We start from the raw sequence: 144,179 nt of genomic DNA, 5'->3' as shown, positions 1-144,179 counted from the left end.
AAAATTGAAGAGCTCATAGGGGTAAGTGTTGAATCTTGGGTCATCTTCTGGTAAACATTTTTGCAGTTGTCGTGAGAACAACCAGACCATCTTGTAATTTCAATCTGTGATAGTACGACATCCTCATCCACCTCTGCATCCACCTCCTATGAAAACAAAAACTACAATGTGTATGATATTTTTATTAATCATCGCAGTCCTGATTCCACAAAACCCTTTGCCACTGATCTCTACAATCACCTTTGCAAACACGGTCTTAGAGCATTTTTGGACATTGAACAATTTCAAGAGGGAGATGGCTTAACTTCTCAAATCGAATCGAAGGCATTATTCGAACGACCTCTGTGCACATAGCTATTTTCTCTCCCCGATATGCAGAATCAGTGTGGTGTTTGAAAGAACTCGTGTTGATGTTCGACTCAAGAGCACCTATCGTTCCTGTCTTCTACGGTGTCAAGCCATCTGATCTTAGGTGGAGTAATGGACTATATGATTGAGCTCTGCACATGCTCTAAGAGAAGAAAATGCTTGACCATCATCAAGTTAAAAATCCATGATACAAGTCCAACACCATTAGAAAAGGGAGGTAGGTTCTTTATCATGCTACTGATATAAGCGGTTTTGAACTTGAGAAGTATAATGGGTTAGGCCTCCTACTCTTCCTAATAATATGGTCTTTAATTTGTTGGATTGATACATTTATTGCATTCTATGTACGCATTTATGACTACTAATTATACTCTTAATCTTGTTTAGTGACGAGCAACAGCTCCTCGAAAACATCATGGAAGAAGTGTTGAAAAAAGTTCCAAGAAATCTCCATGTGTCCAAATATCCAATCGCCTTGAAGCAGAAAATATAATATTTTGAAAGGGAATTGTTGGAAGTTTGACAACGAATTATGTAAAATTGGGTAAAAATGTAACTAGTTAGTTCTATATCGAAATAGCAGTTATGTAACAGAGGAGGCTGGTATAAAACTAGTGAATGCCCGAGAAATGTAATCATGGAGAATCATTGTTGAATTAATAGAGATTCCAATCCCTTGCCCCATGGATGTTTCCTTGACACCCTGTCAAGGTTTTACCACGTAAATCCTGTGTGCCTATTCGTGTGTTTGGTTTCAGTTTTTCAGTCAGTTATGTTCTTTTCTTGGTTAATGTATAACTGAATATTTATTTTCTTTCCTAATTTCCCCTATTCGAACAACAATTGGTACCAGAGCAATTAGTTGAATCGGGGCTTGTGAGAGATCAGAAATTTGCTGCATGGAGAGCAGAACCTCTGCGTGTGAAGTTATTTGCTGCGTGAAGGAGCCTATCTCTGTGTGAAGGGCGTGTGGAGTTCTTTGCTGCGTGAAGGCTGGCAGAGCCTATCTCTGTGTGAAGGCAAGCGCTAAACCAATGTACTCTGTGTGACCTGCGTGAATGACTTGCGTGATGCATGAATGTGTGAAGAGGAAGCGTTGTCCCTGTGTTGCTACCCACGTGTGGACAACTTCATTTCTACGTGAAGGTGGGCAGAGCCTACATGTATGAAGTTAATCACTGCTGCCCAGCATTCTGCATGAAGGTAATCGTTGTTGTCTAGTGTTTTGCGTGAAGGTAACAGCAAGCGCTAATTTGCGTGTTATCAATCTACGTGAGGGAAGCTGTTGTTGTGCAGTGTACTTTCTTTGTCCATGAAGTTGTTGCGTACTAGAGCTACTATTGTCTCTGTGTGAGGGAAGTTGTTGCTTGCCAGAGCTGTTGTTGTCTTTGCATGAGGGAAGTTGTTATTGTGTTATATATTCTCTGAAGACTAGCTGCGAACATCAGAGTACTATATACGACCTCTGCGTATTGGAGCAGAGAGGGAGCAGAGAGGGAACCGTTACCAGAGCTATCTGCGATCTGAATCCTGGTATTCTTTGAAAGAAATTTTTGTCTCGGGAATTTTTTTTTTTTTAAGAAAGATGTGAAAATAAAAATTTGTGTAAATTGAAGAAATTCTGGAAATAAAAGGGGAGGATTTTATATAAATATTGGAGGAAAAGAAAGGGTTCAGGAAGGGTTTCTTTGTTTGTTTTCAAACAAAAAAAAACAAAGGGGTTTGCAAGAAATAAAGGGTTTGCTAATAAATAAATAAATAATTATTATTTTTTTAAAGAAAAATATAAACCCTAGTTTAAAGACTAAGATTATTTTTTGAAAAGGAAACCCTAGTTCAAAGCCTGAAGATTGAAGCCCTAGAAAAATGGTCAAGATGTCGAATGCAAAATTCGAGGTGGAGAAATTCACCGAAAAGAGCAATTTTGTTGTTTGGAAACTAACGGTTAGGGATCTACTTGTGCAACAAGGGTTGCACAAGGCATTAGATGGGGCAACTAAGAAACCTGCAACCATGACTACTTTAGACTGGGAGGACTTGGATGCCCAAGCTTTCAGTACCATCCAGTTATGCCCGGCAGATGAAGTTCTCTTCAATGTTGTTGAAGAGTCTACAGCTTCAGTATTGTGGGGAAAACTAGAAAAACTCTATATGACAAAGTCATTAACCAACATAATTTATCTAAAAAGACAGTTATACAGTCTTCGAATGAAAGAAGGTTCAAACGTTGCAGAACATTTGAATGTGGCATTGGATGGGGAAACTAAGAAACTTGCAACCATGACTACTTCAGACTGGGAGGACTTGGATGTCTGAGCTCTCAGTACCATCCAGTTATGTCTGGTAGATGAAGTTCTCTTCAATATTGTTGAAGAGACTACAGCTTCAGGATTGTGGGGAAAACTGGAAAAACTCTATATGGCAAAGTCATTAACCAACATAATTTATCTGAAAAGACAGTTATACACTCTTCGAATGAAATAAGGTTCGAACGTTGCAGAACATTTGAATGTTTTTAATACACTTATATGTCAATTAACAGATATGGAAGTTAAAATCCAGGAAGAAGATAAAGCCACAATCTTGTTGTGTTCTTTCCCTGAATCATGGGATCACTTCGTAACTTCAATCAACTTGAGCGCTGCTGATTCTTTGATGTTTGAATCAATCGTGGGAGCTCTCCTGTTTGAAGAAGTATGAAGGAAATCCAGTACTGAAACAACTGCATCAGAAGCCATGGTAGCTAGAGGACACTCAAAGGAAAGAGGAGAAAAACCAAGGGGATCTTCTAGATCGAAATCGAAGGGAAAGAAGTGTAAGGCAAAATGTTGGTATTGCAATAAAATTGGACACTTGAAGAAAGACTATTGGAAACGAAAGGAATCCGATAACCCAAAGAAGGAAGCGAATCAGGTCGATTCATAGGAAGTTTTATCTACTGAAGAATTATGTATGATAGATGAAACTTCAACTGAATGTAATGTCTCTCAGGGTTTAGATAGTTGGTTGTTAGACTCCGGTGCTTCTCATCACATGTGCCCACATATAAATTGGTTTACTTCATATGAAAATGTAAACAGTAATTTTGTGTTTATGGGTAATAATGTGTCATGTCAGACTATTGGGATGGGAAATATCAGGATTAAGATGTATGATAACACAGTTAGAACATTAACTAGTGTTAGACATGTACCTGATTTGAAGAAAAATTTGATTTCTTTGGGAGTGTTGGATTCAGATGGTTATAAGTTTATAGGTCAGGATGGCGTCTTGAAATTCTCTAAAGGAGCCCCAGTGGTTATGAAAGCAGAAAAGGTCGGAAATCTTTACAGATTAAAAGGAAGTACTGAGGTCAGTGAAGCAGCGGTTGTATCAGAAAAGGAAGAAGCAGGTACTCGTCTATGGCATCAGCGATTGGGTCATATGAGCGAGAAAGGTCTTCAGATACTGATGAAACATAAATCTCTTCCCGATCTGAAATCCTTGAAGTTAGATTTCTGTAAACATTGTTTGTATGGAAAACTGTGTAAATAGAGATTTAAAGTTGGAAATCATAATAGTACAGATATTTTATACTACATTCATTCTGATCTGTGGGGACCATCCCCTGTTGTGTCATATGGAGGTCCTCTATATTTTTGAACTTTTATTGATGATTTCTCCCATAAAGTTTGGGTCTTTATGCTAAAAAAGAAAGCTAATGTCTTTAAACAATTTAAAGCAATGGTAGAGAAAAGAATAGGCAAATCTATTAAATGTTTAAGAACTGACAATGGTGGTGAGTTCACTTCAATTGAATTTGAACAATACTGTAAGGATGAGGGAATTATTAGACACAAAACTGTTGTTTATACTCCTCAGCAAAATGGTGTTGTTGAGCGTATGAATTGGACTCTTATGGAAAGAGCTAGAAGGATGATCAACAATACTAACTTGCAAAAGGAGTTGTGGGTAGAAGTAGTATCTACTGCTTGTTATTTAGTTAACAGATCACCTTTAGTAGCAATTAATTGTAAAATTCCTGAAGAAGTGTGGACAGGTCAGTCTTGTGATTATTCACATTTGAGGATATTTGGCTGTGATGCTTATTCTCTTATTCCTAAAAATCAACGTTCAAAATTAGATCCAAAATCGAAGTGTTATGTCTTTGTTGGGTATGACAATGCAGTGAAAGGATATAGGTTGTGGGATCCTACCTTGCGGAAGATAGTCATTAGTAGAGATGTAACATTTGATGAATCTTCTCTTTTAAAATAAAATGTTGAAAGAATTGAACAGGAACAGGTATCGCCAAATCAACGAGTTCAGTTGGAGGCTAGACCTTTCGGTGACAGTCAAAAGGAAGGAGAGACTTCTGGAGAAAAAGGTGTTGAAGACACAAAGGAAGTCGTTGAAGTTTCTGAACCAGTTAAACAACCAGTCGCTCTAAGAAGGTCTGCAAGGGAAAGAAAAAATCCCAAAAGTTATGAAGATTCTGCTTCATCTATTGCTTTGATTACTGAAGATGGGGAACCTTCTTGTTATCAAGAAGCGGTAGATGATACAGATAGCGAAAAATGGAAAACGGATATGGAAGAAGAAATGGATTCCTTAGCCAAGAACAATACCTGGGATCTTGTAGAGATTCCTTAAGGGAGAAATGTTGTTGGATGCAAGTGGGTCTTCAAACTAAAATGGAAAGTTGATGGAAGTATCGAAAGGTATAAGGCGAGACTGGTAGCAAAAGGGAATTCTCAGGTTGAAGGTATAGACTTTCATGAGATTTTTTCTCTAGTTATAAAACTTGTTTCTATTCGTACTGTGTTGGCACTAACTGTGTTACTTAATCTTGAGTTAGAACAATTAGATGTTAAAACAACTTTTCTGTTGGCATTAAGAGACAAGTGTTGTCCTTGATGGCAAATCACACTAATGACAAATCATAGTGCAGAAGGATAGTAGCAAGGAATTGATGATCAGTCTACAAGTATGAAGAAAAATATATACACGCTGGTTCACTATATACCAAGTCGCGTATACAAGCAGGTTCACTATATACCAAGTCGCGTATACGCAGGTTCGCTATATACCAAGTCGTGTGTACACACTGGTTGGCTTCAGTAAAAGCGCGTGTATGTGGAAAACTTATCTTTGGTCCACGACGGTTATTCCTTGGAAGTTGTGCCTATGGTTTTGGACCTTGGTGTCTCGACGGACGTGTTGATCCCTAGTTTTGAAGTTGATGGTATTGGACTTCTATGGTTTTGGCCCTTGGTATTGAACAAGGCCTAAGGCTATATAAGGAGAAGGAAATCATTAGGCAAGTGCATCTGAAATGTCTTGAATATCTGAGGAAGTATTAGATCCAGTATGCAGGTTATGGGATGATGATGCATTGCTTGATCTAAGCTAAGGAGAGATCTCACCGGTTGATGGAGAACAAGATCTAAGGAGAGATCGGGATCAAATGGTTTGAAATGAACTATCTTTATATGGTTGATTATGCTTATTCTATATCTGCATACTGACGCAAATAATGTTCTATAAGTGTTATAGTATGATTGATGTCTGGTACGGCTGCAAAGTCATAAGGAAATATTTTTAGATCTGTACGCGGGTTGGCCTTGGAAAAAGAGCGTATACACGCAGGTTGGGTTCATCCAAGTAGCGTGTACATTGTAAATCTTGATATTTGAAGTTGCAGATGGGTCTGATGGTTATTGCAGAGTTCTGTGTCTGCTCTGTGTTCTGGTGACTGTGTTGTTGACAGTGTTTCAGTGTTTCAGTGATCAATGATGCAGGTTGTACTACAATGTTGATTGTCTTATGGATCTAGTATGAAAATGTATGAAACGTGGTCTCGGGTAGATCGTAGGCCGACACCTACGTACTGGTAATCATATCAGCCAGTACAAGAGCAAGGGGAGTAAAGATTGGAGCATTCTGTAGGTAGGCACCTATGTACTAGTAAATGGATCGGCTAGTACAAGAGCTAAGAGGGTTGTAGCCCTCTGCAGGTTGTAGCCTGCGTGCTAGTAAAGGACTGCACCAGTACATTGTAAAAGAAGTTTCTTATTAAAGAAAAAAGAAGACGAATTGCAGCAGGTGGTTTTCACCCACATTGGGTTTCCACCTTATATCATGGTGTTCATGTGTGTGGCTCTTGTGTGATGATCTGTTCTGTTATACTGCACTTGTTTACTGTTAATATGGTTAATAATGTTCTGATGCATTTACTGAAGATAAGCTAAATGAATCATAAGATCTCTTGATATACGCTAGTTGCAATAAACACAGTAGTGTGTACACGCGGGTTCACTTAACTGAAGTAGCGTATATGTTTCTAAGCATAAAATGAAAAAGTTTTATCTAATCTGATAATACTGATTCACCCCCCCCCCTCTCAGTATTATTTCCAACAATTGGTACCAGAGCCGGTCCTTTGGTAGAAGCTTGATCGCTTGAAGGAGATCCGTGGAACAATGGGAAAGAAGCTTAAGAAGAAAGCTCATAAGAAGAAGAAGACATCTCAAAAGATCTATGACAGTGGGAGAGTCGATTGGGGATTAGGTATAAGAAGTTCTTCAGATTCAGAATCAGATTCAGAATCATTATCAGGTATGAATGTGTTATCCTCTGATGTTCCTGCTATATTTCCTTGTGAAAGTGATGGAAGTGATAGTGACACTACTGAACATGCTTTTATGGGTGAGCAAGAAAAGTATCAAATAGAGGCAGTATTTAGAAGGCTTACAGACAAAGTTAAAGATCAACAAGATCTATTGAACAAAATGGAATGTGCTTTCAAAGAAGAAGTTACCAAACTAAAAGCTCAATCAGAGGAAGGAAACAAGGTAAGAAAGTTACTCAAGGACAAGGAAAATCAATGTCAAAAGTTGCAGGGTGAAGTGACATCATTAAGAGATGAAGTCAATGACAAGAACACAACCATCAAGAAACTCAAAGATAGATCCAGCTACTATGAAAATCTTGAAGCTACAATCCTCTCACTAAAGGGAGATCTTGAAGAATCAAGGAAGCAGAATGAAGATCTACATCAAGCAATTGAAAAACAAGAAAATGAAGTCATCAGCTTAAAATCCCAGCTGGAATGTGCTTTCCGAGTTCGTCAAATGCAGCAAGATCTGAATGAAGAACAAGAAAAGGAGATTCTCAAACTAAGGGAGAAAATGGAAGAAGGAAGAAAAGCTGAAGAGAATTGGAAAAAGCAATCTCTTGAAAAGGAAGAACAGCTTCAGGTTGAGGTAAATATCTTGAAAGGTAAAATAGAAGAGAAGGATAAGCTGTTACGATTTCAAGATAGCTCTAAAGTCTTGGATGATATTCTTAGTAGTCAAAGGTCTCCGACTATCAAGACTGGTCTTGGTTTTCATGAATCTATTGAAGGTGAATCTAGTTCACAAGGTGAGGCAAGGAACTCTAAAGAGAAATCTAAAATGATCAACAAGGAGATGAAAGGTCAACCCCATCAACAATCAAGGAAAGAGACTACTCAAAGAAAATCTTTTACTCCTATGAATAATGTTGAATGTTATGTATGTCATAATCTTGGACATGTTGCAGCTAGATGTGGAAGAAGAAGGGTTCAAGACCATCATGTAGAAAGATCATCACATTCAAGGTACTTTAATGGATATTGTTTTTCTTGCAATATGTTTGGTCACAAAGCTGCTGATTGCTACAGGAGGAATATGAAACATGTAAGATGTTATGCATGTAACTAGCTTGGACATATAGCAAAGGAATGCAGGAACAAAGGATGGACATCACACCAAAAGGAGAAAACCTCATTACACTTGAAGATATGGAGGAAGAAGGAAGTACAGTCAGCACAATGTACTGAGACACAGCACAGCACAGACATATCAGACTCAGGGGGAGCTGAAAGTGTAAAACTTCAGCGTTCTGAATCTCATACGCAAGTTCCTTAAATGGAAGTTGCGTACATACGCGAGTTAGACACTGAAAAGTCACGTATATGTCAGTCTGAGGAAAAGCAGTGGGGACAGGATCAGAAAAAGGATCTGATATGATTCAGTCTATTATTTGCTCTATTGGTTACAGTCTGCTGAGGATGTGTGGAAATGTTTTGTTACTTGTATGATGTCTAGAAGTGTTTTGATCCTAACTTGAGGATGATGATGTTTTGATGCTTATTGCTGATATATGCATGATCAGATCTAACAGATGGCACTGGTTGAGGGGGAGCATATGCCTTTAGTAATTCATTGTTGGCATTATGGTTAATAATCCTTGGTGATGATTCTTATATGGCTAAATGATATATCTTGCTATGATATGATGTTGTGAGTTGTCTATGATAAACTCTCATATGATTCTTGAAGCTACATAGTAGATGTTCAGATCAGATTTATGGTTGATCCTTTGATGATGCTTACATGGTGATCTTCATAAGGATAAGGAGAAGTACAAAGCTTGAATACACATCTTCCTCACTTGATGATGAGTCACTCATATACTGCTATTTTCATATGCATAACGATCATACAGTTATGATGCAGGCACTCTTGTGGATAAGGATTGTTGCTGTTGATGATATCAAGAAGTTTTGTCAAATGAGCTTGAGCTCAAGATACATAGTGCTGATACATGGATGACTACTCAAAGTTGCTCTGTTGGAGACATGGTGATGAGTTCATATCTATATGATGATAGGTTGATACTTACATATGTTGATTGATGCAGATGTTCCCAAGTAATGATACTTGGATCATGTAGATCTTGACGTTGATGTAATGGCTATGGTGGTTTCACATGTAATGTGAATGATTTCATGATGATGTTTAAAAGGAGGAGTTGACATCTATGTTCAGACATACCTTGCTGTAGGACATTTACAGGTTGTTGATATGAAAATGGTTGTACGCGAGTTTCATAAGGTCTATCCGCGTATATACGCTTGTTTATGTGGATGCAGACGCGTATATGGAGTTTTGAAGGAAATCAGCAGGGACAGATGTTGGTTGCAGAAAGTCTGATATGGGTCCGACAGAGATCATCTGGCACAGGTTCAGGGGGAGAAGATAATCTTCCAATGATGCATTGTTGGCATTATCTTAAAGCTTTTGGTTCTAGTTCACATTTATTGCTGGTTTCAAGTGGAACAAAGGCGAAGGGAGAACAAAAGGATCTCTTGGTTGCTGATCTGAATGGTGATTGACAAGATGCTGGCGATATCAGTTATTGGTGACTTTCATAAGTCTTGGTCTAGATTTGTTGTCTCTATGTCATGTATCTCTTTTATCTCTTTTATGGTGTCAAGGTCATGTAACGGCCTATGTTGGTTTTCCCACTATGCCTGGGATGAAAATGTAATGCTCTTGCCTTATCATGTGTAAACTTTTGATGTATCCCCACTTGGTTGGGTGGATGAGTCAATTCTAGTATGTCCCCACATGGTTGGGAAATGGATGTATGTATGAGTCTTTGGTGATAGGAAGGTCTTTTATGATGTATAGAGTCATGTTCTTCTTGAAGAACATCTTTTGCAGATCTTGCCTACAGTCAGGAAGAGCATGAACAGCACACTTCAGCAGTACAGAGATTCAGCGTGTACTCAGAGGGAGCATGGACAGATTGGTACACCTTGGCATATACAAAGGGGGAGATTATTCAGAGATTTCAACAAGTACTCAGGAGGATTATGGACAGTGGAATGATTCAACAAAGGAAGAAAATATCTTGGTCCACCCTTTGCCCTTGATGTCAAAGGGGGAGAGTGATTTGGTGTTGTTGCCATCAAGTCCAAAGGGGGAGATTGTTGGCATTATGATGCATGTGTTGTACTTGATGGCAACCCTCTCATAGAAGAATATCTCACTTATGTATAACTGGATGAATCTTCAGAAGAGATGACAGATGTGACTGATGGAGGACAGCTCAAAGGAATCAGATGATAGTTCTAAGTGTAACAAGTTAGCTTTGCCATCAAGTCCAAAGGGGGAGATTGTTGGCATTAAGAGACAAGTGTTGTCCTTGATGGCAAATCACACTGATGACAAATCATAGTGCAGAAGGATAGCAGCAAGGAATTGATGATCAGTCTACAAGTATGAAGAAAAATATATACACGCTGGTTCACTATATACCAAGTCGCGTATACAAGCAGGTTCACTATATACCAAGTCGCGTATACGCAGGTTCGCTATATACCAAGTTGCGTGTACACGCTGGTTGGCTTCAGTAAAAGCGCGTGTATGTGGAAAACTTATCTTTGGTCCACGGCGGTTATTCCTTGGAAGTTGTGCCTATGGTTTTGGACCTTGGTGTCTCGACGAACGTGTTGATCCCTAGTTTTGAAGTTGATGGTATTGGATTTCTATGGTTTTGGCCCTTGGTATTGAACAAGGCCTAAGGCTATATAAGGAGAAGGAAATCATTAGGCAAGTGCATCTGAAATGTCTTGAATATCTGAGAAAGTATTAGATCCAGTATGCAGGTTGTGGGATGATGATGCATTGCTTGATCTGAGCTAGGGAGAGATCTCACCGGTTGATGGAGAACAAGATCTAAGGAGAGATCGGGATCAAATGGTTTGAAATGAACTATCTTTATATGGTTGATTATGCTTATTCTAGATCTGCATACTGACGCAAATAATGTTCTATAAGTGTTATAGTATGATTGATGTATGGTACGGCTGCAAAGTCATAAGGAAATATTTTTAGATCTGTACGCGGGTTGGCCTTGGAAAAAGAGCGTATACACGCAGGTTGGGTTCATCCAAGTAGCGTGTACATTGTAAAGCTTGATATTTGAAGTTGCAGATGGGTCTGATGGTTATTGCAGAGTTCTGTGTCTGCTCTGTGTTTTGGTGACTGTGTTGTTGACAGTGTTTCAGTGTTTCAGTGATCAATGATGCAGGTTGTACTACAATGTTGATTGTCTTATGGATCCAGTATGAAAATGTATTCAACGTGGTCCCGGGTAGATCGTAGGCCGACACCTACGTACTGGTAATCATATCAGCCAGTACAAGAGCAAGGGGAGTAAAGATTAGAGCATTCTGTAGGTAGGCACCTACGTACTAGTAAATGGATCGGATAGTACAAGAGCTAAGAGGGTTGTAGCCCTCTGCAGGTTGTAGCCTGCGTGCTGGTAAAGGACTGCACCAGTACATTGTAAAAGAAGTTTCTTATTAAAGAAAAAAGAAGACGAATTGCAGCAGGTGGTTTTCACCCACATTGGATTTCCACCTTATATCATGGTGTTCATGTGTGTGGCTCTTGTGTGATGATTTGTTCTGTTATACTGCACTTGTTTACTGTTAATATGGTTAATAATGTTCTGATGCATTTACTGAAGATAAGCTAACTGAATCATAAGATCTCTTGATATATGCTAGTTGCAATAAACACAGTAGCGTGTACACGCGGGTTCACTTAACTGAAGTAGCGTATATGTTTCTAAGCATAAAATGAAAAAGTTTTATCTGATCTGATAATACTGATTCACCCCCCCCCCCCCCCCCTCTCAGTATTATTTCCAACATTTTCTACATGGTGATTTGAATGAAGAGATATGTATGGAACAACCAGAAGGTTTTGTACAAGGTCGCAACAGAAGATTAGTTTGCAAGCTCAGAAAATCATTGTTTGGTCTGAGGCAGTCTCCCAAACAATGGTACAAGAAGCTTGATTCCTTCGTGGTGAGCTAGAACTTTATAAGAAGCGAGTATGATCATTGTGTATACTTCAAAGGTTTCAATGGCATATTCATTATCTTAGCTTTGTATGTTGACGATACGCTTATTGCAAGCAAAATCATGGAAGAGATCAACAGGTTAAAGGCTCAACTCTCTAGGACGTTTGATATGAAGGATCTTGGAGCAGCAAAACATATCTTGGGCATGGAGATACATAGAGACGGGAAAAATGGTAAGCTTTGGTTATTACAGCAGAAGTATTGGGAGAAAGTACTTGAAAAGTTCTCTATGAACAATGTGAAACCTGTTAATGTTCCACTAGCTTCCCATTTTAAGCTTTATTCAGTTTTGAGTCCTAAAGCTGATGAATAAAAGAAGTATATGTCTCATGTACCATATGCAAATGTTGTAGGCAACTTAATATATGCGATGGTATCTACAAGACCTGACATTTCATATGCAGTTGGAGTTGTCAGCGGGTTCATGGAAAATCCAGGTAAAGAATATTGGCAAGCAGTGAAATGGATGCTTTGATATCTAACATGCACAAGTGAACATTGCATCGTCTTTAATAGTAGTGAAGGTTCAGTCTGCGGATATGTAGATGCTAACTATGCAGGTGATTTGGAAAAAAGAAGATCTACTACAGGTTATGTCTTTACTCTTGCAGGTGCAGCAATTAGTTGGATGTCAAAGCTTCAAGAAACAGTTGCGTTGTCCACTACCGAAGTCGAATATATAGCTGCTTTAGATGCCAGTAAACAAGCAATCTGGTTAAAGGGTCTGCTCGATGAGATTGGAAGGACGTAGAAGAAAGTGAATGAACTTTGTGACAGTCAAAGTGCTATTCACTTGGCTACAAATCCTGCTTATCACAGCAGAACCAAGCACATTGATGTAAGGTATCATTTTCTGAGACATGTGATCGATGGCGGAAAAGTAGCTCTTAAAAAGGTCCATACGTGAGAGAATTGTGCATATATATTCACAAAGCCAGTTATAGTAGAGAAGCTGTGATGGTGTTTAGCTTCTCTTGGCTTGCATAAAAGATGATGAATGGGCATGGGTAAGGGATTAGGAAAATTGTTGTCAAGGTGGAGTTTGTTGGAAGTTTGACAATGAATTATGTAAAATTGGGTAAAAATGTAACTAGTTAGTTCTATACCGAAATAGCAGTTATGTAACGGAGGAGGCTGGTATAAAACTAGTGAATGCCAAAGAAATGTAATCATGGAGAACCATTGTTGAATTAATATTGATTCCAATCCCTTGCCCCGTGGATGTGTCCTTGACACCTCGTCAAGGTTTTACCACAGAAATCCTGTTGTTGAATTAATAGAGATTCCAATCCCTTGCCCCGTGGATGTTTCCTTGACACCTGGTCAAGGTTTTACCACGTAAATCCCGTGTGTCTATTCATGTGTTTGGTTTCAGTTTTTCAGTCAGTTATGTTCTTTTCTTGGTTAATGTATAGCTAAATATTTATTTTCTTTCCTAATTTCCCCTATCCGAACAACAGGAATTGTTTTTAAAACTACAACGCGACCAAACTAGAGTAATAGGAATTGTGGGACTTGGCGAGGTTGGGAAAAAAACCCTTTCAAAAGAAATTTTTAACCGTCATAGACCACATTACAATAGATCTTGTTTTTTATTTGATGCTAGAGACAAACCTTTAATTTCCTTGTAGAGTCAGCTTCTTAAGGAGTTGACTCAATGGAATGGGAAAATAGCCAGCAGCAATGAAGGAATCGAGATGTTGGGAAGTTATCTTGCAGCTTCTAAAGCTATCATCGTTTTAGACTATGTAGACCATATTAAATAGTTGAATGCATTACTTTCGCCAGCAAAGGATTTCCTTCCTTCCGGTAGCCTGATTTTAGGTACCTCTCGTAATAAGGATGTTCTTATAAGATGGGAATTGTAGAGTCGTCCATATACAAGCTGACAGGACTGGATCCACAATAGTCCAAATATATCTTCTGTTGGCACGCCTTTCACCAATCTCGTCCAGATGTATGCTTTGAAAAAGTAGTTAATTTGTTTTTGAAAACCTACGATGGATTGTTGTATTGCATGGTGAGAAACATTTGAAATATTGGGAGGTCGAACTGCACAAAATCTCCAAAGTACTTCCCACTAATATCCAAAGTAGGCTCAAGATTAGCTATGACAGTTTGGACCAACAAGAGAAGAACATATTCTTAGACATTGTTTGTTTCTTTATAGGAAAAGACAAGGATACAACAATAAGAATATGGGACAGATTTGACTGGGAAGGAGAACTAGATTTTAGGAATCTAGAGCACAGGTGTCTCATAGAGGTAGATGACTATAATTTAACAAGGCCACATAGCTAGCATTCTCTCAGTTTATTTTAATAAAATATTTTAATATCATGATGTGTTTTATGTACTTCAAACAATAATAAGATTGTAAAATGAGTTATATAAATATTTGTTTAGCCTTTTTTTTATTAATTTTTTTAATATAATTAAACATTTTTTTGTTAGATAAAGGTTATATATATATAATTGACGTTGAAGAGAATGATAAAAAGTTAATAATTATTTATTTAATATTGAACGATGGCAATTTTTTTATATAATGTTCATATTATAGTACACATGTCATGTCATTAGAGTATAAATTGATATGATGAGAGTTGTACAAATTGTACACAAGTTATTTTTACATATTTTTTTCAAATTTATATTTTTAATTTTATTTTTTTTGTAAATTAAAAAATAAACCTATAAAAATTGTCTATTCAATACTTTACACCAATGAGAAAATGGAATTTTTGAATTTAATTACAAACTATTTGTGTTTATGGTACATAATAATTAATATATAATGTTATTTTTCAAATTATTTATATTTATTGTACATAGTAATTAGTGATATAATACATAGTAATTAATAATAAAAGTATACAAAAGTCAATTATTGTTATCATTACACAATAAGAGGGGAGACATTTCAACCAATCATATTTGAGATAAATAGAAATAAATTCTATTTAAAAATAATAAGTTTAATTTCATAATGTTAAGCTTTGGATAGATTTTAATTTTTTTTAGTCAAATAAAAACTAATAGCGAGTTAATGAAAAACTAAATACGTTATATACTGCCAGTGGCAGGTATAATAAGAATGCACGACCACCTCAGGGATCTAACCAGAGACTTGGTGAAGAAAGAAGGCAACAAATATTCAGCATATTATAGGCATTAATTGAGTGGCAGTTGTATATGCTCATTGTCTGATTTTGCCAAGGCCAAAATCAAAACGGTAGACATATACAACCCCGCTCCATTAATGCCCTATAACAAGCTATTTATTTTAGGTGAGAAAGAACCCCAGACTGTTGGCTTCGTATTTTGCGCCCAACTGACAACCTTCTGAATCTGTCCCAGCACACTCCTACATGTATTCGGAAGCTTTAGAGTGACTTTGAAAATAATGTTCTACTATTAAGAAAAAATGGACCCTATATTATGTCCAACTTTGCCAATGTTTCGAGTATAAATGTAAGACACCAAAATGAAGTTTGATTAAGTCATTTGAGATGCCATGTAAGGAAAACTAATGTTCCATTTGAGTGACTCGACTTATGGGGTCAGAACTATCAAATTTGTTGAGATCCACTTTAGGGAGTTTGTGCAAAATTTAAGTCATAGGATCATTGAAAAATGGGGTAAAGTAAAGCCCAAATAGGATTGGATGAGCTAGCTCCTTCCTTAAATTGGGGAAATTAGTCCTACCATTAATAACCCATGAATTTGAGTTTTCATTACAATGAGTTTTGATGACTACTTGAGGATTAACTCTTGGTTGGAAAGCTTAAGACAAATTGTGATATAGGACAAAATAAGATTTGATAACGCTAAGGTGGAGCATGTGTGGCCATGATACAATATCAAAATATGGAAATGGAAAATCATCACATGATAAATTATTATGAAGCGTTCTCCTTGGGGCATCAAGTTATTTAGCGTAGTAACAATGTTTTGAAATTTATTTAAATGTCAAAAATGTATGTATAAAGTTAATTTACTTGTCCTTAACAGTTAACAGAGGATAGTGTTCAATCTAGTTTATTTCAACTTTGAGCTATGTGGAATTTATGAGTATATCAAAATTTATGCATCTTTGTATGATTATTCTTAATAAATGACAACCACATAGGCACACCATAGGATATATTTAATTATAAGTTACGGTTTGTGCCATGTGTGAGACCTATATGCTACGTTGTGTATCATATATGAGACATGACCATATATTATGGTGTCCATTGTACATGAGAAAAGAATGTAGGATATGTTGTGTGTCATACATGATATGAGATAATATGTTATGATGTGTGTTGTACATGAGACATGATTTTGGTCATGCAAATGACATGTGGGTCTTGAATAGACATTGGTATCTTTAGCCTTCAATGGATATTTACAATCATGGCCAAAATACTATATTAGACTTCCATGGAGTTCAAACCTATCTTAAAAAGTTGAACACTATAAAATATAAAAAAAAATCAACATTTTACTTAACATTGTTTTAATGAAGGGTATTTACCTCAATAGAACTATTATATGTGTGTGAGGGAAGGTGTTTCACCTCCTAAAGTTGGTTTCCTTCCATAAAAGGGACTTCACACATTTCTAACAATCCAAATTGATAAGTAGACATTAATAAGATACTTTAATATCATTTGATAAAAAAGACCCAAGCCAAAAATTTATAAGCAATCATATTCCTCCACAAATGAAACATGCTTGGAAAAGTGTGTGAGAGGTGTTTCATCTCCTAAAATCAATTTTCCTCCATAAAAAAATAATTCACACTTCTCTAACAATCTAAATTGATATGTACAAATTAATCAAATATTTTATTTTTTATTATCATTTTATATAAAAAAAGCCAACACAAAAATTTATAATCTTTAACCAATAAAATATATTTAAAAAGTAATTGTTTTTGAAATATTTGTTTACACATTAAAATAAAAAATATATATATTTTTTATTAATTATAAGATATAGCATATGATTAGAGGACATTAAACACATGCTTCATAATCAAAAGTTTTTCTTAGACAATATGGATTCTCGTTTGGCCCGTGTTGAGGGCTTTCTTGTGAGAAATTATGCTTTTGGTGACCTCATAGATCCTCTAGGTTATAGTGCTCAGGCACAGACTATAATATCCTCTTTTGATCATGACTAGAGATGGTGGAATTTCATGTCCTTTTTGGGGTTAGTTTGTTATGTGACCAGTAAGTTTGGTTTATAAAATGGAGAGTTGTTTCTTTGGTACACTTTTTGAACATGTTTGTGCATTTGATGATACTGTTGATGGCTTTGTGTGGTTATGGATGAGTTCATGTTCTTATGTTGGTTTTAAGTTTGGGAGGTGAGGTTATGGCTCTCTCTTATGTTTTTCTTATACAGCTGGAGGTTAATTGCTATTATACATGGCTTTGTGCATAGATGGTTGGCTCTATGTTCATGTTGGTTACTATGGGTTCTAAATTGCTTAGTGGATTATGTCTTCCTTCTTATTAGTTATGGTTCTATGTGCATTATGTCATCTTCAATCATGAGGACTATAGGTTATGTTGTTCTTTGGGTTATGGTCTTTGAAGATGACGATATATGCTCTTGGTTGCGTGTTCATCATTCATTAACTGAATATTATGCTTTACTATGTTGATTTCAGTTTAATATGTTTGCTTCAACTCTCTTGTTCACAACTATGTGATCAAAGAAGATATGTTTTTTGTGAGCCTGATTTCATTTTGCTACTTATGTGTCTATGTCAATAATGGCTTAGTGGTGTTATGCTTTCTTGATCTGGATTGAGCATTCCGCTCTATGTTTTTTGTGGTACTTGGTTTTCTAAGTTATTTTATTTTATGATATGTAATGGTGAGTGGGATCTGAAATGAAAAATTTTGTAATCTTGTTTTTTTAATGATATACAAGTGTTCTAATTTGCAAAAAAAATAAAAAAATAAATGTATGATAAAGATTTAGGGACCAACATCACTCTTTTCCATTATTAAAAAAAATGTATTATTATTTTCTTATGTCTAAGACTGAGATATCTTAAGTAATATGAGGGAGAGGGAGACAAAAATATGGAGGGGAGAGAGAGAGAGAAGGAGAGAGGGAGGGAGATAGAGAGAGGGTTGGAGGGGGGAGAGAGAGAGAGAGATGGGGGAAGAGAGAGGGGGGTAGGAGAGAAAGGGAGAGAAGAGAAGGATGAGAGAGAGAGGAGGAGGAGGAGAGAGGGAGGGATAGAGAGATAGAGTTGGAGGGGGAGTCAGAGGGAGGGAAGAAGAAAGACATAAGGAGTGAGAAGTGGATAGGGAGAGGGAGTGTCAAGGGACAAATGGAGAGAGAGTGTGTATGTTTAGGGGTTAGATAAATAAACAAAGGAGAGATGGAGGAAGGGGGGGAGAAGGAGAGAAGGAGGGATATAGTAACGTAGTTGGAGAGAGAGAGAGAGAGAGAGAGAGAGAGATAGGGAAGAGAGAAGGAGGTAGGAGAGAAAGGGAGAGAGAAGAAGGACAAGATAGAGGAGGATAGTGATGGGGAAAGAGAGAGGATTGGATGGAAGAGAAAGAGAGAGAGAGATGGGGGAAGAGAGAGGGAGGTAGGAGAGAAAGGGAGAGAGAGGAAGGATGAGAGAGAGGAGGAGAAAGGGAGGGATAGAGAGATGTAGTTGGAGGGGGAGAGAGGGAGGGAAGAAGAAATACATAGAGAGTGAGAAGTGGAGAGAGAGATGGAGTGACAAGGGAGAGATGGAGAGAGAGTTTGTATGTTTGGGGGTGAGATAAATAGACAAAGAAGGAGAGATGGAGATAAGGGGGGAGAGAAGGAGAGAGAACAAGAGAGGGAGGGATATAGTAACACATTTGGAGGGTGAAGAGAGAGAGAGAGGATGTGAGAGAATGGAGAGAGGGAGGGAAAGAGAGATGGAGTTGGAGAGGGAGAGAGAGGGAGGTAAGAAGAAAGACATAGAGAGATAAAGGTGGAGAGGGAGAGGGAGGTAAGAAGAAAGACATAGAGAGATGAAGGTAGAGAGAGAGAGGGAGGTAAGAAGAAAGGCATAGAGAGATAAAGGTGGAGAGAGAGAAAAGGAGTGATAAGGAAGATGGACAGAGAGGGAGAGAGGACCACATGAGGGAAGAGAGATAGAAGCAGGGGAGAGGGAGATAAGACGAAGAGAGAGAGTGGGAGAGGGAGATGAGGAGGAAGGGGTATATTGATAGATTGGATGAAGAGAGTGTATGTTTTGGGGGTGATATAGAGAGACAAAGGGATATAGAGATATAGATGGAAGGTGAAGAGAGAGAAGAAGAGAGAGATGGAGAGAGGGAGGGAGGGACAAAGAGATTGATAGATATGGAGTGAGAGAGCATGTAGGTTTCAGGGGGGTGAGATAGAGAGGAAAATAAGGAGAGATGGAGGGATATATAGATATAGATGGAGGGGGGAGAGAGGGAAGAATATTTCTTACACTAGATGAAATGATTTTAGTGTATATGGTGATTTCTAATCCTATTTGATTGCTTGCACTAGATGCATTGGTTTTAGTGTAGATGTTGACTTCTAATGATATTTCATTGCTTGCACTAGATGCATTGATTTCAATGTAGATGATTTCTAATTTTATTTGTTTGTTTACACTAAATGCGCCAATTTTAGTGTAGATGGTGATTTCTAATCCTATTTGATTTCTTGCATTATATGCATTGATTTCAATGTAGATGTTGATTTATAATTATATTTGATTGCTTACACTATATGCATTGATTTCAGTGTAGATGGTGATTTCTAATCCTATTTGATTGCTTTCACTGGATGCATTGATTTTAGTGTAGATGTTGGTTTCTAATCCTATTTTCTTACTTGCACTAGATGCATTTATTTAAGTGTAGATGTTGGTTTCTAATCCTATTTGCTTGCTTGCATTAGATGCATTGATTTCAGTGCATATGTTGTTTTTCTAATCTAATTTGATTGTTTGCATTAGATGCATTGATTTAAATGTAGATGTTGATTTCTGATTTGATGTAATTGGATGTATGATGGTACATTAATTTTAAAGTGATTGGATTAACAATGTGCATTGATTTCAGCGTAAGAAAATTTTTTTATTGACAATGTATATTGATTTTTGTTTTGTAGTAATTCAACCTATTAATATTGGATAGCAAGAAAGAAAAGATATGATGTTTACTACAACAACTCGAGCTAAATGTTTAAATGGTTTACGATTTCAACTACCCTTTTCATATAATCATATGAAAAGATGACAAAACTAACAAGGGTGACAATAAGAATAGTAGAAGAAAATAGTTTGAGACTGATCACAATGAAGACTATTTGTAATTGACTACATTCTTGTTATTCACATTTTCTATCATCCAATACTATTGCATTGTCACTTTTCAGTTAAAGTTTTATTTTGTCATTTTGCATCATTAAAGTTATTAAAAATATTTATCATCTCAACAAGCTTAGGTAACTAAGAAAATTTAAAATTAAAATGACCAAATTAATCTCAGACATGCTTAGCATATTCAAAATGATTATATTAATATTAGATGTATTTACATATTATTGATAAAATTAATCATATCTTCAATAGATTTTCCTTGGTTGCACACGATTGAAACCAATCTATATCCATAACTCTGGATCTATCAAGCGTTGAGAGGGATCAAATCTCTAAAGGTGAAAAACTTTCCTCAAGTTTTGCACTCAATAAAGAGGTTTTCACCTCGAGAGATTTGATCTCTCCTGACACTTGATAGATCTAGAGTTAAGATGAATCTTGGCTTGTCTTATGGGTTCGTTTGTATTCCTAAGGGATCTGGAAATGATATTGATGTAATATTTTATTTTGATAATGAATACAAAATGTAACAATTTACAAACAACAAAAAAAACATTCAAAAACCACTAGGGGCACTCAGATTATGGAGAGTTTACAACCCAAATTTGTTATTCCAATAAATCCCTACCAAAATTTGGACAAATTAAATTGGAAAATATGCCACAAAATCTCCCAAAACATAAAACAAATAAACAACAACTTAAAAAATTAATATATTTTTAAAATTTTAAATTAAAGTTTTAACCTTTAAAAAACAAAAAAAAAAATGTCTTATTAAAATACTTAATATACTTGGCACTTGTCAAATCAATTTGATTTTAAGTTTTAACCCTTAAAAAACCAAAAACAAATGTCATATTAAAATACTTATTATACCTGCCACTTGGTGAAATCAACTTGATTTTTTAATTACATCCACTTGTTAGATCTAAGACTTTTGTGATCCATAATGTAGATAAATGTCTTTCAAATTAATCAGATCATGAGAATTTGGTCAATGTTTTTGATGCAAGAGCATTCAGGCCTAGTCAGCAATGTGATAGCATGATCACATGTTGTGACTAGCAAGGGGTTGGAAGACAAGAGTTTAGTTAATTTTATTTAATTAAAATGTGTGAGAGTGTTTATTTATTGTCAAAATGATTAAAAAGGGGCATAGTGGCTGATTGAATCTCCCTGTGTGAAGATCAGGCTAGACAGTTAGATTTATTTAGTTTGAATAGAAAATGAGGAAACTAAAAGCTTGATTTAGCATTTGTTTAGAAATGAGTGGAGTGAAGAGAATTTTTAGGAAAGGGTGAGAGATTTCTGGTTTTGAACCAGAAATGGTTCATGAATCCATTTTTTGTATAAATTATGATTTTCTTGTATAATTCAGGGGTTGGATAGGTTAGATATTTGGAGTGGTTTTCATCCTACGAGTACATTTGTAAACAAAAGGCCATTGTAAAGAGGAATCAGGCCTAAGGAACAGGGATTCCATTCTGTAATTATTCATTTGTATTTATATATACAGTAATTAAGTAGGACTGTATAATGTGTGATTGAGTGTCGAATGATTGTTGAATGCATCAGAGGATTGCATATATATATTTATTTATTTATGTAGGCAGAGTGCATGAACACAGAGAAGCAAAGTTCGATGAATACACATAGAGGAACATGACGAGGAGGGTTATAATGAATTGTTAAATCCATTAGAATGATCAAACTAAAGCTCAGGAGGGATAGCGCAACTAAAATACCGAGAGACCAAGCTTTGAAGAAAGCTGGAACCCACAGAAATGTTAAAGAAATGGCGTAAATAGAACAACAGAAAATTGAAGAAATTAGGCACAACACCCGTTGGATCATTTAGATCAATGGCCAGGATTAAGTCGCGATGGCATAAGCCTTTTTAAGACATCGAAGCAAACCTTTGAAATGGAGCGATCGTGATCCTGCAGTTAAACGTGGACCATCGAATGAAGGATTAGATCGACGGTCTAGATCTAATCGCAAATCGTGTTATCGACAGTTTCAAGTGGAGCAATCGGTCAGCACATATGTAATACGCTGACAGCGATAAAGCGATCGGTGATCGAGGAAATCGAAGTTCGGCTTATCGGTGGAGTGGAGCGACTTAAGGGCGGACCCAATATATTTATATATGCGGGTGAATAATATTTGAGGTCCGGCCTATGCGTTTGTGGGCAGATTCCTTTGTAATTCCGTGTAAATGCAGAGATCAGAGTTGGAGGATTGGTGAGTCATATACATATGTATTAAAGACCCGTGGTAGGGCCGATAGCGATCAGCGATAAGGCACAACCTCGGGTTTTGTGCGGAGGTCGCACAAAAGGCAGAAAACAGTGTTTTTGCTAGGATTTCCTTTGTAGTTGGGTTATAAAGGTATTAAGTGCCGATATGTGGTTTATACATATGAATCAATGTTTTAAGGGGGAAAAGGTATTATATATGTGAATTATGGTTAATGAAGGTTTTGAGGGGGTAAATAGTCCTGATAGAGAGGGTTTGGCAGGGTGATTATGTTCCAATACAAAGGAACTGTTTATGAAGGGTTTAACCATTCATGCTTTGAAGTTTTGACTCCATGGGAGAGTTAAACACCTGGGACAATTGTATCTATGCATTTCATGCATATTGTGGGTATGTGCGGGGTAACCCTGCACCATTTTTGGTATCAAAGCAAGATCAATGCTCTGTGGAGATTGATTGAGGATTGAATTTTATTCCTAGTATATATATCATTGGCATTGTAATAGATCTGACACAGAGGGAGAATAGAGTACTAGGATTCATGCATAGAAGAATTTTGACATGTTATAGGCAATGAAGACTTCAGTTGGTTATTCAAGGGAGGCTGTGGAAAAAGGGGCTTGAGGAAGCTAGGATCGAAAAGGATCTGGTAAGTTTTAAAGCTTTAATGTTATGCGTAGGTGAATGCAGGTAATGAATTTGTAGCAAACTATTGTAAGGAAAGAAAGCGAATATAGAGGTACTCAGTAAGAACATAAATTTGGTTGAAAGAAGGATTGAAGTGCAGACAACGAAAGGTAAAGCAACATGTGTATTGTCCAGCCAGTGAAAGATGGAAGAGATAGATCAATAGGAATGAGTTGTATTTTTATGGTTGGTTCATTTGAATTGTATTTATAAAGGGAAGAGAGTAGTAGCAGCAACACATAGTAGCAGACTGCGTAAAGAAAGAGAGGAGTTGTGTTAGTGGAAGTGAACCTAAGTATTCCAGCTAAAAGTTGGACAGGGAGAATAGTTACAACGTTCTCAAGAGAAAGTGAGTTGAGGATTCAAGCCTAAAGAGAGCATAAGAGAATACTCAAGAGGTTCCAGAGATAGAGAACCAGTGCTTGCCAAAAGACCAAGTCCAGAGAAGGGATTGGTGAGGTAAGTGACAGCAGGAAGGACTTGTTGTCACAGAGGCTTAGTGCAGCTCATAGTGAGTGAGAAGCTCATAGAGATAACAAGGAAATGACTACTGATAGTCATAGTAGGGGTTTAGAGGGAAGCCACAACAGAGGAGAGGAGGATGCCAAGGAAAAAGGCAAAGGAGAGAAGATGAGTCAAGAGATATTTGACAGGGAAATTATAGAACTGAAGATAATTATGGATAACATGATAGTGCTACTAGAAAAATGTGAAGGAAACCAAATATATGGTTGGACTATGAAAAGAAAGAAGATAAAGTGGAAGCTACTGCAGAAATAGGTAAAGAGGAGAAAGTACATCAAATTAAGAGGAGAACTCAAAGCAACTGAGTTAGAGCTGGAAGATAGCTATTGTAGACACAAGCAAGAGGTTTACATTATTGAGGAAGGAACCATTGATGATTTCCTGAATTGTTGGACAAATTCGAATCAGCAGAGAGATGTGATGGTTGAAACATCAAAGAAAAAGGAGCCTAGTAGTTTTAAAACTAATGATTTGTGCATATATGCAGGTGATGAACAACCTTTAGAAGATATGTTTATGTAGGTTGCTAAAGAAATGAAACTGTTAGAAGAAATGGATGTAATAGAACAATTCTTGGCTAAATATGTGTTCAAGGACACTGGAGATGGACAAATGTTGAAGACTACTAAAGAAGATGAAGATGATGAATCTAGTAAGACTTGGCAGAAATATGGTAGACAGTATGAAGATAAAAGGAAGTTACAGATTGCAAAAGGAGAAGTAGAAAAGAGGTATGAAGACAACCTTACGGAAGGAGCAAACAAGAGTGTAGATGCAGTACAAACATCTGAGGTAATGGAATTATCTCTCCAATTTTTATTCAAAAATTATGAACCTGTATTAATAGTTAATGGACAAGAAATTATCTTGAAAGGACATAATGGATCATTCATGGAAAGGACTCTTACTAAAGAGTGTATTATGGAAAATGGTAGAACCAAGGTTTATAAAGAAAATTTAACCCAAGGAGGTACAGTTAATCCATTCAAGGTTATGAAGAAGAAAGGAAAAGAGGATAAACAAGAACTCAAAGAGAGGTTGGTAGACACTGATGCACAACCGGAAATTGAAGACAATGTTATTTGTACAAATTGCAAAAAGAGTAAAGGTGAATGTAAACAAAAAACTAAAAATAGACAAGCAATCTTAGAGGATGAAGGTAAGGATGCTTTTGTGAACTATGCATATGTAGTGAGCAACCCAGGGAAGTAGTGGGAAGTGATATTCATGGTGTTGACGGTAATTTTCATTGTTGTAAAAGGAACTCAACAGTGGAATGGAAAAACTATGGTATATGGTGATTTTGTTTCTTGTATGGAAACAAATAGGACTTTAGGTTCTAAACTCAAAGATTGGCAGATTTTGATTGAAACAAAGAAGGAATGGAAAAGGAAACTCAGCGACTTACAGATTTGTAAGGAAGGAACATGAAGAATGAAAAGGAGTGTGAAAGGAAGGAAGGCCAAGGAGAAGAGCAGAGAACAGAATTCAAAACTTAGACAACATTTAGAACAAAGTGAAGACAAAGAAGATTTTTTCAAAACAAGACAACGTGACAAGTTTGACATGTCATATATACATCAAGAGGATGAAAAATCAGAAAACTTATGGAGCAGAATTAATGAGGACAGAAATGGAAAATGTAATATATTTTCTAACTTTGAATTATTAATCGTTGAATGTGGTTTTCATAATGAAGGACAAACTACTCATGGAGATATGTTGGCACAAATAAATCTGAGGGACGGTGTAAATTCTGTAGCTGTAGAAAGTAAATTTTCCTTATGGAAACAAGAAGATGAGAGTAAGCAACGAGTTGACTTAGAAGCTTGGAATAGAGGAAAGAAAGTTGGTGTAGATCTTAAACAAGTTATTGCAGAAGAGGAAGAAGATTTCAAGGGATGTGGAAGTACAGTCCACAAAGAGATTTCATTTTTAATACAAAGAAGGCTTAAATGTCAAGAGTTTATCTTGAGGATGCAATTGGGAAATTGGGTGAGCAGTTCAACTAAGTTTAATAGGAAATTGGAGGAAAGTGAAAAAAGTTCAATAATTAAAATATTTGCAGCCAGAGAACAATATATAGTTGGAAGGCTATATGTTCTTGTATTAAACAATGCCCAAACTTCTTTTGAGATTGGAAGGACTCTACTTAAGCTATTTGATAGATGGATGATGAAAACTACAAAGATAATGAGTACAAGGAATTGTCAAAGTCAGTGAATCAAGGGAAGATGGAAGGATATACAGAACAACATAAAGAAATTGGTTTATAGACAGAAGGAGATGCTGGTGGTCGAGCCAGAAATCAGAAGGAACAATCAGGTATAGGACAGGAGTGAATACATGAAGATGGAGATCAATTCTATTGGTGATTAGAGGACAACAACAGATAGAGAAACAGATATTTATGTTGTTTGAGGAGGTGTTTATACAGGGTATCAGCACCAAAACATTATGAAAAGGAGATGCTTATGAATACAGAGCAAAAAGACATCCACAACACAAAGTTTGGCAACCAAGAGAAATAAAGGAGGCAGTAAATACACTTGCAGATGAAAGGGATTGGGTAGCGAGTTGGGAAATGAAATATGATGAAGTTTACAACAGAGGAAGAAGAAAGGCTCATGAACAGGAGTCCATGGAAACTTTCAACTTTGGGAGTCTGACGCAGGAGAATTCAGGCCTAGTCAGCAATGTGATAGCATGATCACATATTGTGACTAGCAAGGGGTTGGAAGACAAGAGTTTAGATAATTTATTTTATTTAAAGTGTGTGAGAGTGTTTATTTATTGTCAAAATGATTAAAAAGGGGCATAGTGGCTGATTGGTCCTCCCTATGTGGAGATTAGGCCAGACAGTTAGATTTATTTAGTTTGAATAGAAAATGAGGAAACTAAAAGCTTGATTTAGCGTTTTTTTAGAAATGAGTGGAGTGAAGAGACTTTTTAGGAGAGGGTGAGAGATTTCTGGTTCTGAATCGGAAATGGTTCATGAATCCATTTTTTGTATAAATTATGATTTTCTTGTATAATTCAGGAGTTGGATAGGTTAGATAGGTCGATAGTTTGAGAGAGGTTAGATATTTGGAGTGGTTTTCAGCTTACGGGAAAATTTGTAAACAAAAGGCCACTATAAAGAGGAATCAGGCCTGAGGAAAAGGGATTCCATTATGTAATTATTCATTTGTATTTATATATACAGTAATTGAGTAGGACTATATAATGTGTGGTTGAGTGTCGAATGATTTTTGAATGCATCAGAGGATTGCATCTATATATATATATATATATATATATATATATATATATATATATATATATATATATAGATATAGATATATATATATATAGGCGGAGTGCGTGAACGCAGAGAAGCGGAGTTCGATGAATACACAGAGAGGAACATGACGACGAGGGTTATAATGAATTGTTAAATCCATTAGAATGATCAAACAAAAGCTCAGGAGGGATAGCGCAACTAAAAATACCAAGAGACCAAGCTTTGAAGAGAGCTGGAACCCATAGAAATGTTAAAGAAATGGCGTAAATAGAACAATGGAAAAATGAAGAAATGAGGCACAGCAGCCATTGGATCATTTAAATCAATGACCAGGATTAAGTCGTGGTGGCATAAGCCTTTCTAAGACATTGAAGCAAACCTTTGAAATGGAGCGATCGCGATCCTGCGATTAAACATGGACTGTCAGATCAAGGATTAGAATGACAGTCCAAATCTAATCACAAATCGCGTTATTAGAGGTTTTGAGTGGAGCGGTCGTTTAGCACATATGTAATACGTCGACATCGATAAATCGATCAGCGATCAGGGAAATTGGAGTTCGGCTTATTGGCAGAGTGGAGCGGCTTAAGGCAGACCCGATATATTTATATATGCGGGTGAATAATATTTGAGGTCTGGCCTATGTGTTTGTGGGCGGATTCCTTTGTAATTCCATGTAAATGTAGAGATCGGAGTTGGAGGATTGGTGAGTCATATACATATGTATTAAAGACCTGCGGTAGGGCCAATAGTGATCAATGATAAGGTACATCCTCAGGTTCTGTGCGGAGGTCGTACAAAGGCGTAAAATGGTGTTTTTGCAGGGATTTCCTTTGTAGTTGGGTTATAAAGGTATTAAGCGCCGATATGTAGTTTTTGTTTGGTTTTAAGGGGGAAAAGGTATTATATATGTGAATTATGGTTAATGAAGGTTTTGAGGGGGTAAATAGTCTCGATAAAGAGGGTTTGGCAGGGTGATTGTGTTCCGATACAAAGGAACTATTTATGAAGGGTTTAACCATTCATGCTTTGAAGTTTTGACTTCATGGGAGAGTTAAACACCTAGGACAATTGTATCTATGCATTTCATGCGTACTGTGGGTATGTGCGGGGTAACCTTGCATCAGTTTTAAACTAACTAATGTGGTTCATCATCATGACAAGGTGAAAAAGTAATCGATCTTCATGAATAAATATCATGTATGCATCATTGGCGAGAATTAGCTGTTGAAAATTAGCCGTTCGTAAATTAGTTAATAAAGTAATTAAAATACTATTTTAAAATTGGTGGTTAGGAATTATCTATTAAAATATTATATATTTAATTAAAAAATAGTTATTAGGATTAGTTATATGAGTTAGGAGTTTGTTACAAAATATTATTAATTTATAAAGTATTTGTTAAAGATTAATTTATTTCAATTATATTAAATATATAAATATTAATTACATCCATTTTGTCAAATTAATTTTTTTTAATTATTTAGTTAAAATAGGATAATTTAATTATAATTTTATAAAATATTGAAATAAATATATATTAAATTAAATATTTAATAATTTCAAAAATATATTTAATTTTTTAAAATTATATTTTTAATTTTGCTCGAGTAAAAATATTGATATGACTAATTCCATCAATGACACTTATTTGACCAAAGGTATCCACTATTAAAATATGAAATATGTGATGTCTACTTAATCCGTGACAAACCCACTAAAGGTAAAGGCAATCTTGGTGAGATGATTAAATAAAATACAATTTTTAAATGAAATTTCAAATCACTACCTTTATCATTTTCCTTTTCGAAATCATCAACATTAAGAAAATAATTTCTCAGAATAATCAAATCAACTTATACAATTTAGAAAAAAAATTCTCTAAAAGAACGCTTCATGTGTAAAATTATGACAGGTCTTTATGTCAAAACCATGCTAGTATCTTGACTACAAGAAAAAAAGGTAGGTTCGTGTAGACGAATCACAAGTCATGCATACTAAAAATGAAAATGTGAATTAAGTATACCCTTCATTAAAAAAAAATGTTAATTAAAATATTGATTTTTCAAATTTTATAGTGTTTAATTTTGAACTCTTTTAAAATTTGATATGGGTTTAATTTTTATCAATTCATATATACATTGTCTTTAGTGTTTGGGACGGAATCCTTCAAAATTTGATATGGGTTGAAATTTTATCAATTCATATATACATTGTATATAGTGGTTCGGATGGAATTTTATAATGGACATAATTTAGATTTAAATTTGAATAGAACCATTATCTATGTGAGAGAATGTATTTGATTTCTTAGAATTAATTTTCTTCTGTAAAAAGAACTTCATGCATCTCTAACATTTTAAATTGATAAATAATATGTAAACATTAATAAGATATTTTATTATCATTTTATCACAGAACCTAAACCAAAATTTTATAATAAGTCTCTAACAAATAAAGTATATTTAAAAAAATGTGTGAATTTTTTTTTCCATTTCCTAAAATTAATTTTCTTCCATTAAAAAGAATCTGTATATATTTTATTATTTAATATCATTTTATTAAAACACACTTTGTAATGTATCCATCTACCGAATAATATTTTTTTTTAACATAATGTTAATCTTGCATTTAACCACGCATGCAAGGATAGGATTACATATATTTGATGTTAATGCTTCGGGTTTCAATGTTCAACCTGAAAAGTTGGGATGACGTGTTTCTCCTTTAACGTTACCGGAAAAGTACTTCCGTAGGTTCATGGTTATGGCTGGCTTTACTGCTGGCAGTGCCAGCTCTGAACACTTAGCTCCGGCATTTAATTCCGCCGGCTCTACCACGTGATGGGATGAGGTCCGGGTGCCTCTGGAAGTCGCGCCCTCGAACTCGCCACCCTCATCGATGGCTCGGATGATCCGCTGCCATCCAAGGGTTGTGCTGCCACATGAGGTTTCTCCTTGGTTTATTCGATGGCGCGAGGTACCAAAACAAGTCTCCAGCGTTCTGCAGCGGCTTCGGCCAGCCTGCTACGAACCCGTCTAGACTCCTTTGCTCTGTGAGGATGCCACCAGCCCTTCATTCTGCCGAGTACCCACCGAAAGTCTGCCTAGTTACACAACTACTTGTTTTTTTTTATTGGTAAGTGTTGCGCCATGCAGTAATCTTTTGAAATGTTCATTCCCTTTTCTTGCCTCCTACAGGCCTTTGATTGATTTATTGTTCAGCTCTTACAGGACTTTGATTGATATATTGTTCAGTTCAATTAATGGGTTTTCTTATTGGGTTTGTTTCATGGTCGAGGATTGTGTTGTCCTCCTTCGCATCTACTCCTTGGGTCTGGACGTCGCTACTTGGCCTCTCGAATCTTTCCCGCTTCTAAACCCCTAACAGGTATGTTCTTTCAGCAGTACTCTCGTTATGGTCAATTGCAAGTTTGGTTGTCAGTTATTCATTCCTCAAATGGTAGCAGAGGGGTTTCTCTCTTGGTTTCTTGGAACAGTCCAAGCGGCCCTCAGCCTTACGTCCACTCTTCATTGTTTGACACAGAGAGATGGCGAATTCCTATGCCATACTAGTCCCTCACCCTTCCAGCTTCAGGGAAACTTGTCCTTGGTGTAGCTGTGCTGAACCGAGGTCCTGGATTTTTCGTTGTTTTTAAGCATGGACATGCCTTCGAGCTGCTCTTGATGTTTTATGTAATTTAATTTTCTAACTATTAACATAGCACAGAACAAAACCCTGGAGAATACCTCTCGTTTGGTTACAGTTGAGTAATACAGTGTATCAATGTTGTTTTCTTCCATCTGTCGAGTTAAGTTATAGCCCTCGCGGCCTTTCTATATGCTATAACCAAGAATGTTGGTTTAACCTCTGTTGTGCATTAACTATTATAATGATTTAGTTCTAGCGTTTCTCTCCAGGATTTTGGATTGATGGCAGTTTATCTATGGACATCTCATTGTAATTTTTTTTTGTTAATGCACAGTCTTATACATTGAAGTATCTCTGTAGTATTTTTGCCTGTTAAGTTTCTCTTGTCACGTTTTGGTAAAATCCGCCCCCGTGTGGAATACCAAATGTCTGTTTGGCAAATTCCTGGGTTGCATGAGGGCGTTCACCCTTGGGAACTAGCCCTAGCATTCGACTAGGCTACCAAGTGAATGATTTTTCGATTCTGCATTTTATATATATATATATATATATATATATATATATATATATATATATTCTTAAAAAGAAGAAACCATAGCACCTCTGCACAGGGGTCTCGTTAATGGTTTAATGTAACGGCAGCATGAGTATTTACCGTTGTTTGGTTAGTTAAATGCACATTCAATCTTCTGTTATTTATTTACATGATTATATCTTACCTTACTTTCAGTTTCAGTTGGGATATTTGTGAATGGAAAGAAGACAAGGGCTCTGTATATATATTTTTTAAATAATTGAAACCCTTACATCATCCTCTCGGTCACTACAATCATTTTTCCTCAGACTCTTGTAGTTGATGGTCCTACTATCCGCGCATTAAGTTCCTATACTTATTTCCTGAAAGTTTACTATGTTTTCATGAATTCACATGTGCATAAGAGGTTGTCTTTTTAACATCCATTTACTGCCTACTGTGCAAGTTCTCTTTTGCCCATTTTCAGGGTCAACCTCTTGCTTTTCAGATTCTGCTATAATTTCTTAAATTTCCCACCTTTTATTAAAGTTTACTTTACTGTCAGCCCCTGCAGACCTTACCACAGTTATCACTTAATTCATTTAAGAGGGGAAACAAAAAGAAATACAATTCTCTGCACATCCTCTAACTCATGCCACAGTAAGAATAACTTCTAAAGAAAGACATCTATATCACCTTATGGGTTACTGGAATAAAAACCCTCCAAACCCTCCTACAATACAAATGTATTTCAACAAATATTTACCAACTATTATGTTCTATAGGGTTATTTTACAGACCTGGAATTGCTGACTGTTAGAATCTTTCTGATAATCACCCAAACCTGGGTCTGCTTCAATTCAACCGCCCGACCATGAGATTCATCTTACGAGACCAGAATCTCCTCCCTTGCTTCTTGCTAGACTACAGTCTTCCGCAAGCTGCTCGTACATCGAGTAGGGCTATTTAGTCATCACTAGACTTAGCCACCTTTTCTTTCCTCTTGGATATTTTTCTCTTTTCTCTGCCTGTCACTACATCGCAGATTTTTCCTCCTCCTCCCTCATTTTCTCTGGAAACTTTTCCAGTTAGGGGAGGTAGTTAGGGTTGCTTGCACAACAACTGTCTTTCCACCTCAAGAGGACAACTTCCTCCTTGAGAATTACTTCTTTTTTGGAAACACCCTCATGAAAAACAAATTATATTTAAATTCTAAACAAATAATAATAACAGGTTCAGTTTATTTTTACCACAGTAAATCAAATATTTACATTTATCCCTGGGCATTACATCTTCCCCCCCTGAGATTGGACATCGTCCCGATGTCTTTCAGTCATGAACAGCCCTGGATAAGTCCTTTTCATAAGTTCTTCATCTTCCCAAGTGGCCTCATCAGGCCCAAAGTGCTGCCACTGCACTTTAACTTGGGTAATATCTCGCTTCCGTAGTATTACTTCTCTCCAGTCGAGGATGCTCAGCGGTTCGACCCAGATTTCTCCTTCCGGTTCTACCTGCAACATGCAACATCCTAAGTCAGTTTTCCTTTACGGAACTCATTTAATTCTACCTACCGGGCTATTTCTTACTTATATATCCTGCCAACTGATCACATGCTTAGGATCGTAAACATATTTTTTTAATACGGAAACATGAAAAACGTTGTGGACGTGTATATGACTGGGCAAGGCAAGTTGGTATGCTACCGGCCTAATTCTAGCCAAGATCTGAAAAGGTCCACAGAATCGGGGTGCTAACTTAGCGCACCCACTCCATTGTAATGTGCTCTTTTTTGCTCAGATTCTCATGTACACATGGTCACCGACTTGATACTCCTTAAACCTCCTCTTCTGGTTAGCAAAGTTCTTTTGCCTATCCTGAGCTGCTTTTAGATTAGCACGTATCTTTTTAACCAGTTCCTCCATTTCCTTAAGCATTTCAGGTCCTAGCATCAGCCTGTCTTCTGGTCCACCCCAACTTGAGGGGGTGCGGCACTTTCGCCCGTATAATACTTCAAAGGGGCTCATCTGCAACGATGTATGATAGCCATTATTGTACGCAAACTCAACCAAGTGTAGGTAATCCTCCCACTTATGTGGTTGCTACATCACATATGCCCTTAACATGTCCTCCAACACCTGATTCACCCGTTTAGTCTGCCCATCAGTTTGAGGGTGGTAAGCCGTGCTAAAGTTCAACTGAGTCCCCAACTCTTCGAACAATGTTTTCCAAAAGACCGATGTAAATTTTACATCACGGTCTGAGATTATTATCTTTGGTAGCCCATGCAATCTGAATATATTTTGCATGAAAATATGGGCGACCTGCACAGCTCTGTAAGTAGATTGTACCGGTATAAAATGTGCTGACTTACTTAACTTGTCCACCACCACCATGATGGAGTCGTTATTCTTCCTTGACTTAGGCAAACCTGTTATGAAATCCATAGAAATGGTTTCCCACTTCCATTCCGGGATGGGTAATGGTTGTAATAAACCCGCAGGATGTTGGTGTTCTGCTTTAATTTGTTGACATTCTAGACATCGTGCCAAATAACCAGCCACATATTTCTTCATACCCAGCCAATAATATTCTTTTCGAAGTGCAGTGATCATCTTTTGATATCCTGGGTGTCCAGCGTAATGACTCCTATGATACTCATCCAATATTAGATTTTTAATATTGTGCTGGTTGGGCACGTACAACCTTCTTTTATAATACAGCATTCCAGCAACATCCAAAGCATAATCCGACTGTTTTTCTTTGCTGGTTGGTTGTTGCACTTGCTGTTTTATTTGCTGATAAACAACATCTTGTTCGGTTGCCTTTTTAATCATTTCCCTGAAGGGGCTTTTCCCTTCATTGCAAGAAATCTCGTATAAACTTTGCAATTTCCGACTCAAGGCATCCGCCACCCGATTCTCTTTTCCTTTTATATACTTGATCTCAAAATCATAGCCACTTAGGAAATCCACGCACCGTGCTTGCCTTGCATTTAGAGTGGGTTGGCTAAAGTAGTTTGTCAAACTGTGGTGATCTGTCAATAACATAAATTTTTTTCCCATAAGGTAATGTCGCCACATTTCCAGGGCGTGAATCACAGCAGCCAACTCCAGATCGTAAGCAGAATATTTCTGCTCATGCTCCTTTAATTTTCTTGATTCGTACTGTTGTAGGGAAAAGTATCCGATTCGGATGACCCTATCCCACTCTAAGGGTGATAGTACCTCAGCAACAACTGTAAAGAAAACTACTTAAGGTTTACTTCTTTATGAAAGCAAGAGAGAATGAGGAAATGCACTAACCGTTGCCTTGCGCTTAATGTCGAATCCAAACTCTTCTCTTTGGCTGCTTGCTCCCAGCTCCTTGCTCTTTTGCTGGCCCAGCTACAATGAGATCCTGCAAAATAACAAAGAAGGAAACTACAAGAAGCATGCAATCATAACTGATTCACGGATTAGCATAAATCAAATATACAATTATCACAACACATCATTGAAACAAGTGCATATAGAAGAACCTCAATAGCTTTTATTAATGAAGAAGTAAAGTTCTGAGAAGGTTACAACCATTGAAGGCCCCAATCCAGCAACACCTCCCAGCAGAAAGAATTTCTCCTCTTCACCTCCTTCAAGCAATCACCCAATAGCTCTATAGTGAAACCAACAGCATATCATTACTTTGCACAAAATTCCAGCCTCCCGAGCTCATAGGAGAGAGCTCAATATATAGATGAATTGAGAAAGGATGAGTCAGCTTGCAACTGATGTGTAGCTTCCTTGTGTCCTCTCTCTCTTCAGTTGATCTTCGGTTCTTGAGTCCACTTGGAGAACCTTGCTTCCACTTGGAGAAACAGAGCCTCTGACTCATCACAAGGTGAAATCCCTGATCCAAGTGTCATTTTTGGAAGATTCCAGAGCAATGACTCAGTGTGCCACTTGTCCCATCTCGCTCAGCGCAGGTGGCCTTTGTTCCACTTGCTTTGCAACGCAGGTACACCATGGAGGAGTTGAGTTTCAACGCAGAAGCCTAGTGGAGCACCTGCTTTGATTTCAGGATTGCTTGTTTTTGAGTGTTTTCAGGTGGAGAACTGATCTGAGAGCTGCTGGTTTGCTGACCTTGTTCCTCTAGGGGTAGGAACATCATGTTTAGGGACTTTGGATCCCTTGGATTATTGACAATTCATGCTCGATGCTATAAGGCACAAAATTGTCTATAACAGATGCCCCCTAAAGTATGAGGTCGTTTATCGGGTGAAATGCTTTATTAGGAGGATCCGAAGTTCATTCAATCTGCTGAGAAGTGTCCTGTAATAAGATACAATACAATACATTATTTTTCATACTTTTTCATGATCTAGCTGAGGCGGGCATTCCCATGCTCAGCTTTATAAATTCATTTTGGTACATAGCATAGACGATCGTCTAATGATAGACTGATAATTCTCTGCTGAAATTATCATCCTTTGAGAAGGATGATCATCTGCCGCAATGATGTACATATCAAATGTCTTTATATCCTGAATATATATCGCAGCCCGGATGGATGAAACTAGATCCGGGGTCTTCAATCTCTTCCGATCTTCACTCGATGTACAAGTCGATCCATGTGAGAATTTCTTGAAGTCGAACATGGAAAGACATCGCTTGATTACCGGTCAATGATGTAAACCGTTAACAAGCGCGAGAGGAATCACCGATAAGGGTGATGACCCTCAAGGTATGGCAGTACAATTCACATGGTGGGAATAAAGGACTTGGCTTCGACCACCATGCAAAATCTTCTGGTCGAAGGTCATTGATGTATACTTGTCGCCGGAAGTGAGAAACTTGCCATTGAGGCATGCAAGCTTCAAAGTACTGAAGGGGTTGTTCCTAGATCAACTCCTTGGATAATGAGCTGATGTCGACAAGGAGCGATCCATCAAAGGAGGGCCTTAATAAATCCCACATCAGTGACACGGAACGGAGCTAGTGATTGTGATGAGGTGAAAACAAACTGTGATGTATGATTCAGGGTGGCGGTCATGAAATGGATGAAGGACAATGTATGGCAGTGGATGGGACACGGTTGACTCTTTGCAGAACAACATCTCTTGAACATATAACGACACTGATGTGATGGATTGGTAGCATTACCCCAAATGTGGATGGTGTGGCGAGGACCATGGTGATGAGACCGATGAATGAAACAACCCAACCCGATGTGATACAGAGGACAAAGTGTCATGTTCAAGAGTGACTTGCTACCATTAAAGCTGTGAGGTTCTCCCAATTTTTTCCCAGTCATTGCTGACCAGTACCTCTTTATTTTTATCAAGCTTGAGGAGGATAACATATGCTTGTTCTATAACCTGCCCTTCGGGCAAGCCCATCGCTATGTTTTAACGAGCCTAGCGATAGGGAAACTCGTTCTCGTCTAGAGACAAGTTTGTCGCTATTTAATGAATTTAACGAGTCTAACGACAAGGATAACTCGGTCCTTTTCATTTTTAGAGAGTCTGAAAAAGTACATAAAGTCAACTCCAGAATTCCTTTTTCGTCATCTAATCCCTTAAGTCCGAAAAAGTATAAAACAATACAGAAGGGATGAATTTTCGATTTCTTTAACGAGCCGAACAAAACAAGCGCTCGATCTTTTTGTGCAATAATCCCTCAGGTCCAAAAAGATTAAAATCTAGAGGAGGGATAGCTCTTCCGGTCGTTTAACGAGCTGGAAGGCCAAAACTCGGCAAACTTTTCATATTTTACGAGTCAGTGAAAAGAGCTCAAAGAAGACTCGTCTTTTGAGGAACGAGTGATGAACAGGGATAGCAGCAGATTCCAGGTACAGGTTGGAATTTTCCAATCACGGCAGTGTCACAAGGATGGCTAGGTGAAATCACTCTTCGCAGCTGTTCCTCAAAATGGGTAAACAAACATATGGAGATGAACGATTGGCCAAATGAACGGATGGAGGTGAGACTGCAAGAACACGACCAAGGGCTTTAATATGGCTGTCAAAGGTTACATTTACCAAGGTTATTTATCGGTTCATTTTTTTTGGGTGAGCTTGAACTCTAGGGGAAGATTGCTCACAACTTATGTTTATTTTTTAACGAGCATGAACTATGTGCTAAAACTGCTCGGATCTTGCGTTTATTTTTTAACGAGCATGAACTGTGTGCTAAAACTGCTCGACTATACCAGTCATAATACAAGAAACGCCTCAGGTGAGATAACTATTTTTTAAGGAGCTTTATCTCACGAAGCTATGCTCCTATTTGGCAAGTTTTAACTTTTGCCCCACATCCTTTCTTTATGCAAGCTGGAAACGGCTAATCCTACGAGTTTAACGGGTTAGACCTACAGGTTTAAAGGGAGGACCTAAAAATTTAAAAAAAATAAATAGTCGTCCCGTGCTTGCACTCCAAAAGGTTCGCATGCCCCCAGGTATAAAGTATAATTTCAAGGCTACCCCTCCTCTGTCCCACCTCTGTTTTTCTACTTGTCGTCTTGCTATATTTTTAACGATACTTGTCTTCTCGTTATTTTTCGGTGCCGACGGTACTTGTCTTCCCATCAGTTCACTTTTTGATTTTTGCAAGATCGCAACAGATAAAACATTGGCGTTACGGAGGGAGGTTTGCCTCTTACTTATTATCCGAAAAATGGTTTTGTTCGCTGCCGCAAACTAAACTCTTTTTCCGGCGATGTCTATCATTAGGTTGCTAAGGATGGTGACTACTTGTTGCAGCAATTTCATCTCTTTCTTTGGAGGCTGCCCCTACTTATCCTTCAAAACATATGTTTTAATGGGTGAGGCTTGCCTTCAAATATGGTGGCTACTTGCCGCCACAAATGGATCTCCTTCCTCAGGAGAGCCTATTTTTTAGACAAAGGGAGCCGATTATTTCGCTCACATAACTTTGACAAAAGAACTTTATCCTAGAACAACCCTCTCTTCCTTCCTTCGGATGGGGTACGGACTAGTCCCATTCTTCTGCGGAAATTAACTTTATACCCAAGGTTTTCTCTGCCCAAGGCAGGCCAGGGTGCATGCCCCCTGGGTCCCAGTTCTTTCTTCCGAATCACTCGCATTCATCAGGAAGTAGAACCGGGGGTGGAGGCATTCCTTGAGTGAATAAACCGTTAAGGGATGGTATTTGACTATTTGCGATGCGTGATCCTGGAAATGAAAGTTGGTCTACGAGCTTGACCATTCTTCCTTCGTGCGGAAAACACATAACTCTAAAGAGTGAGGACACTATCGCCTCCATGCAATATATATAGTCTCGTCCAAGGAGTAAGTTATATACCAAGGGTCCCTGGACAACCATGACGTTCATATGAACTGTCTTCCCCTTCAATGTAATGGGAACATTGGGGAGAATCCCTAACGGGTGACTGGTTCCTTTATCAAAACCTGATAGATTTCTTATCTCAGGTAAAAGCGCCGGGGAACCCAGTGCTTTCCAAGCAATAGAGGAAAGGATACTCACAGATGCCCCTTCATCAATGATAGTTCCAGCCATCACCATTCTGTAGATTTGGACGATGATTCTGAATGGGATACTGGCTGGTAACCGGGGTCTGCCAAGTTGATTCCAATCAAAGGATACAACCAGGTTGCTTGGAGGTGGGACCGAATACACGGCTGGATACGACCCTGACGATGTTCCTTCCTGCGATAAAGGAATGGGCGCGTTGCCCTGATGCTCATCAGAGTCTATGTTGATGAAAAGAATATGGACGGTGTCATCCTTATCCTCTTCAGTGAGGGTGTCATTTGAAGATGGGTCTTCAATGACGGAGTCATTTGAGGATGAAACCTCTGAAGGAAGAACCGGGTCAACTTCCATTTCGACCTTTAGACTTTCATCTGGTCTGGATTCAGCAGGTTCATTCTCAATGACTGACACTTCAGCTGACCACTTGAGCGGGCCAACTGGATTTTCAACTATCGAGGGATTAGGCACGAGTTTTTGGTATCCAGGAGGAAGTCGTAACGGTGATACCGGACGATCTTCCAAAACTCTCTTCGCCTCATCTAAGAATGGACATCGGTGGATGGCGTGATCGCCTTCACACAACATACAGGGTGATCTTGGTCTCCCTTTTCGTCCTTCACTCTCGCTAGTTGACGGACTGCAATCAACATGACTACCAGAGGTTGATGCTACCGGATCGTGCAACCTGGGGGACCAGTCCCTTAGTATCCGGGGAATACAAGGGCAATCACGATGGAAGTGGGTCCCTTTGCAAATGACACATGGCGATTTAGGCCCGGTCGGTGCAGTGTGTGGATTTTTGTCAGATGTCTTTTGCTTGCCCCCAGTCGCCTTCGCCATAGGCCCCTTCTGCTTCTTTTCTCTCTTCTTCTTTTCCTTCTTCTCCATGGGAGGCTGACTTTTGCCGGCTCTACCTTGCGAAGATGAAGGATCAGAGGAAGAATTGTAAGAAGTGGAAGGCTGGTGGGTAGCTCTAGACTGGTCTGATTGTTGATTCGACTGCTCAGGATTAGTGGCGATCTGAACTACATTAGTTGAAAAGAGCCATACAAGTAGGCCAATTGTCAATCCTGGAAGTGACAATGTGGCCATATGAGGCGCACCAACATCTCCCCAAGAGGAAAAGGGATTGGGACTTCCACCAAGGTGACTTCCTTGGTTGGTGGGCTCCATACTTTTCAACTGAAAGATCAACGTGGGAATAACAGGTGATTATGTTCCGATTAAAATAAATTTTATTAACGACGCTTTAGACACAACTTTGCTTTTTCATGTTTTAAGAGTCGAGAAAAAGCTAAAGATGACTCTAGTCTCCTTCGATGTTTAAACGAACCCGAAGTGACAAATGCTCGGATGGAATTTTTCAATTATAGAGTTTGAAAAAGGCCAAACGAAACTTCTCTGGAGTTCTAGGCAGAGGGTGTGCCAAACTTTTCGCGAAACCACAGAATACGTTTTACGGTACAGGTGGTCGATCTTCGTGAATGCTGTGTTCACTGCATCGCGATCAGTAGGGCGGCCGACACGGCTTCCTATGGATAAAGGCTTTGTTCCTATAGGGGTCTCCCAATATATACGCGACGGTACGTGGGAGCACAAGTCCGTATTAGTGCCACCGACTCTCAGGAGGAATCACCCACCTTCGTAGAGATCGACAGTCACTATGTTTAACGACGCCGGAACACATCTCTACCTAGACCTCTATATGTTTGTGTTATGTTACAAAGCGTTGTTATGTAAATTGAATTTATTTTAATGTTGATCTTGTTTAGCAGTTTGCCTTTAAGGATCACCACGAGATGTATGTAACAAATTCCTGAATGCAGTCTAAGATGAGAAGCAAACTTTTCAATCTTTCAACTTTGAAAATCTTAACTACTGAGGGAGAAGAAAGGCAAATCTTTTCACACAGATCATAGAGCACACACTAATGCAAAATTTCCTAAATCGTCATGCAAACAGTCAAATGCAAAATGCACAATGCATGTATTTTCTTTTCCCTTTCTTAATGTTGATGTATTACAAAAAGAAAGTTGTTATATAACTTTGATTTCGATTTAAAGCGAAAACAAACAAGTTTGTCCAAAATCAAAAGACACCTTAAGATTTACTTGTTTAATCACAGGAAATACATGAAATCAAACCATAATGACGAAAGTAAAAAGACTAATCAGCTATGGACAGCAAACAAGCTAACTCTTTAGACCAGCAAAATGCCTAACACAGGTTCAGATCTAAGAGGCCAAAGCAAGACTAGTTTACTCTTCGTTATGGGAAATTGTAAATGAAGTAAGAAATACAAAAGAACAAGTACAATTTCGTTATATAACAGAGGCGGAATGATGGCAAGTAAGGTTGGTTTCAGAATAGGTACAAGAAAGACAACTTGCTGCAAAACTATAGTGAAAACAGGCAAGAAAAAGGGAGGAAACCCCAACTGCACAAGGCAAAATTGGGCCAACGCGGGTGCTGCTCAGCCAGTCTGGCTCTCAGCGCAGGTAGCCCCTTCGGGACCTGCGTTGCAAAGTAGGTAGCCTGTGTACTACCTACTTTGGAAAACGAAAGTTGCGTTTTCTCAGTTTCCGGGTCACAATTTTCTAAAAAATGCACAGTTTTTGCTCAAATCAGAAGCAATCAGTCAAGCACACACAAAGGGATGATTAGGAGGATGAAAAGCTATCACTAAGAGCTTACAAGGATCCCTGTAGATCAGCTCTTCAAATCATGAACATGCTCAGAAATGAGCTAGAGTAGCTGCCCTCTACTTCACTTTTGATATAGTCAAAAGCTTTTCGATTTGGTACTCTTTTGTTCAGGAAATGAATAGCAAAATACTACAAACAATCAAACAGATACGATCCCCAGTATGGCCGCCAGTTTTTTGTAGGGAAAAGTATCCGATTCGGATGACCCTATCCCACTCTAAGGGTGATAGTACCTCAGCAACAACTATAAAGAAAACTACTTAAGGTTTACTTCTTTATGAAAGCAAGAGAGAATGAGGAAATGCACTAACCGTTGCCTTGCGCTTAATGTCGAATCCAAACTCTTCTCTTTGGCTGCTTGCTCCCAGCTCCTTGCTCTTTTGCTGGCCCAGCTACAATGAGATCCTACAAAATAAAAAAGAAGGAAACTACAAGAAGCATGCAATCATAACTGATTCACGGATTAGCATAAATCAAATATACAATTATCACAACACATCATTGAAACAAGTGCATATAGAAGAACCTCAATAGCTTTTATTAATGAAGAAGTAAAGTTCTGAGAAGGTTACAACCATTGAAGGCCCCAATCCAGCAACACCTCCCAGCAGAAAGAATTTCTCCTCTTCACCTCCTTCAAGCAATCACCCAATAGCTCTATAGTGAAACCAACAGCATATCATTACTTTGCACAAAATTCCAGCCTCCTGAGCTCATAGGAGAGAGCTCAATATATAGATGAATTGAGAAAGGATGAGTCAGCTTGCAACTGATGTGTAGCTGCCTTGTGTCCTCTCTCTCTTCAGTTGATCTTCGGTTCTTGAGTCCACTTGGAGAACCTTGCTTCCACTTGGAGAAACAGAGCCTCTGACTCATCACAAGGCGAAATCCCTGATCCAAGTGTCATTTTTGGAAGATTCCAGATCAATGACTCAGTGTGCCACTTGTCCCATCTCGCTCAGCGCAGGTGGCCTTTGTTCCACTTGCTTTGCAACGCAGGTACACCATGGAGGAGTTGAGTTTCAGCGCAGAAGCCTAGTGGAGCACCTGCTTTGATTTCAGGATTGCTTGTTTTTGAGTGTTTTCAGGTGGAGAACTGATCTGAGAGCTGCTGGTTTGCTGACCTTGTTCCTCTAGGGGTAGGAACATCATGTTTAGGGACTTTGGATCCCTTGGATTATTGACAATTCATGCTCAATGCTGTAAGGCACAAAATTGTCTATAACACGTACGCTATTACCTTCCCTTCCTGCATCAACACACCTCCTACTCCTTCTTTACTGGCGTCCGTGCATACCACATGGTCTTTGTTGGGATCAACTATGCTTAAAATAGGTGCAGTGGTGAGCAAGTATTTAAGTTGTTCGAAACTTCTTTGACACTTAGGGGTCCACCTAAAAGCTCTTCCCTTTTTCTGTAAGGAATTGATGGGATAAGCTACCCTTGAAAATCCATCCACAAACCGTCTGTAATAGCCTGCTAGCCCCATGAAGGATTGAATGTCTGCCACATCTTTGGGCACCGACCATTCCATTATGGTCCTTATTTTTTCGGGATCCATGGCGATTCCTTCTTTAGTGATTATATGCCCCAAATATTGTATTTGCTCCTTGAAGAAATCACATTTTCTGAACTTAGCATATAACTTGTGTTCCCGAAGGGTTTGCAATACTAACCTGAGGTGTTCCTGGTGTTCCTCCATAGTTCGAGAATAAACCAGTATATCGTCAATAAAGATCAACACAAACTTATCCAAATACTGATGGAATACGTTGTTCATCAAACACATAAAAGTTGCGGGGGCATTGGTCAATCCAAAGGGTAACACCACAAACTCGTAATGGTCGTATCTTGTTCTGAAAGTTGTCTTAGCTATGTCTTCCTCTTTAATTCTGATCTGGTGATACCCTGATCGCAGGTCGATCTTTGAGAAAACTGTTGCCCCTTTTACTTGGTCAAACAGTTCATCAATGCGGGGTAAAGGATACTTATTTTTGACCGTCAGTTTGTTCAGCTGGCGATAATCCATACACATGCGAAGAGTCCCGTCTTTCTTCTTAACGAACAACACTAGGGCTCCCTAGGGTGACACACTAGGGCGAATGTAGTTTTTGTCCAGCAGCTCCTATAATTGCATTTTTAACTCCGTTAATTCTGGTATGCTCATTCTGTAGGGTGCTCGGGACACTGGGGCTGCTCCTGGCACCAGTTCGATGGTAAAATCTATGTCTCTTTTAGGCGGTAGGCCAGGAATCTCTTCTGGAAATACGTCAGCAAAATATTGAACTATGGGAATGCTTTCCAATGCGGTTGTTTTATCCTTCGAGTTGGCATAACCCACTTGGATGGCATAAATCTGACAGCCTTTCCTAATGCATTTTTCTAATTGGGAGGCTGTTATGGGCCGAATTTGCATTGGCCACTTAATTCCCTGCATCTCTTGCTTTATTCCAAGCTCATCCTTATAACTGATAGTCTTGGTTTTACAATTAATTATGGACCAGTGTTTTTCTAACCAGTCCATACCAATCAATATATCGTACGAGCCAAGAGGAAGCACATTTAAATCTACTGTAACTGACTGTCCTGCTATTTTTAAAGGGCAGTTTTTGACCTTAGCATTCACCCGTCTTTTTGCCCCTGTTGCCAACTGAACTAGCCAAGGGTCCTTAAACTTAACAGTTTGCAACTTACAATGCTCCACAATTCTAGGACTAATATAACTTAATGTTGCACTAGGGTCAATCAAAACAGTTACAACAAGGTCTAAGAGTTTACCTTCAAATTCCACCATGGTCGGTTGGTACTCCGCCTGACGATCCTCCAGAGTAGCATTAATCCTTGGTAGGCTTCGTCCTATATCGCCAACTGTAGACGCTTCGTAAACTTGGGAAACCTGTTCGGTTCCTTTCTGTTGAGGACAGTTTTTCACATAATGGGGTCCACCACAGCCCCAACATTGCATTGGAGGCCTTGTTGTCCCCTCGTTGTCTATTTTCCCAGGCTGTTCAGTGGTTTTGGACTCATTGGAAGGTTTTAATCGGAGCGGATTCTTCTGCATATTTCTGTTGTTCTGTCCCTTGGCGTATCCTTTGTTACCTCCACCACGATTTCCTTTATTGTTACCAGCCAGCTTGCTGCTTTTCTTATCAACCCATTTCTTACCCAAAATTTCTCCCTTCTGCTTGCTTTGCTGGTAGCAGATTTGAGCTTTACGTATAGCCTCGTCCATTGTCTTTGGGTTGTCAAATTCGATTCTTTCCCTCATGCTCACAAGTAGACTACTAACAAACCTCTGTACTTTAGCCTTTTCCTCCCGAATATAAGGCACATAATGGAGCAATGAAGTAAAACGAGTAATAAATTCATCCATAGTTTGTTGTCCCAATCGCAAGTCATGGAATTCCCTAGCCTTCTCATCATAAAAGCGCTCGGTCAGATACCTTTCCTTGAAGTATCTTTGAAATTTCTCCCAAGAGATATTATGTTCACTTACTCCTCTTACCATTTTAACTTCTTCCCTCCATAGGGTAGCCTTTCCCTGTAACTGGAAGATGGCCAACCATGCCTTGAGGTTGGAATCGTACTCATACAGCTGGAAATATTTGTTCATATTAATCAACCACGCCTCAGCTGCTTCCTCCTGTTCTCTATCAAAGTGTGGCGGTTTGATCTTCCGGAATTCCCCTTGCAACTCTACTCATTGCCTTTTTGATGTCTGTTGTTCGGAAGCATTGTCAGATCGTTCCTCTTCCCATCCTTTTGACTCTTCGTGTTCTGTGTGGTGATTCTGCTCTTCTGACGTTCTTTGCTGCTTGGCACTGGGATTTAGTGGTTGCTGATTTTGTTTGTCGGACTGGCTTTTTATAATCCTCTCCTGTTCCATAGTTAACCTTGCGTTGTCTTCCCATAACCGGGCCATTTCATTTTTTTACTCTTGTACTGTCTCCAAAATTGCCAGATTTGTATTGCGAGCCTCCTCTCCAAGTTGTACCCATATTTCGGGGTTATGTTCAGGACCAGCTGTAGGGCCCTGTCCCACCACATACCTGTGTGATGCGTTGTCTGCTCTTCTCATTTTATCAGCTTCTGTTTTTCCTGTGCTTAACCTAAAAAAAATAACGGAAGAAGGGTCAAGCATTAACATTTTTTTTTTCTTCCTTGTTACCTGTAACTACTCAATAGAGTCGAAAATTAAATTGTATGCACCGATTTGTCTATCAATTTCCAGTTCTAGTTCCCAGAGGCCACAATTTTTTGTAACCTGGCTCTGATACCACTTGTAATGTACCCATCTATCGAATAATAATTTTTTTTTACATAATGTTAATCTTGCATTTAACCACACGTGCAAGGACAGGATTACATGTATTTGGTGTTAATTCTTCGGGTTTCAATGTTCAACCTGAAAAGTTGGGATGACGTGTTTCTCCTTTAACGTTACCAGAAAATTCCTTCCGTAGGTTCATGGTTATGGCTAGCTTTACTGCTGACAGTGCCAGCTCTGAACACTTGGCTTCGGCATTTAATTTCGCCGGCTCTGCCACGTGATGGGATGAGATCCGGGTGCCTCTGGAAGTCGCGCCCTCGAACTCGCCACCCTCATCGACGGCTCGGATGATCCGCTACCATCCAAGGACTGTATTGCCACATGAGGTTTCTCTTTGGTTTATTCGATGGCGCGAGGTACCAAAACAAGTCTCCAGCGTTCTGCAACAGCTCCGACAAGCCTGCTACGAACCCGTCCAGACTCCTTCGCTCTGTGAGGATGCCATCGGCCCTTCATTCTGTCGAGTACCCACTGGAAGTCTGCCTGGTTACACAGCTGCTTTTTTTTTTTATTGGTAAGTGTTGCGCCATACAGTAATCTTTTGAAATGTTCATTCCCTTTTCTTGCCTCTTACAGGCCTTTGATTGATTTATTGTTCAGCTCTTACAGGACTTTGATTGATATATTGTTCAGTTCAATTAATGGGTTTTCTTATTGGGTTTGTTTCATGGTCGAGGATGGTGTTGTCCTCCTCTGCATCTGCTCCTTGGGTTTGGACTTCGCTACTTGGCCTCTCGAATCTTTCCAGCTTCTAAACCCCTAACAGGTATGTTCTTTCAGCAATACTCTGGTTATGGTCAATTGCAAGTTTGGTTGTCAGTTATTCATTCCTTGAATGGTAGCAGAGGGGTTTCTCTCTTGGTTTCTTGGAACAGTCCAAGAGGCCCTCGGCCTTACGTCCACTCTTCGTTGTTTGACATAGAGAGATGGCAAATTCCTACGCCGTACTAGTCCTGCACCCTTCCAGCTTCCGGGAAACTTGTCCTCGGTGTAGCTGTGCTGAACCGAGGTCCTGGATTTTTCGTTGTTTTTAAGCATGGACATGCCTTTGGGCTTCTCTTGAGTTGTTATGTAATTTAGTTTTCTAATTATGAACATAGCACAGGACAAAACCCTGGAGAATACCTCTCGTTTGGTTACAGTTGAGTAATACAGTGTATCAATGTTGTTTTCTTCCATTTGTCGAGTTAAGTTATAGTCCTCGCGGCCTTTCTGTATGCTATAACCAAGAATGTTGGTTTAACCTCTGTTGTGCGTTAACTATTATAATGATTTAGTTCTAGCGTTTCTCTCTAGGATTTTGGATTGATGGCGGTTTATCTGTGGACATCTCATTGTAATTTTTTTTTGTTAATGCACAGTCTTATACATTGAAGTATCTTTGTAGTATTTTTGCCTGTTAAGTTTCTCTTGTTGCATTTTGGTAAAAGCCACCCCCGTGTGGAATACCAGATGTCTGTTTGGCAAATTCCTGGGTTGCATGAGGGCGTTCACCCTTGGGAACTAGCCCTAGCATTGGCTGGCCTACCAAGTGAATGATTTTTCGATTATGTATTATATATTTAAAAAAAAAAAAAAAACCCTAGCACCTCTACACAGGGGTCTCGTTAATGGTTTAATGTAACGGCAGCATGAGTATTTACCGTTGTTTGGTTAGTTAAATGCACATTCAATCTTCTGTTATTTATTTAGATGATTATATCTTACCTTACTTTCAGTTTTAGTTGGGATATTTGTGAATGGAAAGAAGACAAGGGCTCTGTATATATATATTTTTAAATAATTGAAACCCTTACATCATCCTCTCGGTCACTACAATCGTTTTTCCTCAGACTCTTGTAGTTGATGGTCATACTATCCACGCATTAAGTTCCTATACTTATTTCCTGAAAGTTTACTATGTTTTCATGCATTCACATGTGCATAAGAGGTTGTCTTTTTAACATCCATTTACTGCCTACTATGCAAGTTCTCTTTTGCCCATTTTCGAGGTCAACCTCTTGCCTTTCAGATTCCGCTGTAATTTCTTAAATTTCCCACCTTATATTAAAGTTTACTTTACTGTCAATCCCTGCAGACCTTACCACAGTTATCACTTAATTCATTTAAGAGGGGAAACAAAAAGAAATACAATTCTCTGCACATCCTCTAACTCATGCCACAGTAAGAATAACTTCTAAAGAAAGACATCTATATCACCTTACGGGTTACTGGAATAAAAACCCTCCAGACCCTCCTACAATACAAATGTATTTCAACAGATATTTACCAACTATTCTGTTCTATAGGGTTCTTTTACATACCTGGAATTGTTGACTGTTAGAATCTTTCTGATAATCACCCAAACCTGGGTCTGCTTCAATTCAACCGCCCGACCATGAGATTCATCTTTCGAGACCAGAATCTCCCCCCTTGCTTCTTGCTAGACCGCAGTCTTCCGCAAGTTGCTCGTACAACGAGCAGGGCTATCTGGTCATCACCAGACTTAGCCACCTTTTCTTTCCTTCTTGGATATTTTTCTCTTTTCTCTGCCTGTCACTACAGCGCAGATTTTTCCTCCTCCTCCCTCCTTTTCTCTGGAAACTTTTCCAGTTAGGGGAGGTAGTTAGGGTTGCTTGCACAACAACCGTCTTTCCACCTCAAGAGGACAACTTCCTCCTTGAGAATTACCTCCTTTTTAGGAAACACCCTCATGAAAAACAAATTATATTTAAATTCTAAACAAATAATATTCAGTTTATTTTTACCACAGTAACTCAAATATTTACATTTTATCCCGGGGCATTACACACTTCTATAAAAGAGAATTGCTATATACTTTATTCTTTATTATCAATTTATTAAAACACCCCAACCAAAGATTTATTACCTTCAACAAATAAAAAATATTAAAAAAATATAATTTTGAAATAATGGTTTACATACATTAAATAAAAAAAAATATTATTAAAAATGTTATTCTTATTATTTATAAGACTGACCAACAACACTCCTTTTCTCATTTTCAAATATTTATTATTATTATTCATTTATGTCTTGTCTTGAAAGAATGAAATATGTTAGGTAGGATAATTAAGAGAGTTGAACATTAATGCCCTAGTGTTGAATTTCTGTGATTTTTTTGGTACTTGGTTTTTTAGGTTATTTATTTTTATGATATGTAATGGGAGGTGAGTTTTGAAATAAAAAACTTTGTAATTTTATTTTGTTAAAGATATACCAGCATTCTCATTTAAAAAATAAATAAAAATGTGAGGCCAATTATATTATTTTTCCTTTATTTAAACAATTTTATATTATTATTTTCTTACGTCTAAGAACGAGATATTTTAACAAGATGATTAAGAAAGTTTAATATTAAAAATCTGAAGTTGAATGTGAATTTTTAGAAAATTAGATTTTGATTTAATAATTTATATTATTATTTGATTATATTTTTTCATTTAAGGAAGGAAACATTTTAGATATGATGAAGAAATTTGCATATTAAAATGTTTGAAAATAATATTAAATTTTTTGAAGGTGTAGTTTTAACTTAAACATTTAAGAGGAGCAATATTGATCAATAAGGAACAATTGTATTTATCTTAATTTTGTTAGGATTATTCATTTAGATACAAGTGACTTAAGTTTTAGTTGAATTTATTTAATAATATAATTACTAAAGTAGAAATACTATTTTATCTTTCAAATAAAATAAATAAAACATATGGATAGTGAAAATAACCATTAAGGAAATTTATGGCACTTAAAATAATACTTAAAATGATTTGGGAGTGGACTTTTAATTTTATTAAATATTTTTGAAATTTAAATTATTTATATATTTATATTAAAAAAATACTTATATTTTCAAAATAGAAAAATAAATAAATAAATAAATTTTATTTAAAAATTTATTTATTAAAAAAATATTCTATTTTATATATATGGTAAATAAATATAAAAATTTCACATGTTAAGTAAAAGATTTCAGTTTAAAGGCGCTACATTTTTTGAGTTTTTTTGGTTTCGGGGGCTATTGTTGTTTATTCTTTCCTCTTGGCACTGAAACTCTTGCAAATCTTGGGCTCTCAATGACACGTTGTATTCTCTTATCATTTTGTGCACATTATAGATGCTTCTAGTTTGGTTTTTATGGGGTAATGGTATTTTTTTGAAGATGTTGATTACAATTGTTTGGAGTCAGCTCTGGATAGTGTTTTCAAGTTCTTGTTGGAGATCTATTTTCTTGTTTGCAACTCTTAGACAAGTGTTATGTGGTTTTAGTTATCACATATTTCTGCCTTAATTGGTTCTATGCTTTGATTGTATAGATAGATTGAAATTTTCCTGTAGTTATTGTTGGACATCTCTTTTCCTATTCGCAACTCTTCGTGAAATGTTATGTGGTTTCAGTTAATTTGTTCTATGTTATGATGGTATATATAGATTGAAATTCTCATGTAGCTTTGATTTCAGCTGAACAAAGTGAGCATATTTTGTCTTTGATATCTATTTGATATGGGTGATAATAGACTTATGGGTTCATTTGTATTCTTAAGGGATTTGGAAATGATATCGATGTAATTTTTCATTTTAATAATGAATACAAAATGTAACAATTTACACATAAAATAAAATAAAATGTTGGGTTGTGTTATATTCTTTCCACGACTAGCTCCAGTAGCTAAATTGAGGGGCTTGCGCCGGGTGCATCGGGGGGTCACAGGAGGGTTGACAGCCCCCCTATGTGGGGGTTTGAGGGGGGCGGTAGCCCTCCTCTATGGTTCCGAGGCAGGGAATTTCTTTGGACCCTATATTAGGTGGGCGGACCTACCTATGGTTTTGTGCATGGATTTCGCACATGGTTTTGGGTGCGATGGTTTTCAGTCCATGGTATTTTTTAGATCCGGTCAAGGGAACAACCGTTATGTTCTAATCCAGGGTTAATGGATTGGGGTTTATGGATGCTTCGACATATATACATATATATATATTGTAACATTGAAAGGAACATAATGAAAAATCAATATGGGAGTCCCCGTTTTGGGATCCAGGGTAAAATCTCTGTGTATATTTGTTTTATGTGTTATGCTCTCGCCATTGTTTATTTTCTGTTTTTAGAATTCGTATGTAGGTAATTTAGAATTCGTATGCAGGTAAGTTCTGTACAGGGTTAAAACCTACATAAAACACCTTCAAAAACCCCTAGGTGCACTCTCATTATGGAGAGTTTACAACCTAGATTTGTAATTCCAAAAAATCCCTATTGAACTTTGGACAAATTAAATTGGAAAATATACCACAAAATCTTCAAAAACATAAAACAAACAAGGTTGCATAGCTAGCGTTCCCTGCAACTTAATTTAATCATTATATCTATATATATATATATATATATATATATATATATATATATATATATATATATATATATATATATGATTTTCTAAATTATACATTAGAAATTGGTAAAATTAATATATATTTAAACTCAAAGTAATATGAATCAATATCAAATAAATCCTCTCAAAGGTATAATGTTTAATAAACCATAGTTAATCCAAACAATTGGATGACTAAATAAGCGTTAATGAAGCATATTAATAAATGTAATAGAGAATTGCATATATAGTGGTGCTCTCCATGTACCATAAAGTTGGTGAATTTACATTTCTGAAATTTAAGTGAATAATGATGGACAAGTTGTTTCTCGTTTTGTAATTAGTTTTCACATTCATGAATTTAAGTGAATATGTAATTAATAGAGTATCACATTCATCCAAATGCAAATCCTAATATTTCATTATCCTCGTGACTTACATAAATTCCAAAATAATGTATCGTAAAAAAATTAATTTATCATATTACATAAATTCCAAAATAACATATCCTAAAAAATTTAATTTATCATATTTTTCACTGTCCATGTAATTTGTGATGAGAGAATAGTACATAGTAATGATTGCTGATATCATATAGAGCTTGTTTTCTAACCTAAGGAAATAAGTTAAGGACTCAATACTCAGAGGCATTTGGTGTTGGCATTATGATTCTGGTATGGCTTTATGTTACAGGTGTTGTACTTGATGGCAACTCTCTTAAGTGGCAATGCTCTGTTCAGGCTCTCAAAATGTTGGAAAATAAGAGGTACGCAGGTACACCGTACAAAAGCTACAGACCCGCAGGAATATCATAGAATAAGTGCGTACATACCCGCAGGTTACCCCTTCATGAGGTGCAGACCCCCAGTTCACTCACTTCAAGGCAGAGAAGCGCGCTCACGTGGGGTTTTTTATGTTTGGCCCGTGGTATTTAGCCCGCCGTTCTTGATTCTATGGTTTTGGCCCGTGGTATAGGATCTAATTTAGCCCCGTTTGGGTCCCTTGTATTGGATATTGATGGTTTTGCCCCATGGTGTGAATAAGGGCTTGACTATAAATAGGGAAGGAGATCACTTGGCTAAAGTATCTTTTGCAAATTGTATATCTTAAGATCTGAAATATTGGGTTATCAGTTTAAAAGCTTGATCTATATAAAAGTAAAGTTGAAAGTGAATCTATGAAGTGTGATCTCTCGAGCGCATGATCAGATTTGGGCATCTGACTATCTGTGACACACTGGTGGACTGCCAATTCGGCCCTAATCAGAGGTTCCCAGGTGATTAACAGTGCAAGTGTGTGGGTACGCACAGCAGAAGAAGGCGCAGTGCGTGGGTACGCACAGCAGAAGAAGGCGCAGTGTGTGGGTACGCAGCGCGACAGAGGTTCAGGTGCGGAGGCACAGTGAAAGTACGCGGCGCTACAGAAGCTGCAGGTGCGTAGATACGCGGCGCGATAGCATCTGAGAGTGCGTGGCCACAGTCGTAGTACGCGGCACGATGGAAGCAGTGGGTGCGTGGGCACAATGAAGGTACGCGGCGTGTTTAAAGGAACAGTGCGTGGATACGCAGTGCAATTCAAAGCTCTCTGCGGGGATACGCAGAGGTGCAGAAGGTGAAGTGCGTAGCAACGCATGCCAGATAAAGAAAAACTGCGTATCTGTACTAAGGCGTTTATTTAACTGACTTTTCTCTGTTGATAAGGTGTTCTGGGTTTAGTTTACTCTTACTATTGATCTGATTACTGTAGTTGATTGGGTGATTTACTTGTACTTGATGATCACTTGATGTTTATGGAACCAGTTTGAAAATTTATAAAAAGTGGTCCTTGAAAGAAAAGAAGTAGGGGATTGTAGCTCCCTTCCAGGAGAGACTGGAAAACGAGAGAGAGTTGTAGCTCTCTGCAGGTTGCAGCCTGCGTACTGGTAAAGGACCGCACCAGTACAAAATCATTGTAAAAGGAGTTTCTAATTGAAAGAAGATAGAGACATATTGCAGCAGGTGGTTTTCACCCACATTGGGTTTCCACCTTATATCTGGTGTTCTTTGGTGTGACTATCTGTTTTTCTTGTTCATGCTCATTGTTTTATGGTACTGACATACAAGAATAATTCAAAGTATAAATAAGGAAGATTTATTAAAAAGAACTTAATCATACTGATTCACCCCCCCTCTCAGTATTATTTCCAACAATTGGTATCAGAGCAGGTACTTCAGAGAAGCTTGATCGCTTGAAGGAAGATCATTCATCATGAGCAACTACGAGAGGGAAGCATCAATCAGGCCACCAATTTTTGATGGGACAAAGTTCAATTATTGGAAGGTAAGAGTTACTGCCTATCTTCAATCTCTTGGTACAGAAGTTTGGGATATCATAGATACAGGCTACACTTTTCCTTCAGCTACTCCTACAGATCCGGCCGAGAAGAAGAAACATGAAACAAATGCTAAAGCAGTCAATACTCTGCTGGGATGCTTATCTCAAACAGAATTCGTAAAGGTTATGCAATATAAATCCGCAAAGGAAATATGGGACAAGATTGTCTTGAGCTACGAAGGAGATGAACAGGTAAAGCATGCTAAACTTCAAACCCTCAGGATTCAGTATGAGAATCTCAGAATGTATAATGATGAAAGTGTGGCTAACTATTTCCTTCGGGTAGACGAGATTGTTAATTGCATGAAAAACTTGGGTGAAGAAATAAAAGAGGCTATTGTGGTTGAAAAAGTTTTAAGATCATTGTCCCCCAAATTTGAATCTAAAGTGTCTGCAATAGAAGAAAAGGAAAATCTACGAACTCTTACTATGTCTCAGCTACACGGAATTCTAACTGCTTATGAAATGAGAAAAGGAGGTCCATTAGACAGGAAAGAAGCTGCTTTCAAGGCTTCAGGCAAAGGAGACTGCTATGAATCAAATCATGCGCCAGAAGAAGAAGAAGAATCAAATTTTGTCAGAAATCTTCAACGGGGTACTGGAAGGTTCAGAGGTAAGTTACCTTTTAAATGTTTTGCTTGTGGAAGAGTAGGTCATTATGCTGTGAAATGTCCTCATAAGGATAAGATTGACAAAGGAAAGGAACCTGCTAGATGGAACAAGAAAAAGAATGCAAAAAGCTACTACACTCATGAAGATAGTGATGGTCTATCAAATAGTGATGAAGATGAACGAGGTAATGACTATAAACTTTTAATGGCATTTGAAGATGATGATTACATGGATGCTATAGATGTGGATAGCCTTTATGAAGAAATTTTTAGACTCAAGAGATGTATAGAAGAAAAGAAGATGATCATTGATACTCTACAATTTCAAATTGATGAAAAGGAAAAATATCTTGAAAAATTAGAAGGTGAAATTGTTGGTCTTAGAAAAGAGATTGAGAAAACAAAGGCTATTAATCTTAAGTTTGTCAAAGGATCTGAAACTCTGGATGAGATCATCAATGTACAACGTTCTCCACTAAACAAGACAGGTCTGGGGTATAATGGAGAAACTTCTCAAGCATCCACCTCAAAGAGTTATCTTGATGCAGCAAGAAGGAATAAGCAAAAGCACAATGGAGATCATGAGGTAAAGCAGGGACGAATTACATCAAGAACAAACAAAGACTATCAGGTAAACCAGTGGCAATCCATCTTAAGGATGAACAAAAGCTACAACCAGCCACAGGTAAAATCCTCTCAATTTGCTTCAAGAATGGATGACAATAGAAATTACAATCATTTGGCCGGAAGATTTGATAACCGCAGAAGTTTCTTCAATGGAAAATTCTTCTCTTGCCATAACTTTGGTCACAAAGCAGCTCAATGTGTTGCATATAAAACAATCATGACTAGAGAAGCTAAAAAACAAAGAAGTATGACCGGGATTACAAAAAGGACCTATAACAACTTTTCGGCTCTTGAAAATGAAGTTGAATGTTCTATTTGCAATAAATTTGGTCATGAAGATTCTGAATGCAGGAGCAGGTTTCAGCAGACAAAGGAACAAGCCTCAAGCACCAAAACATGGAGAATAAAGGAACCACAAACAGAAAGATGTGGGATAGCATTTTATGGAGAGGGACAGGAAAATCTATGGTACATTGACAGTGGATGTTCGAAGCATATGACAGGTGATAAAGAAAAACTTGAATCATATTCTGCTTTAGAAAAGGGAAAGAAAGTTTCTTTTGGAAATGATACTCCTGCAGCTATAAAAGGAAAAGGCACTGCTCAGTTAAAAGAAAAGGTCAAAGCTGGAAATGTTTTGTATGTTGATTGATTGAAGCATAATCTTCTGAGTGTCAGCCAGATGTGTGATCAAGGAACCGAGGTGATATTTAGATCAAATGGATGTCTTGTTCGTGATCTTGATACAGGTAAAACGGTGATCAAAGGTGAAAGAAATCCAAATAATCTATACATATTTGAAGAAGGACAGCAACAATGCTATCTAAGCAAGGATGATGAACACTGGTTATGGCACCGGAGGTTGGGTCATCTAAGCTTTTCACAAATAAGGAAAGCATGCAAATATCAGGCAGTTTGCGGTCTTCCAAATATCAAAATTCCAGACAACACCATATGCAAATCATGTCAGTTTGGAAAGCAAACCAGAACTAACTTTCCGGAGAAGGAAGGATCAACTAGCATGGCTCTTGAGCTAGTACATACAGATGTATGTGGACCATTCAGGAAAAGGACACCTCGAGGAGAAGAATACTTGATATTATTCATTGACGATTTCTCCACGTTTGTCTGGTTAGGACTTATGAAGCACAAAGATGAAGCATTCGAAAAATTCAAATCATTTAAAGCCTTGGTTGAAAATGAATCAGGATACAAAATTAAGTGCCTCAGATCCGACAAAGGTGGGGAGTTTACCTCAAATGAATTTTTTGATTTCTGTGAAGAACATGGGATAAGAAGAGAATTCTCTACAGCTAGAACTCCTCAGCAAAATGGAGTGGTGGAAAGAATGAACAGAACAGTCCAACAAATGGCTCGTGCTATGCTTGATGAGTCTGGAACTCCCACAACTTTCTGGGGTGAAGCTGCATATGCTGCGGTTGTTATTCTCAACAAAACAAATGTCTGGGTGAACAGTACTCAAACCCCTCATGAGCTCTGGTATGGTGAGACTCCTTCGGTAAAGCACTTCAAAATCTTTGGGAGAAAATGCTATATTAAGAATACTGATGAGCAACTTGGAAAACTTGAACCTAGAGCAGATGAAGGCATTCTTCTTGGTTATTCTCCACACAACAAAGCATACAAGTGCTACAATAAAAGACTTGGAAGAATTGTTGACAGTATTGATGTAGTGGTTGATGAGAAGGGATACATTCCTCGGCTAGTAAATCATGAAGATATCGAAGAAGATGAAGACTACCCTCAAAGACAAAATGATGAAGAAGAAGAAACTCAAGAAGAACCAGAGGAGCAGATAAGGATAGAAGAGAAGACTCCATCCAGATATGTTCAGAAGAATCATCCAGAATCTCAGATTTTGGGGTAGAAAGAAGTAGGTGTACAAACAAGAAGAACAATTGCAGAAGCTTCAAGCTATTTGGCATTACTCTCTTCCACTGAACCACAAAATGTGAAAGAGGCATGCAAAGATGAATGTTGGGTCAAAGCAATGGATGAAGAACTTGAGCAGATCGAAAAGAACAACACTTGGGAGTTGGTTCCTAGACCAAAGGATAAGAATGTTATAGGGACAAAATGGGTCTTCAAAAATAAATTGAATGAAAAATGGAGAAGTAATTAGAAACAAGACCAGACTTGTTTGTAAAGGGTATGCGCAGCAAGAAGGAATAGATTTTGAAGAAACTTTTGCTCATGTTGCAAGACTTGAGGCCATCTGAATGTTCCTTGCTCTCTCAAGCTTTCAAAAATTCAAAGTATTTCAAATGGACGTGAAATCAGCCTTTCTGAATGGAGACTTGGAAGAAGAAGTATACATTGAGCAGCCAGATGGTTTCATTCTTGGAAATGATCCAAATCTTGTATGCAGATTGAAAAAGGCTCTCTATGGTCTCAAACAAGCTCCAAGGGCTTGGTACTATCATTTGGACAAATATCTTCATCAACAAGGTTTTTCAAAAGGATCAGCAGATAGCAATCTTTATATAAAAATTGAAAACGACAAATTGCTAATACTTGTAGTGTATGTAGATGACATTATCTTTGGCAGCAATGAAGAAGCTATGAGTCAAAGCTTTGCCTTTGTAATGCAGAAAGAATTCGAAATGTCCTTGCTGGGAGAACTGACATATTTTCTTGGTTTGCAAATCCAACAAAAAGAAGGAGGGATATTTTTGTCTCAAACCAAGTATCTCAAGCAGATTTTGAAGAAATATGGCATGGATGATGCAAAACCAGTATGTACACCCATGGTCACAGGATGTAACCTCAGTGCAAATGATGAATTAGCAGCAGTGCATCAACCAACCTACAGATATATGATTGGAAGTCTACTTTATTTGACAGGTACCCGACCAGACATAATGCATGCAGTAGGAATAGTTGGAAGATTTCAGGCAAATCCGAAGGAAACTCATCTTCAGGTAGTAAAGAGAATCTTCAAATATCTTCAAGGAACTCAAAACTATGGCTTATGGTATCCCAGAGATACAGATCTCACACTTCATGCTTATACAGATGCAGATTGGGTCGGAAGCGTGGATGACAGGAAGAGCACAAGTGGTGGTGCATTCTTTATGGGTTCCAGATTAGTATCTTGGTTCAGCAAGAAACAGAGTTCGATTGCCTTGTCTACAGCTGAAGCAGAATATGTTGTTGCTGCATCTTGCTGCACTCAACTCCTTTGGATGATGCAGATCTTGCAGGATTTTCAAATCACTTGTATACCACCCATCTCCATCTTATGTGATAATACAAGTGCAATCAGCATTTCAAAGAACCCAATCATGCATTCAAAGACCAAGCACATACCGATCAAGTATCATTTTCTCCGGGAACAAGTACTTGAACAAAAGGTCAAGTTGGAGTATGTTCCTTCCAAGGAACAAGTTGCTGATATACTCACCAAACCATTGCCCAGGGAGACCTTTGAATACCTCAGGCAAAAGCTGGGGGTTGTTGATGCATCATCTTGTTGTTGAATCTCTTCTGATGGTTGGTTGTACGCAAGGCTCATCTGGGGTATATGCGTACATGTGCTGGGTTGCGGATTGGTCGAAGATCGAATGGCACAGGTTCAGGGGGAGCATATAATGCATTGTTGGCATTATGGAGGAAGTACAGAAGGAGATCATGGATGCTGGTCTGAATATTGCTGCAATATGTCTCTATCTCTTTCATGGTCATTTATGGTGTTTGGTGGATTATGGTTCTTCTTTGCAAATCTGGTTTATAGTCAGGGGGAGCATGTTCTTAGGGGGAGCATAACCCTTTGCCCTTGATGTCAAAGGGGGAGAATGACGTTGAAGATCTTGAGGTTGCCATCAAGTCCAAAGGGGGAGATTGTTGGCATTATGATTCTGGTATGGCTCTATGTTACAGGTGTTGTACTTGATGGCAACTCTCTTAAGTGGCAATGCTCTGTTTAGGCTCTCAAAATGTTGGAAAATAAGAGGTACGTAGGTACACCGTACAAAAGCTGCGGACCCGCAGGAATATCATAGAATAAGTGCGTACATACCCGCAGGTTACCCGTTCATGAGGTGCGGACCCCCAGTTCACTCACTTCAAGGCAAAGAAGCGCGCTCACGTGGGGTTTCTTATGTTTGCCCCGTGGTATTTAGCCCGCCGTTCTTGATTCTATGATTTTGGCCCGTGGTATAGGATCTAATTTAGCCCTGGTTTGGGTCCCTTGTATTGGATATTGATGGTTTTGCCCCATGGTGTGAATAAGGGCTTGACTATAAATAGGGAAGGAGATCACTTGGCTAAAGTATCTTTTGCAAATTGTATATCTTAAGATCTGAAATATTGGGTTATCAGTTTAAAAGCTTGATCTATATAAAAGTAAAGTTGAAAGTGAATCTATGAAGTGTGATCTCTCGGGCGCATGATCAGATATGGGCATCTGACTATCTATGACACAATGGTGGACTGCCAATTCGGCCCTAATCAGAGGTTCGTAGGTGATTAAAGGTGCAAGTGCGTGGGTACGCACAACAGAAGAAGGCGCAGTGCGTGGGTACGCACAGCAGAAGAAGGCGCAGTGCGTGGGTACGCAGCGCGACAGAGGTTCAAGTGCGGAGGCACAGTGAAAGTACGCGACGCTACAGAAGCTGCAGGTGCATAGATACGCGGCGCGATAGCATCTGAGAGGGCGTGGCCACAGTAGTAGTACGCGGCGCGATAGAAGTAGTGGGTGCGTGGGCACAGTGAAGGTACGCGGCACGTTTAAAGGAACAGTGCGTGGATACGCAGTGAAATTCAAAGCTCTCTGCGGGGATACGCAGAGGTGCAGAAGGTGAAGTGTGTAGCAACGCATGCCAGATAAAGAAAAACTGTGTATCTGTATTAAGGCATTTATTTGATTGACTTTTCTCTGTTGATAAGGTGTTCTAGGTTTAGTTTACTGTTACTATTGATCTGATTATTGCAGTTGACTGGGTGATTTACTTGTACTTGATGATCACTTGATATTTATGGATCCAGTTTGAAAATTTATAAAAAGTGGTCCTTGAAAGAAAAGAAGTAGGGGGTTGTAGCTCCCTTCCAGGAGAGACTGGAAAACGAGAGAGAGTTGTAGCTCTCTGCAGGTTACAGCCTGCGTACTGGTAAAGGACTGCACCAGTACAAAATCATTGTAAAAGGAGTTTCTAATTGAAAGAAGATAGAGACATATTGCAGCAGGTGTTTTTCACCCACATTGGGTTTCCACCTTATATCTGGTGTTCTTTGGTGTGACTATCTGTTTTTCTTGTTCATGCTCATTGTTTTATGGTACTAACATACAAGAATAATTCAAAGTATAAATAAGGAAGATTTATTAAAAAGAACTTAATAATACTGATTCACCCCCCCTCTCAGTATTATTTCCAACATTTGGCAGGAGTGAGAGCCTGCCCTTTAGAGGCTATTAGTGAGTAATTTTAGGTAGTGTGATTTTCTTTGAATAACAATGATGAGTCAGCTTACATTTGTGCTTACATTTATGGATAGCATTAAGTAATTTGAAAAAATTTAAAGTTTCAAATTTTTTTATTTGCGTAACCTTTTATGGGTTAAGAATTAAATTTATATGTGTTAAAAAACATATTTTTAAGTTGATGAATGTGTATATTTGGTATCATAAGAAAGTTTTCAAATCAAAGTGCTTCTCTCTCTTTTAATTGTTGCAAAATAGTATGTAATGGTTGGTTTTGAACCCTGTTGTTAGGAATCGTCTCTCTTTTAATTGCTACAAAATATAATGTAACAGAGGTTTTGAACCTTGTTGTTAGGAATTGTCTCTCTTTTAACTGCTGCAAAATAGTATGTAATGGAGGTTTTGAACCTTGTTGTTAGGAATTTTGAGCACAGACAAGTGTGATACACTTGAAACTCACCATAAAAGTATTGTCTTGAGTTGGTAGATTTTGATAGATATTTGGAATTGTGATTTAATTATTGTAATTTTATTTTTGATTAAAAATTAATACTTGTAAAAACACATTTTAAATAAAAAAAATAATTTAATATAGAATTTATCAGAAAATAAAAATAAAAAACTAAAACATTAAATACAAAATTAAATTATAATTATTATTATAATAATAAAAATATTAATTAAATATTAATAAATTCACAATTTTATTTAAATTAAAAATAACTAAAACAATATTATCATTTACTATTTTCTAAATAATTTTATATAAAAAAAAATTAATTAAAAATTAAAATTAAAATCATTTTAAATCAACTAAATAAAAAATTAATTAAAAATTAAAATTAAAATTATTAAATTATTTTAAATCAACTAAATAAAAAATTAATTAAAAATTAAAATTAAAATTATTTTAAATCAACTAAAAAGTATTTTTAGTATGATATTAAGGAAAAAAATTCAAGATCAAAAACATACGGTAAAAATAAAATTTAAAATTATTTTAAATCGATTAAAAAATATTTTTTGTATGATATCAAGGAAATAAATTTAAGATAAAAAACTTAAAAATTTATAGTAAAAATAAATATGGTTGAAAAGGTGTATGGTTTATGATTATTAACATAATACTAATCTGTGCGTTTTGTATATAAATTTATGAGAGTTTGTGATTCCCCTTTTATGGAAGTTATTTTGTTTTCTTCATTAAAGTACTGAAACTATGTTTCATTTCAAGTCAGAGATCCTTGTCACATACATTAATTTTTATCTATAACTAATTATTTATATTTTATTGAAATTAAATTTCAAATTATTAAAAATCATCAAAAACATTAAAAATAAATCTTAGAATAATTAATCTTGACTCATAATAAAAGAATTAATTATAATCACACTATATTAATATATAATAAAAATGTGTTTTTAAATATTTTTAGTCTTATTTTAAAATAAAATTATTTGTTATTATATTTTTATAGTTTGTTTTTATTTTTATTAATAAAATTCTGAGGATCATGTATAGTAACCTTTGTTTAAGTTAATTAGATATCAAAATATATATATATATATATATATATAATAAATGAAATATCATGTTATGTTAAATATATATAAAATAAATATCTTATTGATGAAATATCATATTAATGAAGTGGGGCATAAATCTTATTTAATAATGGTTTTGGGATAGTTTATAAATATTTTTTTTTAATTAAATAAGTGTAATAAATATATCAAAATAATTTAGAAAAACATAATGTTATTTAAATAAAAAGTATTTTGAAATAAATATATTAATAAGCCTCATAAAAATTAAGTGGAAATATTTATCAGTTTACTTTATTTGTAAATATTATTATAAGAATATAATTTTTACATTATAAATTTCTATATAAAATAAAATATAACAATATTTTTACAGTGATAAAGAAAAATTATTAACTACAAGTGCATTTTGGAGAAAATAACCACATGTTTTTGTGCCCACTACCAAAAAGAAACTATCTTCAATCTTTTGATACAACCAGGATACACTAATAGGACAAAAGCTATGATAATTGCCAGTTTCACATTCAACCGTTATAGTTTCAACAATTTTTGTCGACATAATAGGGAGGGAATAAAAGGCTAAGGATAAATAAGGAAAATAAATAATGAATAAAAAGACTAGTAACACAAAAGAATGATAACAAGAAATAATAAAATTGTCAACAAATTGACAACAAATTGTGGAGAAGTGGAGAAATTGTTGATTCTAAATCTTCGTAAACCCAAGTAAATTTTCTTTATTATTTTTTTATGTCCCCACCACCAATGGGATTTAGATAAAGATCAGAGAGTAAACTGAATAATTCTCGATATGGAATCCCTTTTGGGACAATACCTTCTTGGTTGGGACAATATTTGATTTGCTATGCCTAGATAATAATTACAAACATAGTTAAGGGATGGTTCAGATCCAACCATTTCAAATAAGGTTTTACCCTTTACTCTGGAAACTCGGATATCCTCAATAATAGGTAATACTTCTATTATGGGCATTGGACAAGCTTCTACATATTTATTTATAAGATCTCTTCTAGATGTACGATTTCCCACCAAGTCTGCTAATCAGAGTGGATGTGTATGAGCTTTTTCCCTTATAGAGACAGTGATACTATTAGCTGCAAATAATGCATCGAATCCATTATCTGTAAAAAATATTTTGAAATAAATATATTAATAAACCTCATAAAAATTAAGTGGAAATATTTATCAGTTTACTTTATTTGTAAATATTATTATAAGAATATAATTTTTACATTATAAATTTCTATATAAAATAAAATATAACAATATTTTTACAATGATAAAGCAAAATCATATATATATATATATATAAAACATAACTTTGATAAAAAAAATTTAATAATAAAAATATTATTTTAAATTAATTAATAATATTATTTAAAATTTAAAATATTTATTTTAATTATAGTTAAATTTTAACCATTGTTATTTAATTCAACATGAGATTTAATTTTTTTATGAAGATAAAGATATATTAAGAAGATAAATAATGAAGATATTTTATTAATGATCTGTTACTGTTATTGAGACGGATGATAAATACTAATAACTTTTTCACAAGGTGTAAAGTGCATTTGTATAGCATGAGCAAGGGGTACTGCCAATTAATATAAAAATAATATTTAGATTGAATGTTCTAAAGCCGCAAATTCTTATTTGTTTATGCGTAATTTGTGGCTCTTGTATTCAATATGCATTTAACCATTTTGTTGGGTTGGTCTGAGAATCCGTTGTACAGGTTTTAGTTGTTGGAAGGGTTTTGGAGTAATCGGATAAAAGAGGGTTTATAATTTCAAATTTAATTATATTTTAATTAAAAAAAAAAATTATTTGATTTTATGTTTTGTGATTCATATTTATTTTTTAGTTATTTTTGGGACAAATTACATAGACACGGACATTGTTTGATGGTCGATATTTCAAACATACTAATGAGTTTCATCTTCATGACCAAGGTGAAAAACGATTTGTCAATAGTTCCAGAGTTAACTATTAAGATAATAATAATATTTTAACAATAACGACTAGTTTTTAGTCAAGAAATTTTAACTAATTTGGTCAATGTGAAAAAATAATTAAATTAGTAGAATTTAAAAAAAAGTAATTGATAATCTATTAATTAGTTATTATTAAATATAATAGTATTAACAACTATATAAGAAAATATGACAATTATATCAATAAGTAAGAAACATTAAATTAGTGAAAAAATAAATAAAAAAATATTAATTTAATTAAAATTAAATTCTTAATTCTCAAATTGGTGTTAATTATTAAATAATTATAATAATATTTAGAGTGGGGGAGGATGTCAGGACTCCGAGTCGAGGAGTCGTGCCACTGAGTCATATCAGGCACACCCATGTGCAATGGGTGTTGTGTTGGACCAACTCGGTGATCAGGTGCTCATGTCCTAAGTGTCGTAAAATGCTCAAAATTTAAAGTGCTCATAACTGGTTCAAAGTGGAATGACTAGAAAGTGCTTTTCCTCCTGATTCCGGCGCCGCAAACGGTTCGAAAAACGGTCGCTGTATGAGGAAGTTATGGCAAAAAGAAGAATTTGTCAATAACATTAGAAATTTTAATTTTTCAAAAAAAAAATAATTAAAAAAGGAATATTCCGTAGAATATTCCTTGGAATATTCCCTTTGCACAGCCAATCACAGGATGCCTTGTGGCAGGCTCGGAGGCCGCCACGTGGCCCCCAGATGACGTCAGCAAGCATTGGGCGCATATTCAAAATTTTTGGCACTAGTAAATTTTGAACCCACGACCTCCAATGTAACAATCCAGCACTTTATCATTAGGCCATGGGGTCATGTGTTGTCAAAAGGGCGAAACAATTGTTATTTGAACGTTAAAGTTATGTTGGGGCGGAAACCAAAGGGGGCCAGCCCCTAAGGGCCAACCCCCCATTTCATATGACCACGGGCCTAGAAGCAAGGGCTTAAGCCCCAACTGCCAGCACTAACCACCAGCACGGAATCCCATGCTAACCGCCAACATTTAATGTAACTGCAGTTAGATTGGCGAAGTTTTTGGCGGAGCGCCAAATTTGGGCGGTCCCGCCATAATTGGCGGAGCTAACTGGACTCCAACTAAAGTTAGCTGGAGTGTTTCTAGGCATAACTGGAGGAAAACTTTAATTGGCCATAACTTTGGCTAGGAAAGGCGGTTTTGGACGATTTTTTATTTTTATTTTGGGTATTTTCTACCTTTTGAAGCCATTGGTGCAGGTCTTACAGCCATCTGAGGTCATTTGCAGAGGTTTTGGAGCCGTGGAAGTTCTAGGAGCCACTAGGGCCCAATATTGTGAAGACTGTATAGGGTTGCAGGTATCCATTGGAGGTGAACCAGTAGTCAATCCTAAAGGACTCAAGTGTTCTGAATCCATTTTTATCATCTATTCCACCTGTAGATGCTTCTATTCAGTTGTATATTCAATTTGAGCATTTAATGAAAACAAGGACAAGCCCATTTGGGAGCTTTGGACCCAGCAGACGTAGCCCAGGAGGGGTGAACTGCTTTATCAACTTCTTTTGCATCTGTGGTTGATTTATTTTGCAGAACAAATTCGTTTTAGTGTGTTAAACAGTAAAAGGAAATAAATCTGCTATGCTTAAATGGGTCATGAACAGCTGAAATTTTCACTTGTTTTCTTTATGCAAGACATGGACATCTTTTAAATATGTATATATCTGAATTAAATACCTTGCAAAACATTTACAAGTAGTTTCAAATTCAGATCACTCGGGGTAGACTACACGCGGTCAGTATAACGTAGAAGTCACATTAGGTTAAGTGTGACGGTTGGGCATACATAGCGGGCTTGTCATGTAGGTGAGCGCCTAGCCTTTGTCGATAGCAGATAGAATGGGTGAGTCATTAGATGAGGGCCCATTGGGTGGCCTGAGTCAGGCGCCCAGGTGAGCATGCACCTTGGCGGGCGAGCCGCCCATGTGTTGGCCGAGTTGGATAGTCGGGCGGTGAACGCGTACAGATGGTTAACTCGGGTGGTTGTGTGGAGGCGAGTCGTGTAGAGTGGGTGAACAAGCTAACCCATGGAGAAGTGCAATGATCTGGGCTACGCGATGGATGAATGGACATGTCGTGAGATGTTGATAGGTCGATTTGGAAGAAATGGTAATGGACCGACCCATGGCCAAACGAGGAGACTCGTCGGTTGGTCGGTTGGACTTCGATGGGAGTCGTATAAATATGGGTAACGATATTCGAGATAAGGCATCAATCGGTCATCCAAGCATCTAAATAAGTGTGAAGGAATGAGTCGTGAATAGGTTGAGTCAATCGAGCAGTTCAGAGCAAGTTGTGGTTTCTAGTAAAGTCGAGTTTATGGGCAGAAGGTCGTTGAGGACACCGAACAAGTGTCATGTTGCAGGGGCAGGACTGCGAGTTGTGCGTATTGGTAGCAGGTCATGCGTTCTCATAGACGGGGAGGTCGGGCTAGTATTGAACGTATTTTTTGGGCAAAAACTTGGGGTTTCCACCATAGGCAGTAGTGTTAGGCTATAGCGCAACAAAATTGTGTGACAGGCAGGGAAGTGTGACGATATGCAGAAGTGCGACAGAAGGTTGTGACACGGTTCAGGAAAATCGTGCAGGCAGTGTATATCAGTGTTGGGAATTTCGGTGAATGAGTCATGGGAAACAATGCAATGGGCACGTGCTGCACGACTATGATATGAATGTCATAAGTTTTGGAAGAATCGTGCAGGTCAAGTATTGAAGGTTAAGCACCTGTAAACGTTTGTAAATTGTAAAGTATATTTCCATACTTGTATAATATTGTTAGGCAGACTTTACAGGAGTTGCCCCTCCCAAGTATATGTGTATACTTGTGTTATGATTTCCGCTGCATATTGATGAAAGATTAATTGAAAAATTATAATTGAAGAAGTTATTTCCGCTGCATTGTAAAACTTATTGGAAAACTAGCTAAGTGTTGGTGATGGGCGTAGTTCGTGAACCGTAGTAGTGAAAACGAAAAGGTGGGCGGTGTCACACCTCGCCCACAAGTGGGAATTGAGTCACCACTAGTGTGGGGGAATGTTAATTATATTTCATACTTGTATAATATTGTTGGGCAAACTTTACAGGATTTGCCCCTCCCAAGTATATGTGTATACTTGTGTTATGATTTCTGTTGCATATTGATGAAAGATTAATTGAACAAAGATAATTGAAGAAGTTATTTCCGCTACATTGTAAACACTTATTGTAACATTGGCTAATTATTTAATAAATAATTATAATAATATTTAGAATTATATGAGAGTGTTCTTGGGGATGACCAACTACTGGCTAAAGTTTTTATAGGGGTACTCCAAGGTGACTGCACCACTGACGGACCTTTTGAAGAAGGATAAGTGATGGAATTGGATAGAGAAGTGTTGAGAAACATTTGAGGATTTAAAGAAGAGGATGGTTACAACACTGATACTAAGACTACCTGACTTCGAGAGACTATTTGAGGTGCACACAGATGCTTCAGATTTTGCGATAGGGGGAGTACTCTTGCAGGATGGGCATCTGGTGGCACATGAGAGTAGATTTTAATCAAGTTCGGCTCACTCGAAACCAAGGTTTGATACCATCTATCACAACCCTATTGGAGAAGTTATTTCCGCTGCATTGTAAACACTTATTGGAAAATTGGCTAAGTATTTGGAAAATGGGCTCTGATACCATTTTGGGAGCTGCAACAACAATGGAGGTTGTCCCAAGGCATGATCCTAAGAGGAACAAATTGGAGTATGTTGACATGAAGATTGGGAAAGGCACTTTACTCATTATGTTGGACAATGGTGCGACTCATAACTTCATCAAAGATAAAGTTGTGAGGAAAGTTGGGTTGAAGTTCTCACCAATGCAAGCTCGTCTTAAAGTAGTGAACTCTCCACCAGATAAAGTCATTGGCATTGCATAGAATGTTGATGTGGGCATTGGTGAGTAGTCTAGGAAGATCGTCTCCATGATCGTGTGGATGGATGACTATGAAGCGGTATTGTGAATGGAATTTTTGAAGCAATATGAGACTATGATGGTGCCACATATGAAGAAGTTGTACATTTATGATGGACGGGAGGATGAACCTTTGGGGGTACCTACCGTGGCAGCTATGTCAGTCGGGTGTAAATTGACAGTGAGGAATGTGGAGGACATCAAGTGGGATGAAGAACTCTATGACAGGTTTTCCACTGCAGAGACAAAACTCATGGAGCAAACACAAGTTATCAGGGCATTATTTGATAGTATCCTAGATTTGACAAACATGCTAGAGGCAGTGTAAGGAAACAGAGATGCTAGACCAGAAACTCAAGAGGAGAGCAGGGAAGAATACATTTAAAGACTGGAGGAGGAAGATCTGGATAGATGAATTGAGCTATTAGATAAGGAGGATGGAGATCCTTTGGCTTTCCCATCCCCTCCCTCTTTCTAGACTGACATGGGGATGAGGCTCATTGTCTTCTGCTCATGGAAATGATTCATCTCTATGACTTTATGAGCAAACACTTGGGGCAGTATGGACAGGATTGTTAGCAGGATGCGAATACATTCATGATGATGTGAGGAGCATGCATTCTAGTGGAGGCGATGTTACGGTTGGATTAGATACCTAGCTAATCACCATCACAGGGGGATGCATAGCATGATTTTCTTATAGAGTTTGGCGAGATTTAGCCATGGAGCAGGTCATGGGTGGAGCTATCTGGGTGTCCACATAAATGGATATGTCTTAGAAATAGAGGTTGTTGAGATGGTGTTGTTGAGGGTGATAAAATTTTCAGAGTGGTGGAGAATGTCAAGGCCTTGAGTTGGCGAGCGCCCTAGAGAGTTGAAAAACCAACTATCGCAGTTAAAGGCGTGTGGGCGCATCTGAGAGGTGCGACGAGCACCTGTGTTTGGTTAAAGGTGACTCAGGTTGGAGCGTTCTATTAAAGGCGACATGGAGGTGGTGTTTGGTTATGTGCGACGACGGGCACACGAGTGTGCCGACTTGGGCGGGTGCCCACCCATTACGACGGACGAGTCCTGTGACGAGAAACTGATGGACGAGTTGGAGACATGCATGGTGGGTGAGGGAGCACGTTGGGTGAAGGCGCACCAGGAAACACAAGTCGGGCGCTTAGGCGGGTGCACACCTAAGATGGGTGAGGCGCCCATGTGTAGAACCTTCATTTGGAGTTGGATGAGCGAGTGGCACAACTGACCTGAGGGGAAGTGACGGGCCAAGAGAAGGGCAGCGACATGATAATTATGGAGTTGGGGCGACATGATATATTATGTGCAGGCCTTTATGACCATGACACTTGATCTAACCTTTTGAAGGCGAAGTGACACGACAGTTGGGTGGACATGGGTCCGCACTAGCCCATATATATTGGATATGGTGTGGGAGCTTAAAGGCATCAAGTCATTCGACATAACAACATCGAACAAGGAGCAGAGCGAAGGAAGAGCAACGAACCAGGCATATGGGCGAAGTGAAAATTGCAAGGGCCGAAGTATAGCCGCAAGTTGAGTTTGGGGTTTCCGCATACGAGTCGAATGTCGTAGGATGGGCCGCGATACACGCTTAAGTTGAAGGCAGGCCACCGCTACAGCGTGTGCTGGGCGGGTCGGGTATAACCTGGTTGTGTGTTGCGTGGAACCGAAGTATGGCGACCCAAATATGTTAACAGTTGGGCAGCGTGAACTGTGGGCAGTAGCGGCGAGGTGACCCGATACCGCTACGGCGAGTCTGTGAGTGGGCGGCACGTGTTGCAGAGTTTGGTGGAATGGGTAAGTGCGTGGGTAGGGCACTCGGTGTTGAGTGAGGGGACATACAGACTTGATACAGGCGGGTCGAGTGTGTAGCATGCTGCGGGTGGAGAACGGGGTGAGCACGATGTGCCAAGGCAGTTCGACAATTCAGGTAGAGAGTGCACGAGAGGCACGACTTGGTATTTTTGTAGGTCTGATTTATGAAGGAAGTGTATAGGCCGAGTATTGTCAGTTGCACGACATTGTAAAGTATTTTTGTACAATTGAATTACAAAAATTGATATATTGATATTAGGTAGACACAATTACATGGGAGTTGCCCCTCCCACATATGGTAATGTGTTTATGGTTGTTGTGCATATATATTGGCTATATGTTTAATTGAAGAAGTTTATTTTTGTTGCATTTATAGCAATTGAAGATAAAATTGACTAAGTGTTTAGTTAGGCATAGTCCATATACTTGAGTGTTGGTAAAAATAAAAAGTATAGTGGTGTCGCACTAGCTATACATGGTTAGAATAGTACCACAAGGATAGGGTTGTGACACTTGGATTCAGAGTTGCAGCAGCAACAAAGGCTATCCAAAGGCACGATTTTTTAATGTTTTGAGTATTACAAGGGCAGGCGGATTGTAGTGTGGATATTGTGTGGAAGTTCGGCATAATGGGCTGACCATACGGACAACGGTAACCATCTTGAAGAAGAGGGTGGTTACAACACTAATATTGAGACTACCTAACTTTGAGAGACCATTTGAGGTGCACACAGATGCTTCAAATTTTGCGATAGGGGGATTACTCTTGTAGGATGGACATCCGGTGGCATATGAGAGTCGATTTTAATCAAGCTTGGCTCACCCTGAACCAAGCTCTGATACCATATGTCACAACCTTATCAGAGAACTTATTTATGCTACATTGTAATCACTTATTGGAAAATTGGCTAAGTATTTGGAAAATGGGCTCTGGTACCATTTTGGGAGCTGCAACCGCAACGGAGGCTATCCCAAGGCATGATCCTAAGAAGAAAAAATTGGAGTATGTTGACATGAAGGTTGGGCAAGGCAATTTAATCACTATGGTGGGTAGTGGTGTGACTCCTAATTAATTATCTTTCATGCCCCCACACTAATGGTGACTCAATTCCCACTTGTGGGCGAAGTGTGACACCACCCAACCTTTTCATTTTCACTACTGCGGTTCAAAAACTATGCCTATCACCAACACTTAGCCAATTTTCCAATAAGTGTTTACAATGTAGCGGAAATAACTTCTTCAATTATCTTTGCTCAATTAATCTTTCATCAATATGCAACGGAAATCATATGCAGCGGAAATCATAACACAAGTACACACATATGCTTGGGAGGGGAAACTCTTGTAAAATTTGCCCAAAAATATTATACAAGTATCAAAATATAATTTACAATTTACAATGTTTATAGGTGTGCAACCTTCAATACTTTCCCTGCACAATTCTTCCAAAACTTATGACAGTCGTGTCATAGTCGTGTAGCACGTGCCCATCGCACTCCTTCCCATGACTCATCCACCGAACTGCCCAACACCTATATACACTTCTTGCATGATTTTCCTGAACCATGTCACAGCCTTCTATCACACTTCTGCCTATCATCGTACTTCTTTGCCCGTTGCACAGTCTTGCCGCACTATGGCCCAACACTTTTGCCTATGGTGGAAACCCCAAGTTTTTGCCCAACAAATACGTTCAGTACTAACCCAACCTACCCATTTGTATTGGCACATGACCTACTGTCAATACGTGCAACCCGCAACTCTTCCCCTAGAACATGACTCTCTTTCATTGGCCTAAATGACCTTCTGCCCATAAACTCGACTTTTCTAGAAACCCTGACCCGCCCTAAACGTGCCCTAAACTGATCGACTGACTCGACCATTTCATGACTAAACCCGTGGCTCACTCCTTCTCTCGGCCCTTTTCCTTCTCACTTCTTTAGATGCTTAGATGAATGAACGATGCCTTAGATCGAATGGAATTACCCCATATTTATACGACTTCCATCATAGTCCAACTGACCAACTGATACGTCTTCTAGTTTGGCCATGGGTTGACCCATTACCATTTCTTCCCAGCTGACCTATCAACATCTCATGACATGTCCATTCATCTACTACATCGTCCAGCTCGTCGCACTTCTCCACGGCTCAGCTCGTTCACCCATTCCGCATGACTCGCCTCCACACGACTGCCTGAGTTAACCGTTTGTTCACATTCACCGCCCGACTGTCCAACTTGGCCAACACATGGGCGCCTCACCTGCCTGGGCTCACGCTCACCCAGGCGCCTAACTCAAGTCGCCTGATGCAACCTTTCTCGATGACTCACCCACTGTGTCCACTATCACCCAAAGGTGGGCACTCACCTACATGGTGCACCTGCTATGTGTGCCAAACCATCACACTTAATTGAATGTCACCTCTGTGTCATACTAACGATGTGCACTCTACCAGAGATGGTCCAACACGAGTGCCTATCGCACATGGGCACGCCCATTATAAATTTTTTGAACGACTCCCCGAATTGGAGTCCTAACATCCTCCCCCACTCTAGATAAGGTTGTATTCCTCGACAACACCATCATCATCAAAACATCACAAAGTGTTGCTAGCTCCAACATCTAATGTCCATGCTGCTCAACTCTGCTTTCCATTGCACAAACCTCCACTAAGGCTCATGACTCCATGAAATGGGAAAGTCTCCTCAATCCATGATCATAAACCATATATGTCGCAATCCCCACATGTTGCTCCACCATGGAAGGTTGGTCCCTCTAGCTCAAGCTACATGCTATCATTGCAACATATATCATTTTGACTCACCATGTATCATCATCATGTGAAATATCTGCCATGATACTCCATCCCAACAAAACATATCCTAGTAAAACCTCTATATATCTCTGACATAGTTCAATGTTAGAGCTTCAAGTTGGGAGCACCTGAGAGAGTCGAAAAACTGAACCCGTAAAATGGGCGCACCTAGATGTGCGAGAGATGTCTTCGTTTGGTTAAAGGTGACTCGGGTGGAGTGTTCGGTTATGTGCGACATTGGTGGGTGCACACATAGTGGGTGTGCCATGTTGGTTGGGTGCCCGCCCCTTGATATATGAATGATGGGTGAGTCACTAGGTGAGGGCGCGTGGGTGACCCGTGTTGGGCACCTGGGTGGATGTGCATGGGGGTGAACGAGGTGACCATGTGTGGGAGCATTAGGCAACTCAGGATGGTGTACGACGTGCGATGACAGGTGTAATTGGCTAAGTGTTGGAGACGACCCATGGGTGCGACAATCCACATGAACGAATGTGAGTTGTTTGTCTTGGCAGGTCATCTAGGCATGTTTTATGGTAGGCCGACCCATGTTCAAAAGGAACATCGCGTCCCTTAGATTAACCACGCTTGGAGAATGCGTATAAGTAAAGGATGAGGGAATTAAAGTAGGGGAGATCATCCACTCGTTTGACACTCAAGAACAAGTGTGAAGAAATAGGAGATAGTCGCAGAGTGAAGGGTCCAAACAAGAGAGAGGACCAAAGAATGGAGGTAGTGAATTTTTGGTTCGGGTAGCTGTAGGTAGGCAGGTCGTACCAAGGTGTGGCTAAGCAGTGCCACCGACACTGTCCTAGGAAACGCGCGCGTTTAATGGGCAAGGATGCATAATGGACTGAATAGGAATGCTACACAATGGCAATTTGGTGTAGGCACAACTGAACGAAGTTAGGCAATATGGTTGAACAATGAGGTGGGCTCAGCTGAATGGACGAACCAAGAATGATTGAACGAAGTGTTGGGCACGGTCGAATGAAGAAGTTGGGCATGGTTGAATGACTTGGGTAGGTTCGAAAGGTTGAGTTGGGCACATATGAATGGTGAGGTATTGCACAACTTTGGGCAGCACTATTTTGGGGTTTCCAGTATACATAGTGCAGACGGGTGGCAGTGTTGCACGACTTGGGCATGACTGTCGGGCAAACTTGGCGAGGTGTCCAGGTGGCTACACAGACTTGGGAAAATATGTATAATATTATAATTGCACATTACTTGAATATTTGATATAACCGTTGGGAATACTTTACGAGAGTTTCCCCTCCCAAGTATATGTATATACTTGTGTTATGATTTTTGTTTCATATTGATCAAAGATTAATTGAAGAAGATAACATGAATGTTTATTTTGTTGCATTGTGAACACTTAGTGAAGAAATTAGTTAGATGTTGAAAGTAGGTGTAGTCCATGTGCTTGAGTAATGGTGAAAAGAAAAAGTATGGCGGTGCCACACCCACTTATGTGTGGTTGAAATACTACCACTGGGATAGGGGTGTGAGAAATGGTATCAGAGCTTGGTTTAGGGCGAGCCGAGATGATTTGAGATTGTGAAGCAGAGATATGATGACAGTGGTTGCAGTTGGTATTGAATCTTGATTACTTAGGTTTCGTTCGTAGTGTGACATAGTTGAGTAGGGGTGAAGCATTGAGCTTGGGCCAAGTTGAACAAAAATACATGGCAAGTTTGGAAGAATTCCATGGGAGGCTCTTGTTGACCTTATACATGTTGAGGCATATGAAAGAAGAGAACCCACCAATTTGAGCTGAACTTGAAGTCTTGGAGGAGAATGTTAAAGGAGAGCTTCTTCGACTTGGTTGGGCAATAGAGCAGGATGAAGATGCAACTTGCGGTGAGGAAGAAGAAGACATGATATATGAGGAAGAGGATGTTGCAGGTGAGTCAAAGATAGAGGAGGAAATTGGTGTGATGACACTTGACCAAGTTGGACCAGGATCGTGCACATTGTAGACATTGATTGAAGGAGGCACTCACATGGAGAGACCTCATGAAGATGTAAGTATTGATATTACTTGTGTTTCATTGGATATTTCAGAGGATGGGCCATATGTAGGAATGGGTAAAGGAAGTTTTAAAATGAAATGGAAAAAATTACCATGGATGACAACGACAAGACCTTGTGTATTGGAGAGGCAAGTAACATTGATTGTTGCAAGACTTGTTGGGGCAATTTGTGACCTTATGATAAAAGGTGAAAATTCCCATGACAAGGGAGGAACATGATAAGCTTTGCAATGGATGAGTCATGCTTAGCCAAGTGGAGAATTGGCTAAGTTCTCGGCATGACTCATGGATATATTGGAGGAAGGGCACACCAAATTTATGATGATATGATACTTGGGTGGACTTCTTCATGGCTGAGACCAAGAGGAAAACTTGGTGGACCTTTAGTGGGGGAGGAACCGATGATGGAAGGAAAATGTAATATGTTATGAGGTTAGAGTGATCGAGGTCACTAAACCTGATTGAGAACAAGGATGTAATGATCGAAGTTGTGATGGGTCTACTAGAGTGGACGAGATGGGCAGATGAAGCCATGGACATCGAGTTGGATAGATGGAGCATGGAAGTCTTTGTAAAGGGACATTATGTAACAAGCCTGGTTATAAAACCATGTAAAATATATATAAGGACACGGTTGATGCGATACATATTCCAAGATGAATTGTGGGGGAAACATCCTAGTGGGTGTTGATTCGGTTTATTATGGCTAAGGAAATTGGTAAAGGCAATGGCTAACGCTTTGGAAAGGCATGGGGCATTAATTGTCATTTTATTTATTAAAATAATGGAAATTAGGAGAAAAGGAAGGTGAAAGGTCATTGGTTGCATGTGAGGAGAAAATTGAAGGAAAATAATGGAAAATGAAGAAAATAGAGGCCTCATTCATAAAAAGACTTCTGAGGATCAGTTGGTAATCTTTTGACAAGTTTTGGTGGAGCTCTCTTCTATTCTCTCTCTCTCATACTCTTGGATACTTAGAGTTTTCTTAGAGCACTCTTGGAGGGTGTGGCATACTTAGATTTCTGGAGCAAGAAGGCAAAGGAAGAGCAGGAAAATGCAAGAGAGCATCAGGATCAACAACTACAACAATTTTTCTTGCAGGTACCGAGTTGCATGTATGTTTTCCTCACTAGTATTGGCATGCATGACACATTCATGTGGTTTCTTGGTTATGATCTGTCACTAGCACGGAGGATTTATTGGATTGACAGTGGATTTTCCTAGCCTTGCCATTTCTTGGATAACCATGGTGATTGTGGGTTTACTATCATTATTTGTTTTTGATTGGTTCTCATGTTTCCTTAGCTTGGGTTGAGTTACTAGTCCTAGAATCCTTGGTTGGAAAAACGCTCTGGAAGCCCTTGGTGGGTTGATTTACTAGTCTTGGAAGCCCTGGTTGGACAAATGCTTTGGAAGACCTGTATAAGCTGTGGGTTGAGTTACTAGTCCTGGAAGCGTTTGTTGGACGAATTCTTTGGAAGCCCTGGAAGGCTTGGATGGAGACCAATATGATGATGGTTTTGTGATGTCCTACCATGAGGTGGAACCACTGCTTGATGGGTTGAGGTGGATGGCCTCCAGAAGTCCTAGATGAGTATTGATTGATGTGTTCTATGTGATTCCACATTCAAGATTGGAATATGGCATGACAGTGAATGGCTGAAGAGAGATTTGGCTCAACCATTCTACGGGCAGGTGGAACACATAGGTCCCATCCCGGGTTTGGATTTTGCATCATTAATGAAAGGTTATTTCTCCTATATTTATATGAGTATTATAATGGATTATATGTGGTGTAAATGGCTGTGATTTCATTGATATTTGTGTCCATATTATGCTAGTTATGTATATGTTTTATGACAACATCTATGTATGGTTCTCATCATGTTTTTACTTGTAAATGAATGAAAAATGTATCTATGACCTAATGGATGGAATGGCAGTTAAAGTGATAAGGAAACAATGCTTCATGGCGAATCTCAGATAAGTATGAGACCCCTATGCTCATATTTATTATTTACACCTGTAGGTTGAATATTTACTAAGTGTTTGACAAAATGTCTGTCATGGTTAGGCTTGGTTAGTTCAAGCCCTTGATGAAGTTTTGTATTAGAGGATTTTCCATGTTGTCACTTATTGTCTTGAAAAGTCTCATCAAGTTCTAGGCATTGGTTTGGAGACTAGCCTTGAAAAAGTGGCTTAAATATCGCTGTCTCTGGCACAAAACTAGCTGAAAAAGACTGCAGACTCTCCCTTATAGGCATTGTGGGAGTGAGTATAGGGTTCCAGTCGCATGCATGCCTTGTCATGGGAGCGACTTTGGGTTTAGTTCATTGAAATGCTAGGTTAACTCAGGGGTTGGGAACCTGTAGTAGTGGATCAGCTCCTGGGGGTCCTGAAGCACCTGAGGGAGGTTTGTAAGATCTTGTTTTGTCGACTCCATTTCCTTAAGGTTACCTAGGAGTTTGAGTCTTATCATAGTGGACTCTCATCGCATGTTTACCCCAACTAGCTGATTGCTTGGGTAGATGTGGGAGGAGGGTGTTATAGAGAATATAATGGAATCACTATTTAATGGGTTGAGGTGGATGGCCTCTGCAAGCCCTGGATGAGTTGTGATTGATGTGTTCTATGAGATCCCACATGCATGCTTGGAATATGGCACAAAGGTGAATGGATGAAGAGAGATTTGGCTCAGCCATTCTAGGGTCGGGTGAAATGTGGAAGTCCCATCCCAGGTTTGGATTTTGCATCTTTAATGAAAGGTTATTTCTCCTTGTATTTCTATAAGAATTTTGATGGATTATATGTGGTCTATATGGTTTTAATTTCATGAGTATTTATGTTGCTATTATGCTGGTTATGTATGTGTTTTATGACAATAGTCATGTATGGATTTCATCATGTTTTTACTTGTAATTGAATGATCAATGTATCTATGAACTAATGGATGAAATGGCAGTTCATGTGTTGAGACATCAATGGTTCTTAGTGATTCTTAGCTAAGTATGAGACCCCTATGCTCAGAACTCTTATTTACACATGTAGATTACATATTCGTGATATGTTTGACGAAATTCTTGTCATGTCTAGTAGGGGTCCAGTTAAGGTCTTAAACAAGTATTTGCTTTAATACTGTCATTTCCATGTTATTAAACTATTCTTGAGAGATGGTTCAATTCTGGCCAGTCACTTGGGGTCAGGGCCTGAAAAATTGGCTCAAATCCTAGGGTCATTGGCATAGCACTGACAAATTTAGTCTCTGGTCGCTAGCAGGCAAGCCTGTGGGAGCAAATTTGGGTTTTTGGACGTTGTCATGCCTTTAGCATGAGAGCGACCGAGGCTTAAGTTGTCCAAAAGTTTTTTGGGACACAAGGGAAAGTTGTCTAAAGTATTGGATTGGTTCTTTAGGGTCTTGTAGCTGATATTGAATGTCTGTATGGTGTGTTTCTATTAGTTCCACTTCCTTAAGGTGACTTAGGAGGTTGAATCATATCATAGTGGCCTCTCGTCGCATGTTTACCCCAGCTTGCCGGTTGCTTGGGTAGATGTGGGAGGAGGGTGTTACATATTGGTATTAGAGCATGGTTGTGCTCTCCTTGGGCTGTGTGTTGATCATGCTTTCATGTTGGTTTCATATTTTTTCCTTATGCTTGTAGTCAATGTGCTTGTTGCATTTACATGGTGTTGATCATGATTGTAGTGATGTCGCCATGTGAAGGTTGAAGGTGTTGTCGTGGAGTATGTCTTTAGGTGTGTATCATTGATTATGCATTTGTAGGTTTTAACCTCGTACATAAATTACCTACATACGAATTCTAAAACACAGAAAATAAACAATGCGAGAGCATAACACATAAAAGACATATACACAGAGATTTTCCCCTGGATCCAAAAACCGGGACTACCAACTTGATTTTTCATTATGTTCCTTTCAATGTTAAAATACATATTTATACATGCCGAAGCATCCAATACCATGGACCGAAAACCATCGCGTCCAAAACCATGGATTGAAAACCATCGCATCCAAAACCATGTGCGAAAATCATGCACAAAACCATAGGTAGGTTTTCCCAACCTAATATAGGGTCCAAGAAACGAAATTTTCCAAGGCGCTACCCTGGGACCATAGAGTGGGGTTACCTGCACCCCTCAAACCCCCTATGACTTCCCCCGCTACGCAATCGGTGCAACGAAGGGGGAGCTCTGCCCCCCTTCTAACCCCCTGGTTAAATATGTGGGCTAGTCTTGGAAAGAATATAACACAACTCAACATTCTCCCACTTGTTGTTTTCTTTCCATAGGGGGCCACAAGAGAGCTTAGTCATTTATCTAGCCTTGCAATGCCCATTGTTTCTCTACACCAAGAGAACTTCTCAGAGCTCATAGATTTTGTCAATGTATCTGCAGTATTCTTCAAAGTGTCCACCTTTATGAGCAACACCTTTTTGTCTTGTATCATATCCCTCACAAAGTGATACCAAACATCAATGTGCTTTGTCTTTGAATGATATGCAGGGTTGTTTGCCAAGAAAATTTCACTTTGGTTGTCACAGTATATCCTTATAGCTCCATGTACTAACCCCATACTTGAACACAATCTCTACAACCAAACTGCTTCCTTGCTTGCATGAGTGGCTGCCATGTATTCTGCCTCTATTTGATAGTGCCACTACAGATTGTTTCTTACTCATCCAAATGACTGCACCTCCAAATATGTTAAACACATACCCACTTGTAGATCTTCTTTGATCTAGATCTCCAACCCAGTCTGCATCAAAAAAGCCACGAATATCCAACACTCTGTCCAATCCTGGTCTTCCTTGGTAGCACAAACCATAATCACCAGTGCCACGCAAATACCTGAAAACCTACTTCACTTTTGTCCAGTGCTCCTTCCCTAGTTTTGACATAAACCTACTAAATACTCCCACTGCATGTGCAATGTCTGGTCTAGTATAGACCATTGCATACATCAGGCTACCGAATGCACTTGCATATGGAAGATGGGACATTTCCTCTTCCTCTTCTTGTGCCTTGGGACACTGTTCAACAGATAACCTTACACCTACAAGAATAGGAACCTTCACTGGTTTACTATTCTGCATATTAAACCTCTGCAATATTGTCTCGAAATACTTCCTCTGGTTTAACCAGAGCTTCCTCTTTGTCTGATCTCTTTTAATTTCCATGCCCAAAATGTTGGCATTATGATTCAAGTGTTGTCCTTGATGGCAACTCACTCAGAGGTTGGTACAGGTGCTCAGAGGTTGGTACAGGTGATGGCAACTTAATCAGAGGACAGATCTTAGTACAACATGGCAGAAAGTTCATACACGCAGGTTCGTTAAGCCCAAGTCGCATGTACACGCAGGTTGGCTTCAGCAAAAGCGCGTGTATGTGGAAAAGTACCTTTGGTCCATGGCGGTTAGTCCTTGGAAGTTGTGCCTATGGTTTCGGACCATAATGTCTCGACGGACGTGTTGATCCCTAGTTTCGAGGTTGATGGTATTGTGTTTCTATGGTTTTGGCTCTTGGTATTGAACAAGGCCTAAGGCTATATAAGGAGAAGATCACTAGGCAAAGATGTATGGACTGTGAGTGTCTGACGTAGTGAGAGGATCTGGTATTGCTGGTTATCTGTTCGGGACATTTGGCAAGGGTCGGATCTGACAGCGAAGGCAGAAGTAATCATTTCTAGATCTGCACGCGGGTTTCCTTTGGAGAAAGCGCGTATACACGCGGTTTTGGTACAGTGAAGTAGCGTATGCATGATAAGGGTTAATATTTCAGGTTGCTGCTGATTCTGGTGGTTGTTACAGAATTCTGGATTCTGGTTTGGGTTCTGTGTTCTTGATGACAGGGTTTCAGTGATTCGGTATTGGGTTGTTTAATGAATTATGATGCAAGTATAAGTTGATGATTGTATTGCGGTAATGTTTGCTTTGTATTCTTGGATCCATTCTGAAAATTGATGAAACGTGGTCCCTGAAGGTTGTAGGGTCAGCACCTACGTACTAGTAAATGGATCAGCTAGTACAAGAGCTGAGGGGGTTGTAGCTCCCTTCCAAAAGTAGTTGAAAACGAGAGAGGGTTGTAGCCCTCTGCAGGTTGTAGCCTGCGTACTGGTAAAGGACTGCACCAGTACATTGTAAAAGAAGTTTCTCATTAAAGAAGAAAGAGACGAATTGCAGCAGGTGGTTTTCACCCACATTGGGTTTCCACCTTATATCATGGTGTTCATGTGTGTGGCTCTTGTGTGATGTTCTGTTCTATTATACTGCGCCTGTTTACTGTTAAATTGCTTAATAATGTTCTGATGCATTTACTGAAGATTAAGCTAACTGAATTATAAGATCTCTGGGTATACGCTAGTTGCATTAGACACAGTCGCGTGTACACGCGGGTTCACTTATCTGAAGTCGCGTATATGTTTCTGAGTATGAAATTGAAAAAGTTTGATTGATCTGATAATACTGATTCACCCCCCCTCTCAGTATTATTTCCAACAATTGGTATCAGAGCAGGTCCTTCAGAGAAAGCTTGATCGCTTGAAGGAAAAGATCCATCAAATGGCTAATCCAGAAAGAGAGGCACACATCAGGCCACCAGTCTTTGACGGGAACAATTTTACTCACTGGAAGATAAGAACCACTGCATATCTACAGTCGCTTGGAGCAGAAGTTTGGGGAATCGTAGAAGGAGGATACAAATTCCCATCAGCAACTCCTACAGATCCAGTAGAGAAAAAGCAATATGAGCTCAATGCCAAAGTAGTTACTGTCCTATTGAGTACTTTGACTCAATCAGAATTTATGAAGATCATGCATCTCAAATCAGCTAAGGAAATATGGGACAAAATCGTTACAAGCTACGAAGGAGATGATCAGGTAAAAATAGCAAAGCTTCAAACTCTCAGAATCCGATATGAAACTCTTAAGATGCGAAGTAATGAAAGCGTAGCTAATTATTTCCTGCGTATGGATGAGATTGTGAATTGTATGAGGGATCTGGGTGAAGAATTTGAGGAAGTTGTCTTAGTTCAAAAGGTTTTGAGATCTCTGTCTACTAAATTTGATTCTAAAGTATCTGCCATAGAAGAAAAGGAGAATGTGCGGAAAATTACCATGTCACAGCTTCACGGGATCTTAACTGCTTTTGAAATGCGACAAGAGGTACCACCAGAGGCCGCATTCGAAGTGTCAGAGGAAGAAGATGAGGTAAATTTTGTCAAGAATCTTGAACGGGGATCTGGACGGTTCAAAGATAAGCTACCTTTCAAATGTTTTCTATGTGGTAGAGTTGGTCACTATGCTGCTAGATGTCCTCATAACAAAGAAAAGATATATGAAGAAGATGGTAGAAGCTATTATACCCATATTAAAAGTTCATTAAATGATAGTGAGGATATTAGAAGTCTCATGGCACATAAGAAGAAGAATGCTTCATCCAATAATAGCGAGGATATTAAAAGTCTCATGGCACATGAAGAGAAGAATGCAGAAACTGAAGAAGTTGCCAAACTAAAAGAACTATTGGAGACAGAAACCAGGGTAAGGGAGAAATTGCAGGATATAGCAAAAGATCAGAGCACAACTATTCAGAGACTTGAATCAAAGATCCTCTCTCTAAAAGAAGATCTTGAAGATCAAGAACATGAAGTGATCAAACTAAAGCGACAAGTAGAAGAAGGGAGAAAAGTTGAAGAAGACCTAAGGAAGCAGTATCTGAAAAAGGAAGAACAACATCAAGTTGAGGTAAATATCTTGAAAGGTAAACTAGAAGAAAAGGATAAGCTTTTACGATTTCAAGATAGTTCTAAAGTCTTGGATGATATTCTTAATAGTCAAAGATCTCCTGCTATCAAGACTGGTCTTGGTTTTCATGAATATGTTGAAGGTGAATCTAGTTCACAAGGTGAGACAAGAAACTCTAATGAGAAATCTGAAATGCTCAAGGAACAACCAAGGAAAGAAATTCCTCAAGGAAGATCCTTTACTCCTAACTATGGACGTGATAGACGATTATTTCCTCCGCTGAATAATGTTGAATGTTATGTATGTCATAATCTTGGACATGTTGCAGCCAGATGCAGAAGTAGAATGGTTCAAGAAAGATCATCTCATCCCAGGTATTTCAGAGGGTATTGCTTTGCCTGTAATGCATATGGACACAAAGCAATTGATTGTGATAGAAGGAACATGAAAAATATAAGGTGTTATACATGCAACAACTATGGGCATAAAGCAAGGGAATGCAGAAGCAGATTTCAAAATTCAAGACAAGGGGACCATACATCATCACAGTTGCAGGAATTGAAGAAGACAGAGACAGAAAGGTGTGGGATAACTCAGTCAGCTGACATAACAGACACAGGGGAATCTGAAAGTGATGAAATTCAGTATTCCATCCTGCATACGCTGATATAATGAAGACAAGTCGCGTATATACGCGAGTTACAGGCTGCAAAGTCGCGTATATGAAGAAAGGGCAGCAGAACAGACCCAGGTTCAGTCATGGTTGGCTCAGGCTCAGGGGGAGCAGAACAGACTCAGGAAATGGTTCAGACATGGTTGGCTCACACTCAGGGGGAGAATATTCTTCAAATAATTCATTGTTGGCACTATGGTTAGAAGTTGATGATACATCTTGTTGTTTGATCAAAGGAATGGTATTGCAGGCTGATGCTTATGATACAGATCTGAATGGCTGGTCTTAGAACTTGCATCTGCTCAAGGGGAGCGTGGATAGATTGGTACACTTTGGCATATACAAAGGGGGAGTCAAATCAGAAACTTCAGCATGTACTCAGGGGGAGTATGGACAGCAGTATGGACAGTAGAAGGTATACCAAAGAAGAGCATATCTTGGTACGCCCTTTGCCCTTGATGTCAAAGGGGGAGAGTGACTTGGTGTGGTGGTTGCCATCAAGTCCAAAGGGGGAGATTGTTGGCATTATGATTCAAGTGTTGTCCTTGATGGCAACTCACTCAGAGGTTGGTACAGGTGCTCAGAGGTTGGTACAGGTGATGGCAACTTAATCAGAGGACAGATCTTAGTACAACATGGCAAGAAAGTTCATACACGCAGGTTCGTTAAGCCCAAGTCGTGTGTACACGCAGGTTGGCTTCAGCAAAAGCGCGTGTATGTGGAAAAGTACCTTTGGTCCATGGCGGTTAGTCCTTGGAAGTTGTGCCTATGGTTTCGGACCATAATGTCTCGACGGACGTGTTGATCCCTAGTTTCGAGGTTGATGGTATTGTGTTTCTATGGTTTTGGCTCTTGGTATTGAACAAGGCCTAAGGCTATATAAGGAGAAGATCACTAGGCAAAGATGTATGGACTGTGAGTGTCTGACGTAGTGAGAGGATCTGGTATTGCTGGTTATCTGTTCGGGACGTTTGGCAAGGGTCGGATCTGACAGCGAAGGCAGAAGTAATCATTTCTAGATCTGCACGCGGGTTTCCTTTGGAGAAAGCGCGTATACACGCGGTTTTGGTACAGTGAAGTAGAGTATGCATGATAAGGGTTAATATTTCAGGTTGCTGCTGATTCTGGTGGTTGTTACAGAATTCTGGATTCTGGTTTGGGTTCTGTGTTCTTGATGACAGGGTTTCAGTGATTCGGTATTGGGTTGTTTAATGAATTATGATGCAAGTATAAGTTGATGATTGTATTGCGGTAATGTTTGCTTTGTATTCTTGGATCCAGTCTGAAAATTGATGAAACGTGGTCCCTGAAGGTTGTAGGGTCAGCACCTACGTACTAGTAAATGGATCAGCTAGTACAAGAGCTGAGGGGGTTGTAGCTTCCTTCCAAAAGTAGTTGAAAACGAGAGAGGGTTGTAGCCCTCTGCAGGTTGTAGCCTGCGTACTGGTAAATGACTGCACCAGTACATTGTAAAAGAAGTTTCTCATTAAAGAAGAAAGAGACGAATTGCAGCAGGTGGTTTTCACCCACATTGGGTTTCCACCTTATATCATGGTGTTCATGTGTGTGGCTCTTGTGTGATGTTCTGTTCTGTTATACTGCGCCTGTTTACTGTTAAATTGCTTAATAATGTTCTGATGCATTTACTGAAGAGTAAGCTAACTGAATTATAAGATCTCTGGGTATACGCTAGTTGCATTAGACACAGTCGCGTGTACACGCGGGTTCACTTATCTGAAGTCGCGTATATGTTTCTGAGTATGAAATTGAAAAAGTTTGATTGATCTGATAATACTGATTCACCCCCCCTCTCAGTATTATTTCCAACAATTGGTATCAGAGCAGGTCCTTCAGAGAAAGCTTGATCGCTTGAAGGAAAAGATCCATCAAATGGCTAATCCAGAAAGAGAGGCACACATCAGGCCACCAGTCTTTGACGGGAACAATTTTACTCACTGGAAGATAAGAACCACTGCATATCTACAGTCGCTTGGAGCAGAAGTTTGGGGAATCGTAGAAGGAGGATACAAATTCCCATCAGCAACTCCTACAGATCCAGCAGAGAAAAAGCAATATGAGCTCAATGCCAAAGTAGTTACTGTCCTATTGAGTACTTTGACTCAATCAGAATTTATGAAGATCATGCATCTCAAATCAGCTAAGGAAATATGGGACAAAATCGTTACAAGCTACGAAGGAGATGATCAGGTAAAAATAGCAAAGCTTCAAACTCTCAGAATCCGATATGAAACTCTTAAGATGCGAAGTAATGAAAGCGTAGCTAATTATTTACTGCGTATGGATGAGATTGTGAATTGTATGAGGTATCTGGGTGAAGAATTTGAGGAAGTTGTCTTAGTTCAAAAGGTTTTGAGATCTCTGTCTACTAAATTTGATTCTAAAGTATCTGCCATAGAAGAAAAGGAGAATGTGCGGAAAATTACCATGTCACAGCTTCACGGGATCTTAACTGCTTTTGAAATGCGACAAGAGGTACCACCAGAGGCCGCATTCGAAGTGTCAGAGGAAGAAGATGAGGTAAATTTTGTCAAGAATCTTGAACGGGGATCTGGACGGTTCAAAGATAAGCTACCTTTCAAATGTTTTCTATGTGGTAGAGTTGGTCACTATGCTGCTAGATGTCCTCATAACAAAGAAAAGATATATGAAGAAGATGGTAGAAGCTATTATACCCATATTAAAAGTTCATTAAATGATAGTGAGGATATTAGAAGTCTCATGGCACATAAGAAGAAGAATGCTTCATCCAATAATAGCGAGGATATTAAAAGTCTCATGGCACATGAAGAGAAGAATGCAGAAACTGAAGAAGTTGCCAAACTAAAAGAACTATTGGAGACAGAAACCAGGGTAAGGGAGAAATTGCAGGATATAGCAAAAGATCAGAGCACAACTATTCAGAGACTTGAATCAAAGATCCTCTCTCTAAAAGAAGATCTTGAAGATCAAGAACATGAAGTGATCAAACTAAAGCGACAAGTAGAAGAAGGGAGAAAAGTTGAAGAAGACCTAAGGAAGCAGTATCTGAAAAAGGAAGAACAACATCAAGTTGAGGTAAATATCTTGAAAGGTAAACTAGAAGAAAAGGATAAGCTTTTACGATTTCAAGATAGTTCTAAAGTCTTGGATGATATTCTTAATAGTCAAAGATCTCCTGCTATCAAGACTGGTCTTGGTTTTCATGAATATGTTGAAGGTGAATCTAGTTCACAAGGTGAGACAAGAAACTCTAATGAGAAATCTGAAATGCTCAAGGAACAACCAAGGAAAGAAATTCCTCAAGGAAGATCCTTTACTCCTAACGATGGACGTGATAGACGATTATTTCCTCCGCTGAATAATGTTGAATGTTATGTATGTCATAATCTTGGACATGTTGCAGCCAGATGCAGAAGTAGAATGGTTCAAGAAAGATCATCTCATCCCAGGTATTTCAGAGGGTATTGCTTTGCCTGTAATGCATATGGAAACAAAGCAATTGATTGTGATAGAAGGAACATGAAAAATATAAGGTGTTATACATGCAACAACTATGGGCATAAAGCAAGGGAATGCAGAAGCAGATTTCAAAATTCAAGACAAGGGGACCATACATCATCACAGTTGCAGGAATTGAAGAAGACAGAGACAGAAAGGTGTGGGATAACTCAGTCAGCTGACATAACAGACACAGGGGAATCTGAAAGTGATGAAATTCAGTATTCCATCCTGCATACGCTGATATAATGAAGACAAGTCGCGTATATACGCGAGTTACAGGCTGCAAAGTCGCGTATATGAAGAAAGGGCAGCAGAACAGACCCAGGTTCAGTCATGGTTGGCTCAGGCTCAGGGGGAGCAAAACAGACTCAGGAAATGGTTCAGACATGGTTGGCTCACACTCAGGGGGAGAATATTCTTCAAATAATTCATTGTTGGCACTATGGTTAGAAGTTGATGATACATCTTGTTGTTTGATCAAAGGAATGGTATTGCAGGCTGATGCTTATGATACAGATCTGAATGGCTGGTCTTAGAACTTGCATCTGCTCAAGGGGAGCGTGGATAGATTGGTACACTTTGGCATATACAAAGGGGGAGTCAAATCAGAAACTTCAGCATGTACTCAGGGGGAGTATGGACAGCAGTATGGACAGTAGAAGGTATACCAAAGAAGAGCATATCTTGGTACGCCCTTTGCCCTTGATGTCAAAGGGGGAGAGTGACTTGGTGTGGTGGTTGCCATCAAGTCCAAAGGGGGAGATTGTTGGCATTATGATTCAAGTGTTGTCCTTGATGGCAACTCACTCAGAGGTTGGTACAGGTGCTCAGAGGTTGGTACAGGTGATGGCAACTTAATCAGAGGACAGATCTTAGTACAACATGGCAAGAAAGTTCATACACGCAGGTTCGTTAAGCCCAAGTCGCGTGTACACGCAGGTTGGCTTCAGCAAAAGCGCGTGTATGTGGAAAAGTACCTTTGGTCCATGGCGGTTAGTCCTTGGAAGTTGTGCCTATGGTTTCGGACCATAATGTCTCGACGGACGTGTTGATCCCTAGTTTCGAGGTTGATGGTATTGTGTTTCTATGGTTTTGGCTCTTGGTATTGAACAAGGCCTAAGGCTATATAAGGAGAAGATCACTAGGAAAAGATGTATGGACTGTGAGTGTCTGACGTAGTGAGAGGATCTGGTATTGCTGGTTATCTGTTCGGGACGTTTGGCAAGGGTCGGATCTGACAGCGAAGGCAGAAGTAATCATTTCTAGATCTGCACGCGGGTTTCCTTTGGAGAAAACGCGTATACACGCGGTTTTGGTACAGTGAAGTAGCGTATGCATGATAAGGGTTAATATTTCAGGTTGCTGCTGATTCTGGTGGTTGTTACAGAATTCTGGATTCTGGTTTGGGTTCTGTGTTCTTGATGACAGGGTTTCAGTGATTCGGTATTGGGTTGTTTAATGAATTATGATGCAAGTATAAGTTGATGATTGTATTGCGGTAATGTTTGCTTTGTATTCTTGGATCCAGTCTGAAAATTGATGAAACGTGGTCCCTGAAGGTTGTAGGGTCAGCACCTACGTACTAGTAAATGGATCAGCTAGTACAAGAGCTGAGGGGGTTGTAGCTCCCTTCCAAAAGTAGTTGAAAACGAGAGAGGGTTGTAGCCCTCTGCAGGTTGTAGCCTGCGTATTGGTAAAGGACTGCACCAGTACATTGTAAAAGAAGTTTCTCATTAAAGAAGAAAGAGACGAATTGCAGCAGGTGGTTTTCACCCACATTGGGTTTCCACCTTATATCATGGTGTTCATGTGTGTGGCTCTTGTGTGATGTTCTGTTCTGTTATACTGCGCCTGTTTACTGTTAAATTGCTTAATAATGTTCTGATGCATTTACTGAAGATTAAGCTAACTGAATTATAAGATCTCTGGGTATACGCTAGTTGCATTAGACACAGTCGCGTGTACACGCGGGTTCACTTATCTGAAGTCGCGTATATGTTTCTGAGTATGAAATTGAAAAAGTTTGATTGATCTGATAATACTGATTCACCCCCCCTCTCAGTATTATTTCCAACACAAAATATAGTTTGCAGCACCAAGATCTTTCATGTCAAATTTGGAGGACAAATGGGTCTTCAAATCTTGGATAATTTCTTTGTCATTTCCAACCACCAACATATCATCCACATATAAGACCAGATAAATAACACGGTCACCAATTAATTTAAAATACACACAATGATCTTCTTTGCTTCTGGTGAAGCCAAGTCCCCATATAAATGTCTCAAATTTATGATACCACATCCTTGGTGACTGTTTTAACCCATACAGAGACTTCTTTAACTTGCATACCATTTCTTTCTTACCCTTCACCAAAAAACCTTCAGGTTGCTTCATGTAGATCTCCTCTTCCAGATCCCCATGAAGAAATGTTGTCTTCACATCCATCTGTTCTACCTCAAAATCAAAAGCAGCAGCAACAGATAAAAGTAATCTAATAGAAGCTACCTTGGAAACAGCAGAAAAAATATCACCAAAATCAATTCCTGGCACCTGGGAATAACCTTATGCTACCAACCGAGCTTTGTATTTCTCCACCTTTCCTTTTGCATTTGTCTTCTTCTTGAACACCCATTTGCTGCCAATGGGTTTCCTTCTAGTTGGCAACTCCACTAGATCCCAAGCCTCATTTTTGTGCAAGGATGTCATTTCATCAACCATGGCCTCTTTCCAGAGTTTGCCATCCTCTGAATCTATTGCTTCCTTCACAGTTCTGGGATGATCATTAGTAACAGATAAAGCAAAATTTGACAAGAAAGCAGATGACTATACCTTTCTGGCTGCCTTCTTTCTTGAACAGATCTTCTCACACCCAGAGTTTGTGGCTCTTCATCTTCTAATTCCTCCTCTGTTGTAGAGTCTGATTCTTCCTCCTTTAGCTCAAACTCTATCTTCTCAGGTTCCTTTGATGGGACTTCATGTTTAATAATGTCTTTCACCTCTCTGAACACCACATCTCCGCTGTACAAAACCTTCCTTGTTACTGGGTTCCAAAGCTTATAACCCTTTAAACCATCCTTATACCAAATAAAGATGCACTTTTCAGATTTACTATCCAACTTGGTTCTTTTCTCCTTTGGAACATGTACATATGCATCACATCCAAATAACCTTAGATGTGAAAGAGAGGGTTTCTTACCAGTCCATACCTCTTGTGGAGTCTTATCCTCCAATGCTGATGAAGGTGATATATTGACCAAGTAACATGTTGTCTCCACTACCTCTGCCCAGAATTCTTGTCCTAACCTGGCACCACTGAGCATGCTTCTTTCCCTTTCCATCAACGTCTTATTCATTCTTTCTACAACTCCATTTTGCTCAGGTGTATATGGATTAGTCTTCTGTTGTGCTATACCACACTTCTTACATAATTCTTCAAATTTCTTATTGCAAAACTCTCCACCGTTATCTATCCTCAACACATTTATCTTCTTCTCTGTCTGGTTTTCGACCAGAGCCTTAAATTCTTTAAATTTGTCAAAGACTTTAGATTTCTTCTTAAGGAAATATATCCATGTATTCCTTGAGAAGTCATCTATAAATGATACATAGTACATAGACTTACCCAGGATGGAACCTTCACAAGTCTAAACACATCATTGTGCACAAGCTCTAATATTTGTTTCGCCCTCTTACCACCAGAGGGGAAACTCACCCGATTTTGCTTCCCATATACACAATTTTCATAGAAATCAAAATCCAGAGAGCTATTACTTATACCTTCTACCATGCCTCTACCGTGAAGTATTCAAAGGCCCTTCTCTCCAATATTTCCAAGCCTTTGATGCCACAACATGGTCTTCTCTCCAGAGACCACTAGATTTTCTGCTCCACTTTCAAGAACCACAGAACTGTTGCACCCATCAACAACAATGCTACCTTACAGCTTGTACAGAGTTCCAATCTGAACTCCCTGCATCAATATGAGTTCTCCCCGAACCATCTTGCAGGTATCCTTATCGAACAAAGTTTTTACACCTGCATCATCCAGCTTGCTTACGGAAATCATATTTCTGGCCAATGCAGGAATATGTAGAACACTTGAAAGTGTTCTAACCCTTCCACCTTGCAACTTCAACTTTACTTTTCTGCGACCAACAATTCTAGCCTTCCTGTCATCCCCCAAGAAGACATCACCACCATCATATTTCTCATACTCGGAGAACCACTCTCTATGGGGAGTGAAGTGAAAGGATGCACCTGATTCAATCAACCATGCCTCATGATCTACATGTGTACTTGAAGAAGCCAAGTACACATCCCCACCTTCATCTGAGGTGGTTTTCGCCTCTGTAGAAGGAGCATCATCATATCCCTTTCCTTTGTCAGGAGCTTTAGATTTACAATCCCTTTTGTAGTTCCCTTCCTTTCCGCATTTCCAGCTCACCACTTTTACAGGTTTTCCTCAAGATAGATCTCCCTCTAGATTTAGATCTCCCACTCGATGACTTATTTTTGTTTCTGTTCTGGGACCGTCCTCGTACAGACAAGGCATCACCATTCTGGCTCTGTATATTTTTCTATCTCATCTTCTCCATCAGCAAGGATGAGACTATTTCATCAAACTGCAAGGAAGTTGCATTGCTACCTATTGCAATAACCAGACTATGCCATGAATCTGGTAGAGAACACAACAAACTAATGCACTTATCTTCATCTGAAATTTTAATATCAACAGATAATAACTGACTTACCACAGTATTAAATGCATTCAGATGCTCTGTCACTGAGTCTCCATCTTTCATCCTCAGGTTATACAGCTTTTTCTATAGGAAAAGTTTATTCACCAAAGACTTAGATTGGTACAAAGTCCCTAACTTGTCCCACAAAGCCTTCATCGTGGCTTCCCCTTATACATTCAACAATACTGAATCTGAGACACACAATCGTATTATGCTCTTTGCCTTCCGATCCAACTTCTTCCATTCTTCATCTGGCACTCCTATTGGTTTAGTACCCGGATCTACCGCGATCCACTGATCTTTATCCACCAACAGATCCTCCATCTTGAGTTTCCACAACTCAAAACTCTAACGATTAAATTTCTCGTTCTCTATCTTTCCACTGCTCACCATCTTCTCTCACCACTAGAATCAATCTCGTAGATCTCCCACTGAACAGGGTCTACCACAGGCCCGAGCGAAACCCATTAGCACCAAAGGCGTCCCCTTGAAGCCAAAACAACTTTGATACCAAATGTAGGTTTTAACCAGGTACAAAAATTACCTGCATACGAATTATAAAACATAGAAAATAAACAATGCAAGAGCATGACACAGAAAATAAACAATGTAAGAGCATGACACATAAAACACTTATACACAGAGATTTCCCCTGGATCCCAAAACGGGACTACCAGCTTGATTTTTCATTATGTTCCTTTCAATGTTACAATACATATTTATACATGTCGAAGCATCCAATACTATGGATTGGAAACCATTGCGTCCAAAACCATGGACCGAAAACCATCGCGTCCAAAACCATGTGCGAAAAGCATGCACAAAACCATAGGTAGGTCCGCCCAACCTAATATAGGGTCTGAAAATCAAAATTTTCCAGGGCACTGCCATGGACCCCATAGAGTGGGGTTACCCGCACCCCTCAAACCCCCTATGACTCCCCCCACTCCACAATCGGCGCAATGAAGGGGGGGCTCCGCCCCCTTTCTAATCCATCGGTTAACTACGTGGGCTAGTCGTGGAAAGAATATAACACAACCCAACAACATTGTTATGCACTTCAGTGTTCAAATGTTATCAAATTCACATTGTGTGGTTGTTGTTATCATGCATGAGTTCATGGTTTGTGTAGTTGACATGGTCATGCCTTGATGACTGGACCCTAGCTAGAATGATGTGTATATGGTTGGGTACTCATGTGTTATATGTCTATATGCATTTCTTATGCATGTATGGTCTTGGTTATAGTTATGCATGAATAGTAGGTCAAACATGCCTTGTGAAGTTATGGTATGCAATTTAGGCCATCATGATGATATTGGTTGTTATGATGCTAAAGTTTTGGTTGAGATAGAGTAGGAGATGCAGATCATCATAATGAGGTTACAGTGTTAGACTTTGGGATAAGAGCATATCATCATACAAGTATTGTATGTTTGGCATGCAGGTATGTAAGTTAAGGATTGTCATATGCATTAGGTTTATATACATTAGGTTTATGTACATTTTTTTGATGTTATGGTTACATACATGATAGATGATAGTTGATTAGTATAGTGACATGCACATGTGTCGGATAGTCATGAATGATAGTAACATGTGGTTGTATGCATTGCTATTTTTTTTTTTATGTTAGATAACTTGGTGATCATGCTATATGTTGTTGATGAGTATGTTATACGTTAACTTGTTGTTGTTATATGATCATTAGATTGATGATTATGTCATATGTTGTTGATAAGCATGTTATATGTTAACTAATTGTTGTTATATGTTAGTTAACTTGAAGATTAGGGTTATAAAATTATTATCTTGATGTTATATGTATCATGCTAAATTGGATTGGACTATGCAGATGATTATGGTTATGATATTTAGGTATGAGGCAACATATATGTGATGAATTTTCACACGTGGTTGTTACGCATGTGTTAGCCTCCTATACCAATAGGTTCTCATCTCTCATGATTGACAGTGGAAGTGCCAAAAATGTCTACCTTCCATGCTGCTAAGGTTCCATTTTTGTGAAAGAAACAGACAGTTTAAAAAATGTAAAGAGGGTATGCCTTAAAAGAAAAATCAAAGGGCAAGAAAAGGAATTGGTCAATGAAAAAATAAAAGAAATGAACCCCAAACAAAGACCATGAGAGTGGCTAGTCCAAATTGCCATTACTATTTTGATGGGTGGTCCAACAGCTCAAGCTGGGCCTCTCCATATTTTAAATTGCATGTTGTAGACTAGAAAGGAAGTACCTGTTCAAACAGCTCAAGCTTGACAGATGACTAGGTGGATAGAGAAAGAAAGGTGCCCAACTGCTTAATCTGGGCCCTTGGAAGGCATAAGGGTAGACTTAGATAGGAGGGCAACAAAAAGAAAAGAAAATTATCAGGGTTTGCAAGACCAAGTGCACCCATACAAAATGAAGAAAAAATGTTAGGCATAGTAGGCAGGGTAGGCAGTTGAAGGTTGCAGAAAGCAAAATCCAAGCACATCACTTGGAGTAAATCAAAGTGGCCATCAGCAGGAAAGGCAAGAGCAGTGGCCTATGTGGCAAAGTGCTAAATCATCACTAACTTCCCTCATCCCCTTCAAAGTTTCTTACTAACCTCCCATGAGCACTACAGGATCTTCCTGGTCAGTCCTCCTTATACTCTTCATTTGTACAAATTTTATGTCATAAATGACTTCTTTCTTTGAAAAGAAGCCACATTTCTTGTGTAAAAATTCTTTTCATTTTGATCTACTTCCTAACTAAGTTTGATTCCTGAAAATCTCAGTAACCACCATTTCCCATTCTCATTCCCCTCCCAGTACTAACTACTAACTGTATCTACATTAAATTCCTTATGTTTCCCTTTCCCCTACTATTATAACACCATGGTGTATAAACCCCAAGAAAATGTATAAATATCCCCCCTTCAGCATTATAGCTGAATAGCAAATCTATGGGAGACATTAGTCCACCAAGGACTATGGTCAACCCTACCTTGGGATTACTCTAACCTCTGGTCAGAGTAATAACCTTCACTAAACCCTCATTTCCCCTTTCTTCCTAAACAAGTTTCACAAAAAACCCCTTTCCCTTTGCTTAAACCTATCTTCTAATCCTTTTTCCCCGACAGATTAATTCATACCCTGAAAAAATGCACAAAAACCCCAAAACCCAAAGTCCTGCGCCCCAAATATTAAACCAAATATTTTAATGATCGGGCGGGTCCCCCCCCCAACATACACGGCAACTTGCAACCGCCGCCAGCCGTCCATCATCCGCCGCCCCCGATCCAACGGTGGGCGGTCTTTTTCAGATCTCGACCCATCTCCCTTTAACGTCCGGGGAGATGGCGGTATTGATGGCCGTACCCAGGACGCGTGGCAAGCGGCGAGGTTGTTCGGAGCCCCCCTCCCCGATACCGCCTTCGCCCAAAGGTGGTGCGGGGAGACCGCTTACCACCTCCCTGATACCGCCCCTCTGGCACCACGTCGCCCACACGTCACCATGACGTCGTGCCGCCTCCGTCTGCCCCCGCGCCTCGTGGCCCTCCACGTAGCCCTGCCACCGTTCTTCGCCCGCCACCGTGTCCACCCACGCTGTCTTCCAGCTCAGCGTCCACATCACCCTCCGTACCTCGGGCCCGCCATGACGTCATGCTGACATCATCGGCAGAAAAAGCACCAATGACCCTTTTTGTCCAAATTTGTCGTTAAAAGCGCCCAAAATAGTCATTTTATGTCATTTTCATGCGAAAAAGACACAGCCATTGTTAGCCTGTTCACCGCAAAACTGCCTCCGAACCACCAAATTCGAAGTTGCAGCTGCCACAACTTGTCAATTCAGCTGCATTGTGCACCCGGTGTTCAGCCCGAAGGTCTTCCGCACTGTTCATCCAGGTATTCACCACAATTTTCTTGTTTCGCCCCTGTGAATGCTGTTTCTCTGCAAATTCTCCATTAAGCACCTGTCAAATACTAAATTGAGGACTGTCTGCTACTTAGGTTTGAACTAGACAACCTGCATTACCCTTTGCTCCAAAAATTCGGTATTAAAACGATAATTCACGGTTTGAAAATTACAAATTTAGCCTCGAGCTGCCCGGCATTGTTCCCTTTTGCCGGGTGGAGGCCCAAGGCTGCATGTCACCAAATTGAAGCCCGCACACCCTCTTCAATCATCCTCATCAATTCACAATCCCTGTGAACTTACCCAAGCAAAACAGAGACAGTCCAGCATAGCCCGCCTATTCCACTTTGAAGAAATTTTCCAGCATTATCTACATTAAGTCTGCCACTTGAGCTTTGAGGAACCTTGCAAACCATTGCACTCACCTTGTTCAATCCACAAACTACATAATGGCTGCTCCTGCACCCACAGCTATCAGTGTTGCCCCCATGAATCCACCAAATAAAGACTTGGAGTCCTTGCCTCTAGCTGACAGAGATTACCTCATCCAAGACTTTGTGGGTGATAGGAACCATTTACAGACCTTCAGGGAATTGAGAGATGACTACCTAAATGGCAAGGATACATATGGGATATGGGAATCAAATCTGCCTCACTACTTCCTCCCATCTGTCAATATTTTTCCAGAGATCATTAGACTATGTGCTGAGAACTATGATGTAAGTCACAGAGCTGTCAAGTCTCCATCTGGGAGCATCCTTTTCCAAATTAATGCTGAGTCCATCAACAAGATGCTCAACTTCGATCAAACTCAGCTATTATTTCCTTTCTCCATGAACTATCTGTTGGATACAGGTGCCAAGATGTCCACAGATGACATTCAGAAGATCACCAAGACATTTATGAGGCCTGACTGCCAGCCCACAGGGCCACCTCCCTACTTGTATGTCCATTTTACTGATGTAGGCAAACTTCTGCTGGATATGATTGCATATGTATTGGGCTACAAGACCAGTGAGCATGTTGATGGGACAATGCTGGTGTTTTTAGCCAGTTATACCCCAGGCCAATCCCCTGCCTACAAGTATAATTTTGCCAAATTTATAGCCAACAAGATACATGAACAGCTGTTCAAAGTAGACAGGGAGGGCATTTTCAAATACTCATCATTCATCTATCATTTGTTCATGTACTACCAGTCTGAGGCTTTTCCATGTTATATCAAAAAGCTAGATTCTAAGGGGGAAAGAAGATCTGTTGTCTTCTGGACATCTGTCTTTCATGAAGTCCAAAATTCACCCTATTCCTATTGTGAATTTATTGATCAATTTGTATACCCTGTCTCTTGCTTATTGATGAGGTCCCCTCCTCCCAGAATATCACTGGAAATACACAAAACCCTGCAGCTCTCCAAGAATTATAAAATAGGTGATTGGTACCTATATGAGGATCATACAGTCATCAGAGTCTATGGCTGTGAGCTCTATCCATACAGACTCCCGAAATATGTGCCCATGAGGTTATTTGCCTTGGAATATTATAGGCAGTTAATTCACTCTGACCTCACTCACTTTCACAGCTCCAAAAAGAAAGCCCATCTCAAGTTTAAGCACCACTTGGGCCCCTTCATCATGAATAAAAAAGAAGGATGGGAAGATGCTGACCTAATCCTCAAAGACAAATATAAGCTATCACAAAGCTTCCGGTGGGTCCCTTATGACCCTGAAGGCTTCATCACTGCTAGAAGAGTCAAGTACAGGCTGCTAGGCTATAAGCATTGCAAATATCCACATATTGAAAAGTATGCCAACCAGCAAGAATGGCTGCAAGACACCTTAATTGAAAAATTAACTGAAGAAGAGATAATGCAAAAGAATGTCAAGGATTTGGAAAACACTCTTGACTTGGATTCTGTGCAGCAGGTGGTCTTCAAGCCATCACATCCAGTAGGAGAAGGGACCTCGGCCACAACCACTACACCAACCACACAGGCACCTTCTACAGCAGCACCAGGTACAGACAAAGGGAAAGGAATAATGGGTGCTGAAGAAGAAACAGTGAAAGAACAGCCTGCCCCTTCAAGTGAGCAGCAACAAGAGCAGACTCCCCCTCCACAAACTGAGCCACCAACAGCTCCAATTTTGCAGACCCTAGCACATGAGGAGAGGGGTATGAAAAGAGACAGAGAAGAGTCCACTCCTGCTAGTGGATCCTCCCAGCAACATGAGGCCAAGAGACAAAGGGTTGACTCCCCAGAGGTAGACGAAATCAGTGAAGAAGTCCTTGACAGCTCAAGGAAAGACAGGGAGGGCAGCCAACATACAGGTACAAGCTCCTTTCAGCAGGAGCAGGGATTACAACTTGGTTTGGAGGTGTCCTCCTCCTCTCAGCAGAGCAAGAAGCCCAAAAGCACTAAGGCTTCTTTCAAGCAAATAAAAGCACAGAATGACTTGCTGAGAATAGAGGTGTATAAACAGTTTCTAAATGCAACACCAGCCCAAAAAGAAAGGCTAATGTCTGTATATGACATTAAAGAGGAAAAAATGATCATCAGTCATTTTAAGCCTAAAGTTTCGCAGCCTAAGTCAGCTGCAGATTTTGAAAGGAAAAGGGTGGAGGTCATGGAAAAAGACATTCACCCCATGGACCAAATAGAACTCCACAAGCAAACTGGAGAAATGGTCTATGCAACCTTGGTGGACAGGGCAACCATGGCCCATGAATTAAAAGAGTCACTGAAAAATACCAACATTCAGTTGGATTTTGAGAGAATGTCCTCCCTAGCCAAAGACAACAGAATAAAATTGTTGGAGGACATCATTATCGACCTAGGACATGATCCTAAGGATCCAAAGGGTGTAAGGGCCCTTTTGAAGAAAAAGGAGGATGACCTCAATGCATTGAAGAAGAGGTTGAGACTGCTGCCCACAGAGCACCTTCAAACAACAGAATTACAGCAGGAAAAACAAGCCGATGAGCAGCTTGACCTTATAATGCAGCTCAACCAGAAGGTCATCGATTTGGAGAAGGAGATTGAAGGAGCATTACAAGATAAGCAGGGAGAATCCACATCCTAAGCTCCTCCAACTACTTCAACCACTACAACAACTACAGAGGCAGCAGTGCCCCCCACAACAGAAGCAGCAGCAACAACAACAGCTCTAGACTCCAGTACAAGCATGGAAGAACTGACTAAGGCCATTAAAGAAATGGAGCTCCAGGCAAGTGAGATAAAGCAAGCCAAGGAAAAGTTGGTAGAACTAGATGCCAAATATGATAAATCAAAAATGACTGTGGCAGAACAAGGCAGAGAAATAAAGGCCCTCAAAGAAAAGATAAAGGCCTTAGAGAAAGAGCTAAATCTAGAAAGTACCATGGCTGAAATAAAAAGAATTATGTGGGCCAAAATTGACCAATCCATCACTAAACAACGGAAGTCAATTAAAACTATACATGAGCAAATGGATTTAATTGGCCAAGCACAGACAAAGATTCAGAAGGCCAAAACAGTGCTAGGAAACAGGCCTGAGCAGGCCAATAGAATGATAGATTTTTTGAATAGACAAGAAAAGGAGGAACTGGCAGCCCTCGGCATTTTCAACAGAACAGAGGCTGTCCTCACAGCTAGAAAGGTACTCACTCTCAGGAATTATGTACAAACTGTGGAGAGGAAATGCTATGAAATACAGGCTGAGGTGGATGAGTACAAACTCAAAATGGCAGCACTGCAACAAAAGGGGTTGCCCAGCCTACTAAACGGTGCAGGAAGACTGATCTCCCGAGAGCAATATGCCAACAGGATGGCAACTTTTATTGAAAATCAAATCACTGCATCTGGAAGTACTTCTGAGGAAATAGGGCCTCCAATAGGACAGAGCCTATACAATAAACTTGAAGGTCTGTTTTTTTATTGAAAATGAGGTAAATCACCTTTTTGAAGTTCCTCCAAATTTTTACAGATATACAGAGGCCGATGAAACTTTAATAAAGATTCGAAGACATCAAATGCCCAAAGAGGATTGGTGGCAGGCAATGCTTCAAATTTTGCCACGATAGCCTCAGTTGCTCGGTCATTGCCAGCTCCAACTCACTAGAAGACAAGCAGCGAAATAAAGTCAGCATTTAAGGCAGCTGAAAGGTGACTCAGCACATGGACAACGACAGCAAGCGCAAAGGATAAGAAAATACGCAAATTTTGGACAGTGTATCCTCAGCCGACTCCAACAGCCACCAAGTCAACAGTTTCTGACTATTTTGGACAGCTAAAGCACTGAAGAGTTACTACAGCATTAACTTTCTCAGCTACAATGCTCCAGGAGTTGGCATAACATTAATGAGCCATTAACTCATTTCCTTGATATTTTCTCATGTAAATTTTGTATATATACCCCCCCTTGGCAATGCATTAGGGGTGATTTTCATTCTGAGGCAGATGTATTGTAATTTCTTAGACTATCCAATACAAAGGGCTGGAACAGCTCAGTGATTTCCTGAATGTTTGATGTCTTGCTGATGCTATGCTTGCTGCTGCAGAATTCCTGTGCTGTCTGATGGAACAATAAGTTTTTCTCAATCTATGTTTTGTTTTCTTATGTTTATTAAATCATACACATGTCTCACTAATCTAGCAGTAGAGAAAAAGAATAGTACAGGAAATGTTTGGTTACACCTTGTGCTCAATCTGTACTGCTGAAAATGTTTTCTTTAGAATTGATTCTGAACATGAATTCTTAACTGCTCATGTTCTCATTTATTCTATAAATATGAATATTATCTAGAAATTCTTCACTGCTTCTAAAATAATATTCTCACTATTTCTCCATATTAGTTTATTGGAAGATTCTTGATTGCCTTTCATAGCTTGGATACATCACACTTAATCACAATTTCAAAACATTGTTTCTCAGACACTTATCTGGCTCTGCTGCATCACTACAGTATCAGCACAACATATGAGACAACTAAAGGACCACTGACTCCATGCCCAATGGACTAGAACACTCTGGTAAGTACATACATATCTTGACTGAAGTTATCATCCAACAAATTCCAAAAGAAAAACCTTGAACATCATAGCTAGCCTAAAATACTATCCGAACAAAGTTAAAACATAAAGAGAGAGCCCTCTCTGGTCATAGGTAGGCTAGAACCTGTGCCCCAAAGATTGGTTAGTGGTTACCCCGATCGTATTCCCTTGGGAGTCAAAGGGAACAACCTGGGTGTTAACATAAATGGCGACTCCACTGGGGAACTCCTCAGGATTTTCTAATTGTTGTATATTTCCTAAAGCTACAGATGAAGCCTGAATGTCAGCCAGCAAGCCTTCAAAACTGTTTCTGTTTTACATTAACAAGTTTAGATAAAAGCTGCTTCAGTCAAACTTCATACTAGCTTTAAGATATACACATCCATTCAAAAATCTGGTCTGGCCCTTGTAGATACAAAAATATTCCAAAACATACTCAAAAAACAAGTTCAGAAGCTGGCTCCCAAGAAGAATCCACAGTGTACAAGGTCAAATCCTGACCCTAATCCACCAACTCTTTTTGAAAACCCTAACACAATCCCTAAAATCATTAGGAAACAGCAAGGGCAGGAAAATCCTACTGATTTAAGTACTGAAACAGTTTACCCTAAACCTGTTCCTACTCCAATCAAGGTTCTATTCCGGTCCACCCCTGATTCCCCTAGTTCACCATCTACATCTCAAAGCCCTCCTTTCACACCTTCATCCACTGCACATATTCCCTTGACCAACACTCTAGTTTCTACCATACCTGTTACCCCTGTTGTACCCATCGTTCTTGTTGTCCCAGTTACTCCTGTCAATCCCCTAAACCCTGTAAATATGGCTAACAGATATGCACCCCTGCAGTTGCCTGCTAATCCTGCAGCTTTACCTCAGGACTACCAATCCAAAATCTCATATTTTGACTCCACTGGCCCTTTCACAACTATTCAGCATGCCAAGAAGATGCAAGACCACTTTGAGAACTATGAAATAGATGATGATAGTGTGAGAATGAGAATTTTTGTTCAGAGCCTGACAGGTGATGTAAGAACTTGGTTTAGATCACTTGCTGTAAATACCATAACAACTCCTGATGAGCTTTATCAAGCCTTTACTAACAGATGGGAGAAAAATAAAGATCCCTTGCACATACTTGGTGAATATGATACAATCAAGCGAGGTCCTCAAGAGACTTTTCGGAGTATCGTGCCAGATTTAATAATGTATATAACGCAATACCACAGAATTTAAGACCTCCTGATTTAGCCTTGTACAAATTTCCTGATGGTTTTGACCCTGACATGGCATATCAGTTAAAGGAAAGAGCCCCTGAAACCCTTGAAGATGCCCAAAAGGTTGTTGTCACAGTAGAGGCTAACCTGATTGCCAAAAGAAACAGGGCAAGATTGGAAAAGAGAACCACCTTCAAGGAAGAACCCTCAGCCTTTGATCAGAAACTGGATGCAATACTCACTGGTATGAAGAGATTGGGAGATAGAGTAGAATCAGTTGAGAGAAAGTCATCATGGGAAGCACCACAAAATAACCCTATCAGGAATCCCAATTTTAGGAGAAATCAAAACCCAAATGTTGGCAAGGCCAATTCTGATCCAGAGATAAGACCTCCGTTCCAGGAAAACTATACTGAAGCATCCACTTCAAATGAGCAAGTAGATGACACCCACATTAACCTGATGGGCCTGAATGATGAGCAGCAAGTTTTTTTGAGTCAAGAAGATCATAATGATGATGACATTAAGCAGTTCCAAACCAGGTCAGGTGAGTCATTTGACTTTAAACAAGGCTATGACACAGCTGTTTATGAAGTTCATAAGCAATACAAGCTAAGAAGCAGAACTGTAAATGTAACACAGCCTGAAAAAACAAAGGATAGCCTGCAGCCCAAAAGAGCCATAGTCACAGAGCCAATTGACACAACTGATTCAGTTACAAATGAAGTAACCATTGAAGAAGTCACTGAACCATTTCCCTCAAAACAACAGCCAATGGCTGCATCACCTTTGCAGCCTAATCCAAGTAACACTCCTCAAGAGATGAGTAAAAAGGACAAGCCTCAAGATCAAGATAAGAATCAAGAAGAAAACTTAATGAACAAGGAAAAGGTTGTCACCCACAATACCAAGATCCAATCTGAAAGACCCTTTGACTTAGAAGCTGAAATTGGCAAATTGAAGGTAGCAATTCCTCTTTCAGAACTAGCCAAGCATGACATTTATAAACAACAAATCAAGAAGTCCCTTCAACTAACTCGTAATAAAGATAATGTCAATGTGTTGGATGACACCCCAGAATTGCTTTTCGGTCCAGAGGTTGATGGAAAGACAGCAGTTACAGGGATCTTACCTTTCTATGTCAGCCTGCATGTTCAATGCAATGTTTGACTCAGGTGCCTCTCACAACCTGATGCCTAAATCAGTCATGGAAAGATTGAATCTAGATATTACAAGACCATATAAGGACCTATTTTCATTTGACTCCAGCCAAGTTAAATGTTTGGGTTTGATAAAAGATCTATGTGTATCCCTTGTCCAATATCCAAACAAAACAATCTTAATGGATGTTGTAGTTGCTGATATCCCACCCAAATATGGAATGTTGTTATCAAGATCATGGGGGGCTAAACTCCAAGGGTCCCTACAATTAGACATGTCATATGCCACCATCTCAGTCTTTGGCCAACCCAAGAGGTTGTATAGAGAGTCACTTATGAAATACATGGTCAGCAGTGAAGAAAAACCCCAAAACTTTCCTATATATGTTGTCCATTCTGACATAGACTCCTATATTCTCTTCAATGATAATACAGGTCCCACAAATGATGAGGAAACCCACACACTCAAACAATATCAGCATATAAATGAAGAAACTGCTGTTCAAGAAATAATGGTTGAGAAATTAATTAACCAAACTGTTCGAGAAGAAAAACTAAGTGTAAGCCAAGATCTCAAGTTGTTGATGACAACTCCCATAACAGTTGAAAACCCTTCCCTTAACCAAGAAGTCCTCTGGTTTCTTGAATTCGATGGGTCAGTCAACAAATTAGGGGCAGGAGCAGGGGTTTGGATACATAACAAACAAAACAGTCATGCAGAGGGCCGAGCCTATAGGTTAAACTTTAGGTGCACAAACAATATGGCAGAATATGAAGCTCTTTTACTAGGCCTCAAGCTAGTAAAATCCTTACAAGCCACAATAGTCTCAATCCTAGGAGACTCAGACCTAATTATCCAACAAGTAAAGGGAAATTTTGTCACCAATGACAAAAGACTGAGATCTTATAGGTCTGCTGCTGCTGAACTACTCAATTCCTTCACTAAATTTCAAATTACCAAAATTCCTAGGACCCATAATCTTCATGCTCATAGTTTGGCTACATTTGCAAGCACTTGTAAACTACCTTTTGAACCCAAGCATCGCTTTACAGCTGAGATAAAACACAGACCTTCTGTCCCAAACAATGTCAAGGATTGGCAAGTGTTTGAGGATGATACACAAATAAATCAATTTTTGACTTTGCAGCAAGAATTCTCAGGACTAAACATTGATATGGAGGCTGCAAGTGATTCACAAATACAAGGTGAACAACACCAAACAAATATTTCACCCAAAACAGCCAACCAAATGCTACATCCAACAATTTTTAACAAAGAAAACATACAAGAACTTAAACAAATCAGTTGTGAGGAAATAGCTGATGCTGAAGCTGAAGTTATACAATTGAAAGACAATTTTCTCCCAACAGGCCTCACTCCTTTGGAAGACATTTTTGACTCAAATGACATTCTCAGGAAGCCAAAGATGCAGCCCCTCAATGCTGTCATAGAAGAATGTAACATTGGAACTACTGAACAACCCAAAATAATAAAATTGTCTGCTTCCTTATCTCCAGACCAAAAGCCTAAATATATTGACCTCGTCAAGGAATTCCAAGATGTCTTTGCATGGAGTTATGAGGATTTAAAATCCTATGACACCTCTGTTATTCAACACACTATCCCTCTCAAGCCCAATCAAAAGCCATTTAAACAAAAATTGAGGAGAATTAATCCTATACTTCTCCCATCAATGGAACAAGAGGTATAAAAAATGTTTAAGGCTGGCATCATAGCACCAATCAGATTTTCTGATTGGATTTCAAATTTGGTCCCTACAAGAAAGAAAACTGGTGAAATAAGGCTTTGTGCTGATCTAAGGAATTTGAATCAAGTGTCCTTAAAATATAATTACCCCTTACCCAAGATGGATCACATCTTGCAAAGAGTAGTGGGGGCCTCAAGAATTTCTCTACTTGATGGATTCTCAGGTTTCAACCAGATCCTAGTTCACCCTGATGATCAAGACAAAATAACATTCACAACCCCATGGGGAACCTTCAAATATGTCAAAATGTCTTTTGGGTTGAAAAATGCAGGAGCTACCTTTCAAAGAGCAATGGATATTGCTTTTTCCAAAGAGATTCATGATTTCCTTGTGGTCTACCTAGATGACCTCACACCATTTTCAAAATCTGATCCTGAACACTTGAAACACCTAAGGCAAATATTCATAACTTGTAGGAAATATGGAATTTCCTTAAATCCCAAGAAATCCCTGTTTGGTTTGGAAGAAGGTAAGCTGTTAGGTCATATCATTTCAAAGGATGGCATTAGAATTGACCCAGACAGAATACAGGCCATCTTACAAATGCCTCATCCAAGAAATGTAAAAGAATTACAAGCCTTTTTGGGTAAGATCAACTTCCTAAGGAGATTTATCCCAAATTTGGCAGAATTGAGCAGATTACTAAATAACATGCTAAAAAAGGATTCAAAAGTAAAATGGACAGTAGAAGCAAATCAAGCTTTTGAAGGTATCAAACTAGCCCTTACTCAAACCCCAGTCCTGACCAACCCTCAATTTGATAGAGACTTCATCATATTTTCCTTTGCTTCCCAACACACAATTGTTGCTGTCTTGTTACAAAAGGATGATCAAGGGAATGAAAAACCTATTGCTTTCTTTAGTAGAGCTCTCAGAGATGCACCCCTGAAATATCAGATCATGGAGAAGCAAGCATATGCTTTAGTAAAAGCCATCAAAGACTTTAGGATTTACATCCTATACTCCCATGTTATAGCTTATGTACCAAGTCCCATTGTGAAAGACATACTTACTCAAGAGAACTTAGAGGGAAGAAGAGGAAAATGGATTGCCAACATTTTAGAATTTGACATTGAAATAAAACCTACAAAACTGATAAAAGGGCAAGGTTTGGCCAAATTAATGTCTGAAACAAATTTCCAAGCCTTGGACATCAACCAACTGGACAGTGAACCGGAGCTGGCGACTCCAAAGATCAATGTAGCCTTTGAACAATCCCCTTGGTATTCTGATATATGTTATGTGTTACAAAACCTGTGTGCTCCCCCAGGATTGTCCAGAACTAAATGTAGGTTCCTAAAAATGAAAGCTGCAAGATTTTGTGTCATGGAGGGAAATTTGCTTTGGAAAAACCATGAGGGTATATTGTTAAACTGCTTAATTGAAAATGAGACTAACAAAATCATGGAAGAATTTCATGCAGGTGATTGTGGTGGACACTTGTATTGGAAGTCCACTGTGGATAAAATACTGAGGGCTGGTTACTATTGGCCCACCTTGTTCTCTGATGTTAAAAAATTCTCTACCTCATGCCACAAATGTCAAATATTTGAGGGAAAGAGAAAGTTACTGCCACTCCCTTTGAGGCCTATTGCAACAGAGAGACCTTTTCAACAATGGGGCTTGGATTTCGTTGGGGAAATTCATCCCTCATCTTCAGGCCAACATAGGTGGATCCTCACGGCCACAGACTACTTCACCAAATGGATTGAGGCCATCCCATGTATACAGGCCAATGATTCAACAATCATACAATTCCTAGAAACCAACATCTTGTCCAGGTTTGGCTGCCCAGACAAAATCATCACAGACAATGCTGCAGCTTTCAAGTCCAAGAAAATGATCAATTTTTGTCACAAGTATCACATAACCCTAGTTCATTCCACTGCCTATTACCCTCAGGGTAATGGCCTAGCTGAATCTTCCAATAAAAGTCTCATCAACATCATTAAAAAGGTTTTGGAAGAAAACAAAAAGAACTGGCATAAAAAGCTGGTAAATGCACTGTGGGCAGATAGATTGACCACCAAGAGATCAATTGGCATGAGTCCATATGAATTAGTTTATGGGCTAGAAGCAAAGTTTCCTACATCTCTAGGAATTCCTGTGATTAAGTTGCTGCAAGAAATACAAGCTGAGCCCAATGACATCCAAAGAAGAATTAATCAAACAATTCATTTACAACAAACAAGAGAAGAAGTCTATCAAAGAACTCAAGTTATGCAAGAAAAGATCAAAAGAATATTTGACAAAAGAACCAAAGCTGAAGATTTCTTTATTGGAAATAAAGTATTAAGATGGGATTCCAGAAGAGAGGATAAAGGCAAACATGGTAAGTTTGATTTTCTATGGAAGGGACCCTATGTCATTTATGCCATACAAGGAAATAATACTTATTTTTTGAGAAGTGTGGATGGTTCAAACACTGAGGAAGGCCCAATTAATGGGAGAATGCTCAAGCATTATTTTGACTCCCTTAATTAAACACTAAACAAGCATGTATTGTACATAAATATTTGTATTCCCAGTATTTTCAATTACAGCAAATAAATAAAGAAGCAAGTGCATCACATTTTTGTGAAGACCAGGATGAGATACTATGATATTTTTGGGAAATATGGATCCTGGCATTTGGGCAACAAGGAAAGCAAAGGGTAACTATGAAATCATGAAGAGAAAACTTGAGAAATAGATGAAAAACAGATCTAAAAATTCACAGCAAATCAGCTCACTGGGTGTTGCCTGCAAACATCCAGGATCCTAAGCATTGGTCTCCAACGAACACAGAAATTCAGCCAGCAATAGGGAAGCAAATTCAGGCAATCTGACCTGCTGTTCTTGGCTTTTCACCTGGAAAAGCCATCCCCAAGTGGAGCCACTGTTAGCCTCCTATACCAATAGGTTCTCATCTCTCATGATTGACAGTGGAAGTGCCAAAAATGTCTACCTTCCATGCTGCTAAGGTTTCATTTTTGTGAAAGAAATAGACAGTTTAAAAAATGTAAAGAGGGTATGCCTTAAAAGAAAAATCAAAGGGCAAGAAAAGGAATTGGTCAATGAAAAAATAAAAGAAATGAACCCCAAACAAAGACCATGAGAGTGGCTAGTCCAAATTGCCATTACTGTTTTGATGGGTGGTCCAACAGCTCAAGCTGGGCCTCTCCATATTTTAAATTGCATGTTGTAGACTAGAAAGGAAGTACCTGTTCAAACAGCTCAAGCTTGACAGATGACTAGGTGGATAGAGAAAGAAAGGTGCCCAACTGCTTAATCTGGGCCCTTGGAAGGCATAAGGGTAGACTTATATAGGAGGGCAGCAAAAGGAAAATAAAATTATCAGGGTTTGCAAGACCAAGTGCACCCATACAAATGAAGAAAAAATGTTAGGCATAGTAGGCAGGGTAGGTAGTTGAAGGTTGCAGAAAGAAAAATCCAAGCACATCACTTGGAGTAAATCAAACTGGCCATGAGCAGGAAAGGCAAGAGCAGTGGCCTATGTGGCAAAGTGCTAAATCATCACTAACTTCCCTCATCCCCTTCAAAGTTTCTTACTGACCTCCCATGAGCACTGCAGGATCTGCTTGGTCAGTCCTCCTTATACTCTTCATTTGTACAAATTTTATGTCATAAATGACTTCTTTCTTTGAAAAGAAGCCACATTTCTTGTGTAAAAATTATTTTCATTTTGATCTACTTCCTAACTAAGTTTGATTCCTGAAAAGCTCAGTAACCACCATTTCCCATTCTCATTCCCCTCCCAGTACTAACTACTAACTATATCTACATTAAATTCCTTATGTTTCCCTTTCCCCTACTATTATAACACCATGGTGTATAAACCCCAAGCAATGTATAAATATCCCCCCTTCAGCATTATAGCTGAATAGCAAATCTATGGGAGACATTAGTCCACCAGGGACTATGGTCAACCCTGCCTTGGGATTACTCTAACCTCTGGTCAGAGTAATAACCTGCACTAAACCCTCATTTCCCCTTTCTTCCTAAACAATTTTCACAAAAAACTCCTTTCCCTCTGCTTAAACCTATCTTCTAATCCTTTTTCCCCGACAGATTAATTCATACCCCGAAAAAACCCACAAAAACCCCAAAACCCAAAGTCCCGCGCCCCAAATATTAAACCAAATATTTTAATGATCGGGCGGGTCCCCCTCCAACATACACGGCAACTTGCAACCGCCGCCAGCCGTCCATCATCTGCCGCCCCCAATCCAACGGTGGGCGGTCTTTTCCAGATCTCGACCCGTCTCCCTTTAACGTCCGAGGAGATGGCGGTATTGATGGCCGTACCCAGGACGCGTGGCAAGCGGCGGGGTTGTTCGGAGCCCCCCTCCCCGATACCGCCTTCGCCCAAAGGTGGTGCGGGGAGACTGCTTACCACCTCCCTGATACCGCCCCTCTGGCACCATGTCACCCACACATCACCATGACGTCGTGTTGCCTCCCTCCGCCCCCACGCCTCGTGGCCCTCCACGTAGCCCTGCCACCGTTCTCCGCCCACCACCGTGTCCAGCCATGCTGGCTTCCAGCTCAGCGTCCACGTCACCCTCCATACCTCGGGCCCGCCATGACGTCATGCTGACGTCATCGGCGGAAAAAGAGCCAATGACCCTTTTTGTCCAAATTTGTCGTTAAAAGCGCCCAAACTAGCCGTTTTATGTCATTTTCACGCGAAAAAGACACAGCCATTGTTAGCCTGTTCACCGCGAAACTGCCTCCAAACCACCAAATTCGAAGTTGCAGCTGCCACAACTTGTCAATTCAGCTGCATTGTGCACCCGGTGTTTAGCCCGAAGGTCTTCCGCACTGTTCATCCAGGTATTCACCGCAATTTTCTTGTTTCGCCCCTGTGAATGTCGTTTCTCTGCAAATTCTCCATTAAGCACCTGTCAAATACTAAATTAAGGATTGTCTGCTACTTAGGTTTGAACTAGACAACCTGCATTACCCTTTGCTCCAAGAATTCGGTATTAAAACGATAATTCACGGTTTGAAAATTACAAATTTAGCCTCGAGCTGCCCGGCATTGTTCGCTTTTGCCGGGTGGAGGCCCAAGGCTGCATGTCACCAAATTGAAGCCCGCACACCCTCTGCAATCATCCTCATCAATTCACAATCCCTGTGAACTTACCCAAGCAAAACAAAGACAGTCCAACATAGCCCGCCTATTCCACTTTGAAGAAATTTTCCAGCATTATCTACATTAAGTCTGCCACTTGAGCTTTTGAGGAACCTTGCAAACCATTGCACTCACCTTGCTCAATCCACAAACTGCATAATGGCTGCTCCTGCACCCACAGCTCTCAGTGTTTCCCCCATGAATCCACCAAATAAAGACTTGGAGTCCTTGCCTCTAGCTGACATAGATTACCTCATCCAAGACTTTGTGGGTGATAGGAACCATTTACAGACCTTCAGAGAATTGAGAGATGACTACCTAAATGGCAGGGATACATATGGGATATGGGAATCAAATCTTCTTCACTACTTCCTCCCCTCTGTCAATATTTTTCCAGAGATCATTAGACTATGTGCTGAGAACTATGATGTAAGTCACAGAGCTGTCAAGTCTCCATCTGGGAGCATCCTTTTCCAAATTAATGTTGAGTCCATCAACAAGATGATCAACTTCGATCAAACTCAGCTGTTATTTCCCTTCTCCATGAACTATCTGTTGGATACAGGTGCCAAGATGTCCACAGATGACATTCAGAAGATCACCAAGACATTTATGAGGCCTGACTCCCAGCCCACAGGGCCACCTCCCTACTTGTATGTCCATTTTACTGATGTAGGCAAACTTCTGCTGGATATGATTGCATATGTATTGGGCTACAAGACCAGTGAGCATGTTGATGGGACAATGCTGGTGTTTTTAGCCAGTTATACCCCAGGCCAATCCCCTGCCTACAAGTATAATTTTGCCAAATTTATAGCCAACAAGATACCTGAATAGCTGTTCAAAGTAGACAGGGAGGGAATTTTCAGATACTCATCATTCATCTATCATTTGTTCATGTACTACCAGTCTGAGGCTTTTCCATGTTATATCAAAAAGCTAGATTCTAAGGGGGAAAGAAGATCTGTTGTCTTCTAGACATCTGTCTTTCATGAAGTCCAAAATTCACGCTATTCCTATTGTGAATTTATTGATCAATTTGTATACCCTGTCTCTTGCTTATTGATGAGGTCCCCTCCTCCTAGAATATCACTGGAAATACACAAAACCCTGCAGCTCTCCAAGAATTATAAAATAGGTGATTGGTACCTATATGAGGATCATACAGTCATCAGATTCTATGGCTGTGAGCTCTGTCCATACAGACTCCCGAAATATGTGCCCATGAGGCTATTTGCCTTGGAATATTATAGGCAGTTAATTCACTCTGACCTCACTCACTTTCACAGCTCCAAAAAGAAAGCCCATCTCAAGTTTAAGCACCACTTGGGCCCCTTCATCATGAATAAATAAAAAAGGATGGGAAGATGCTTACCTAATCCTCAAAGACAAATATAAGCTATCACAAAGCTTCCGGTGGGTCCCTTATGACCCTGAAGGCTTCATCACTGCTAGAAGAGTCAAGTACAGGCTGCTAGGCTATAAGCATTGCAAATATCCACATATTGAAAAGTATGCCAACCAGCAAGAATGGCTGCAGGACACCTTAATTGAAAAATTAACTGAATAAGAGATAATGCAAAAGAATGTCAAGGATTTGGAAAAAACTCTTGACTTGGATTCTGTGCAGCAGGTGGTCTTCAAGCCATCACATCCAGTAGGAGAAGGGACCTCGGCCACAAACACTGCACCAACCACACATGCACCTTCTACAGTAGCACCAGGTACAGACAAAGGGAAAGGAATAATGGGTGCTGAAGAAGAAACAGTGAAAGAACATCCTGCCCCTTCAAGTGAGCAGCAACAAGAGCAGACTCCCCCTCCACAAACTGAGCCACCAACAGCTCCAATTTTGCAGACCCCAGCACATGAGGAGAGGGTTATGAAAAGAGACAGAGAAGAGTCCACTCCTGCTAGTGGATCCTCCCAGCAACATGAGGCCAAGAAACAAAGGGTTGACTCCCCAGAGGTAGAAGAAATCAGTGAAGAAGTCCTTGACAGCTCAAGGAAAGATAGGGAGGGCAGCCAACATACAGGTACAAGCTCCTTTCAGCAGGAGCAGGGATTACAACTTGGTTTGGAGGTGTCCTCCTCCTCTCAGCAGAGCAAGAAGCCCAAAAGCACTAAGGCTTATTTCAAGCAAATAAAAGCACAGAATGACTTGCTGAGAATAGAGGTGTATAAACAGTTTCTAAATGCAACACCAGCCCAGCAAGAAAGGCTAATGTCTGTATATGACATTAAAGAGGAAAAAATGATCCTCAGTCATTTTAAGCCTAGAGTGCCGCAGCCTAAGTCAACTGTAGATTTTGTAAGGACAAGGGTGGAGGTCATGGCAAAAGACATTCACCCCATAGACCAAATAGAACTCCACAAGAAAACTGGAGAAATGGTCTATGCAACCTTGGTGGACAGGGCAACCATGGCCCATGAATTAAAAGAGTCACTGAAAAATACCAACATTCAGTTGGATTTTGATAGAATGTCCTCCCTAGCCAAAGACAACAGAATAAAATCGTTGGAGGACATCATTATTGACCTAGGACATGATCCTAAGGATCCAAAGGGTGTAAGGGCCCTTTTGAAGAAAAAGGAGGATGACCTCAATGCATTGAAGAAGAGGTTGAGACTGCTGCCCACAGAGCACCCTCAAACAATAGAATTACAGCAGGAAAAACAGGCCGATGAGCAGCTTGACCTTATAATGCAGCTCAACCAGAAGGTCATCGATTTGGAGAAGGAGCTTGAAGGAGCATTACAAGATAAGCAGGGAGAATCCACATCCCAAGCTCCTCCAACTACTTCAACCACTGCAACAACTACAGAGGCAGCAGTGGCCCCCGCAACAGAAGCAGCAGCAACAACAACAGATCCAGACTCCAATACAAGCATGGAAGAACTGACTAAGGCCATTAAAGAAATGGAGCTCCAGGTAAGTGAGATAAAGCAGGCCAAGGAAAAGTTGGCAGAACTAGATGCCAAATATGATAAATCAAAAATGACTGTGGCAGAACAAGGCAGAGAAATAAAGGCCCTCAAAGAAAAGATAAAGACCTTAGAGAAAGAGCTAAATCTAGAAAGTACCATGGCTGAAATAAAAAGAATTATGTGGGCCAAAATTGACCAATCCATCACTAAACAATGGAAGTCAATTAAAACTATACATGAGCAAATGGATTTAATTAGGCAAGCACAGACAGAGATTCAGAAGGCCAAAACAGTGCTGGGAAACAGGCCTGAGCAGGCCAATAGAATGATAGATTTTTTGAACAGACAAGTAAAGGAGGAACTGGCAGCCTTCGGCATTGTCAACAGAACAGAGGCTGCCCTCACAGCTAGAAAGGTACTCACTCTCAGGAATTATGTACAAATTGTGGGGAGGAAATGCTATGAAATACAGGCTGAGGTGGATGAGTACAAACTCAAAATGGCAGCACTGCAACAAAAGGGGCTGCCCAGCCTACTAAACGGTGCAGGAAGACTGATCTCCCGAGAGCAATATGCCAACATGATGGCAACTTTTATTGAAAATCAAATCACTGCATCTGGCAGTACTTTTGAGGAAACAGGGCCTCCAACAGGACAGAGCCTATACAATAAACTTGAAGGTCTGTTTTTGATTGAAAATGAGGTAAATCACCTTTTTGAAGTTCCTCCAAATTTTTACAGATATACAGAGGCCGATGAAACTTTAATAAATATTCGAAGACATCAAATGCCCAAAGAGGATTGGTGGCAAGCAATGCTTCAAATTTTGCCACGATAGCCTCAGTTGCTCGGTCATTGCCAGCTCCAACTCACTAGAAGACAAGCAGCGAAATAAAGTCAGCATTTAAGGCAGCTGAAAGGTGACTCAGCACATGGACAACGACAGCAAGCCCAAAGGATAAGAAAATACGCAAATTTTGGACAGCGTATCCTCAGCCGACTCCAACAGCCACCAACTCAACAGTTTCTGACTATTTTGGATAGCTAAAGCACTGAAGAGTTACTACATCATTAACTTTCTCAGCTACAATGCTCCATGAGTTGGCATAACATTAATGAGCCATTAACTCATTTCCTTGATATTTTCTCATGTAAATTTTGTATATATACCCCCCCTTGGCAACGCATTAGGGGTGATTTTCATTCTGAGGCAGATGTATTGTAATTTCTCAGACTATCTAATACAAATGGCTGGAACAACTCAGTGATTTCCTGAATGTGTGATGTCTTGCTGATGGTATGCTTGCTGGTGCAGAATTCCTGTGCTGTCTGATGGAACAATAAGTTTTTCTCAATCTACGTTTTGTTTTCTTATGTTTATTAAATCATACACATGTCTCACTAATCTAGTAGTAGAGAAAAAGAATAGTACAGGAAATGTTTGGTTACACCTTGTGCTCAATCTGTACTGCTGAAAATGTTTTCTTCAGAATTGATTCTGAACATGAATTCTTAACTGCTCATGTTCTCATTTATTCTATAAATATGAATATTATCTAGAAATTCTTCACTGCTTCTAAAATAATATTCTCACTGTTTCTCCATATCAGTTTATTGGAAGATTCTTGATTGCCTTTCATAGCCTGGATACATCACACTTAATCACAATTTCAAAACATTGTTTCTCAGACACTTATCTGGCTCTGCCGCATCACTACAGTATCAGCACAACATATCAGACAACTAAAGGACCACTGACTCCATGCCCAATGGACTAGAACACTCTGGTAAGTACATACATATCTTGACTGAAGTTATCATCCAACAAATTCCAAAAGCAAAAACTTGAACATCATAGCTAGCCTAAAATACTATCCAAACAAAGTTAAAACATAAAGAGAGAGCCCTCTCTGGTCATAGGTAGGCTAGAACATGTGCCCCAAAGATTGGTTAGTGGTTACCCCGGCCGTATTCCCTTGGGAGTCAAAGGGAATAACCTGGGTGTTAACAGCATGAACGATAAATGCTTATGAGTTATGATGTGAACATGTTAACTAGTTACTATTATGGATATCATGACCTTATTTATGGTTGAGTTGATATGTTGTGAGGTTATATCATGCTAACTAGATTGATTATGCAAAAAAGATAGCCTCCCCTAAGATAAATTAAGGTATGAGTTTTCTTATGTTGTATATTTTGTGCTTGGTTGTTTGATTATGTCATCTATTTGATGTTTGCATGTTTGGTGTCTATTATTTTGTCTAGTCGATTGATCTAACATGGTATATTTACAGTTGTTTGAATGTTTGATGAATTTCATAATATGAGTATGTGTTTGAATGATCTTGTTTTAAGATGATTGTACTAATACATATGTGTTGAGACAACTGATATGTACTTGAGTTTAAGTAGATGATAGTTGTAGCATTATGTATAATGACTATGAGTTGACTATGGATTATAACATGATTTTAAGTCTTGGTAAAGGTTGATTTCAAATTGATAGATATGATTGTCTTCATAATTGGAACATGTGATCGACATGTGTGAGCAGTTACAGGGTAATATGCTTGGTATTAGCGCAAAAAGCTAAAAATTGATTTATTTATATAACTAACAGTTAGATGATGTGAGAGCGCATACTAAGACTCAATTGAAACAAGTTAAAAAGGTAAAAGAAAGGAGTTGGGAAAAAATTCCTTTGGCTATGTTTGGAAACCCTAATTCCAAACGAATGAGTGCTTTGCATGTAGGAAGTTCTCTTAACCTTGACCTTATGATATCTAGTAATTACGTTGTGATCATGATTATGCTAATGTCTATATGTGTACATATGTATGTATGTATGACGTTGACTGACTAGATCGTTATTATTTCATGTTGATGTTTATAGGTATGTATGCATATCGTTGTATGACAGGATCATGATTGTTTATGCTAATGTTTAGGTATATGTATGTATGTATCCATGTATCTATGTCAATGTCTGACATGATCATCAAGGATCATTCTTGTGGAGGAATGATTTTCTTACGCATGCAGATGATATGAAGAGATTCCTAGTTTATGAGGAATCAAGTGGAAAGAGTAGTCCTGACAAATATATGAGGTCAGTATCATGCGGATATGAATTGATATTATATGCTTTTCTTGTGCCTATGTTTATGTTATGATAGGTAATGTTGAAGGGCACATCAACAGAATGAAAACAATGTGCTTTGCGACATGCTAGGATAAGCATGGATGGCGAAGAGACATTAGAAGCAAGTTTACCTGGTAGAGATAGTGTGGTTTTGGATGCGTGGTACTATTGTTGTGCATATGTTGTATATGTTGTACATGTTGCATCTGTGATGTTGTGTGCATGCAATATTGTGTATATATAGCGTGTGTACATGTTGTTTATGCAATGTTATGTACATGGTGTTAGTACAAACAGTGTTGTATGAATGTTGCATATTAAGTGTTGGGTATAAATGATGCCATGTACATGTTGGATATACAGTGTTGTGTAAATATTGTACTGTGTGCATGATGGATATGTGGTGTTGTGTGCATATGGTGTTGTGCACATGTTGGATATGCAGTGATGTGTACAAATGTTGCTATGTACGTGTTGGATATGCAGTGCTATGTACAGGTGGTGTTGCATGCATGTTGTACATGTGGCGCTATGTACATATGGTGTTTTGTGCATGATTGTACAAGTGGTGTTTTGTGCATGTGGTCTATGTACATGTTGTACAAGTGGCTTTGTGTGAAATTGGTGTTGTGTACATGTCGTGCATGTGGCGCTGTGTACATGTGGTGTCGCATACATGTCGTGTGTGTGGCACTATGTACATGTGGTATTGTGTACACATTGTATAGTGGTGTAGTGTACATATGGTGTTGTGTACACATTGTGCAAGTGGTGTCATGTACATGTGATGTTGTGAACATGTTGTGCAGGTGGTGCTTGGTACATGTGGTATTGGTGTACGTGTGGGATTGAGTGCATATCGTACATGTTGTGTTGCGGGCATGCGGTACTATGTATGTGCATTGTGAAATCATGGTATTGTGACATATGAATTCATTATGTTGCACTCTAGATAAGTATTTTTGATATGTTGTACATCAAGTGTAGGTGTATGTATTGTGTTGTACACTAGATGTAGGTGTATGTATTGTGTTATACACTGGGTGTAGGTGTATGTGTTGTGTGTCAGGTGTAGGCACATGTATTGCATGATGTGTATGTCGTGTGTGGTTGTATGTGTGTGATGTACACTATGCATATGTGCACCTGGTTGAGGAGAAGGCACTTGGTGTTTGCTGGGTGTGGCAACCGATCTGGTGTGTGTATAAAAAGAACAAATGCAGAAGTAAGGATCGATGAAGGATAAGTATCAGTATTTTATTTCAGCTTTATTATACATGTTATTTATGATTATTGTTTATGATGATTATAGGTGATCTATGATTCTGGTTTATGATGGTTACATGTGATTTATGATTTTGATCTATGATAGTTGTGTTTTGAGCTAACCTGATGTGATATGTATATACATAATGATTTAGTCAAAGATGCTAGTGTGACTTGTCTGACAGGAAGTAGACAGGATTGCAAGTGTACCTTATTATCGAGCTACCAATGAGGTATGATTTGAAGTTATTTCAATTTATTTTGAATATAATGGAAATTATGTGCTTGGAATAGGAATGCATGAACATGCCCGGCTGAATGGCCAAAATCGACTGCAAGGATTAGCAGCAACAATGAAAGAAATTGGAACATGCAATAGTATGTTGCTAAATCACTTCAGGAGCAGGGCCATTGTGGGACACTGATACCCAATAGTGTCCATTGATTGTGATGAGCATGCTATGACCGGTATGACGGTTTTAAGGCAGGGATATGCCTTGGTTTTTGTATCTTCCGATGCGAGGAATCCTTGCAAAGGGATGGACTTCCCAGAATGGGGGTGCCAACGAAACTTGGGAGGTGAGTGACTGCATGGAAGGGGTGACTAGATTTCCCGAGGGACTGTGTAGAAAAGAAGGGAAGGTCGTGAATATGTTTGTTTTGGTCATTATCATTTCTAGATGGAATCAGATGCAAATTGGGAGTGTGCCCTAGAATAATGAGCTAGTAACTGTTCATTGAGAGGACAAGTGGCGCTAGATTGTAGTGCTAGACATTGGATGCAGATTTGACTTTGCAGTGGATTCTCGACTTCCTAGGAAGGAGGTGAATGTTGACATTAATTTGAGGGTGGAGGTGTGAGCCTCTAGATTCCCTTGTTGCATATGCAAGCATTGTATCCTTTTATTTTTTGGTTTAGCAAATGTGCATGTGTATATTTGTGTATTATTGCAAATATAGTATTGAGATGGATTTATAAAACTCCATAGACATTATGGTTATTTGTTGGTTGAAGCAAATGTGTATGTGTATATGTGGTTATTTTAAATATTGTAATGAGCTATGGTATACAGATCTAGTAAATGGTATGATTGTCATGTTTCAATAGTGGTCATTGTAAATATTGCAATTATCTATGTTACAAAGCTCCATGGGCAGTGCATTTTGTTTTCAACCGTCTTTTTGGTTATAGGTGTCATTGAACACCGAGGACGGTGTTCCCCCAACAGGGAGGGTTCTGTAACGACCCTGGTTAAAAACTCATGTAAAATATATTTAAGGCCATGGTTGCTGCGACAAATATTCCAATCTGAATGGTGGGGGAAACATCCTAGTGGGTGTTGATTCAATTTATTATGGCTAAGGAAATGGCTAAGGCTTTGGAAAGGAATGAGGTATTTATTGGCATTTTATTTACGAAAATAATGGAAATTAGGAGAAAAGGAAGGTGAAAGGTCACATGTTGCATGTGAGGAGGAAATTGAAGAAAAATAATGGAAAATTAAGAAAATAGAGGCCTCATTCATAAAAAGGCTTATGAGGATTATTTGGTAAGATTTTGACATGTTTTGGTGGAGCTCTCTTCTATTATCTCTCTCTCATACTCTTGGATACTTAGAGTTTTCTTTGAGCACTCTTGGATTTTTGGAGCAAGAAGGAAAAGGAAGGGTAGGAAAGTGCAAGAGGGCATCGGGATTAGTAACTACAATAGTTTTTCTTGTAGGTACCAAGTTACATTTATGTTTTCCTCACTAGTTTTGGCATGCATGGCACATGCATGTGGTTTCTTGGTTATGATCTGTCACTAGCATGGAGGATTTCTTGGATTGATAGTGGATTTGCCTAGCCTTGCCATCTCCTGGATAACCATGGTGATTGTGGGTATACTTTCATTGTTTTTTTTTTTTGGCCCTCATGTTTCCTTAGCTTGGGTTGAGTTATTAGTTCGTGGAATCCCTGGTTGGAAAAGCACTCTGGAAGCCCTATAATAGCTTGGGTTGAGTTACTTGTCCTGGAAGCCTTGGTTGGACAAACTCTCTGGAAGCCCTTGGTGGGTTGAGTTACTAGTCCTATGAGCCTTGGTTGGACAAATTCTCTGGAAGCTCAACGAAAGTTGTGGGTTGAGTTACTAGTCTTGGAAGCCTTGGTTGGAACAAATGCTAGAAGGCCTGGAAGGCTTGGATGGAGACCAATCTAATGACGGTTTTGTGATGTTCGACCGTGAGGTGGAAACAATATTTCATCGGTTGAGGTGGATGACCTCTAGAATCCCTGGATGAGTTTTGATTGATGTGTTCTACGAGATCCCACATTCATGCTTGGAATATGGCATGGGGGTGAATGGCTGAAGAGAGATTTGGCTCAACCATTATATGGTCATGTGGAACGTGGAAGTCCCATACCAGGTTTGGGTTTCGCTTCTTTAATGAAAGGTTATTTCTCCTTGTATTTCTATGAGCATTTTGATGGATTATATGTGGTCTATATGGCTCTACTTTCATGAGTATTTATATTGCTATTATGTTGGTTATGTATGTGTTTTATGAAAACAACTGTGTATGGATTTCATCATGTTTTTACCTGTAATTGAATGATCAATGTATCTATGACCGAATGGATGGAATGGAAGTTGATGTGTTGAGGCATCAATGGTTCTTAGAAATTCTCAGCTAAGTATGAGATTGCTATGCTCAGAACTGTTATTTACACCTGTAGATTACATATTTGTGATATGTTTGATGAAATGCGTGTCATGTATAGTAGGGGTCCAGTCAAGGTCTTAAACAAGTATTTATTTTAATACTATCATTTCCATGTTATTTTACTATTCTAAAGAGATGGTTCAATTATGGGAACTGACCTAGGCTCAGGGCTTGAAAAAGTGGCTCAAATCCCAGGGTTGCTGGCATAGCACTGACAAATTTAGTCTCTAGTCGTTGGTAGTCAAGCCTGTGGGAGTGACTTTGGGTTTCTGGACCCTGTCATGCCTATAGCATGAGATCGATCGAGGCTTATGTTGTCCAAAAATTCAGTGGGACACAAGGGCAATCTATCTATTTTATTGGATAGGTTCCTGACGGTCTTGTAGTTGATGTTGAATGCCTGTATGGTGTGTTTTCGTCGGTTCCACTTCCTTAACGTGACATATGAGGTCGAATCATATCACAGTGGCTACTCGTCACATGTTTACCCTGTTTAGTTGGTTTCTTGGGTAGACGTGGGAGGAGGTTATTACACAATATGCAGGAGCCCTCATAGAGATGTCATTTATGGGCATCCAAGTTTTTCCGGGAAAACTAGTGTCTATTTGATCTGCTAGTCCCACTAAGATGGGTAGCTATCTTAGAAACAAACAATTCAAAGTAACTTGTGTTTTCCTTTATGGATGATAGATAAGGGAGAAGCAGAGAGCACCAACCTTAATCTTTCGCTTGGCTCCTTGCTTGTTTCCTCTCTCCTTTGATAGAGCTTGACGCTCCTTTCTCACTCGTCTCGCTTCAAAGAGCACTTGTGGAGGCAAAGCAACAAAACACCATCAAATCATAGAGATCTATGATACTATAAACAATGCAGAATCAGAAGTACATTAACCATACAATTGCATTCAAAAATACAAGATTCACAAATACACAAGTATATGGAGGAAAACTCAAATAGGTTTATTGATAGTAGAAGTAAAAGAGAGGATTACAACCCAGCTGTCTGATCCAACATCATCCTCCCAGCATGAAAGCCCTCTTCACCTCATGAAAAGCAAGATCACCCAACAATACAATGTCTCAAAGAGAAACCAACAACACTTCCTTACAAATTACAAAATTCCAGCCTTTAGATCTCTGTGATGAGGGATCCATATATAGATATTTGCAGGGGGGTGAGTCAGCTTCTGGGTTTTTGATTAGTGTCATTTCACTGATAGTTCTTGGTTCCACTTGGAGATTTCATGATCTCTTACTCATCCCTGGGCGAATTCAGAGAGGCAAGTGTCATATGAGAAGTTTCTAGAAGATTCTCTGGGTTTCCACTTAGCAAACTGTCTCTGCCATTTGTCTACTCTCGCCCATCGCACCCTACAGAAGGCCTTTTCAGTATGCATCGCACCCCTCGTGTGTAATAGGTGAGATGCATCGCACCTTGACCAAGGAGTAGTCTGTATGGGCCAGTTTTGACAAGTTCTGAGTATTTTTTCAGCTGGAACTTCTGGGAAATGATGTAATCAGTTGACCACGATCCTTTATGGTATGAAACAAAACTTTTAGGGGTTTAAGAGCCCTTGGTTTATCGACATATGTGATTGGGGTTGCAATGCCCAAATATGTCTATAACAGTTGCCCCCTAAAGCATGAGGTCGTAAATCTTCTGATGTCGGGTGAAATGCTTTACCATGACGATCCAAGGTTTTTTGAACTGGAAGGTGACCTGTAATAACATACAATACAATACATTATCTTCATTTTATTTTCATGATCTAGTTGAGGCAGGAATTCCCATGCTCAACTTTATAAATTCATTTTCATGTACATAGGACAGACAATCGTCTGCTGTTGTAGATTGGTGATTCTTGTAGAGCCATCATCCTTAGCTTGGATGATCATCTATGCAGCTATGGAGTACATTTGATGTCTTTATTTTCCTGAATATATCGCAGCCCGGATGGATGAAACTAGATCCGGGGTCTTCAAACTCGTTCAATCTTCACCCGATGTACAAGTCAATCCATGTGAAAATATGTTCTGAAGTCGAACATGGAAAGACATCGCCTGATTACCAGCCAATGATGTAAGTTGTTAACAGGTGTGAGAGGAATCACCGATAATGATAATGACCCTCAAGGTACTACAGTACAATTCACGTGGTGTGAATATATGAGTCGATGTCGAACACCACGCAAAATCTTTCGGTCGAAGGCCATTGATGTAAACTTGTCGCCGGAAGTGAGAAACTTGCCATTGAGGCATGCAAGCTTCAAAGTACTGAAAGGGTTGTTCCTAAGCCAACTTCTTGGCAAATGAGCCGATGTTGACAAGAAGTGACTGGTCGTAGGAGGGCCTAAATGAATCCCACATCTACGACACGAAACGAAGCAAATGATTTTGTGGAGGTGAAAACAATCTGATGATACAAGGTTCAGGAATGGCGGTCATGAAAAATGAAGGCTGAAGGTATTGCAGTGGATGAGGCGTTAACTGGATGGTGAATTTTATGAATGACTTCTCTTGAACATATCGGCGACACTGAGATGGATTGGTAGTGTTAACCCCAAAATATGGATGGTATGGTGGACCAATGGTGATATGACCGGTGAACGGAATAACCCAACCCGACTCAATCATGGTGATGGAGTGAAAGTGTCATGTTCAATAGCGACCTGCTACCAATAAAATTCTTCAAGTTTTCTTCCCTTTTTCTCGAGTCATTGCTGACCGATACCTCTTTATTTTTGTCAAGCTTGAGGAGGATAACATATGCTTGTTCTATAATTTTCCCTTCGGGCAAACCTGTCGCTATGTTTTAGCGAGCCTAGTGACAGTGAAACTCGTTTTTGTCTAGATGGACAAGTTTGTCGCAATTGTTTTAACGCGTTTAATGACAAAGACAAGTCGATCCTTTTCATGTTTAGAGAGTTTGAAAAGGGACGAAAAGGAAACTCCAGCAGTTCTTTTTCGTAGCATAATCCCTTGAGTCCAAAAAAGATTAAAATAATACAAAAGGGATGACTTTTCCGATCACTTTAGCGAGCTGAAAAAGACAAGCGCTCGATCTTTTTGTGGGATAATCCCTCAGGTCCAAAAAGATTAAAATATACATGAGGGATGGCACTTCCAATCACTTTAGCGAGCTGGAGAGGCCAATTGCTCGACAATCTTTTCATATTTAGCGAGTCCGAAAAGAGTTTAAAGTAGACTCGTTTTTTGAGGAACGAGTGGCGTTTAGGGTAGCAAACAAGTTCCAGGTAATCTTGGAACTTCTCAAAACATGGTGGTGTGAAGAGGTTGGCTAACAGGACCACTCATCGCAGCTGTTCCTCAAAATGGTAAACAATCAAGTGGAAGCGTATGATCGGCCAAAAGAATGAAGGTAATGGAAGAACACAACCAAGGCTCAAAAGGCTGATAGCATGGCAATCACAAAGGTCATTTATTGAAGGTGGATTCATTTCTTAATGAGCTTGAATCGGGAGAAACTATGCTCAGTGGCAGGTTTATTTTTTAACGAGCTTGAACCTTGCGGAAACATTGCTCATAGCCTGGTTCATTTTTTAATGAGCTTGAACCATGCGACAACATATGCTTAGATTTGGTTTCATGTTTACACAAGCTTGAAAAAAAAAACTATGCTTGTTAGAAGTTCACATGCCCCCAACATAGTGATGCAAATCGAGGTGCATGCCCCCAAGCTTCATTGCATTCAACGAGGTGGATGGAATGAAGGTTCACTTTTGAGATATTTGAAAGACTCGACTTGGATAGGGAGTTGTTTCATTTTTTAATGAGGTTGACACAGTAAAAGAACTATCCTCATAACCCTTGTTTCATCTTGTAACGAGGTTGACACAAGATCAAGAACTTTCCTCAATGATCCACACTATCAAAATGGTCAAAGTTCTTCTTAATCTTTGATGATGTAGAAGATATCATATGACAGGTTTCCACTACGGCTACTTCTGCCAGATTACTTGGAGGTGGGAGGGCAAAAGTACCCATTAAGGAAGGGTCTTTTACGAGACCTACTCCGACATTTTGAATCGATTGAGAACTTCCATGGATCAATGGAATGCTTCCAGTAGCTTGTGAGATGTTGGGGAAAAAGGTTAGTTGGGCAACGATTGTAATTCCACCTTGGAAGGGAAATTAAATCTTTCTAAAATATGTTGACACAACAGCAGCCATAGCATAAATCCAGGGCCTTCCCAGTAAGATATTGTATTCAAGGTTTCCATCAATGACCTTGACTTCAATTTCTACTGTCTTGCCCCCCAGTTCAACTTGCAAGTTACTTATAATCCCATACGACGTGTATGTTCATCCATCGAATGCTTTTAATGTCATTGATGATCTCGACAAAGGTGGTGAGCCTAAAGTTTTCCAACAACTCATTGACATAATACAGGCAGATGCTCCCTTATCAATGATTGTTCGATGAACAGTTTTTTTGAGGGCTTTTACCTGTACGAGGAAAGCGAGTTGAGCCGGTAACTGAGGTTTGTATCCTTTATGGTTAAAGGTCACAAGATTGGAATCCGTTGGGTCAATCCCACCTATTGCTGATAATAAAGCTTGCTTTTGGGAGGGGAAATTTTGCAGTACTTCAAATGTCGACATAGCAGATGGCGATTGAGCCAGATCCTCTACTATATTATAATTTTTTTCTGCTCGAGCACGAGGATTAAATGTCGATTTATGTACTACTCCCTTTGGCAACTTTATTGTTAGTTTAGGAATGATGGGTGGCACAACTTTTGACGAAGTTGTTGTCGAACTACTAGGTTGATCTGTAGCCTTGTTGTTCGACATCTGTGGATTCCCATAATATTTATTCCTTATCGATATCAAAGCATCACTTTGCTGTTTTGAAATGGACAACATAAGCACTTGGGATGGGGAAGCATGATCGACAGCAACCAGATTGGTTTCTAGGTTTGGAAACGGATCAGTCAATACCGTGGAGGTACTTGAAGTTTTCAAGAACTTCGTGACCTCAGCTTGATGCAGACAATCTTTCGTCCAATGGTCCTCATCACATATGAAACATGGCTGACTAGGTTTCTTTTGCCCAGCAGGGTTTCCAGAAGATTTTTCAGGAGTTGATTCTTCTTGTTTCTTCTTTTTGTTTTTCCCTTTCTTCTTGCCCCCTGGTTGCTTCGGTTCTTTGCCTTTGTTGGACGACATGGCATTAACCTCTGAGGCAAGAAGCTTGTCATTTGATTTTTTACTGGAAACTGCAAGGGCCTTACCAGATGGATCCTTTGCGGTTTGCGTACTTGAGGTGCCAATCACACCGTCGCTGGCATGAGAGTCCTTGTTTGATTTAGGATGAGGAGGAATGGAAAATTTTGGTCTAGGAGTGTCAGGAATTTTGTCATAGAGCATGCCAGATTGAGTATAGATCAAGTCTAGATATTGTGCATGAGCAATGAGTTGCTCTTTAGTGACAACTCCTCCTTTGGCCACATCTTCTGTAATAGAAGGTAATAACGACTTAATAAACCATTCAACTAGAAGCTGATCAGGAACATATGTTCTTACCATTCAACGACGACGTCACCACTCATGAATATGATTGGATATGTGAGTGGATATTGTCTATTTAAATTTGGTAAGGAGCTCCGTTCCTGTTTCGTACCTTATGGGTAGCTGAAAATGGGTAAAAAATGTAGTGGCAAGGGTGTTGAAGTTATCGAATGAAGATCTAGGCAATTCAATGTACCATTTCGCTGCCAGACCAGTTAGTGTTCGCTGAAAAAGGCGAAACCTAATCGAATCATTGTTGAGGGTGTTGGATGAACACCACAAATGAAAGGTCATTACGTGATTCGATGGATCTTCACCCGGATTTCATTGAATTTAAGAATATCTTAGGGAAGTTTATGAGGAGTCACTGGCCACCATGGGGCGTAAGCAATTGGATCATTCGTTAACCAGTTCAAATCTGGTAATTCTAGAGTTGCTAGAAAGGGAAACTGTTGATTCAGGTTTGGCGAAGCATACCCAGGATAAGACGGGATCGCCTGATCAGTGGGTCTTTGCATACTAGCATAATGTATTTGATGTTGATAACTTTGATAAGGTTGATGGGCATAACCATTATAATATGATTGTTGGTAACCATTTTGAACATACGGTTGCCCATTACCTACAAAGCTTTGTTGCTCAGGTCCTCGGTAAGCTTGTTGGAATTGTGGTTGTTGATATTGTACCAACCATGGTTGTTGGACCATTTGCTGTTGTCCAATACTAGATGTTTGACCAAGATGAGGGGTGATAGTACCCGTTTGAGCCTGAGTCGCTTTAGTTAAGGAGCCACTAATCTGAGGTTGTGATTGAGTCGTAGAGACAAGAGGTTGTTGTATTACAACCTGAGAGACTTGAGGTTGACATACAACAGGCAGCGCTTGTACTTGTGACACCGTCACAATAGCAGGTGTAGTGGGAATGTTCGACACAGGTTGATTTGGTTGCATTGAATATACAACTCTTGGCTGTTGAGGCAGTATTGGTACCCAACCACTAGATGCAATTCCAGTTTGACCCGAATTTTGTTGCGAACTCTCATATGGTTGTTCTCCCGGAGGGAACAATGAAAAGGCATACTGCTCCCCATATGGCGGCAATCCAGTGTTCAAAGGATAAATCGGTCTTTGGAGACTGGATGCCCAAATTGATACTGATGTGAAGGATCAATTTGCTGAGTCTCAACATAAGAAATTCTAGATGAGATTCCGGATGAACAAATAGGAATAGACCATGCTGTCGAAACAGTCCCTAGGTGGACTCCATCTAGTAGTTGAGAACTAGTTGGGATAGATGGTATACTAGCGAACATTGTTGGAGTAGCGGTAGGAGGCTCTGCTGCTGCTGTATCAGATGACACAGTCCTAGATGTTGATGGTTGTTCAGACATATTTAGTCTATCCAAAAGATTTCCTAGTGATTCGACAAGAACTTGCGATGAAGGGTGATTAAAAGAACTAACCTCTGTAGTAGAAGGATATAGGTGGATCCCAGTTCCAAAATGTAATGGGGTACTGGATGGAAGATCCTCTACAATCTCTTCTATAGCAATCAGTCCAGGTGGAAGAGGTAGACCGTCAGGTCCGTAAAATATTTCCAGTGCCGAAGAAGGTATAGTTTCTGCAGCGATAGATACTGGAGGGGTGACACCTTCTGAATCAGCCCTAGATGGAGCTGGTTCAGGGATAGAAGTGTTTACCGTTACACTAGGATTAGTTCTAATGTCCTCTTGTAACTGCGGAACTTAATCTGTAAAGGTAGGAGTACCATAAATAATTGGAGTAACTGGAGTTTCTGATGATGTTGAAACACAAGTTTCAAATAAACCAGAAGATTTCGACCCAATTAAACGAGACCGTTTTTCCCAGAATGGTTTTGTTTCCAGAGTCAAATATGGTTGACTCATTAGTCTCTGCAAGCGATGGGGTTTTGATTGACTTTCTTCCATGATTGCGGATTACTTGATCAACTCAAAATTAAAAAGGGGAAAATGTTATTCCGAATTAAATGAATTTTATGACGCTTTGACATAACTTGCTTTTTCAATTTTTAAGAGTCGAGAAAAAGCTAAAGGTGACTCTAGTCACCTTCGTTTTTTAATGAGTCTGAAGTGACAAGTGCTCAAATGGACCTTTTCTTTTAGGGAGTCAAAAAGGAACGAAAGTGACTACTCTAGAAGTCTAGACAGAGGGATTACCAAACCAATCGAAAAACTGCAATATACACCTTAGTGGTAAATTAAAGAGAAATTACCAAGGACTTTACGTACGACAGTCAATCTTCCCGAATGCTGTGTTCAGTGCATTGCGATCGATAGGGCAGCAGACACGGCTTCCTAAGGATAAAGGATATCAGCCTATTATGGTCTCCCAATATATACTTGACGGTACGGGGAGCACAAGTCCGTACTGGCACTTATCGTATCAAAGAGGAGGAATCACCCAACCTTCGATGAAAATGATAGTTACCAAGTTTTACGACGCCGGAATACATCTCTAGCCTAGACTTCTAGATGTTGTGCGTTAGGTTCCAAAGCGTTTTTATGTTCATTGAGGTTTATTTTAGAGTTGATATTTCTTAGAAGTTTTCCTTTCAAGGTTCACCGCATGATGTAGATGTAAAATTCCTAAATATGCAATCTAAAATGATAAACAGTCGTTTTTTTTTCTTTTAGCAATGAAAATCCTAGCTACTAAGGAAAGAAAAGTACGATTCTTTCAACAGAGAGCAGAGAGCACACATTAAATGCACTTTTCCTAAATCATTTTCCGCATGCAGTCTAAATGCAAATGCACATGCATGTATTTGTTTTTCCACTTCCTTAATGTGTGAATGCCAAGAAAGGAAAACTAAGTACAGATCTGAACTACATTCTTCAAAGCGACACTTCAACAATTTCTTTTCAAAATGAAAGGAAGACTAAAACGACACTTTCGACTTCGAATGGAAAACTATTTTTGACACTTCAAATATTAATAATTCAAATCAAATACAATAGCAAAAGTACAATTGACTATCTGAAAGAGGAAGACTTTACAACACTCTTTTTCTTGACTCAAAACGACAGTTACGACACTTTCGAATCAAAAAACGACAGTTCGATTAAGCTACTTTTTGCAAAGGAGTACTGCAAATGATGAAAAATACATAAAAACATTCACAATTCATTATCAATGGAGGTTGAATAATGTAAAGGAAGAAGGCTTCAACAATGATATATTGATCATAAGCAGCAAAACTATTGAATAGAGCTGAAAACAATGAAGAAAAAACCAAATTCCAGAGAGGGAAACAGTCTCATTCAATCATCGCACCTGTCCTTAAGGGAAATAGGGATGCATCTCACCTACAACACACGAGAGGTGCGATGCATCCAGACTGCCAATGAGAGATAGTGCGATGGACCAGGGAATGAAACTGAGCTTGGTTTTTGCTCAAAATTTGCAGCTAAGTTCAGTGATTTAGGCCGAGCTATGATGGACAGTAAACACAAAGTATAGGGGTATGATCTTATGAGGTTTTTGAGCTACCACAAGGGCATTTAGGATGTTTGCAAGTCAGATGTTCAATTCATGAACCAACCTGGAGATTGACTGAAGCAGCATTGATCTACTTTACAGTTGCATAACAAAAGCAATTTGAAGGCTAGCTAGCTTAACTTCAGGCTCCGTCTGTAGTTTATAAAGAAAACAACAGTAAAAAACAAACAAACTATTCATTCCCTAGCGGAGTCGCAATTTTGTTTTCGGGAAAACTAGTGTCTATTTGATCTGCTAGTCCCACTAAGTCGAGTAGCTATCTTAGAAACAAACAATTCAAAGTAACTTGTGTTTTCCTTTATGGATGATAGATAAGAGAGAAGCAGAGAGCACCAACCTTAATATTTCGCTTGGCTCCTGGCTTGTTTCCTCTCTCCTTTGATAGAGCTTACCACTCCTTTCTCACTTGTCCCGCTTCAAAGAGCACCTGTGGAGGCAAAGCAACAAAACACCATCAAATCATAGAGATCTATGATACCATAAACAATGCAGAATTAGAAGTACATTAACCATACAATTGCATTCAAAAATACAAGATTCACAAATACACAAGTATATGGAGGAAAAATCAAATAACTTTATTGATAGTAGAAGTAGAAGAGAGGATTACAAACCAGCTGTCTGATCCAACATCATCCTCCCAGCATGAAATCCCTCTTCACCTCATGAAAATCAAGATCACCCAACAATACAATGTCTCAAAGAGAAACCAACAACACTTCCTTACAAATTACAAAATTCCAGCCTTTAGATCTCTGTGATGAGGGATCCATATATAGATATTTGCAGGGGGGTGAGTCATCTTTTGGGTTTTTTATTAGTGTCATTTCACTGATATTTATTGGTTCCACTTGGAGATTTCATGATCTCTTACTCATCCATGGGCGAATTCAGAGAGGTAAGTGTCATATGAGAAGTTTCTAGAAGATTCTCTAGGTTTCCACTTACCAAACTATCTCTGCCATTTGTCTACTCTCACACATTGCACCCTACAAAAGGCCTTTTCAATATGCATCGCACCCTCCGTGTGTAATAGGTGAGATGCATCGCACCTTGACCAAGGAGCAGTCTGTATGGGTTAGTTTTTACCAGTTCTGAGTAGTTTTTCAGGTGGAACTTCTGGGAAATGATGTAATCAGTTGACCATGATCCTTTAGAGTATGAAACAACACTTTTAGGGGTTTAAGAGCCCTTTGTTTATCGACACATGTGATTGGAGTTGCAATGCCCAAATATGTCTATAACACCAAGGGGAAGTGCCAAGGCAAGGATCTTGTGCAGATGGAATTGATGATGCGACATGGAGACAATTTTGCAGATGAGCTGATGGGAATGTTTTTCACATTTTTACAACAAGGCCATGGTTTTTTTTGGAGATATGGGAAACCTATGAGAGTGTTCATACAACCGAGAGGGCAGAGGCATCTTGCGATGGCATTTGCATCTGAGACAGGTATGCTTGTGGAAGTGTTGGATGGAGATGGGTCATGGGAGCTCATGATGACTTGAGAGAGTTGCAACTGATGGAGACTTCATATTACGGTGGTATTGGAGTGTCCAGTTCGTTGAGGTCATGAGGTCAAATTTTGTAATTGACTTTGATGTTGTATGGGATGCATACCTTAGACACATTATGGGGTGTTTTCGTGAGGAGTGAATTGATGGATATGATAGAGATGTTACACTTTGGAGTTGTATGGAGTTGCAATGATGGATATGCCTTGGTAGGAGTACTTGGGCATGGGTTGAGTTGATGAGACTTGACCAATTTTGATAGACATGGTGTCTAACTAGTGTATGATCATGGGCAACACATGGATGGGATGATGAGGCAGGTGTAGACTTACCCCTTTGACATATTTGATGGATGACATATTACAGATGAGATGGAGGTTTCTTCATGGACCTGGATATGACACATTGAGCATTGTATTGATGAGAGTTCTTGTTCGAAGGAAATCTCACACATGGATGATGATGCTTAGATGGATGTAACTGATTGATAAGAATCACATGGATATTAGCATTGATGAAAAAATGTTGCAGACAAGATGGATACCACTTCATGGACCTGAACATGGCTTATTTTACTTTTGGATAGAGATGGGATGGATTCTTGATCGAGTTGATGTTGTGACATGATGTTGGAGAAACAAATCATGATGGCATGAGGAGGTGCATTCTCATGGATTGGATGATGTTTGGACTAGCCATCCAACTAGTTCGAGTGATGGGGGTCGACAGTGTACTGAGATGTGTTTGAGTTGAGTTGGAGTATCATGGCAGTAGTTCACATGATGATGATACATGGTGAGTTGACATGATATATGTTGAAGTGAGAGCATGTAGCTTGAGTTGGAGGAACAAATCTTCCACGATGGAGCAACTTGAGGGGATTGAAACAGATGTGGTTGATGATCATGGATTGGGAGGACTTTCTCGTTTATGGAGTCATGAGTCTTGATGGAGGTTTATACGTGTAAAGAAGAGTTGGGTAACATGGAAATTAGATGTTGGAGCTAGAGACACTTTGCGATTTTTTGATGATGATGGTGTTGTCGAGGATGAGAACATTATTTAGAATGGGGTAGGATGTCAGGGCTTCGATTCAAGAGCGCTCGAGAGAGTCAAAAGACCGAACCTGTAGTACAGGCGTGCCTAGATGTGCGACAGGCACCCGCATTGGGTTAAAGGCGACTCGGGTGGAGTTTTTGGTTATGTGCGACAACTTGCTATGACATTCGGTTATGTGCGATGGTGATGGGCACACACATAGTGGGCGCATTGTTTTGGCCGGGTGCCCTTACCTTAATATGTGCACGATGGGTGAGTCAGTGGCTGAGGGCACATAAACGACCCATGTTGGGCACCCAGGTGGGTGCGTGCCTAGGTGAACGAGGTGACCATGTGCGGGAGAGTTAGGCAACTCGGGTAGGTGTTCGACATGAGACGACGAGTGTAATTAGCTAAGTGTTGGATCCGACCCATGGGTGAGATGATGCACAGGAATGGACGTGAGTCGTGTGTCTTGGCAGGTCGACCAAACATGTTTTATGGTAGGTCAACCAATGTTCAAATGGAATGAAGCATCCCTTGGATTAACCACACTTGGAGAATGTGTATAAGTAAAGGAGGAGGGAATTCGAACAAGGGACATCATCCAATCGTTAGACACTCAAGAAAAATTGTGAAGAAATAGGATATAGATGCAGAGTGAAGGGGCCGAATAGGAGGGCGGACCGCAGGGCAGAGGCAACAAAGTTTGGGTTCGAGTAGCGGCAAGAAGGCAGGCCACAACACGGCATGGGAAGGCGGTGTCGCTAACACTGGCCTGGGAAATGCGCTTGCCAGATGAGCAACATTGCATGATGGAGTGAACAGTAACGATGCATGATGACAGTTTGGTGCGGTCACAATGGAATGAAGTTGGGCACGGCGGTTGAACAATGAGGTGGGCACAGTTGAACGGATGACCCAGGCACGACTGAACGAAGTGCTAGGCATGGTCGAATGCAGAAGTTTGGCATGACTGAAAGACTTGGGCAGGGTTGAACAATGGAGTTAGGCACATCTGAACAGTAAGGTGTTTCACAACTTTGGGCAGCACTATTTAGGGGTTTCTGACAGAGATAGCGTGGACAAGTTGCAGTTTTGCACCACCCAGGCACGAATGTCGAGAAAACTTGGAAATGTTTGTAGATGGCTGGACGAACTTGGGAAAATTTGTATAATATTGTAATTGTACATTACTTGAATATTTTATATAACTGTTGGGCAGACTTTATGGGAGTTGCCCATCCCAAGTATATGTGTATACTTGTGTTAAGATTTCCACTGCATATTGATGAAAGATTAATTGAAGAAGATAACATGAATGTTTATTCCACTGCATTATGAACACTTGGTGAATAAATTGGTTAAGTGTTGAAAGTATGCGTAGTCCATGCTCTTGATTACTGGTGAAAATAAAAAGTATGGTGGTGTTGCACCCGCCTATGTGTGGTTGAAAAACTACCCTTAGGATAGGGGCATGATAGACATGACAAATAATTAATTAATCAAGAAATTAACCACTAGTGGGAATTCCCCAAGTGTGTTTAATCCAAGGGACACGTCGTTCCATTTTAACATGGGTTGACCTACCATAAAACATGCCTAACCGACCTCCAAAGACACACGACTTGCGTCCATTTGTGTGCATCGTCGCACCCATGGGTCGGCTCCAACACTTAGCGATTGGTGTGGTTGATGATCATGGATTGAGGATACCTTCCCATTTTGTGGAGTCATGAGTCTTTGATAGAGGTTTATGCGATGTATACCAGAGTTGGGTAGCATGGACATTGGATGTTGGAGCTAGCGAAATTTTGTGATGTTTTGATGATGATGGTGTTGTCGAGGGTGACAACCTTATTTAGAGTGGGGGAGGATGTCAGGGCTTCGATTCCGAAGCACTTGAGAGAGTCGAAAAAGTAAATGCGGGTGCCTATCACACATCAAGGTGTGCCCATACTATGGGTTCAATTTTTCGACTCTCTCGGGCGCTCCCGAATTAAAGCCCTGACATCCTCCCCCACTCTAAATAAGTTTGTCTTCCTCGACAACACCGTCATCATCAAAACATCACGTGTAATCCATGTACATATAATCAATCTATAATGCCTCCACACTAGTGGTGACTCAATTTCCACTTGTGGGAAAGGTGCGGCACTGCCCAACCTTTTCGTTTCAAGACTACTATAGTTAATGAACTATGCCTGTCACCAACACTTAGTTTATTTTTCATTAAGTGTTCACTTATTCACATAAATGCAGTGGAAATACATTCATTTAACTTTCATTAACATGTACGACTTCATCCAAAACAAAAATATGACAGTGTACACAAGATTATGAAGGGAGGGGCAACTGCCGAACATTATACCCAATATACTTATAAAAAGCTGCAAGTTATTTTACAAGTTTACAATGTTTTACAACTATGCGACAATCTTTCACAAAACACCAGACCATGTAGCCTATCGTGGAGGATTGCCCACCTATATACCCATGTCGTGCAACCCTCCGCACTATTCACCCGAACACTGAACCAATCATGCAACCCGTGCACAATTTTCGTTCAGCCTTCCTGGGTTGTGCAACCCACCCGAGTCGTGTAGGCCGCACAAGTCGTGCAGCCCACCCCAGTCGTGCAACCCACCCAAGTCGTGCAAGCCACACAAGTCGTGCAGCCCACCCCGATCATGCAACCCACCCGGGTCGTGTGACCTACCTGGGTCATGCAGGAACTTCATTTGACAAACCTGTGTCATCTTTTCGTTCAACAACTTGTTTCCAACCTATGTGTTGAAACTCATTCAGCAGCTCGTTTCCAAACCCATGTGCTGAAACTCGTTCCAAAATCTCGTTCAAGATTTTCATTCAGAAAATTCATTTAGACCAAACTCTTGCAAAAAAGTTTTTCAGAACTTCGTTCTACCTGTTCGTGCGAGCACATGCCTTGCAAGGCCTCGCACGCCCTTCAACTCACTTAACGACCCAAACGCTTCAGACTCATTTTCCCTTCTAAACTTGGTTGAGATGATGATGCCTTGAACAAACTTATCTTCATTCAATATACATGCTTGTTGCGCAAACGATTGATGAACCGACATGTCTGTTCGACTTGTATACTCCACCTGGTCGACCTGACCCGTGTGCTCCACCTGACCGACCCGTGTGACTCGTTTGGTCAGACGCCCTCAACTTGTTCAACCGACCCGTGTGCTGAACCCGTGTGACTCGTTTGGATAGATGCCCTCACACGATTTTGTTGGTGCGTTCAGGTGGACGCCCTCCAACGCCCTTGCATGACTTCGCATGTCAACATGCGTGATCACACTCATCATCCGCATGCCTGTCTGGATGTCCATCCACACACCCATCCCCATGTCTGTATGCACACCTTTAACCGAGCTCACCATCCGCACGCCTTTAAAAGAACTTTTCCATCATGCACCTTTAACCGAGCACGAGTCACCTTGAACCGAACACACACACCCATCACTACAACACACCCACCACTACGTCTGCATGCCCACCTCACAACTCCGACATGCCCATTACCGCATCATCAGTGTTTTTGACTCTCTCTCCCACTAGTGGTCATCACGGGCACTCGCCCAACTCGAGGCCCTGACATCTTCCCCCACTATAGAAATTTTTTCGTCCTTGACAACACATCATCTTAGAAAACTCCATCCCCAAGACCAAAATGTGAAAAGTGTCATCAGCTCCAACATCAGATGCTCATGCTACCCTACTCCTTGCTCACCATCATATGAACCTCCATCAAGGCTCATGACTCCATAATGGGAAAGTATCCTAAATCCATGATCATCAACCATCATTTTTCACAATCTCCACATGCTTCCCCACCATGGAAGGTGGGCCCCTCCAACTCAGCTACATTCTCTCATTGGAACATATGTCATGTCAATGCACCATGTATCATCATCATGTGAATTGCTGCTATGATACTCCAACTCAACTCAAACACATATCACTACACTGACATTCCCCATGAATCGAACTAGTCAGTGATCAATCCAACTGTCATGCTCAAACCATGCAAATGCACGTCCTCATGTCATTGTTGGTCATTTCTCTAGCATCTTGTCGCAACATCAACTCAATCAAGAATCCATCCCATCTCTATCCAAGTGCAAAGTAAGCCATTTCCAGGTCAATGAAGTAGTTTGCATCTCATCTGCAACATGTTGTCATCGATGCTAATGTATATGTGCTTCTCACTAATCATCTACATCCATCTAAGCATCAACATCCACGTGTGGGAGGCCCTTCTCCTCAAATAAATCAAGGACTCCTCCCATCAATGCAATGTTCAATGTGCCATATCCAAGTCCATGGAGAAACCTCCATCTCATCTGCGGTATGATATCCATCAATAATGTCAAAGGGGAAAGTCTACACCTACCTCATCATCTCATCCATGTGCTGCCCATGGTCATAGACCAATCAACCACCATGTCCTTCAAAAATGGTTAAGTCTCATCAACTCAACCCATGCCCAAGTGCTCCCACCAAGGCATCTCCATAGTTGTAACTCCATCAACTCCAAGGTGTCTCGTCTCTATCGTATCCATCAAGTCACTCCTCACGAACACACCCCACAATGTGTCCAAGTTATGCATCCCATACTGCATCAAGGTCTAGTACACCTCTGACCTCAACTCCTCAACGAACCAAATACTCTAAGACCACCATAATATGAATTCCTCATCAACTGCAACTCTCTAAAGTCATCATGAGCTCCCATGACCCATCTCCATCCAACACTTTAGCAACCACACTTGACTTGGTCTCAAGTGCCATCGCAAGTTGTCCCTTCCCTCTCGGTTATATGAATACTCTCATAGGCTGTCCATATCTCCAAAGACTATCCATGGCCTTGTTGTACAAATGTGCACAACATCCCCCATCGGCTCATCTACAAAATATCTCCATGTCGAACCAATAAGTCCATTCGCACAACATCCCTTCCTTGGCACTCCTCCTTGGATGCCCATAAGTGACATCTTTATATTTGTTCCTGCATAATGTCCCTACACAAAGTCTGTCATGCTCTCAACTATCCAACTCGATGTCCATGAATCTTGTTGCCCATCTTGTCCACCCTAGTAGAACTATCACAACTTCGGTCATCACATCCTCATTCTCAATCAGGTTTAGTGCCCTCAATCGCTCAAACCTCATATCACATCATATCATAGGTTCCTTCCATCGTTGTTGCCTCCCCAACTAAAGGTCCATTAAGGTTGCCTCTTTGTCTCAGCCATGAATAAGTCCACCCAAGTATCATGTCATCATAACTCTGGTGTGCCCTTTCTCCAATCTGTCCATGAGTCATGTCAAGGACTTATCCAATTCTCCACTTGGCTAAGCATGACTCATCCCTCACAAAGCTCATCATGTTCCTCCCTTGTCATGGGAATTTGCACCTTCTGCCATAAGGTCACAAATTTCACCAACAATTCTTGCAACAACCAATGCTCTTTCCTTCCTCAATGCACAAGGTCTCATTGTAGTCATCCATGGAAATGTTTTTCATTGCATTGGAAAACTTCCTTTGCCCATCCCTGCATAGGGCCCATCCTCTAAAAGCTCCAATGAAACTCAAGTAACAATATTACTTGCATCTTTATGAGGTCTCTCCATGTGAGTGCCTCCTTGCTCCAATGTTTGCAATGTGCACGAATCTAGCTCAACTTGGGCTAATTCAATCACCCTAAGTTCCTCCTCTTTCTTTGGCACATCTCCAACATCCTCCAAATTAGGTTCAGCTATAGTAGGCTCTATCCCACCAAACTCCTCTTCATTATGTATCACAACTTCCTTCTCAACATGAGTAATAGCTACGACTTATTCTTTCTCAAGATTCATTTTTATTCCAAGCTCGGTTGCCATATTTTGTAGCACACCTTGCTCTTCTTTCAACTTTCTCATTCCTACTTCTTTAAGGTCCACTTTCCCAATGAGTTGATAGAATTCACTTCTATTCGTGTTATATATCCCTTCCTTAGCTAATGCACAAAGAGCCTTTCCTATCGCACGAAATGCTTCCTTCAATTCCATCAATCTTCGTTCAATATCTTCCAATATTTTTTCAGTTTGACTCGGCCCCATGGTGTGCCTCTGCCAATCTGCAAAACTCCAAATCTCTATAAAGCCCATTTTTTGCAAAATGGGATCCGGTACCATCTGTCACGAAGTTGCATATGTATCTCTGCTTCACGATTTTAATCAAGCTCGGCTCGCCTTGAACCAAGCTCTAATACCATCTTCATGCTAATTCTCACCATTTCCAAGCACAAAAATTCAGGGTCCTTAACAATCTTTCTACTCATGCATTGAGGGTATATGGTGAAAATCACCTGGAATATGAGAAATCCCACCTTCTGAAAGTTTTTAAAATCAATGGTTATAGTAGAAATCAAGGTCATGTAGCTTTTCAAAAATCCTATAATGTTTCTTCGATTAAAAAGTCTCATGGTGAACATTTTTTACATGTTCTTCTTCCATTCATCCATGGAACAACTGATAATATTTTTCGTGTTCTCAAGAAAAATAATGTCTCTACTTTTTTCAAACCCCTTCATACTATTAGGAGCTCCCTTAGATCTGTTAAGGACCTTGTGAATCCTTAGGACATGAAATGTGTTCATTCAATCACCTGATCATGTGGGATTCCCTACATTGGAGAAACTGGTCGCTCCATTAATCTAAGGATTCAAGAACATGCATCAGACATCAAGCATAATTGTTCCTGCTCCTCAGCTATTGTTAAACATGTGGTGAAAACAAAGCACCATATCTACTTTGAATATTCCATAGTCATTGCAAGGATTGATAATTTCCACCATAGGAAGTTGAGAGAGGCCACTGAAATTGAAAAGAAGGACAAAAATCTCAACAGAGATGATGGTTGGAAATTGAGCAAAAGTTGGATTCCTGCTCTTTCTTTGTGATTTTTTTAATTTTTTTACATTTTTAATATATATATATATATATATATATATATGTTTATGTTTTTGTCCCCTTCATTTTGATCTTAAAAAAAATATTATTTTGTAACTAAGAATTTAATTACAATTATTTTTTTATTTTTTTAATAATTTAATGTTTCTTACCTATTGATATAATTGTTATTTTTTATATAGTCGTTAATTCTATTTTATTTAATAATAATTAATTAATTAATTATCAAGTAAAAATTATTTTGAATTTCTACTAATTTAATTATTTACCTTACATTGACCAAATTAGTTAAAAGTTCTTGACTAAAAACTAGCCGTTATTGTAAAAATATTATTATTATCCTAACAACTAAGTTTGGAACTTGATGCATCTCACTATTATTTAATCCTATTGACAAATCAGTTTTTTTACATTGGTCCTGAAGATGAATCCCATTAGTAGGTTCAAAACGTCAACCATCAAACAATGCTCATGTGATTTCTCTAAAAATAACTAAAAAATAAAATTTAATTATAAAAAAAATCTTGGCTATTGAAATCGCAGTCCTAGCTCTCGAAGGAGTTGCCATGTGGCTCCCAACACATAGACAAACTACAATTCTAATTAAAGCAGCGTAAACTCTATACGTTAGGCGTCATCAAAGTCATTAACCTAATAAACCTGAAATCATCATGATATAATAAGCCTCAATACCAACTAACAAATCACAATTTAAATAAATAAAATTAAAATATTTGAAAAAAATAATAATTTCATTTATAATACTTAAAATTGTAAATTGTTCTTTGAAAATTAATTCATAGTTTGAATCCTTTACCTACTGCAAGATAATAGACTACAACTTAAAAAATTAATATCTGTTTATTTATTTAGTTTAAATTAAAATTTTAACCTTTAAAAAAACCATAACAAAATGTCTTGTAAAATACTTATTATACCTGCCACTTGGTCAACTAAATTTGATTTTAATTTTTAACCTTTAAAAAACTAAAAGCAAATGTCATATTAAAATACTTATTATACCTACCACTTCGTGAAACAAAATTGATTTTTTAATTACATCCACTTGGTCAAATTAATTTGTTTTTTTAATTAGTTAGTTGAAATAAAATAATTTTATTAAAACTTTATTAAAAAACTAGAATAAATCTATATTATATTAGAGATTTAATAATTTCAATTTTTTTTTTTTTTTTAAATTATAGTTTTAATTTTGATTTATGACACTAGTTTCACCAAAGGTATCCACTATTGAAGTATGTGATATCTACTTAATACGTGATGGACCCACTAAAAGTAAAGACAACCTTGGTGAGATGATTAAATAAAATACGATTTTTAAATGAAATTTCGAAGCATTAAATTTGTCATTTTCCTTCTTGAAATAGTCAACATTAAGAAAATAATTTCTTAAAATAATCAACTTATAACCTTTAGAAAAGAATTCCCCTGATTGGTGACTAAACGGGCATACACCTGTCACATGAGAGGCCATTGGGGCTTGTCCCTCCTCCACACAGTCATTAAAACCTCTATCATGCGTCATCCTTGCATTCAATTTCCTCGCGTGACGATATATCTCGCACATTCAATTTTTAAATTCAAGAGTTGGAGAATGCTTTTCTCCAGTCTAGAAGTTTGGGCGATGAATTTGGGTCTGGAGGAGAATAGAGGTGTGTGTGACAGGTTCCATGGTGGCTCACTGGGGTCTCGGCCTTAGTTGAGTGGCGAAGTGAAAGCCAATTTTATTTCGGTTTGGGTTGGGTTCGACCTTCTGGCATGTCCCTGGGATCCAGGCACCTGAGCGGACGAGGCATCGAGTCGACTCCACACCATTTTCCTGATAGCGTGCCACAGGCCCTCACCTAGAAGACAAAAGCTCCTAGAACTCCCTTCTATTGCGTGGGGTAAGGTCTTTGTCTTTATAATTTCTTCTGCATGTCATTGTAGTTAGAGGGCTCTGTCACTATTTTTTAATGGTCGCTCCATTGTCGGTTCCTTGTTGGAAATTCCATCTGGGTTTTACTTGTGTGGTGTTTCTTCCTCGGTCTCTGGTTTCTGTTGGCGGTTTGAGCGACCATTCTAGGTCGGTGTTATTGAATTTGTCTCTCTGCACAATTGGGGATGTGTTGTTTATTTTAGCGGGTCAATTGGGTGGTGGGCAGTGTCTCCCCTACACAACTCTCTGGTTTGGGCGTACGCTTGCCTTTCATGTTTCAAAGTTCGTGGGTTTGGGGTTCTGGTATGTACCCATTCAAGGCATTAGGTTTTTGGTCTTGGTTATTGTAATTTTTATTGTAGGTTTTGTAAAGGTTTTCCCTTGGCCTTCCCTCTCAGTCGAAAATCACCTCCTGCCAAATTCGATATGCCCCGCCAACGAGGATGACCTCGGTAAGGGGGGAGTCAACATTTCCATGCAGGGTGTCCCGAGTCAGGCCAAAGTTCATCCTCTACCAACTCCGACAGTAGGGAAACTGAGGGTGTTGCAACTATCTCTCCAGTTCACTCTCTAGGTCACATAGTGGCTCCTGCTGTTAAGTTCCTATACCAATAGGAGTCATCATTTTGAATGACTAAGGTTAAGCCTTGTAATATTGTACATACCTTTGATGTCTGCAAATGTTTTCCATATTAAAAAATTAAAAATTGTAAAGAGGGTATGTCCTAAAAGAACAATCAAAGGACAAAAAGAATGAAAAGCTCAAAAAAATGAAAATATATGAACCACAAAAGAAAAAAAGAGACCATGGAAGTGTGCAAGTCAAAATGCCACTACTATTTACTTTTTATGCATAATAAATGATTGTGTGCAGCTTGTTACTCATGCCACAATCCATGATAGTCAAATTGTTTAAACTTGGCTATTTCATGTTTTAAATTTTATGTTTATAGTTAGAGAATAAAATCTGACCAAACAGTATAATCTTGGCAGATCATTAGATAGGTAGAGTGAATAAAAGGAGCTCATCAGTTTAATCTGAGCCCTTGGACGATATAAGGTTAGATTTAGATAGCTGCTATGTAAAGAAAAGAAAAATATTGATAAGGGTTTGCTAGCCTAAATGCACCCAAATAAAGTGAAGAAAAAATGGTAGGGTAAGTAGATGGGTAAGTAGTAGAAAGGTTGCAGAAATATCATGTGATTACATAAAAAACACTTATGTCATTGTTCCAAATGCATCTTTTAAATATGCATAAGTGGTAAACAAAGCAAAGGCAATGGTTCACAATATGATTTAGTTAACATCCCCATCATTCATTTTAACCCCCATGACACTCACTAACTTCCTTTTCATAATAAAAATATTAATACCTATAGTTCATTAAGTCAAAAAGGCTTAGAGCATTTCTCTGACTTCTAATGGGACCAGACCCTCGCCTTGATGACTTAAGAAGGAAAGGTCTTAATTTCCCTTGCAATTCATTCATCACCCTCACAAAAGCCCTTTTCCTAAGGTTAAATTCTTTTGTCTAGGAAAACCCCTTGACAAATATATTTTATGCAAAAAACCCACCAAATTACATTTATCCTAAGTATTAAATGTATGGAAAGCATATAATATTTTCTATACCTAAGTATAATACCCCTTCCACTTATTTCACCTCATATTAACTTTTCAATTAAATATATAAGATCCCTCGAAAAAACCATTAGCCCGTACATATTTAACTCCTTTATATAAAACAACCCAACCCCTTAGTTTAGTTATAAACTATATGACTACCCCATATCCCACAAAATATATTAAAATCCCACCCTCAATCCTTAATCCTGTATTAAGGCGCCCCTGATGAGATTAAGTGTTAATCTAATCATATACCGCCGATGATTAGACCCATGGGCCCCCCGAAAACTTTATGTGTAAATCACTGTGCAGCTTCATCTCCCGACGACCGTTGATCATTCCTCCCCCTCATCCAACGACCAGTGATTATATCGGTTGTGCCTGATGTCCATCCTTTACCCGCCCGATAAGGCGGTTTTCCCCCTGCTCCCGACGCTACGTGTTAAACAATGAATGGAATCGAGCGACCTCTCCCAAATATTGCCCGCACCACAAAAGCGGTGCGATGGCCCTCCTAAACTGCTTCCCTCATTTAACCGAAAAAAATGCCCACTGTTCATCATTTAATGAACCCACCAAAATTAACATTTTTTCCTGTATAAGTCCGATTACCCCTCTTTTCACTCTTTTCGTGCATTCACTAGTGAGAACTCAAAAAGTCGTTGTGACCCTTGCAAACTGAGAATTCGCGCACAGACCTCCACCATTGCTCCACAGATGCTGCAAACAGTCCAGCTCATTCATCACTCCATACCAGAACCGTACGGACCTCTGCAGCCTCCATCAACCACCAGTTATAGTCAATTTCACTGAATTCCAGGTATTTAACCGTGGAAAACCAACTCCGTTTTCAAATTCCAAGTAAATTCACCCTCATAACATTGTTAATTAAGGAAAATATAGAAAATTTACTTTGATTTTTACACTCTGAGTCATGACCATCTGCAAAACCGACGTTGCCCTAAAAACTCTGAATTACCCCCCACACTCAAATCCATAAGAAACTAAGTATGGTTGCCCCAATTGGAATGGATGTAAGGCCCATCTCTACACCTCATTTAGACCTAGACCACCTTCCTTTAGTTGATAAATATTTCCAAATAAAAGATACCACTACCCTAGAGCCCCTATTGAAAGTACATTGCCAAAGTAGGGACAGATACCTCAACCATGCTGATGAGATTGGCCTTGGGAGTCAAATTTGCCCAAATACCAGTTCCCCCAAGTCCACATTTTCCCAGATATTGTCCACTACTGTCATGCCAATTACATCCCTAGTTAGAGAGTAGTCATGTCCCCAAACCAAACCATACCTTTCACCATCACTACTGAATTCATAAATGAAATGCTACAGCTCCAACTAGGGCCAAACCTAACTCCCCTCTCAATTGGAGACCTGTTGGACCAGTATCCCAAGCTTAGTCCTGCAAAATTGGCCCAATTATTCCAAACCTTCATCAGAGAGGAAAAAGACATCCCTAAGGACTCCCCTCCATATGTATCAGTCATTTTCTCTCCATGGGGCCAGAATATTGTAGCCATGATATCCTGTATTTTGGGGTACACCACTATATTGATGAGTTAATCCTTGCCTTCATGTCCATCTACACTCCAGTACAATCTCCTGCTGTCATTTATGACTATGCCCAATTTATAGCTGATAGGATGCATGAAAAATTCCTTAGAATGAGCAATGAAAGAGTTTTCAATTATTCCCGGGTCTTATACCATATGTTCTTCTATTATAAACCTGATAAGTTCCCATTCACCCTTCAGAAGCTGGACACCAAGGGTCAGCCTAGGTCAGTCATTTTTTGGACCCCATTGATCCACCAATATCAGTCTCCATACTCTTATTTTGATTTCATTGATTTATTTGTACACCCAATCATGGCAATGTTGACTAGAAGCCCTCCTGCTAGAATCAGTCCGGAAATAAAGAGATTCCTCCAATTTTCTAAGCAGACTAAAGTGGGTGATTGGTACTTGTACCAAAACCACACCGAAATTAGAGTCTACGGTTTCATGTTGGCACCATACAAGCTACCAAGATACCTCCCAATGAGGTTGTTTTCATTGGAATACTATAGACAAATCATCAATGCAGATGAAGTAAACTTTGTCAATGCCAAGAAGAAGGCCAATTTCAAAATAAAAGACCAACTAGGCCCCTTCATATGCAACTCTAGGGAGGCAGGCAAAGAAGCAGATTTGATATTGCAGAACATGAAGTTCCAAAGAAGTTTTGTTTGGAGATATGACCCTTTGGAATTCATCACCAAGAAGAGACAAAAGGTCAAGCTAGGACCTTTCATTCACCATCCCATACCTAAAATAGAAGCCTATTCCAATCAAACAGAATGGGTGGAAGGTACCCTAGTGGACCAAGACAGAACCAGGGCAGACATAGAGAATACTCTCGTTGATCTAGAAAGACAACTTGATGAGGGTTCTTTCCTGTAGGTGTCAGAGCAATCAGACCAACCAGAGACAACCATGAGTACCCCTCCAATTATGCAGACTCCTCAAA

Source organism: Pinus tabuliformis, chromosome 1_1 (genome assembly GCF_031772625.1).
Source record: "Pinus tabuliformis cultivar Carrire ecotype Pingquan chromosome 1_1, CPIR1, whole genome shotgun sequence".
Lineage (NCBI taxonomy): Eukaryota > Viridiplantae > Streptophyta > Pinopsida > Pinales > Pinaceae > Pinus > Pinus tabuliformis.
The sequence above is the reverse complement of the archived record's forward strand: the minus strand, read 5'-3'. Positions refer to the sequence as shown.